Source organism: Medicago sativa, chromosome 3, assembly GCF_051527215.1.
Source record: "Medicago sativa cultivar Bolivia chromosome 3, Bolivia_mono, whole genome shotgun sequence".
Taxonomy (NCBI): Eukaryota; Viridiplantae; Streptophyta; class Magnoliopsida; order Fabales; family Fabaceae; genus Medicago; species Medicago sativa.
This window is the reverse complement of record NC_140751.1, coordinates 16,126,457-16,270,635: the sequence shown is the minus strand read 5'-3', so window position 1 is coordinate 16,270,635 and position 144,179 is coordinate 16,126,457. Positions and strand designations below refer to the sequence as shown.

The following is a 144,179-nucleotide window of genomic DNA, read 5'->3' as shown; positions in this document are numbered from 1 at the left end:
TTCCAAACTCATGATTTCAAGGCATATACTTACCTGACACATAATTGTGTTTTTTTTTTTTTTGAACCGAAAAGAGATTATATTAATGCACTAAGTCATTACAATATACATCACTGATTCCATTTGGAACCTCCTCCATCCAAACAGCGTTTGGGTCGGAATGAGCCATTTGTTTTTCTATAGCCATTAGCAGGTTTCCACTAAGGGTGAGAATAGGATGGGTCGGGCTAGACTCTCCAAGGTCTAAGAGTAGCCTATTCAAAACTTTTTTGTTTGAAACAAAACTTAACTATTCAATAAACTAGTTTAGTGACCCGGCTGTTGCCCGGGTTAGATATTAAATAAGTTTGTGTGCACGAATACACATGTAAGTATATTAAATTGCATTTATTTAAATTTACAATTATAATAATATCTTAAAAATAAATATAAATGGTGAGATGAATGCCCAATGCAAGAATAAAAAGTGTAACAAAATCAATAATGAATTAGTCCAAGTGGTAAGAGTTTTGGGTCCCTTTAAACATGTTGTCATGGGTTTGTTTCGTGGCCCATGCGTATGAGGAAAAAAAATCGATTTAAAGAGAAGAACCCACCTTTTGTGCCCCACTGATTCCTGACGGAGATTAGTCATCTCTAACGATGGTGGAATTTGTGAACCTATATCATGGTTACCAAAAAAAAAAGTATAACGAATAAATAGACAAAAGACGTATAAATTAACTCTTTGAAATATTCTATATTCATAGGAAGTTGGTTTAAATTTATGGTTGGTATTAGAAATTAAGATATTTTTTATCTCATAACATATTTCATCAATCAACGCAAATTCATATTATTATTTTTTTTACAATAACATAGATTGATATTTTGTAACATTGTCGCTTCACATAGTGCATTGAATTTTGATCCTCAAAAATATCCCCAACAACAAAATTAAATAAATATTAGCATAGAAAAATAATCAAGTTAATGTGAAAACATGTTAGTAAAAGTTCACGAAGGAAAAAGTTTGATGCATGCTCTATCATCCATAAAAATCACATCGATTAAATATATGTGATCTCTTTAAAATTTGGCATTCTTCACATTCTACTAGTCCTAATATTAAGTCTCCATATTTTATATTTAGAGTGTGACTAATGTTAATAAGGTTTTTGCAAAAAGAAAAATCAATAGTATATGAAAAAGTGTATGAAAAAATTATAGAAGTGATATTTGTCATAGCTGAAGAATGAGAAAGGTTGATTTCAAAGGTGTAATTCTACTTGTGCTAAAATTTTGTGAGTTGTTGTTTAGCAAAATTCCCTTAATTTTATAGTCCTAAAAATATGTGAGTAGTTAAAATTTGAATGGCATATGGTGCTAAAAGATAAAGAAATAATATATAATTTATGCAATTTAAAAAGTGAAGTTTTAAAGATAAAATATAACAAAAACCTTTAGAAGAAAGAAAAAGATATAATATATGTAGTTTGTTGAGACAATTATGTTACATAAAAAATAATAAATAAAATATACTAAAAATTTGAAAAATAATAAAAAATAATAAATTTATTGAAATAAACTATGATAAAGTAAAATAAAACAACATTAAAAAAATGAAAATAAAACAAAAGGAACCTAGATTGATAGTTAAAGTTTGAATAGGAATATGATGCTAAAAGATAAATAAAAAAAAGTAACAAATAATTTAAGCAATTATAAAAATTAGGTTTTAAAATATAAGATATAAGAAAAACAAAACAAAAATATATAATATATTTAATTTGTTGAAATATTTATGCAAAATAAAATATATTGAATAAAATATTTAGAAAATTCAAAAAATAATAAGTTTATGTAAATAAATTACATAATATTATAAAAACGTTAAAAAAATGTACAATGGTATATTTATATCAAATTAAAATAAATATTTTTAAAAAATAAAAAGTATTCAAAACAAATGTGAAAGCGACAAAAATATTGAATATAAAAAAATAAAGAAATAAAAAATATACTATTGAAATAAATTATGATAAAATTAAATTATACTTTTAATAATTGTATGGAAAAATTATTATTTAATCACACCAACATACTTTACACCATTTTTCCTCCCGAGGTTTGCTAGCAACATCAATAACCTCATTGTCCAATTCAATGATGCCATAGAGGACTCTTTCATTTGGTCTCACAACAAAAATGGAGTCTACACAGCTAAAAGTGGTTATGACTGGCTCCTTTCTCAATCTGCAACTACCACCACCTCTCACCATTCATGGTCCTGGATTTGGAAATTTCGCCTCCCTGAAAAATATAAATTCCTTGTTTGACTGACCTGTCATGATGCAGCTCCAACTCTATCTTTATCAATGCACATGAACATTGCTCAATCAGCCGTTTGCACTCGCTGCGACCAGCAGGAAGAGACATTCCTTCACTGTATCTGTGACTGTCCGCACTCCTCCAGAATTTGGCGTCACTTAGGCTTCAACTCTGATGATTTTTTCGCGGAAATGAACACTTATGTTTGGCTAAAAAATGGCCTTACGGTTTCTCAATTTGTAGAACATCATTTGTATCCAAATGAAGGATACCATCCTTCTTCAATGTAGACCCTCTATTGTACTCTAACTTTTGGTCATTCACAACCATGGACACGATTATCTTAATGGCATAATCAGCAATCTATGACATGAACGATCCTTCTGCTATTGCATCAACCACATGGAATAGTTTTCCAAAAACATGATAGAGTGATCAAAACTAGATGATTTTATAATAGTTGGACCAATTCTATGAGTGATTGAATATTTGGGAACCAAAACGGTAATAAAACCTAAACATTATACTTTTTTTTTGAACAAGCCAAAATGGACATATATTACTAAAACAGAGCCAGGCACACAGAAGCCAGATGAGTTGCATAAAAGAACGTCTAGCATGACCACCACCTAACATATAAGAAAACTGTAACAAATGGTTGGAAATATTGTCCGCGTCCACCCCATAGCAACCAATCCAGCCTCGCACCAAATGCCAAAGCGAACCGAAAGTATTACACAGTAAAAAGAGTGTTTCTGGATGACCGCAGTCAGCAACACATAAGGACATATTGGGTGACAACACCTGTCTAGCAATCAAATTTGTTTTTGTTGGTAAACGATCACGAATGAGCCTCCAAGCAAAAACTGATACCTTCAAGGGAACCTGACTATGCCACACCAAATCCATAGCAGAATTCTCACCAGAAAGTTCCTGAGAGGTTAATAAGTCATATGCTCCACACCTAAACATTATACTTATAACTTATGTTCATCTCTCTGCTCTTTTTTTTTTTTGTTCAAGTGCTTTTCTATCGCCCCTGCAGTTTTGGAAAATAATTTAAAATAAAACTTTTTAAAGTGTGTGTAGTTTTATTCATTTTTAAAATTTTCTTTTAGTAAAATATTGTTTCTATTTTAATAGGATTGTTTCTATTTTATTGGAATTCAACTATTTTTTTGTAACTAAAATTTTATATAGTATTATGAAAAAGGATAAAATGGTAAACTTAATAGTTTAAGTGGGGGGCAAAATTAAAAGAAAGTATTACACCTAAACTATGTATCCTTTGTACATCGGTCTAGATTATTATAATAAAACATTTAATTCTTAAATAATAAATAAAATATTGATCATGTGGATATCAGGTGGTTAGTGATGTGTAAACTAGTTGACATATAAACTTCTATGTTAGCGTTTGTAACAGCCCGATTTTTCGCAAGATTTGTTTTATTATTTATTTAATTGTTTTTATGTGTGTTATATGTGCTCTTATGTGATTATTTTCCTCTGTGTATATTTTTAGTTGGGATTTGTAGAATTCGGTGTTAGAAGGGCATTTTAGTCATTTTGGACTCAGGGGTATTTTGGTCATTTTATGAGTAGGGGTAATTTAGTATTTTTGATGAGGATTATTTTTAGTGCTTAGTGAGAGCTATTATTATTTTACTAAGTGCTAAAGAGTTGTAGTGAATTGTTTTATTACCGGTAGGTGACCGTTATTATTACATTTTACCGTTAAGTGAGTAGTAACATTTTGGGTTAGAATAGAAATGGGTTAGGCCCATTAAGGCATTGTGAGTTGAGCCCAATTAAAAAGAACCTATATAAACTCTAGTTTGTAGAGAAATAGGGTTTTACCAACATTTTCACAATTGAGAAGAGATAGAGATAGAGAGAAGATAAGGATTGAAGAGGAAGATCTAGAGAGAGCTAGAGGGAGCTAGAGATTCAAGCTTTGGGAGCTAAAGTGAAGCCCTAATTGATTTTTTGAAGAATTAAGGTAAGGTGGTTAGACTTTAATCATAATTAATAGTTGTTATTCCTTCCTAATTCTTTGATTAAGTGGTTAATTGATTTTTGGATGTAGAAATTCGTGCTTAATTTTGATGACAAGATTATATGCATGAATTGAATGTTAATTGTGTTGTTGTTGTTGAATTTGTATGTCAAAATGGGTTTATATGCATATGATGTTGGAACAAAATGTGTTTAACAATGAACCTCAAAGAGTTTTGATGATAACAAGGTATTAAAAATTGTAAATTGGACTAGCTAATATTTGTTCAAGTGTACAGGACCACAGTTAAAAGGTTACATCGTTAATTGGTTCTGAATGAGCAAATAAAGAGCAAAAGAAAATGAAGCTTAGACGATTCTGAAGGCAATACGCCCCTGAAAGTGGAAAGCGCTCCTGAAGTCAAGCTGCTCCTGAAGATAGTAATAGTGCTCCTGAAGAATAGTGCTCCTGAAGACAAGAGGTCCAGAAGCCACATTATCAGAAGCTGCATCATCAGAAGCTGCGTCATCAGAAGCTGAAGAAGCTGCACCATCAGAAGCTGCAGAAGCTGCATCATCAGAAGCTGCCTCATCAGAAGTCATTTCACCAGAAGCTGAAGATCAACTGGATTTGCAAAAGATTCAAAGATTGAAGAATCTACATTGCAAAAGCTGTCTATTGGATTCGAAAACATAGCAGAAAATTAGTGGAACATTGCAACGGTCATTTCAAAGGTGTTTGAAGGCATGTGCTTGCAATTTGGACGAAAGCGTTGACATTGTACTATTGTACGAACTGTACAACCACCTTCTCCACTACTCTGTTTTGTGTTCACGCTACAAGACAAGAAAACAGCTCCAGAATACGGCTTCGCCTGCATAGATGTTCCTTTGGATAAGGAATGGATTTCAAATTGGTTCTTCATAGGACAACAACCAAATCAGGCAAAAGATCATTGGTGAAAGATCAAGCTTCAAACAACGACTCTTTGGTGTGCTGGCAATTTCACAACGTCTCTTTCACACCTCTATATAAAGGAGTGAAGACTTAGAGTTTTGGGAATGCAAGAACGCTGAACGAAAGACTCACAACATTTTTACAAGTGCCAAACCTCTGCTGAAATTGTTCTGCATTCACTTAGAATTTCTGTGTCTCAAAGTCATATCTTAGAAATTCTTAAGTCCATTGAGTCTGTATCTGATTTGTATTGTGAGCACCTCTGATTGTATATCAAGTGTTCAACCTTAAACAATTTTCTGTGTAATTTTGTTTAGTTAGGAAGTCTCTTGCAGTTGTGCTTGAGCAGGAAGTCTCTTGATTGTGTTCTTGAGCAAAGGAAGTCTCTAGCTTGTGTGCTTGAGCAAAGGAAGTCTCTTGCTTGTGTGCTTGAGCAATTGTAATCAGATATTACACTTAGTGAAATCTCCTTGGAAGTGCAAGGGGGACTGGACTACTTCCGGATTGTGGAAGGAACCAGTATAATTGCTTTGTGTCGTTCTTCTTCTCTCTCTCTGTTTTATTCCGCTGCATTTAGATTCTGATTATCACTTCAGAAGCTGTATCACTTAGCTTCTGATCAGTGTGTTCAGTTTTTAGGAGAAAAGAAGAATTTTTCAAAACACAATTCAACCCCCCCTTCTTGTGTTTTTCTCACCTTCATATGACATGTTCTTGGGTTAGGTTAATGATGAATAATGTTGTGGTGGTTAGATTGATGATGAATTCATGTTCCAATGTTGTTGTTGTTGTTGTTGTTAGATGTGTTGTTGTTGGATTGATGCATTGGGTATCATGAAATTGGTGAATTGATGATGAAATTTGTTGTTGTTGTTGAAACTTGAGGAAGTGTTGGTGAAATGGTGAATTTTGTTAAATTGATGTTTTAATCTCAAAACTTATGCATGTTTAAGTGTTTTGAAGTATATGTGACTTATAAACATCTTTGGGATTAAGTTTTGGGGTTTGGGAGAATCAAAATGGAGATTTTGGATGAAAATGGGTTGGAACCCGTAACTGAATTTTGACAGACTGCAGGAGGACGCTTAAGCGTGCTCACCACGCTTAAGCGAGCAGCAAGCGTGCTGCCAGCGTGCTGAAAGCGTGCAGTCACAGTATCTTCTGTGACTTGGACGCTTAAGCGAGCGGCGGTCGCTTAAGCGTGCTACCTCTTGTACAGCCAAACTTGATTCTTCGTTTCGTGCACTTGGGGACCAATCCGAGCTTTCAAAAAACTTTCTTTTAACTTGTTTAACCTCTGTTTACACACTTAATCCTACTGGAACTTCGTTTGATTCGATTTTGACTTGAATTTGTGAAATTCACTTAACTTTTGAAAAATGGTCCAAAATCGCAATCAAAATCGAAGGATTTTACTCAAAGACTTTTGTAGAATCGATATAAGAAATTGTTAAATCGCAATCAAAATCGATGGACTTTACCAAAAAATAATAATACTAAATATATGTTATAAATTGTATATAGTCATAAATGGCTTAGTTTATAAGAAATCGTAAAATCGCAATCAAAATCAATGGATTTTGCCTATTTTAGGATTCTACTATGGATTTAGGTCGTTGAAGGTGAAGAAAGTCGTAAAATCCTGGATTTTAGTATTTAAGTCGAGATTTTGACAACAATGATGTACACAACATTCATTAGAGGGCTTAATTGTAAAGTTTACATTGAAAAGTGAACACATTCGAAACAAATATTTTGTGCTAAAGAAACACTGTTTTGAAAAGGAAGGTGTAAATTTTTTTACAAAAGGGTTTACATATTAATTAAACGGTGGATGGGTTCAATTAAACCATGAAGAAAAAAAAACCAAATAAAAGAGCAAACAATCTGGCCGCATATGCCAAAAAAACCGTCGCTGCAAATCTCTACTGCAAGCCGCCGCTAATCTTGTACGGTACAACGCACCAGTAATCATCTGCGAAAGGTATTAGATTTTTTAGTTAAATAATTCTCAATTTCTTGATTCAGTGCTCCACCTTTTTCTTACTCTAAAGTTACTTTGATTTTATCTGTTAATAACATTTACCAATAATTCTTCTATTTGCATTTGCTTGTAGGACTCTTTGTTTGTTTCTAAGACAATGCAGACACATAAGAGGCAATGTAAGGACAATCAAAGTGAAGACATGATCAGTTATTTGTCCAGTTGCGTTCTCCTTCACATACTCTCCTTTTTGAACGCCAAAGAGGCCGTTCAAACTTCCATTTTGTCCAAAAGATGGATCAATCTATGGTAGACTCTTCCGACTCTTATATTAAGTCCTTCACACTTCAGAACCCACAAAAAGTACAAAGAATTTGTGTCTCAGATTTTGTCTCTTCGCGATGACTCAACCGCTATTCACACTCTCGAATTTCACCAATCCAAAGGATTATGAAATACATTGTTTCACACAATCTCCAACACTTAATAATTGATTTGAAACGTGATATGAAAGAATTTCCTTCTTGCTTCTTTTCATGTCACACTCTAACGTCTCTTAATCTATTTAGTTTTCGTCCCAAAACGATATTTCCCAATTCTCTGAATTTGCCAGCATTGACCAGCTTGTCTCTAAAGTACTTTGCCTTTTGTCGTAATGATTATGGTTGTGCCGATCCATTTTCTGCATTTAACATGTTGAATAATTTGATCATTGAGTATTGCGCAGTTTTGAATGCACAAAGGCTTTGCATATCAAGTACCAAGCTTGTCAAGTTAACTGTACGTATGTATAATTGTGATCGCGGCTCCTATATCGGGACCTCCTTTGGTATCGAGCTACATGCTCCCAATCTTCATACTTTTGCTTTTACTGGTCATAATTATATTCCAAAACTTTTTGGGAGCAAGACTGTTCTCTCTTCTATCAAACATGTAAATATTCATATAGCGAGAGCAGACTCTTCATCAGTTCTACTCAACTGGTTGGTTGAACTTGCTAATATTGAATTATTGACTATCTCTTCAGATACTCTTGAGGTACTTTATATTGTATGGTTAATGCAGCTTTTTATGTCGTATTAATTTTTTTATATATAAAAAATATGACTGGTTAATGACTGCTTAGGTTCTTTCACGCATTCCTGATTTGTTGGAGGTTAGGCTCCCTTCCTTGTTTAACTTGAAGGCACTGAAAATAACAAGGAACCTAGGTTCTATGCCTAACGGAATGGTGGACTTTTTGCTTCAAAATTCACCCTCGGCAAAGGTTGACATCAAAGGATATATTAGGTAAATTGAATTTTTTTTAAAGATAGATTGTTTGGTTTGATTGATAATTTTAATTTTGGATCCTTCTCTGTTTCCTAATAACTTAATTTCAATGGATAAATTAAAAAACGCTTCTAAGAGAAAGAAATGTGTCTGAATGTCTCCATGTTGATGTGTGCATCATGAATCATATGTATAACTAGTTTAAATTAAAATTCTAGCTCATAAAGTATTCACCGCTGATATATACTTTACTTTAGTTGATAACTTGTGGAAAAAGCTTGATTATTCATCTTCAACGCCGACCGTCTCAACACCACCTACAACATATGCTATCCCTTGGGTTTCAACACTGCTCGTAAAACAAACATGTTGATGTCTTCAACCTATTTAAAATCTATTGCCAAGACAGAAACTTCAACTCCTCCACCAACTCATCAACTCACTTGGTTTCATTCTTAAATTTTTTTTTTATTTCGAACATTCCAAATAACCCAATTTGTTGCATGCCAAATTAGCCACAAGCCAAGTCGCAACGTTTTTTTACTCACTTCCCGGGAGAGGGAGGGAGGGAGAGAGAGAGAGAGAGAGAGAGAGAGAGAGAGAGAGAGAGAGGTATGGTAGAATTCTTTCATTGAGAACCGCAAAATGAGTTTATTAATGCAACTAGTGACTGTGATAAAAGAGACATGAACAAGGTTTCTTCATAAAGAAGGAGAAAATAAGTTGATAGAGACACGCCATGAAGATAAAAAAAATTGCAAAGAGGATCATATATATTAGAAAAAGAATGGACCCTCTTCCTGTCACAACTTCTAAATTTGTATTAAACATTACTTTGACAAGAAAGATTTCATCTTTTTCCTTCTCTATGACACTTTTCTTTGTACAGTTCTAATTATTCATCCTTAAAATTCCATAAAATAGCAGTAAGGTAAACACACGTGACATCAGATTATAAATCAGTTTTCTCGTATTATTTAGTTCTGGTGTAATCCATACTAACTAAACACATGTTAATTTTTCTGTTTTTTTGTGTAAATTGAATGTGGATTTTCATAAGTGATACGATATGACGAGATTTTTCTAAAAAAGCCTTATATGGTGAGCCAAAGAATAGGAAAACTTGAATCACCGACTACTAAAATCATTGTACTTTTGTCAGAGAGAAGGTTCATAGAAAGATAGAAATAATTCTTATCCATGAAGGTTGATGAGAGAAAAGGCTGATAGAAATAATTCTTGTATGTTGAAGAAGATAGGAATAAAAAACTACTAATACCTATATGTTAATGAAACCGAGAAAACAGAATGTGTAATAATGGTAATGGAATTGATATTCCATGAATGTGTGTGTGTGTTTTGTGCCCGCATGTTCATGTATGAGTAGTTTGAATTAACTTATCGGTCGTAAATGCTTCACAACTTTAAGATAACACCATATATGCTTAAATTTTTCCATTATGTAATACAGCCAATGCCTTTTAATAATTGCTCTCATCATTTTTTTAGTTCATTTTGACTTATGTTGGAAGGTTTATTGGGCCGGTGAAACGATGACTAGTGTTTGCAAATGAAAATGATCTGTTTTTCTGAATGGCAATAAAAGCAATTCATTTATTTGTATTGTAAAATGAAAATGACCTGAGTTCGAGTAAGGCTCATAATTTATTGGAAAGTTAATACAAGTTATTAGACTTAATGGTGTGTTTTTTTCAATTGAAACCAGTCCTGCTGTTTGAAGACCTACTGCATCGCTGAACACAATATGTTGGATTGCAGAAAAAACATGGCGAAGGATACATAAGCTTTTTGAAGAAGATCGGAATAAAGTGAGAGTGCTCAAAAGTATGAATGAAAGATTAGAAGAAAACTTACTTGCAAACTTTTGAGACAGTGTCATGTTAAATCAAAACTTTTTCTTCTCTGTCAAAGTTATAAACTCCTATTTCTGTAAATTGGCTTTAAATCCTTTAGAATTGGCTGTGACTATTCTGTCATGTAAACCATTTTTAGTGGAGGTAGTAGCAACATATGATTAAGTTCAATTATATCATATTTTTAATAAGTTATTCATTAAATTTTTTATTGTACCGTCTAATTAATACTACTTTAAATTTTTAAAAAGTAATATCTTCCATTTTACATTTACCTACGATAATAGTGAATTGATCAATACTTGTCAAAATTTATTCAACGAAGAATAAAAAGTCAATTTAGTCCTTAAAATATCACTCCCTGGCAAGCAAAGGTTATAATATATCCATAAGCTTCGGCTATGATCATTTCATTGATAATTATAAGGTCATTCTTGTTTCTTCCAAAAAATGAAGTTAGTGTTAATACTTTGGGGACTGATTATTGGAGAATAATAGGGGACATCCCAAATCATTACCACATCAGTCAATCCGGAATATTTGTGAGTGGCACTGTTAATTGGTTGGCAAGTGATAATTCAAGTATTATTTCTCTTGATTTAGAGAAGGAGTCATATTAAGAGCTTTTGCTACCTGATTATGAGAATGAAAATGATCAGCGGACTTTGGGTGTGGTGAGGGATGACTTGTGTGTCTTTGTAAGATGTTTTATGTTTTTGGATGTTTGGAATATGAACGAGTATGGAAATGAAAAGTTTTGGACTAAATTGTACACTGTTCCTAACATGCAAGATCGCGGTTTCAAAGCCTATGACGCTTTATATATTTCTGATCATGACCAACTACTGGTGGAGTGTTATGAGATGGGAATTGGTAAGATGAAGTTGGTTGTTTATGATTCCAAGACTGGTACTTTGAATATTCTTGGTGACTTGTTAGATCATTGTTAATCAATGGTTGATGGAATCTATAGGATGAACATTGCTTTTTATTTTCAATAGTTTGGTTAATTTGAGTTGTTGATTCTCTCATATCTTGCACTATATTTTAAATAGTTCGCAATCATGAAAATAATTCGGTAATTTTGTTCTCAAATTCATGAACAAAGTCTAATTCCTGTTGTGCTTCTATTTTATGATTTATGGGTTACTTACACTTATCAAATAGGTCTTCTTTACTTTGCTTTTTCTAGGTGGTGATGATAGTTGTAAAATTATAGGATTGTTCATGATGTCAGGTCCTTTCTTTCCTCTTTTTGAAAGATGTTTATCTAGACATCGAGAAAAAATTAGTCAAATCTTAAAAACTTCAATTTTCCCATGACAGTTTGGGATTAACATCTTCATTTAAGGTGTTTGTTATTAGCTTAATTGACATAATTGCTTTATTCACTAGGCTAGCATGAATTCAAGATAATAGTTAATGTATATATGGCTCATAGTACATGTGAGTTGCATCTTCACTTAGGATAATAAGAGTTTTGTCGGGTTTAATTATCGAACGAGACCCACAAGATAGGAATACATTTTCTTAGATTTTAGAATCATTTTTTCTCATTGTTTTACAAGGTTTTCTTTCAATATTAAGTACCCTTCTAGCAATGCTAGTTTAGTATTGCTAGATGATTTGAATCTCTTACTCTTACGCTCTCTAATATGTAGAAACTCATAGGTTGCTATATCAAGCTCTGAAACCTGTAGCAGTTCATTTCTCTAGACCCTTCAGTTTTAAGGTCACCACACTCTTGTTTTCGTGAACAACACATAGTTTCCTTCCTTGAAGGAATCATCTTCTTGCTGGGAAAAGAAAGGGCAACCCGGTGCACTAGAGCTCCCGCATATGCAGGGTCCGGGAAGGGGTCCCACCATTTGGTGTATTGTACGCAGCCTTACCCTGTTTTACACAAGAGGCTGTTTCCAGGACTTGAACCCGTGACCTTTCAGTCACATGACAACAACTTTACCAGTTGCGCCAAGGTTACCCCTCTTGCTGGGAAAAGAAAGTATTAAAAAAATATCTAAGGTTGAGAAACAACAATTCAACAGTTTGTTAAGATTTTGAAGCCTATGGTCTACATTAGTGACAGCTCAAAATGTGGTTGAGAATTGCTACACCCTTATTGGAACTTAGTTTCACATGGACGATGAAAGTACTTGTTTTGATGTTTCAGTTTCCATTTAGGCAACAAAGAGGTAACTACTAACTAGCTTTAAAAAATTCAAGCATGTTTGCAACCAGCTATATTTAGATGACTCAGTGGCCAACCAACCTCTATATCAATTTTTGGCTTACTGTCGAACCTTCAAATCCTTTTCTATGTCCAACTTTGTAGCCATATTCTAACATTAATCAACTAAGTTATTGTTTGATGTCCCCGCACTGCATTTAGCAGAGTCGCTCTATTTTCAAAATGCCATCATCACTGTCCTCTCTTCTCTCTTCATGTACTAATAATTCCTTCTTGTTCTCAGCGTCAGCTTTCACCTAGCTGCTTCACCAAATCCAAAATTAGCTTTAGTGAAGGCTTAAAAAACTAGATGACAGTTTGGGATTAACATCTTCATTTAAGGTGTTTGTTATTAGCTTAATTAACTTAATTGCTTTATACACTAGTCTAGTATGATAGTGTGATTAGTGCAAAATAATTATTAAATAGTTAATGTATATATGGATCATAGTACAGGTGCATTGCATATATAATTTGGACAATGAGTTTGGCTGGGTTTATTTGTGGATAGGAAATAGAATATTCATTTTCTTAGATTTTAGAATCCTTTTTCTGTCATTGTTATAAAAAGATTTTCTTTCAATCCTAATTAGCTTTAAGAAATATTAGTTTAGTTTTTGGCTCACTCTTAGAAACACCTTTACTATGGAATTGAATCACTCTTGTCCTCCCTCATATATAGTTCTCACCTCTGGAATTCCCATTAAAGCATGTCCCTCTTCTCTTGTATATATATGAAACTCATCTTAGGTTGCGATATCGTACTCTAAAACCTGTAGCAATTCGTTTCTTTAGACACTGCTGTTTCAACCACACTTTGTCTCTGTGAGCAACAGGTTCTTACACCACTTTCTCTTTTGATTATCATATATTTCACATTTATGTAAATGATTGTTCTTTAGATTTATGCAATGCAACTTAGAATGAAATTGTAATGCAATTCTACCCCTCATTTTTTATTCCTCTGGTTTTGAGAATAAGAAGGAATGCTGCATATGTTTGAGTATTTTCAAGATAAGGAAAAGACGAGGTTATTAACAGAATGCCTACATACATGTTTAGTTCTCATCCTCATTGCCCTCGTTGTAGAGCTTCCCTCCATACATGCTAGTCATCAATTTTCTAAAGAAATTGACATGTTATTAATTTCTTAATAACTTTATTTGTTGTTACAACTTGTTAGTGCTGAATTAATTACATAGTACATTTGGTTTTCAATTAAGGGTTACCATTACCACTTAAGTTGTAATACATAGTACATTTGGTTTTCAAAATAAATCACCTGTCCTTAAATTTTCCCAGTATGTAAATACAACCAATTCCTGTTAATAATTTCTCTCATGCATTTTTTCGGTTTATTTTGATTTGTGTTGGAAGCTTTGTTGTGCCAGTGAAATGATGGCTACTGTTCTGTTTTTTGTTTTGTCCTTGGATTCCGATGAATTCAGTTCCCCTTACTGGTTTGATAGAATGCTAATTATGTTTGATTCCTTTGCATTTTTTCCATGTTCTGGACCTACTTCTGGTGTTTGAAAAAAACTATAGGTTTATAAGTTCTAGAATAGTCTTGTGAATTTATTGCTTCTTATTTCCTTATCAATTTCTGCTTTGGTTTTCTGTTTGGTGTGCAAGATATTGTCTCTAAATTATTGAAGATGTTGGTGAAAGATTAGCTTTCTTTTTTCTTAATGATATGGCATAACACTTGATATGATATTGTCTAGTAAAATAAAAATGACATGCTTGTTTGAGTTCGGGCAAAGCACGTAATCTGAATTTATTGAAAAGTTTGTACAAGTTCTTGGACTTAATGGTGTGTTTTTTTAGTTAAAACCAGTTTCCGACTGTTTGAAGACCCACTGCATCAGTGAACACAGCTAGATGTTGGGATGCAGAAAAAACAAGGTGAAGGATACATGAGTTTTTCTAAGATTGGAATCAAGACAGTCCTCAAAGTATCGATGGATTATAACAAGAATGCTTTTGCTCATTTCTACTTGCTAGACTTATATTCACCGTGTATCTTGGTCGATGTAGCCAACCCTACTTAGTGGGATAAAACTTGACTCTTGTACTTGTCAGACTTATTTATTTTCCTGCATTTTCTATATTATGATATTATCGTTCCGATGTTGTTTGAGTTCTTGTAAGGCTTGTAATCTGAATTTATTGAAAACTTTGTACAAGTTCTTGGACTTAATGATGTGTTTTTTCAATTGAAACCAGTTGTCCTACTGTTTGAAGATCCACTCCATCAGTGAACACAGGTATATGTTGGGATGCAGAAAAAACATGGTGAATGATACATGAGTTTTTCTAAGATTGGAATCAAGACAGTCCTAAAAGTATCGATGGATTATAACAAGAACGCGTTTGCTCAATTCTACTTGCTAGACTTATTCATCGTGTCTTTTGATCGATGTAGCCAACCATACTTATTAGGATAAGACTTGACTCTTGTACTTGTCCGACTTATTTATTTTTCTGCATTTTTCTATATTATCGTTTCATGTGCTAATATTACATTATGTTACATGTGTTTGATTTTTTTCTGTTTAATTTGGAGAGTCGTATGGTGTCATGTGGACTCAAATGTCTCATATAGCTTAATGACAAAATACAGTTCATTTCAGAATCTACTAACAAACACTATGGTAAAAGAACATCAGTATAGGAGGAATATCGGTGTAGTTAATATGTTACAACTCAAGTCTCTGGATAGAAAATTTGGAGTAAGCTCAAGGTAAAAGAACATCTGTAATGGCCAAAAATATTAGAGAAAAACTATAATTTGCTATTGCTATATTTTATTATTTGGAAATGTTAAATTAAATAACTAATTTAATCATTATTAGAAGTTTTTTCTTGTTAAATTTAATAATTAATTTAATCGTTATTAGAAGTGATTTCTTAGTCTCCAAGTTTTGCTAAAATATTTTGGAACACAATTAATCTGAAATATTTTAAGGACAAAACTTAGGTACAGTACCCTAAGTCCTGTTCTTACTGTTCCCCAATGAAAACATTACACGTGTATTTCTTTTTCAATACAATAGCAGGCTCGCTTTCCATTCTCATGGCAGCCGGTGGTAAACACTGGTTTCCGATGACGATTGTTCATGAGTTTTGTACAAAATTTTATGGCAAATTCGTTGTCATTAATTTGTGGATGGTCCCAAACATGAAAAGGATGAGAAGGTTTCGATGTTTGTTTTGGGATGAATGGAGGTATCCCATGGGGCGGTGGGTTTCTATCAAACATGTAAAACTTAAAAGTGTTGTTGCAGTAAGTTCATATGGTGGGTTTTCATCGAAGATAGTGGAGAATAATCCATTTACGGTGAGGATTGAAGAGCACCAAATCTAATTAGGAGAATAATGGAGGTTTTCACCAAAAATAACAAAGTCATGGCGTTGGTTACTAACCTGTGATTTTTAAGAGGGATAAGCATACGTGTAATTTTTTAATTGGGGAATAGTAAAAACAGGACTTAGGGTACTGTACCTAAGTTTTGTCCATATTTTAATACACAATCTGAAATATTTTGGTATGTAATCTAATATATTTTAGTAATTGATCTGAAATATATTTTGGTACTCAATAATATATTTTTGTACTCAATTTGAGATATTTTTGTACTAGATCTAACATGTTAATTACTTGTTTCCAAAGTTTCTCTCATATTAGTTACGAATCTTCTCTATAAATAAAAAGTTTACATAGTGCATTCCACATACCGAAAAGTACTCTCAAACTTCGAATCTTTTTATTCTCTCTCAGCTTGTTGACTTGTGTTGACGAATACTTCTTCTCTTCTTCTACTCTTTTTGTCCCTTCGGTTTCAAGTGATATTCGTACGGTTTCGAGTGATGTTTGTACCATATTAGTGTGGTATTTATACCATATTGATGATGTTATTCTCAAATGGTTATCTACGGTGTAGTAGGTAATCACAAGTTTAAACGGTGTTGTTTTATCCTGTAGCATGTTTTGGATGGTGTGCCGCAAAACGTCTTAAAGAAAGCGACATGGTCGTAACTCAACCCGATAATCTCTTTAGTGATAATTTTTTTTTAAGGTACTTTTCTAAATCTGAAAACAATGATAACTATGGCATTTGTTGTAAGCTTCTAATCAATCATTCAAAACAACCATTTAACTATCTTTATTTAATGTTTTTATTATTGTTGAGGGTCATGCTAAGTTTAGAAGCTAAAAAAAAGAATTAATGAATAAACGCACAAGTTAAAAAGATAAAATTTAAAGCTTTCAAATTTAAAAATACATAAATTAGCATTTCCCTTTTTATTAAATAGTACTACCTCCATATTTCATCATAAGTCATTTTAAACATTTTTCACACATTAAGAAATGTAGTTATTTTCTATTGAAAAGATAAATTATAAATGAGCTTACAAAATTATCCCTTAATAATGACATGGGAAAAATAGATTAAAATAATAGAAAGAATAGAGAATAATAAATAATAAATTGTAAAAGGTATCATTGAAAAAAATCATTAATGATGCATTGGTAAAAAAAAATGAAATCAAATACAAAGAGGGGGTGTATAGCAAAATTACGACTTGTTTTATATATATATATATATATATATATATATATATATATATATATATATATATATATATATATATATATATATATATATTGTGAACATTTTTTAGGGGATATTGTTAAGCGTTTTACTTTTCCCACCCTGCTGCCTTCTCACGCGCCCTGCAAAAATTCCAATAATACCCCTGGTCCGGATTTCGTTTTCCGGACCAGATTGTTAGTGTTTCCGGAAAATAAAATCCGGAAACATACTATGTGAAATTTTGTGAGCTTCTTTGATGTCAAGAGTCTCTGTTGACCGTTATACGACCCCCGCATAAGCTGCAATGCAATTGCAGGGGTCGTATGAGCGGTCAACAATGACCATGACACACAAACACTCCTAAAAGCTACCTAAAAAACTAAAAAAAAAATTGAAGAAAATGTATGAAAGGAGGTGAAGAAGAATGAAGGAAAATGTTGAAGATCCAAGCCTTTTTATAGCCTTAAATAAGTCATAGGTCTTAATTACAGTCAAATAAAATGTGTTCCACATTCAAAACCGTCAAAAAATGCATTCAAACTCCACTAACCGGTCTAACCTCTGGTGAAACGTCACCGGCCAAAATGTTACTGAGGGTTTCCGGATTTCATAATCCGGAAAGCATGAAGGTGGTCTGGATTGTGAAATCCGAACTGCATCAGGCCTTTTATTTTCTGTGGTGAATGGCTTGGAAAAAATATAACAAAGGTACATAACATAAATATAAGCAACATAAGACAAATAAACAGTTAAAAAACGATAATAACAGAACAATCTATGTATTTTTGAAAGCATGCTGAGGATCTTCACCATGCTGGCACTTAGAGAGCAATCGATTTGTCACATAGAGAGCAATCTATTTTGCGGCAGCATGACAAAGATCCTCAGCACAATGACAAAAATTTGCATGGTCTCTTTGGTGTGTTTGTTTGTATTTTTGACAGCATGCTGAAGATCTTCATCACGCCGTCAAATAGAGAACTATCTATTTGCGACAACGTGAGAAAGATCTTCAACTTAATGAATTTGCATGGTTTTCTTTGGTGTGTTTGTGTGTTTTGCTGGTATTGAGGCTGAAAACAGGAGAGGGTGTATTTATAGAGGTCCTTGGATGTTGTGGACCACATAAACTCTTGGTGCAATGTGGTCCATACAATAGAATCCTATGTTGAGGTTGTCCGGATTATAAAATCCGAACCACCATTCACCCTACAGAAAGTATCATGTTTCGTTTGTTTCAACCAGAATCGTATATTTCCGGATTATATAGTCTGGAATCCATTTGTTATCCGGATTATAAAATCCGGACTGCATTAAAATCTTTTGGCCAGTGGTCTGCACCACACAGAACACGTTTGTCAATTGTTTTGTTCTTGGGTAAAGTCAAGAAAACGTGTTTTTACATGTTTTTTGACTGCATTAAGTGTAGATACACTCCATGCAACCATTCCTTCCCTATAAATAGCCTTCCAAACCACACCATTTCTCACACCATTCTCTCCCACCCTCTCCCCCTCTTCCGTCTACAACCCTCTCCTCCTCTTCCTTCTACAACCGTGGTTTTCCATCGTTGGTCTTTCATAGAAACATACCTCTTTCGAAATTTTCAGGGATTGTATGAACGGTCAATGGGGCTCGTGGGCATTGGTTTTTTCTTCCCGCTCTCCTCTTTCCTCCTCCCCTATCTCCTCTCCAATAGTAAAGCTACTGGTATGTCCTATCAGCCAAAGCCACTGGTATAGCTTACCCCCCTAGAAATAGTTTTAGGTTCTTATGTAAAACAGAAATGCTTAATAGCACGACATAAATTGTCGTGTGATCCGCACGACCTTTGTATTCCACTATACCTGAATTATCTTTATTTTATTTATTTCAATTAAAATTTAATTCAAAAAAAGGAAGTGAAGCTACCTGCAGTGTCGTGTGTTCGTGGGTGCAAATTTTCGTGCACTGTAGCACCGCTCTATGTAAAAAGCTTCAACATTTATAATGTATTATTCATATATTAATAAAATGACTTCCTTTTACCTTTGTGTTCTTTTTATTTCTGTTTTATATTCCTATTTGCAGTTATTTTACGAATTTGAAAGATTAAAATGAAAAAATTCTGGTAAATGATCGTTCCGGATTTTAAAATCCGAACAAATCTGGAAAACATTAACAATGCATTTCGGAACACTAAATCCGGACCAGGGGTAAAAGTGGAAAAAAATAGGGTGCGCGAGGAAAGGCATAGGGTGGGAAAAGTAAAACTCTATTATTAATTGATATTTTTTTTATTACTAAATTAGGGCCACGTTGAATTGTGTTGGAAACATATGGAAAGGTTGAAGCCACTTTTTTTTTCTTTCTCTGTTTTGTTTTTGAGATTTACTTTTCCCACCCTATGCCTTTCCTAATCCCAAGAGTTGTTGCTATGTTATTTTGGAGGATGACCAAGTGCTAATGAATTTTCAAGAGTTTTTGACATTGAAGTTGTTTGTATATGATTCCAAAAATGGTACTTTTAATATGCCTGAGTTTTAAAATACAAGTAGCCGGTTAGACCCATAAGTCTACGTTTAGAGTTTGATATCACCTTGTTCTTAATGTCAAGATGTTGATTATATGCTATATCACTTGTGTATGAGATTCAACTTCAAAATATACATGATTAATTTTTCTTTATGTTATTTATTTTATGCATGTATTGTTGGATGTAATGGTTGATGGAATCTTTAAATTGGAAAATTTCGGTTATTTTTAATTGTTTGTTAGTTTGAGTTGTTTGTTCTCTTGTCGTACATTACTTCTTATATTTGAAATAGTTGGATCATCGTATTGGAGGGCTTGTCATTTGATTTTTTAAGATTTGAGTTAGGATTTAGATGTTATAATGTTCTTAATGCGGCAACAATTTCTTAATGTCTGAAAAAAAGATAGAACAAAATGTTAGTTGTTCCTTACCAGTTCATTTTGGAAAAAAATTATATAGGTTTGGTCTTGATGTCTGGGAAGCATATCATTGTTAATTACTTGTATCATTTCCTTGAATTGTGGTAGGTTAACAGTTTATGAGAACTACTACACTACACTAAAAAATTAGGTTTGGAAAAAATCAATACTTATTTTATTCATTACTCCTCTATTTATACAAAGTGGTAACCAATCATATACAATCATTGGATCCCATTATGTAGGATTTAGGACAGCTTATGACAGTTGATTGTGTAGTATCACTACCATCCGCTGGGAAAATCACCTTGTTCTCAAGGTGATAATTGGAGGAGAGGGTTTCCCAATTTTCCCATGTGGCATCTTACGGAGGCAAACCGATCCATTGAACAAGAACAGTGCGGTGTGGGGGATTGGTGGTAGTGTCTAGTTTGGAGTCAAGTATGGCTAGGGGATGGATGAGCGAGTTATTGTTTATGGTGTTGCTGGGAAGCTCATCTGGTGCAGTGGTTACGGGGCCATGATGAGGTTTTAGTAAAGAGCAGTGAAAAGCTGGGTGTATTTTGGAGTTTGTAGGTAAATCGAGTTTGAAGGCTACATGGCCAAATTGATCCACTATTTTGTAAGGGCCATAGAAACGTTTGGAAAGTTTGGAATAAGTTGGTCCAGTGATAGAATGTTGACGGTAAGGGCAGAGTTTAACATAGACTAAGTCTCCAATGGTGAATGTGTGATCTCTGCATTTTTTATCCGCATAAAACTTCATTCTGTCTTGGGCTTTTTGTAGTTTTCGTTGAAGTGTGGTGAGGGCATGTGTACAGGAAGAGAGTAGTGAGTTAGCTACTTCAACAGATGAGGGACCAAGTAAGTAGTTGGGGATGGATGAAGGGCATTTGCCGAAGATAATTTCAAACGGAGAGATTCCAGTAGAGGAGTGAGCTGCAGTGTTGAATGACTATTCAGCAAGAGGGAGAAATTGGTGCCATGTGTTTGGTTTGGTATGCATGAAAGAACGGAGATATTGTTCCAAACACAGTTGAGAACTTCAGTTTGTCCAATGGTTTCCGGATGGTAGGAGTTTCTCATGCGGAGTTTGGTGCCACATAACTTGAACAATTAGTGCCAGAAACGACTGATGAAGATAGGGTCTCAGTCGGACACAAGACTGCAAGGAAGTCCATGATATTGGAAATGAGGTCGAGGAACAAGTTTGCCACTTTGAAGGCTGTAAAGCTAGTGGGAAGAGCGCCGAAGTAGGCTCCTTATGAGAACCTGTCAACAACTACCAAAATAACGGTGAAGCCATTTGAGGGTGGAAGGCCGGTAATGAAGTCTAGGGAGAGGTCTTCCCATATGGCTGTTGGGAGGGGCAGAGGTTGGAGGAGGCCAACTGGTCTTTTGGTCTCATATTTGGTGGTTTGGCAAATGAGGCATTGAGTCACAAAGGTCTTGACATCCTCGCGCATACCATTCCAAAAAAAAAATTCACAGAGCCGAATGTAGATTTTTTGGAAACCCATGTGACCACTAATGGGAGAGTTGTGGAATTCAGTGAGGATTTTATCTTTGAAATTACTAGAGGGATTGAGCCAAATTTTGTTTTTGTAAAAGATGAGGCCTTGGTGTATTTTATAGTCTGGGTAATTGGATGGTTTTTGTTGTATTTGATTAAAAAGGGATGAGAATTCTGGAGTAGTAGTGAGGTGTGAGCGTAAGTCATTAAGAAAAATGAAGTGAGGCATGGTAAGGGTGAGGGATCGGCCTATGTTCTCTAAACGTGATAAAGCATCCGCAACAACATTGGTTTTGCCGGTTTTATACTGAATTTTAAAATCGAAACCAAGGAGTTTAGAGAGATATACATGTTGCTCCGGAGTCTGAATGACTTGTGAGATGAGCTCCTTGAGGCTTTTATGGTATGTATGTATAGCGAAGAGGTGGCCTAAAAGGTATTGGCGCCATTTCTTAACGGTGGTAGTGATGGCGTGTAGTTCTCAGACGTAGGTAGAGGAACGGAGAAGACGCGGGTAAAACTGTTTGCTGAAGAATGCTATGGGATGGTTCTGCTGCATTAGAACAACACCCATTGCTTTGCCGGAAGCGTCGGTTGCGAGGTTGAATGGAATTGAGAAGTTTGGGATGGCTAAGGTGCCCGACCCATGTATGTGAAAGCCATGGACAAATTGGAATAGTCCATTAGGATTGGGCTTATGCTTTCAAGCCAAGGTGCCCCTAAGACAACTTCTGCGCCGCCTAGAGGAAGTGAGTAAAGTTTCACCTGAAAGGTTTGACCTTGGATTGAAAGGTTGACCGCTGAACTTTTGTGGGTGCAGGCTATAGTGTCTCCGCTGCCAACCATGACACGAAGAGGGATGGTTGTAGGCTATGCGAGTTTGAATGAAGTTATGTGTGTTACCTCCGTCGACTAACACTGTGACCGGTGTGTTGGAAATGGTTCCGGTAAAGCGAATGGTGTTGTGTTGAGTGGTACTGGACATAGCGTGTAAGCTTAGTTGTGATGTGAGGTCAGAATCTGGTGATGGGGCTGTATCTGGTTCTTCAATCGTAGGTGGAGGTGTGAGATCTATTGTGGGGTTATTTTCATCTTCATATGAAATTAGGAGGAAGAATCTTCCTTTTCAACGATGGCCAGCTATAAATTTCTCGTCGCAATTATAACATAAGTTGCGTTCTCGACGAGAAATCAGTTCCTCTTGGGTGAAAAAAGTGTGTCCAGTTATCATTTCTCTTATAGGAAAGGAGGCGTGCAACAATTATTTTCTCTTCCCTCCATTTAGTGGTGCACGCTAATTTAGGGAAATCATTAGTAACTTCCCTTAACCATCCAACAACACGCTATCAAATCCTCATTACTCACTTAATCACACCCTCTCTCTCAAATCTCATAAAACTAACCTACATTGTTCTTCTCTCTTCCTTTAACCAACTCACTCACACATTTCAAATTTTTCTTACTTTCCAAAGATGAAGTTTGTTAAGGATCAAGATATGAAGATGTCCAAGACCTCAAAATCAACACCAAAAAAGGCTCAAACTCCTTATAAGCCTCGTGTTACGCGCTCTACTGCAAAGAAAGGTTCTTCAGAGGTCATCACTAATGCAACCCCTGTTACTCTGGTTCTTGGTCATATTCCAATTTGAGGTCATCACTCACTATATATAGAGAGAGAGAGAGAGAGAGAGAGAGAGAGAGAGAGAGAGAGACGTAAGCAACCAAAGGAGGGCCATGGAGCTTTTTGATGTTTATCCAAGACATAAGAACATTCTCTTGCTAGTTATATTCTCCATTGGTAACTAAACACTCTTTTGCGTCGAGATTAACCGTTAATAGATAGGATTCTATGTAGCACTATTCATGTGGATGGTTGTATATGATTTTTGAATTCAATATAATTTTTGGTTTAAATCTATTCTTAAGGCTTTTGTGGATGAGCACTCCACAAATGAACTTTTGATTTATTATGTAGCGAGAGATTGCCTTATTATCTACGTGACATTTTTTAAATCATATATAAGTGCTATCACTCTATATACAACGAGTGGATCTATATTCATGTATAACTATCTGAGCTAATGCCATTGAAAAAATGGACTATTTTGCTACCGAGCATCGGAAGTGAGTTGGTTCATTGGATCTTGCGTTGTTGTCTAGAGATGGAAAGGTACATTATGGGATTAAGAGGAAACATTAGATATAAAGTGTATGATTGAGTTATATCTGAATCTTAAAAAGTGTACAATCAATTAAGAGGAAACATTAGATATAAAGATATTGAAACCTAATCCTACACAACTCTCTCTATCTTGTCGTATTCAACTTGTGATCAAAATTTCAAAAACTACTTTTATATATAAACTTAATTTAGAATTATGTGGATGTGAGATATATCGAAACTAAGCGCAGCCTTTGTGGTACAATACAATTTATTTTTGATAAAATCGACATAATACTTACTAATGTACGAGCATAGGTAAGATCCTCTTTATCAATGGGTTTAACTACACAAAAACAACCTAACTTCTCTACCAAAAAGCAACAAAAGCAGTAAAAATATAAGAGGGGATAGAAAGGAAAGGTTTCTCTTAGGCATAAATACAATGATTAAATCCTAGAAACAAAAAGGAATGGACAAACATCTCCACAAAACAACGAAAAGAAAGTTTATGGGGGTAACAAAGACAAAAATAGTATGGCGGGATGTGAAAACCTTTGAATTGTTTAAAGCTCCCACTTTTATAACTATAAAAAAAATCTTTATCAACTATTGAATTCGTTAGATGGTGAAAAATCAAGATTCAATGCTCCAGATAAGACATCGAGAATGTAGCCTCACACGACAAATCTCTCAAAAAAAGGGTGGTTTCAGTCTACCAGCAATAAATGGTGCATCTGAAACCCACTCAAAACTCTTCAATTGTAACATTGGTGCTCCCGGACAACCGTCATTTCATTGCAAGCCTGGCAAGAAGGCATCTCTAAAATATCAAGGTTGTCCGTTGATTGTCAAACGTATTACAAGCTAATTACGTCATAAAGACGATAAGGGCTTCAGAGGAAACAGTTTCGAACCGAACCTCGGCCCAACAACGATTTATTAATGAAATCCCAACTGAAAGATACACCGCTTCAAAAATTCTTATGCAAGGTAACATGTGCACCTGGCCGCACAAGAATACGATCTTAACATGATATTGGATGCTAGTTAGAAATTCAACCGTATTTTTTACCCCACTCCCATGTATGATCTCAGAATAACAGGTTACACGATTTCTCTCTCTCTCTCTCTCTCTATCTATCTCTATCTCTCTCTCTCTCTCTCACTCTCTCTCTCTCTCTCTAGAAGATACTTACTTGGGCATCGAAGCGTGTGTCTATTTTGCAGGTACCGCGGTCAACCACAGCAGAGAAAGCCTCATCCGCACCGAAGTTCCTTATCCACTGGATTGGTTTGTTGCAGCACAAGCACTACAACCGCATCATCCTTAAGCTCTGTTCCCACACAGATAAACTTTAGATCATTACAAGTCTGTAGTGATCTATATTTTCATATCCCTTAAAAGCGAACAATGTCTAAAATCCTATTCCAAAAATTAAATATAAATGAAATGTATACTGAAGTATGAGGAAATTTGCAAATGTAAGAGTATTATGAAATATATATAAAATCATAGGCTTAGAAGTAACAAAACTATTTTGTAAACTTGCGATTAAATGTAATATGGATGCCGCAATTTTTCAAAACAACGCTGCAGCAGGTTATGGCATCTGTTACCGAAACTCTGAAGGTAAACTCTGAAGTAAATAAAATAGTCACAAGAAAGGGGGGTTTGAATTGTGACCCTTTAAAAATCAACCAGTAACTTAAAAAATAATTCTCAAGTGGAAACTTGGAATGGTTAAGTTAATAGCAGACTTCAGAACGTTCTGATGTCTGAGTGCAAAAACAGTTTTAACAAAGTAACTATGTTTGTGTGTGTGTGTGTTTGTGTTTGCAGTATTTAAAAGAGTATAAGGAAGAAGGAAAGAACACACAGAGATTTATAGTAGTTCACCCAATGTGGGCTAGTCTACTCCTCACAGTTTTGTGAGATTTTTCCACTATGATGCTTGAGATAACCTCTCAAATCCTGCACCTTACAATCTGTGTTCACTTGAACACTTACAATCTTGTATTCTCTAAGCCTCAGCAGGCTTGCACCTTGTTTCTAAGTTAACCACTTAGACTTTTACAACCTTTGCTCAAACTAACACTTTAGTACCCCTAAAGCTAGATGAGACTTTGTTACAATTTGTATGAAGGTTTGAATGTTTGTGAATCAAACTGACAAGAAGAAAGAAAGAGAAATTATCTTAGAGATAACAAAGAGTATTGATGTGCACTAAGTAATGAAAGCCTTAGAGATTGATCAATTTCAGATTGCAAGAGCTTCAAACAAAATCAAGTTGTTTTCTTGTATGCTTTGCAATGGTGCTTGTAATGCTGAGCCTTAGATCTGTATTTATAGAGTCTTTGGGCTCAAATAGCCGTTGTAGGGTGTCCAATGGTGTTATGCCACGTGTCCTGGGCCCCACAAGCTTTTACTTGAAAATCTAGGTGAACATTCTGACCATCAGAATGTTGTTGCGTTCCCAGGATGAACATCAGAATGTTGGATATTCATGATGTTCTTCATCTGGGTTCATCAATGATGAATGTTTGATGAATTTCTGGGCTTGTCCAGTACGTGACATGAGATTTGTTGGGTTTTATCCACCATAAAGTAGCTTTTCCATATGTATCAAAAGTTGCTGGAAAAGGTGGGATAAAGTTGAACCAAATCTGTCTTGGACTTTGTGCAGGAGAGAGAGGATAGTGGATCTGCAGCTTCAGGCCCATGCTTCTAGGAAATCTGCTTGATTCAGTTCAGAGGACATGTTATCTCTGATGCAAGATCTCCTTTTGCTTTGCTTGCTAACTTTTCACCAACTACACTGTTCATAGCTGAAGCATGCGCAGAGATGAACATTCTGACCATCAGAATGTTCCACTTGTTCTTACTTTAGGATGATTTGTAAGACTAGCTTTTAATGTAATCAATCCTAATAGTAAGGACATGACTGAAGTGCAGTGAATGCAACATCTAGGATTAAATTCTTATTAGAATATTCCTAGTACTTTAATGTTCATAGTCTTGAATGAACATTAAAGATCCTTTTCACATAATTTCCTTGTTCATGCCTTTATTTGTTGATAGATCCATGCAAATGTACTTTTCTGGACCTTTTTATTCATGTCAAATGTACTTGCATGTTCTTCATGTTCTTGATGAATCTGGGTTTGCTTATGAACACCCTTCTGTACCTTCATCAGAACGTTCTGATCAACTCACTGATCAACATTCTGAACTAACTTTCTGAACTTCAGAATTAGTTCATGGATTCAATGTCCTTTGATTTCTTCGTATCTTTGTATTATTTAAGCCTTGTTCATGTCTTAGTAAAACACTCAAGAGCACAAGTTAAATACCAAGGAATTAACCAAAGTCCATTTAATCCTTTAATCATTAAAGTTTATTATCTTTAAAATTAATTAGGGATTTTGCCTCAACAATCTCCCCCTTTTTGAAGATGATAAACTTATGATTTAGGATTATGGATTTTGATTATATATGAAGAATTTCAGAGCTTAAAAAAAATTATTTTAATGCTCCCCCTCATTTTTATAATCCAATATGAGTTTTTAGAAGTATTCAAAACTCCCCCTCATTTTTATAATCCATGGCATAAATAAAAATATGCAATTTTGAACCAACATCAATATTCATTCATTAATATCATTCATGAAGTACAATTGTGTGATGAACATGGTTCAAAAACAAAAAAAGAAATTCAAAGTACATATGATCATGCAAAAGATGAAGTTTTATAAACTTCAATAACTATTGATCACTAGCCTACTTAGGGCCTAATACTTAGAAAATTTTATGACATGAAATCCTAAAGCTTCTCCCCCTTTAGTCATCTGCAAAAAGGATAGGGAGTAGGACCAGAAATGATTCAGGGAGTTGAATCCCCAGAATCTGAGGATGGTTCAGACTCAAAAATAGATGGATCATCAAAGACTGGTGGATCAATTGCCAAACCAGGAGCATGAACATTCTTAGTCCAGTCAGCAAGTGCACAAACAATTTTGTGAGTTTTTGTTGAAACTCTAAGAGCTCTAGCAGCCATCTTTTCAGCTTTTGAAGGCTTGGTAGGTGCAGCAGTATTAGAAGGTTCAGATTTTTCCTTGTTAGCAGTCACAAATGTGTTAAGAGAGTCAAACAAGGCAGACATGTTTGGAAGCTTGTTTGTGGTGTTTCTGGTTTGAGGTGGTGGTGGTGGTGTGGATGAAGGAATCGTGCTTGGAGTTGGTAGGGAGGACACCAGATACTTGCTAATTCCTGCAGTAGATCCCATGGTTGAAGTTGACAGATTGGCAAATTGAGCATGTTCCATGTTCTGATCAGAGGGAACATTCTGATTAACCTGAACATTCTGACCAGGTTGAGCAAGAAGCTGAACTTCCACAGAAGGCAAAGATCCTGAATCCAATGGATTGGGATCTGCTGACAGCTTCTCAACAGGTGCAGAGGGAACATTCTGATCTCCTTCTTTTTGAACATTCTGATCAGTGTTGCTTTGAACATTCTGATCATTTGGCTGAATGTCTTCTCCTTGAGCATCTTGAAAGATCTCATTGTAGAGGTCATTTGTAGTGTCTTCAATGTTGAGATCAAAGTCAGAATGAGCTCCAACATTCTCCTGAACTTCATCATCAACCTCCATTTGTGGATTCTCACTTCCAAGAGTGTTTGATGCCAGGATTTCAGCAACTTCCTGTGTATCATTATCAACATTCTGAGCTTCAGGCTCAGTATTTTCTTCAACTCTTATATCCTCAGAGGGTGCTTCAACACCATGACTCAGAGTTGCTTCAACTTTCTGATGACCAGCAGATTCTCCAACATTCTCAACAGCTTTCCTGGCAAGCATGGCTTCAAATTCCTGACTGCTTGCCTCAACCAATTCTCTTGCGTGTTCAGCAACATGAGCAAAGATTTCTTGAGCTGGAGAAGGTTTTTCAATTTTGTGAGAGCTTGAGCCAATTTTCTTCTTGACAGACTTGTCAGCCCTTTGTTTCTTCCTAACTTCCTGAACTTTCTGATCAGCAAGTCTCTTTACTGATCCAGTCTTCTGAGGGACAGTCATGTTTGAAGAGGTGAGGCGTAGTTGACTTATGGTTTTAGCTGTGAATTTCATGAAGGTATCCTGACCTTCTTCTCCATCAATAGAAATACCAACAGCTTTGAAAATAGATGTCAGATGCATCCCATATGGTAAACCAGCAACTTTTTGTTTGAATGAAAAGCATTGGTCAATCATGTATTGAATCATGATATAGCAGAGATTGAGAGGAGTCTTGTTCATAAGATGATAAAGGATGCAAAGATCTAAATCAGTGATTGCATCAAAGGTTCCACATCTGGGTAATATGGTGTGCCTAATCATGTTATGAAGAATTTTGGGAGCATCTTTGAGGTTTGTGGAGTTAAAATCAAGGTTTGGTTTGGTATACTCTAGGATGAGTTGCTCACGTGTAACACTTGAGTTTGAAAACCAAGAGTTAAAGAGTTCATTACCTTTGTTGGGAATGTTCAGAATGCTTGAGAGAGAGTCTTGAGTGACTTGAAATTTCACTCCTTTGACTGAGGACTCTAGAAATTTTTCTCCTTTTTCTTCCTTTACTCTCATTGAAGCATAAAACTCCTTTACCAAATCCTCAAAGGTTTGTTCTTGTGTAGAAACAAACCCTGACCAGCCTTGAGGATCTGTGAATTCTTCTAAGTTCCAGCCCTTTGTTTTGAGACTTTCAAAATCAAAGTATTTGGCTCTGCTTAATGGTCTAGTAGCCATTTTCTCCAAATTTTGAGCTTTCAGAGCAGATGCAAGAATGGCAATGTCCTTGCCTTTTCCTCTTTCCCTAGAAGGGGCTTCTTCCTCAACATTTTCTTCTGTTTCTACTTCTTCATTTTCCAGAGATGGAGAAGCAGTTTTCTCTAGAGACAGAGCATCAGCAGCAATCTTCTTCCTCCTTTGATATACCTTCTTAGCAGTTTTAGCCATTTGAAGGAGAGTTTCTTCAGTTTCTTCAGAATTAGCTTCTGCTTCAGCAATTCCTTTTCCCTTGTCAGAAAGTTCTTCCTCAACTTTCTCTGTTTTGTCGGACCCATCTCTTTCAGAGTTTGTTTCTTCCTTAGAACCCATTTCATTTTCTTTCTTCTCATTATCAGAGACTAAATCTATGTGAGAAGTAGTGGGTGTTGATGAAGATTTCTTCATTCTGGTTGATCTTCTAGTGGCTTTAGGTTTTGATTTTGGAATGGATTTTTTTGCAGACTTAGATTTTGGTGGATCAAACAGGGGAATGACTTCATCAGGGAGAACAGTGTGAACTGGGGTTTCGTTGAGTGGTGAATGATCAGAGGGTTGATCTTCAGCAGAGTGTGGTGGTGATTGGGAGTGAGTGCGTGAGGTGGTCTTGGTTCTCGCCATTTTCGTTAAAAAACAGAGCAGATTTTGTTTGAAGAGTGAATGAGAAAAAAATGGTTTTGGAAAGTAGAAGAGTGATGGAAATAATCTGAATAGTTGTTGGTTATTATAGGGCCACAACGTGTTCAGTTGAGGGAGGAAAGAGGAAGTGTCTTGACAGTTTTTGCATTGGAAAAGATGAAATTGAAAAAGTAGTGGCTAGGAGAGAGAAACTAGCCGTTTGAGGGAAAGTGAATGGATAGGTTGATTGATGGTTAAGGTTTTACATGGTGGTTAAACCTTAAACCTATCTTCTTATAACCAAACATTTAATGTCCAAGATTATAGAGAGATTTTTGGATCAAATCAACACAAAATCTCACGCTTTGAGATTTCTGTCCCAGAATCCAGGTATTGAACATTCTGATGATTATGAACATTCTGACCTGTATTATCAGATGAACATTCTGATGAACATTCTGATGAACATTCTGATCGAACATTCTGATGAACATTCTGATCTCATAAACATTCTGATGAATGTTTAGATTAAGATTGATCTTACTGAGATGAATCAGATAACATCAAGGGGGTAAGTTTTAGGCCCTTAGTGATTAATGATCAATCTTTATTGGGATTTTTTATGATTTGCAATTTTTCTTTAAGAAAATTGAATCTATCCTCAACAAGGGGTTTTGTGAAAATATCAGCAAGTTGATTTTCAGTATCAACAAAGCTTAATGCAATATTCTTTTTCTGAACATGGTCTCTAATGAAATGATGTTTTATTTCAATATGTTTAGACCTAGAATGCTGAATAGGATTCTTAGACAGATTAATTGCACTTGTATTATCACAAAAAATAGGAACACTTGTGTACCTTAATGAGTAATCTTCTAACTGATTTCTTACCCATAAAATTTGAGAGCAACAACTAGCTGCAGATACATACTCAGCTTCAATTGTGGAGAGTGCAATGGTGCTTTGCTTCCTGCAAGACCATCCAATCAAGGCTTCTCCCAAGAATTGACAGGAGCCATTTGTACTCTTCCTCTCAACTTTGTCTCCAGCATAGTCAGCATCACAATAGGCTACAAGATCAAAACTAGAACCTTTTCTATACCAAAGGCCAAGATCAGTAGTACCTACTAGATATCTAAAAATCCTTTTAACTGCAGTTAAATGGGATTCTTTTGCACATGTTTGGAATCTAGCACATAAACCTACTGCAAACACTATGTCAGGTCTGCTAGCAGTCAAATATAATAATGAACCTATCATGCCTCTATATTCTTTTTCAGAAATAGATTGTCCACTCTCATCCTTATCTAAACTTGAAGATGGATGCATAGGGGTGACCATGATTTTTGCCTCATTCATTTTATATTTCTTAAGAATGTCTTTGACATACTTTTCTTGATTAATGAAAATTCCATTTGGATATTGTTTGATTTGTAAACCAAGGAAGAAACCAAGTTCACCCATCGTGCTCATCTCAAATTCACTTTGCATAAGATTGGAAAACTCTTCACACATTTTTTCTTTGGTGGCACCAAAAATAATATCATCCACATAAACTTGAACAATAAGTAAATCAGAGTTATGTGTTTTTTTAAAAAGTGTGGTATCAATTTTTCCTCTTGAAAAACCATTTTTAATCAAAAATGTGCTAAGTCTGTCATACCAAGCTCTAGGAGCTTGTTTAAGACCATAGAGTGCTTTAGTGAGTTTGAAAACATGATTTGGTTTTTCTTCATTTATGAAGCCAGGAGGTTGGCTTACATAAACTTCCTCATTTAAAAATCCATTTAAAAATGCACTTTTAACATCTATTTGAAAAAGTTTAATGCTTTTATGTGCAGCATATGCAAGAAGAATTCTGATGGCTTCTAACCTTGCCACTGGTGCAAAGGTCTCATCATAGTCAATACCTTCTTGTTGGTTGTAACCTTGAGCAACTAACCTTGCTTTGTTTCTGACAACCTTACCATTTTCATCAAGCTTGTTTCTGAAAACCCATCTTGTTCCAATGATGGTTTTCTCTTGATTATTTGGAACCAGGTTCCAAACTTTGTTTCTTTCAAACTGAGAAAGTTCTTCCTTCATGGCCTCAATCCAAGAGTCATCAATAATAGCTTCATTGATTGACTTGGGTTCCATTTGAGAGATCATTGCCATGTTGGCATCTTGAAATGACAATCTGGTTCTTACACCATCAGTTGTGCTTCCAATGATTTGATCTACAGGATGATCTCCTACCCTTCTCCAACTTCTGGGTGGACTTTGGAAGGTTTGATCCTGAACATTCTGATCATCTTCTTTCTCTGCTGAAGTTTCAGTGTTCTGAATGGGAACATTCTGAAGTGTTGGCACTTCTGTGTCTTCACTTTCTTTTGGTTGAGAATGTTCATCATATTCATCAAATATGACATGCATACTAATTTCAACTGTCTGGGTTTTTAGATTGTACACTCAATAACCTTTAGAAGTTGTAGAGTATCCTAAAAAGATAGCTTTATCTGATTTAGGATCAAACTTACCCAATTTTTCTTTGTTGTTCAGAATGTAGCAATAGCAGCCAAATATGTGAAAATAAGATATGCTAGGTTTAATGTTTTTCCAGAGTTCATATGGGGTTTTATTAAGAATCTTTCTTATTGAAACTTTATTCAAAATGTAGCAAGATGTGTTAATGGCTTCTGCCCAAAAATAATCTTCAACATTTGATTCATTTAACATTGTTCTAGCCATTTCTTGCAAAGTCCTATTTTTTCTTTCAACAACTCCATTTTGTTGTGGAGTTCTTGCACAGGAAAAATTATGTTTAATACCATTTTCATCAAAGAATGTTTTGAAGGATGCATTTTCAAATTCTCCTCCATGGTCACTCCTTACTGTAATGATATTAGAACCTTTTTCATTTTGAACTCTTTTACAAAAGTTTTGAAATGCTTCAAAAGATTCATCATTGTGTTTTAAAAATAGAAACCATGTAAATCTGGAAAAATCATCAACAATAACAAAACCATATCTTTTGCCAGTTAGACTTGCAGTTTGAACTGGACCAAAAAGATCTATGTGAAGTAGTTCTAAAGGTTTCTGAGTTGAAATAAACTCAATGGTTTTAAAACTACTTTTTACTTGTTTACCTTTAACACAAGCTTCACAGATCTTGTCCTTGTCAAAACTGATCTTAGGCAAACCTCTAACTAGATCAAATTGAGAAAGTTTAGCAATGGTTTTCATGCTTATATGACCAGCCCTTTTGTGATAAATCCATTTGTCTTTTTCAAGAGACATAAAACAGGATTCTGCAGGCATATCATTTAGTTCTAAAACATACAAGTTCTTTCTTCTTGATCCAGTGAAAAACAACTTGTTAGAGGAGGTCTGTCTTATTTCACATATGTTAGGTTTAAAGATCACTTCAAAACCACTATCACATAATTGACTTATGCTAAGTAGATTGTGTTTTAAACCTTCTACATACTGAACATTTTCTATTTTAGCAGAGTTAGGCTTACCTATAGTACCTTTACCTCTGATCTTACCTTTGTCATTATTTCCAAATGTCACCAGTCCTCCATCCTTCTTTTCAAAGGTCAGAAAACAGTTCATGTCACCTGTCATGTGCCTAGAACAACCACTATCCAAGTACCATGGCTTTGTTTTTGCACCCTGATGCAGGACCTACATTTGACAAGATAAAAACTTTAGGTACCCATGTAATGTTGGGTCCTTGAGGGTTAGTTCTTCTAAGAGATCTTTCCTTATTGTAACATTCTGTCTTGTATGATCAGATTTGTTACAGTAGGAACATGACTTCTTAGCCTTCTCAGCTTTTTGTGAACTTTCTGATCTATTGAGATGAGAACGTTCTGAACTAAGATTAATCTTATTTTGTTTGATAAGTTTTTTCTTAACATGGCATACTGTTTCATCATGTCCATACCTATCACAAAAATAACATTTAGTTCTTGGTTTAGCCTTAGGTACAAAATTTTCAATAATTTTGTGTGGATCTTTAAAGCCTAAACCAGATTTCTTAGCACTTTCATTTTGAGATCCTAAGATGTTTTGAAATGTTTATGTAGATTTTATAAAACATGTAAGATCATTTTTCAAAGTTTCAACTTCCTTTTTCAAAAGTATGTTTTCCTTTTTTATTTCAGAAGGTATAGAAATAATGTCTTTTTGTTTTCTGTTTAGTTCTCTTTGTTTTTCTGACATTTCAAAGTGGGCATCTTGCAAAACTTGTATGGTTTTTTTAGACTCATCATACTTGTTTTGAAGTGTTTCTTTTTCTGCTTTTATCTCAGAAAGTTCCTTGATTAAAGAATGACATCTATTAGTTAAGAAGTTTGAATCATATAAGAGACTATCCATTTTATTTTCAAGATCTTTATATAAAGAATCAGTTTTATAGATAATTACCTCTTCCTCATCATCTGATTGAGCCATGAGTCCCATGTTGGCTTCTTCATCTTCTTGAGGTTCTGATTCTTCCAAGTCATCCCAAGTGATCATTGCCTTCTTCTTGAAGGGAGGTTTCCTTTGCACTTTCTTGATGTCAGGACATTCACTCTTGTAGTGTCCAGTTTTGTTGCATCCATAACAAGTGACTTGGCTTTTGTCAGCTTCAGTTCTGGTGCTATTGTTGGTGTTTGGAAATTTCTTTCTGATCTGATTTCTTCTTAACATCATTCTTTGAATTCTTTTGGAGATTAGAGCAAGTTCATCTTCAGCTTCTTCTTCATGAACTTCTTCTAATTCTTGTGGTTCTTGCACATCATCATCAGCTACTGATGGGGTTTGCTGAGATGCTTTCCAGGCAAGTGTCTTTACCTTCTTCACTGGTTTGTCTCCTTGAAGTACAACTTCATGAGCCCTCAGTGAACCAATGAGATCTTCTAGGTTCATGGTTTTTAAATCCTTGGCCTGAGTGATTGCAGTGACCATAGGTCTCCACACACTAGGAAGACATCTTAAGATTTTTCTGATTCTATCATGAGTAGAATATGCTTTTCCAAGAGATCTCATTTCATTTACTATTGTAGTAAATCTAGCATACATCTCATCAATGGTTTCATTTTCACTCATTTCAAAAACTTCAAACTTTCTGACACCAATGTCAATTCTAGTTTCTTTGACATGAGATGTACCTTCATGATGTATTCTCAAGGTATCCCATACCTCTTTAGCATTCTTACATTCATCAACTCTTTCACTTTCTTCCATGGTTAGTGCACATGATAAAAAGAGTCTAGCTTTAGAGTTTAACAATACCTGAGCTTTTTCATCTGTTGACCATGCACTCTTTTCCTTGACAGCTCCTTCTTTGGTTGTTGGAACAAAATCTCCATCTGTGATGACTGCTCACATATCATTGTCTTGAGACCTGAGAAAGAGCTCCATCTTGCCTTTCCAGAAGTAATAGTTTGAACCATCAAAGAGTGGTGGTCTGTTTGATGATCCTCCTTCAGCTATGTACTTGACTTTAGACATACTTCCTGAATCTTTTCTCTAACACTTGTTAAAGTGTTCAAACCCTTAGAACCGGGCTCTGATGCCAATTGAAGTAAATAAAATAGTCACAAGAAAGGGGGGTTTGAATTGTGACCCTTTAAAAATCAACCTGTAACTTAAAAAATAATTCTCAAGTGGAAACTTGGAATGGTTAGTTAATAGCAGACTTCAGAACGTTCTGATGTCTGAGTGCAAAAACAGTTTTAACAAAGTAACTATGTTTGTGTGTGTGTGTGTTTATGTTTGCAGTATTTAAAAGAGTATAAGGAAGAAGGAAAGAACACACAGAGATTTATAGTAGTTCACCCAATGTGGGCTAGTCTACTCCTCACAGTTTTGTGAGATTTTTCCACTATGATGCTTGAGATAACCTCTCAAATCCTGCACCTTACAATCTGTGTTCACCTGAACACTTACAATCCTGTATTCTCTAAGCCTCAGCAGGCTTGCACCTTGTTGCTAAGTTAACCACTTAGACTTTTACAACCTTTGCTCAAACTAACACTTTAGTACCCCTAAAGCTAGATGAGACTTTGTTACAATTTGTATGAAGGTTTGAATGTTTGTGAATCAAACAGACAAGAAGAAAGAAAGAGAAATTATCTTAGAGATAACAAAGAGTATTGATGTGCACTAAGTAATGAAAGCCTTAGAGATTGATCAATTTCAGATTGCAAGAGCTTCAAACAAAATCAAGTTGTTTTCTTGTATGCTTTGCAATGGTGCTTGTAATGCTGAGCCTTAGATCTGTATTTATAGAGTCTTTGGGCTCAAATAGCCGTTGTAGGGTGTCCAATGGTGTTATGCCACGTGTCCTGGGCCCCACAAGCTTTTACTTGAAAATCTAGGTGAACATTCTGACCATCAGAATGTTGTTGCGTTCCTAGGATGAACATCAGAATGTTGCTGTGTTCTTCATCAGAATGTTGGATATTCATGATGTTCTTCATCTGGGTTCATCAATGATGAATGTTTGATGAATTTCTGGGCTTGTCCAGTACGTGACATGAGATTTGTTGGGTTTTATCCACCATAAAGTAGCTTTTCCATATGCATCAAAAGTTGCTGGAAAAGGTGGGATAAAGTTGAACCAAATCTGTCTTGGACTTTGTGCAGGAGAGAGAGGATAGTGGATCTGCAGCTTCAGGCCCATGCTTCTAGGAAATCGGCTTGATTCATTTCAGAGGACATGTTATCTCTGATGCAAGATCTCCTTTTGCTTTGCTTGCTAACTTTTCACCAACTACACTGTTCATAGCTGAAGCATGCGCAGAGATGAACATTCTGACCATCAGAATGTTCCACTTGTTCTTACTTTAGGATGATTTGTAAGACTAGCTTTTAATGTAATCAATCCTAATAGTAAGGACATGACTGAAGTGCAGTGAATGCAACATCTAGGATTAAATTCTTATTAGAATATTCCTAGTACTTTAATGTTCATAGTCTTGAATGAACATTAAAGATCCTTTTCACATAATTTCCTTGTTCATGCCTTTATTTGTTGATAGATCCATGCAAATGTACTTTTCTGGACCTTTTTATTCATGTCAAATGTACTTGCATGTTCTTCATGTTCTTGATGAATCTGGGTTTGCTTATGAACACCCTTCTGTACCTTCATTAGAACGTTCTGATCAACTCACTGATCAACATTCTGAACTAACTTTCTGAACTTCAGAATTAGTTCATGGATTCAATGTCCTTTGATTTATTCGTATCTTTGTATTATTTAAGCCTTGTTCCTGTCTTAGTAAAACACTCAAGAGCACAAGTTAAATACCAAGGAATTAACCAAAGTCCATTTAATCCTTTAATCATTAAAGTTTATTATCTTTAAAATTTATTAGGGATTTTGCCTCAACAAACTCCTCTTGGGTAAATCTTCCATCATTCACTCATCTTTATCTGTTCTAGAAGCCGAGGCAATCGCTTTACTCGAAGCTATGAAATTATCAATCTCTTCTGGATTCCATCATGTGTACTATGAAACTGACAGTAAGATCCTTACTAAAGCCATCCTCTCTAACACTATCCACCACAATGAATTTGGCGATCTCGTTACTCAATGTAGGAATCTTTTGATTACAAATTCTGGCTTTAAGGTGTCATTTATTAAGAGGCACGCAAATAGAGCTGCTCATAGTATAGCTAGAGCATCTTTATCTCATCCTAGCCCCTACATTTTCAATTATGTACCATCTTCTTTGTACTCTTTGTTTATGAATGAAATGAATTAGTTTGCCTTTGCTCAAAAAAAAAAAACTATTTTGTAAACTTAACTATTAAAGATATTATTTAAGTGGTATGATGGGAAAGAAAATGTGAGATGCCAAAATTGAAGATTATGGGGATATATCTAAAATATAGAGAAAAGAAGTTAATCTAAATAATATTTATTGCTGTCTTATTTCATTTCATTATCATTATTTTAGAGTAAAAATATATAACTAAAAAGTTCTTGAAATTATAAAAAGAAAAAAATTTAATTTATTGGTTGGCAAGAAAATAACTAAATGACAGCTTATGGAATATTGTAGCAGAGCATTTATGTACTCTCTTGGGTCTGAAACTAAATGAAGAATCATGTGAGCCACCCGATTGGTAAACATTTACACACATAACGCACACAATTTGGTTCCATCCCTGGGAGGCACATATTTGGTGGACAATCAGAATCAGTAGTACATTTATAACCTCCTGTAATAAAAAAAAAAAAAGTATAACTAAAATGAGATAATATATTAAGTAGAGAAGAAAATTTTAAATGGTTAGAAATGACTTACGTCCCGCCTCTGTTGCAACCAGATATAGGGAAAGAAAGATAATCATACTATAAACAAATTTTAAAAATTTAGCCATATTTCCCTCCTTTGTTTGTTATTTATGTATGTATAAGTTTATAATTTATAAACCTCATCCTATTCCTAACATTATAAATATTAAAAGAATATTCATGTGTTGTGTTTGTCTCTTCAGCATACTGAAAAGAGGTCACACAAAAAAAATCTTCTTAATATTATATTTAAATTACAAAATTTTCTTATCTATTTATAATATATTAATATATTATTTATCATTTTATAAATTATAAAGCTCATCTTCTTCTTACATTTTTTTTGGGTAGATATCTTCTTCTTAACATTATAAATATTAAAAAATATTCAAGTGTTGCGTTTGTCTCTTAAGCATACTAAAAAAAAGAGGTAACACAAAAAAAATTCTTCTTAATATTGTATTTACCACGAAATTTTTCTATCTATTAATAATAATATTAATATATTATTAGTTCCAAGAACTGATCCAAATGAATAAATATGTCTCGATAGGATGCTTTAGACATGTATTTATTTCGATAGGATGCTTTAGACATGTACTCCTAACGTCCCATATTATAGGTAAAAAAAACACTTATTAAGAAAACTAAAATATAGTACTTCCTCCGATCACTATTATAAGCAAATTTTAACTTTTTAGGTTCATTCAATAAATGATGTATGTGGTCTATCACTACTAGAAATGTTGCAGTTTGCTGGGGAACTATGTCAGGAGTAAGAACTCCTGGCAAATTTGCCAGGAGCAATGCCAGGGGTGCCCCTGGCAAAATGACTTTAGAAAATGTGGGACCTAATTCTATATTGGTGTTCCATACGATTATAGACACGTCACAAGCTTTTCTTTTATCACTTGTTCTCTCTCCAAGAACACAACCATGTCCAAAGCAAACACAAACCACGCGTACCATCCTTTCTTCTTCCTTCACACAACCACACCACCGACCACCATTTTTGGTTCCATTTTGAGCGTCCTTTTCACCGATCAAACAAAGTGAGACCGTTTTCTTCATCCCCTCGACGAGGGCTTTCCATTGGTCCCTTCCGTTACACCAAAAGAGGAACTTTTTGCTGACCCATTTTTCTCCCGCCGCGTGTAGTTAGCCACCGCGCCTGAGTTTGCAGCTTCAATGTTGTAGAGACAATCAAGAATCAACCGATTTTTGCTTCCAACAGCAATTAAACAAGTATGAAGGTACCGATCTAAAAATCTCATTATTTAGGGTTGCTGATTTGGGATTTTTTCATAACTTCAATTGTGATTGAATATGCAATTGAGACTATTAATAACATATTTGTTGCTGTGAAATCATTGAATCGTTGTTGTTGTTGTTGTGAAGCATGTTTGGCCTATTTGAAGAATCACTTGTAGGAATCATTGTTGCCCATTTTGCATTTTGTGATTTTAATTTGCTTTTGAGTTTTTGTTTTGATGATATTGTTTCATGAGTTGAATTGAATATCAAGTATTTTTAAGCCCCTTCTAACTATTATCTTTCATTTAATTTTTTTCCACTTTCATTTTAATTATTCAATTCAATGCTAACTTCACATCCTCTGCATAAAAAATTGGTAAAATCGTTATCTTTTTAATGACCCAGATACTAATTGTCATTTCATTGATAAAGTTATGATTTTTACTCAATTAATTTGTTGTTATTTTTTTTTTTTTGGTATGTTTTGATATACCAGACTGTTTCTGATTGATATTTTGGTCGATTCTGTTACTTTTTGTTATTGTGCAATGGATTGGAGACCCTTCCTGTTGAAGTGATCGGTATCATACTATCACTTTCTATTACTTTGTATAATCTCATTTTACTTTTTTAATTGAGGATTTTGAAGCACTGTTAGTATTAAACTTTTGTTTTTCCAGCATCATTCAATCACAAATCATCTTGACTTTTATAAGATAGAATATGATGAAAGTCAAATGTTTTTGATGATCGAACTGTTATAATGACCGAACCATTATGATTAATTGAAAGTGTGAAAAGTCTTGACACTATCCCAGACCCTGAGTAAGCGGGAGCATGCACCGGGTTGCCCTTTATTTATTTTTTATTCGTATTATTTTTATTCAATTTGTACTCACATTGAGTTTATTTTAATTTTTTTGTTATGTTTTGATGAATTATATTGTTTTTTATTGAAATATATTATCCCATCTTGGATCTGCTAGGGATGTTCTAATTGCAACCTTAACTTGCAAGAAATGGAGAGAATCTTGGCAGAATCACCTCCAAACTCTTTCATTCAATAATCAATACATCTGACTGGCCTCTATACCACGAAATTTGCTCTAGTCACTTGGAAATGCTCATTACTTGTACACTTTTTCAAACCAAAGGATTGCAGCGCTTAACAATTTTCATGGATGATGAGCATGAGTTTTCTGTTACCCCTGTCATTGCTTGGCTTATGTATACAAGGGATTCATTGTGTGAGCATGAGTTGCAAATTATTATACTTTCCTGGTCCACTATTGCTCTCAACTCAGTTTCTATCGTTGACCGCCGATACCATCTTCCTCTGCATCTTTCGTTTGAACTTTCCCTTTGCTTCATAGGTAAACTCATCTCTTTTGCTCACGTGTTAGTTTGTTCTCCTTTTTAGTGATTTTTTGCGGCTGAGATTATTAAGGATAGGCTGAGATTATCAGTGATTTTGTTCTTCTTATTAGTTTGTTCTTCTTTTTAGTGATTTTGGTGGTGCCAATGTCTATCTATCAGAAGCCATGATTCGTGTTCTACTCTCAAGTCTGGTGTAATGTTTTCATGAGGTATTTGTCTATGTTTTGTTGATTCATTCATATATCAGTATATTTTCAAACACCTTGAAGTTTGGAAAATGTAGTGTAGTATTTTTCTTGTTTACTTATCTATCAATTCTTTATTATATTTATTTTTGTTGTTATTGTTATTGAGTTGAACAAGTCAAGGAGCAGATGTTCATTTTCCGGTTATACTGCAGCTGGCTTGAAGGATGATATGGAAAATTTATGGCTATTAGAATGAAAAGGTATAAAAGATTATCAACTGTGTGTTTGTACAATTTCTTTTACCTTGTGTTAGTTATCCAATAGAGAAATTGGGTGTGTATTTTGATTTATGGGAACTTGGATCAACTTGAGGTGTTATCGAAGAAATAGAAGAAGCTTAATCAAAGAGTATAAGAGCCAAGGCGTCTTCACAATCCATTGCTGCAACTAGGTTATCTCATTCTGTTTTTCAATTTTAATTATTTATAGAAGTATACTGATTCATGATGTTTCAAGATGTATGCAATTTTTCAGCTTCCACTCTTGTTAATTTGTGTGGACGCGGTAATGTAAATACTATTTCTTGAGCATCATCATGGTTATAATTTTTTTTGAGGATATTCATGTTTATTGTTTACAAGTCTTTTAATGATATTCTAGATTTGGTTAAATTGGTGTTTTTGTCGTTCCTGAGAAAAGAAAATCAAAGATTTTGATAAGTGATAGTTTAATAATGATATATTTTGATTGAAATTTTAAAATGTTTTATAAAATTATTTTAATTATTAAATTTTAATATTTTGATTTTTTAAACAATTAAAAAATGTTTTTTTTTAAAAAAAATTCGTACGCATTTTGCCAGGGGTTAACCCCTCACAAATCCCCTAGCAGCGTTTGATTTGATCTCTGAAAAGTGGGTCAGGATGCGTCAGAAAAGTTGCCAGGGAATGGGCCCCACGCAATTTGCCAGGAGCTAAAGCCCTGGCAGGGTCATTTGCGATGAGCAGATTTGCTGGGTATTCTGCTCCTGGCAAACGTCCATTTGCCAAGGATTTCTGCATTTTGCCAGGGCTTCTGCCCCTGGCAAAGTGCAACATTTCTTGTAGTGTATATTGTAGGCCACATACATCATTTATTGAATCTAAAAAGTAGAAATTTGCTTATAATAGTGACCGAAGGGAGTAGTTTGTAACATAGTTTTTTGTGTTATCTTTGAAATAAGATTTATAGGAAGATGTAAAAACAATTTTCATTGGTAGCTGATTATACAGAAATTGAAAAAGAGAGCAAATTGAATGCACTTTGCATTTAATTTTCCTTTGGAAAAGATAATTTTTTAAAAAAACATAACTAAATATGTTAAAAGTTTGTCTTTTTTGCTTATAATTTGTGACAAAGAAAATGAGCTTTTTCTGCTTATAATTTAGGATGAAGGGAGTATTTATTTCGATAGAGTTAATTTTCTATCTTTCCGCTCTTTTTATTGTGTTAACGTTTTGAAAAGTATGAACAATGTTTTTTTATGAGATTTTGATTTTGATTAAAACTAAAAATATAAAAATGTTTGTTGCTTTCAAGTTATAACAAACCAAAAATAACCATGATTATCTATTTCAATGACAACAACAATATAACAAAAAAATATAATCAAAATTCTATTTTTTAATGACACCGACAACAATCTTTAGTATAGGAAAAGTTGTTTAACAGTATAATTGGGATTTTAACAGTATAATTGGGATAATAAAAAAGTAAGTATTTTTAGTATTTTTTTTTGTGGTGGCCGGGGTTCGAACCCCAGACCTTGCATATGCATTATCCATACCAACTAAGCCAAGCTCACAAGGACATATAAAAGTAAGCATAAATATATTCATCTAGTTTGTTACACTTTTTAAATGATAAAGAAAAAAACAGACATATATATATTCATAATATCGTGTTTGTTATATTTTTTTAATATTTAATTTTATTCTTATCTATTTGTTACATGTGTTATTTGTATTGAAAATTAAGGGTATTTTTGGAAAGAGAAAAAGGCAATCCAAAAGTGCTGAAAGGGGTTGTTTTCTTTGTATATAGTATAGATGATGGAATATTCTCTTTGATTTGCTAACTTAATTGATTTAATTCTAGAATATCTTTTACGAGTTTGTAACAAATTCATGCATTCACGCAATCAGCCATTAGAGGTCATGGGATTTGATAAAAACACAAATATAAATACAGAAAGAGAGAATAACATAAAAATGGCTAATGTATGATATAATACCAATAGCTTAACATTACAAAAGGTTATAAGATAATACTATTCCTTTTTCCACCCTATCAGTTTCTCACGCGTCCTATTTTTTTCTGGTAAAAATACCTTTGTTCAGATGACATAAATATATATGACAAAAACATAAAATAAATGTAAATATAAACAAACTTAAAAGGACAAAATGATACAAACTAAATCTCATTTTATTAATATATCAATACATTTACAATAAAATAAAGCCCAAGCTTAAAGATTATTACATAAAATATTCAAACACCTAATGCTAATCTACTTATAATCTAAAGAAAAAGCAATGGTGCAAGAAGATGGAAGGGGTAGGAGTAAAAGATGGTGTGTGTGTGTGTGGGTGGGTGGGTGTGTGTGGGTTAAGTTTTGTTTCCTTTCTAGGGCGAAAGAAACCTTGATGGTCAACCTTACACCCAAGAAGACCAACCTCGCACCCAGACAAATCGCGCTTCTTTTTTGTATGAAACACCAACGATGAAAACACATTGTTATAGAAGGAAGCGAAGGAGAGAGAGTGAGATGATGGAGTGATAAATTGTGAAGGATTGAAGGGTATTTATAGGGGAAGTTTGTGAAGAATGGGTTGCATAGAGTGTAACTACTCTTAATTATGGGTCAAAAAACATGTTCAAAGGGTTTTACCAGCCATTAAAGCTGGTAAAACCCTTTGAAACACATGTTCCATGAGTTACTCTTGCTGAGCAAGTAACCGTCCAAAACTCTGACCTGTTTTGGATTCTATAATCCGAAAAATTTCCAAACTTTTCGGATTATAGAATCCGAAATGCTTCAATATTGGGTGAAAATGAGTTAAACATCACACTTTGTAGGATGAGCGATATTATGCGTCTAGCTTCATCAACCACTTCATTAGCTATCAAAATACCATCAAGGATTTGCTTCCCCTGAATAAAAGCCGATTGGGACTCTGGCACCAAACAACCCACAACTGAACGGAGGCGATTGGCAAGAACTTTTGCAAGCACCTTATACAAACACCTGACTAAAGTAATAGGCCGAAAATCATTGAGCCGTTGAGGACTGTTGACCTTTGGAATTAACGCTATAAAAGTTGAATTTATGCCTTTTGTAAGTTTCCCATTTCGATGAAATTCCACCAAAAATCTCAAGAAGTCATCTTGTAGCAGATCCTAAAACTGTTTTATGAAGTCAAAACCGATACCATCAGGCCCCGGACTCTTATAACTATCAAATCCAGAACTGCCTGTTTCACTTCCTCAAGAGAAAAAGGTTTTGTCAAATTCCCGGCCTGTACTCCACTTAATTTGCGAAAGTGAAGGTTTTCCACACTTAGCCGGTAGATTCCAATTGCTTTAAAATGAGAAGAAAAATGATGAAAAACAGCAGCCCGAATATCATGAACCCTTTCCACAGTAACTCCATCGACAGACACTTGAATAATAGCATTTTGACGCCGTTTAATTGACATAACACCATGAATTTTTTTTGAATTTGCATCCCCTTCCCTCAACCAATTCATTCGAGATTTCTGCCAATTAACACTATTCTGAATACAAGCCAAAGAATTGAAGATTCACAGATAGTTCATGTAACTCTTGCACTTCATCTTCTAACGGCACTGACATCTCTGCTTTCGAATCTAAAATAGATAATTTATTTTTTACCTCCGACATCCTACCTTCCAAATTCTGACAGTGTTGATTATGCCACTCCTTTAAGAAGGTTTTAATCATTTTTACCTTCTTTTTTAGCACGAAACCGCCCCATCCATGACAAACAAAAGAGCCCCATTTTTCTCGAACAAAGTCTTCATAACCCTGGTAGTCATACCAACACTTAAGCATCCGAAGTGGACGAGGACCCCAATTAGCATCATCAACATGTAACATCAAAGGAGCGTGATCTGATAACCCACGTTGATAAGCAACCTGAATACAGTTAGGCCACTTCTCACACCACTTATTTGACAACAAAAACCTGTCTAATCTACTCATTGATGTAACATCCAGTTTTTCCAACATATAAAAATTTCAATAATAAATCAGAGTATTCAACTTAAAACAGGATGTCACACTTCTTTCAAAATTCAAATAGAATAAAATTACTATTTATTCAAACAGCACCTGTCAATATTTCAATTACTTTGCAGCGGAAAATAAAACATCTTAATTAATTCATCATAATGGCACTATGGCCTCAACATCATTCAACTTATTAAAATCCAAATCAAAGGTTCTTCAACATAATTCATGATCAAACATAGTTCTTGATAAATAACATAGTTCATGATAAAATAACATCGTTCATGGCAAATACGTAACACATGGAAACAAGCAATATCCCCATCCCGTTACGTATCAGAGCAACCTAAGACGACACGGCGGAGACTACTCAAGACTGCAACTATTCTTGGTCACCTGCAAGTTACCCATGTAAGGCAACAATTTCCAAGCATAAGGGGTGAGATTTCACATTCAATAATAATAAGCATATAATTCATCAGCAGAATTTAACAACATAAATAACACTTATTTAACTATGTTACTTCATCATAATACTTCTTAATTCAACTCCTTATTTTTTGATAACTTGGCAACAACGACAATAGATCAACTACGACATCCACAACTTCGACTAGACATCAAGGACGATGCAACAACAACTCTTTAACTTCGACAATGCAACAACAACTAAGACATCATGCATGTGGTACCATTCAGGGCATAAGCCCTCATCTCTATTGAGCATAAAAGGCTCCCAGGGCTTGAGCCCACTTTTGAGCACAAGGCTCCAAGGCTTGAACCCTCATCGCTATTGAGCACAAGGCTCCAGGGCTTGAGCCCTCGTCGCTATTGAGCAAAATGCTCCAGGGCTGAAGCCCTCATCGTTTGTATGAATAGACTCAACAACTTGACATCTTAACATCCTAACATCTTAACAACTCAACAACTTGGCATCTTAACATCTTAACAACTCAACAACTTGGCATCTTAATATCTTAACAACTCAACAACTAAGACATCATATAACATCGTATTCAAACATCAACAATTCATCATGCATCTTTGTAAAAACATAATAAATTATACATAACATATTTTCATGTCAAACCAAGGCTACTGGAAAGATATCACAATTATCAACAACTTTTATGTTTATACCAAAGACCAATTCAAAACAGAAACATATGAACAAAACGCAAAAACATGAAACAGAGAATGATGTCACTGTGTAATTTCGATGTGACCTACGTGCAGTAATTCAACCATAAATCAAGTTCTTTAAATCGTTTTGACGTCAGACCAACGGCATTAGAAAGCTAACATCCATAACTACAACTTTCGTGTTTACACCTAAGACCAATTTCGCACCGATCAATACCAGTTTTCATATCAAAATTCGGGAAAAGTTGAAAATAATCAGAAAAATCAACTTATATTATTCAAACTTCACATTCATTCAAAATCATCACAATCAACAACAACAACTCAACATAATTCATACCCAATTCATAATATAACATTAACAACAACAATCATCAACAACCACAACTCATAATCATGAATCCAACCACAAATCAACAACAACATAACATAAATCATCAACTGAGCATAATTCATCAATTAAATTGCAATTCAAAACCCTATATTCTTTTCAAACCCTAACTTCTCTAATCATCAAAATAAAACAACAACAAACATGTTAAACCCTATTTCAGAACCATATACTTATGATTAAAGAAAGTTAGTCCCACCCTTACCTTAGATTGATTAGCAGCAAGGTCTACAGACTTCTCCTTCTCTGACTCTTCTCTTCTCTTCTCTCTAAACCTTGTTTTCTCCAAATCCATGTTTTTGCATATATTAATCTTTCAACCTAATCTCTCTTCTATTTATATTACTAATTACTCTTCTTAAATCTGATCAGGCCCAATAACTCTCTTCTTTCTATTTCAGCCCCCAAATCTACTTATTCTAATAATTATATTTCTCCACTAAATATATTCTTCCACTAAATATATAATAAAGCCACTCAATAAAATACTAACATATCACATAATCAAATAAATCAAATAATTCGACTCTATCTCAAGAAAATAATTAAATAAACAAATATAGGCTAATAATATATATATATATATATATATATATATATATATATATATATCTCAACACATAACAAAAATATCACTTATCAAATAAGTTAATTAAATTCTAGAAGAACAGACTCTAAACTCAAATAAATAAATAAATAAATAAATAAATAAATAATAAAATAGGGCGTTACAATTGACACTCCATCTCATTTGTACCAAGTGAATAGACAGCCGCAAATTGGCAAATCAATAAGCAAACTTTCATAAATAAATGTGCTGAACACGTTCGTGTCCCCCTGCCTAAAGACACCACCCCTTCCTTTCCTCTCATCAACACTACGGACTGAGTTAAAATCCCCGCGTACACACAAACAAAGATTGACATTACTCAAAGCTAGAGTGCTCAACCGATCCTACAACTCCTTCTTAGCCACCAAATCACAAGGGGAGTACACATTAACGATAACAAATTCTTCCGAAGAACTAATATTTTTTCCCTTGATAATCAATGCACGACCAAAACTCATGGAGGACCAAAAATTGACACGTGAAGTGTCCCACATAGTAATCAAACCACCTGAGTCCCCTACTGACGGTTGGAACGAGAATCCGCATGAGGCCACCCCTACACCGATTCAACCAACCTATCCGACATCACAGTCAACTTGGATTCTTGAATACAAAGCACCAATGGTTGTTTCTCCCGCACCAATCGCCTAACCTCCACCCTCTTCTCACCTCCACCTAACCCCCTCACATTATAAGACAACACCTTCATAGAGACCACACCCCCCCCCCCCGACACTCACCCAGCACCCCCTCCTCCCTCAACACGCACCACCCTCACTCTCAAAATCCCCATCTTCATCCCGAACCACCTCACCACCACCTGCTGCCCTCCTACCCTCCCTTGTTAACATATTAAAACTATTCTTAGTCACACAATGGTACTTCACACCAACAACCTTCCCTAAGTCCCTTATATCCGCCTAAGCCACAGCCGCCTTGCCATGTAACACCACCCAATTCTCCCAGTCATTGTTAACATAAGAAAGTGATTTTTTTGAAGAATTAGAAGTTGAATCAGCTGCGTCATTTGATTTATTATTCATTATTTGTCCCTTTCTCTTCCTCTTTTGCTTCTTTAAAATTTGAAGGATTTGTTTTCTATCATGTGTCGGCATGCGACCAATTTTCTTCATTAAACCAACATAATGTTTGACATCTTCTTCCTCACAACCCCCCCCCCCCCCCCCCCCCACCCCCACCACCGGCACCTCAACCTGCCCACCTTCACTAATTTTTCACCCTTATCCTGTTGTAAAATTGATCCTCCGCCCTCCCGCCTCACATGTTTCCCTCCCTCAACCCTTTTCAACTCCACCGATTTCCCTACCTCCCTCGATTTTTTTGCTCCCTCTTCTACCTGTTGTCCCTTCCTTGTAACTTCCCCACCCGTCTTCCTCACGTCAACCTTAACATAAACACCGTCATTGTGAGCAAACCGGTCAAACTTTGCCTCGCTTGCCCACACACGACAGTCCCCAATCCAAACAGAATTCAAATCATGTAAAAGTTTGTCTACGATTTTAACATTAACATACCTTACGTAGCCAAATTCCTAGCTCCTTACATTACTATAACGTGCGATATAAACGTCTGATAACATACCGCACACTTCAAAAGCTTGTCGTGGTCTGAACAAGGGAATGTTATCCGAAAAATTCGATACATAGAAGGATGCCTTTGTCCCCTCCAAACCATCATTGTTACCAGTTCCAGAGCTGTGCCATTCTGCAGTTGCAACACGGCCTCCCAGCCGGTGAACTGCTCCGGCGCGGTTGCCCTAGGGTTGCCCTAGAGGCACCGCCGCTTCTGCTCTCTCTAACTCTCATCGCGCTTATTTTTGTTTAGTAGATGAGTTATAAGCTTGCATCTATTATTTTTTAGATTATTGCTTTTTTCATGTATGGATAAATAGTTTAGTCAAGTGCTTATCTTTAATGATATTATTCTACCTCCTTTAAACAAAATTATTATTCTACCTCTTTCATTTATTTATTTTTAAAAGGAGTGTTATGTACTATATATTTTCAACACTTGCTCTAACACTATTTTTTTTTTATGGGGTGAAATGAAGGTGAGTCATGCACTTTAGAAATATATTCAATATAAGGTGGTCAACACTTATAAATTTCATTTAATAAAATAATGATTGTTAAAAAGAGTGTTGTGTAACTTGTGTTGAAAATAAAGTGTCTCGCCCTAAGATTGCAACATAGTTAAATATTTTCGGAGGAAGTTTTGCCATCCATTATTGTTATGTCCAACTCGAGAAACTAGTCTTTACAGTTACACATATGATGCCTAATTTACAACAAAAACAAGAAAAAGTTAGTGCTCATAATACCTTTTTTTTTTGTGTACAATCATAACATTTTTTTTAGAGTTGTCTTATTTGAACATTCATTTATATAACAATTTTTGAGACAACCAAAATTTTACAAAGAATTTGTGAAAAAAAAAAATTACAAAGAAAATGAGGTATTGACACAAAAATAAAAAATTATACACCAATGTAATTTTCCCTTAAAAAAAAAAAAATTCACCAATGTAATTTTTCCCTTCAAAAATAAATAAATAAATACACGAAATTTGAATCCATTATCCCTATTCTCGAACCTTCACTCCACTATGGAATTCACATAGTCACACGAACTAAAACCCAACCAATGTTGTCGTTGCTGTTGTTATGCTAGCTACACTGAATCGAACTATAATATTATTCAGAACTCAAACCCTAATTTTGGAACCTCTACTCCACTCTGACATGGAATTCACATAGATCACAAACCCTAATTTGTTGTTGTTTCACTTTATGTTCTATTTTTAGAGAGATGGCGCAGAGTAGCAATGATGGTGTAGACCAAAACGACATCGTTTCTACTCACTCACTCACAGAGGAAACTGCTGAAACCATAACATCTCCGCCAGCACTTCCAACTCTTCCATTCGATGTCCTGCCTGAGATTCTGTGTTGGCTTCCGGTGAAATTACTCTGTCGGCTTCGGTGCCTATGTAAGTTCTTTAATTCTTTAATTTCCGATCCCAAATTCGCAAAGAAGCATCTTCAATTGTCAACAAAGTGCCACCACCTAATGGTAACATCTAAGAATAACTTGGGTGGTGAGTACGTTCATTGTAATTCCCCAATAACCTCTGTGTTTTCTACTTCCACCGTTGTTACACAGACACAACTCTACGCTCCTAGATATAACTACGCGTTTGCGTTGCACTCTTGTGATGGCATCTTTTGCGGCACGCTAAAACGTGGTTCTTATTTTTTATGGAACCCTTCCATTAGAAAATTTAAGTTATTGCCTCCTTTGGAAAATCCACGGAGAAGTGTTTCTTTTTCCACAAGCTTTGGGTATGATCAATTCATTGATAATTATAAGGTCATTGTTATTTCTTCTAAAAACGAAGTCAATGTTAATACTTTAGGGACTGATTATTGGACAACAATAGAGCACATCCCTTATAATTACTACATCTTAGGACCGGGAATATTTGTGAGTGGCACTGTTAATTGGTTTGCGATGGACCGTTCAGTTTCTAAGCATGTCATTCTTTCTCTTGATTTAGAGAAGTTGTCATATCAAAAGCTTTGGCTACCTGATTTAGTGCATGAAAATTATTCGTGGACCTTGGCTGTGGTAAGGGATTGCTTGTGTGTCTTTGCAAGTAGTGGTATATATTGGGATGTTTGGATTATGAAAGAGTATGGAAATAAAGAATCTTGGACTAAATTATACACTATCTCTAACATGCAAGATCGGGGTTTAGAAGCCTATAGTGCTTTATATATTTCAGAGGATGACCAACTGTTGGTGCGGTGTTATAAACTTGAGGATGAAAGGGAAGATGATATAAAGTTGGTTGTTTATGATTCCAAAACTGGTACTTTAAATATTCCTGAGTTTCAAAACACCTATGAACATATGTACGCAAATGTCTACATTGAGAGTTTGATATCACCATAAGTAGGGATTCAACTGCAATATATATATGGTTAGTTTTTTTTTTTTTATGTTATTTATTTTAGGCTTAATGGTGTGTTTGATCCCTGCAATTAGGCGTCATTTAAAAATTTGCCCCTGTAATTGCTAATCCTGGCAAATTGCCCTTGCAAACCTTAATCATTTAAAATTTCGTCCTTTGACCAACTTAATCAATGCCACGTCAGCATTTTACCAAAATGGCATGGGGAATTGACGAAAATACCCCTGGCTTATTTTTTTTTCCTTAAAAAAAAATTCAAAATTTTGAAATTTTTTTTTAAATTAAAAAAATCTGAAAAAATAATTAAAAATTATAAAAAAATTCGGAAAAAAAATGTTAAAATTAAAACTGAAAAAACTGAAATTTTTCGGAGAAAAAATCGTAAAAAAAAATTCGAGAAAAAACTGGGAAAAAAATTTTGAAGGAAAAAAACAAAAAAAAAAATAAGTCAGGGGTATTTTCGTCAATTCCCATGCCATTTTGCTAATTTGCTGACGTGGCATTGATTAAGTTGGTCAAAGGACGAAATTTTAAATGATTAAGGTTTGCAAGGGCAATTTGCCAGGATTAGCGATTACAGGGACGAATTTTTAAATGACGCCTAATTGCAGGGATCAAACACACCATTAAGCCTTTATTTTATGTTTACTTTGGATATTGGTGACTTATTGGATCATTGTTAATTAATGGTTGATGGAATCTATAGGTTGAACATTGCTTTTATTTTCAATAGTTTGGTAAATTTGATTTGTTGATTCTCTCCCATACTGCACTATATATTTTAAATAGTTCACAATCATGAATTGCGTTAAATAGTTTGTCATTTATATTTCAAATATTTGCATCATGATTTAGATGTTATACTGTCAGTTTAGTGCTGCACAGATTTTTTAAAATTTCGGGCAAGCTTATGTTTTTAATGCCGTAAATAGTTATTATTGATTAAAGCAGGAATTTTGATATACATCTAGAATGTTTTTAGAATATTTTAAGTGATTGGTCGTGCCATATTATTAACATGGTCATTCTATGTGATTGTTATTAGCTTAATTGACCTAATTGCTTTATACAATGGTCTATTATGATAGTGTGCTTAGTGGTAAATAATAATTAAATAATTTATGTATATGCCTCATAGTACATGTGAGTTGCAAATCTGCTTAGGAGTAGAAGATTTATTTGCTCATATTTTAGATTCCTTTTTTTGTCAGTGTTATTACTAAGATTTTATTTCAATCATAATTAACTTTTAGCAAAGCTAGTTTAGTTTTTGGCTCACTCTTAGAAACGCCTTAACTACGGAATTGATCCCTAATATATAGGTCTCACCTCTGCAATTCCCATTAAAGCATGAGCGTCTTCTCTTGTATATATGAAACTCATCATAGGTTGCTATATCATGTTCTAAAACCTGTAGCAATTCATTTCTCTAGACCGTGCAGTTTTAAGGTCACCACTTTGTTTTTGTGAGCAACAGGGTGTGACACCACTTTCTCTTTTGAATATCATATACTTCACATTTATGTAAATGATTGTTCTTTAGCTTTATAAAACTTATAGTGAAATTGTAATGCGATTCTATGCCTCATTATTTTATTTTTGGTCAAGTAGCCTAGGAGAAACACTTGTGTGGACCAGGACCAAGAATTTTGGTTTGGTCACACACACAAGATTTTCTCCTTCTCTCTCTTCTCTTCTCTCTTCTACATTTTCTCTCTCTTCTCTCTTCTCTCTCTTCTCTCTTCTCTCTTTGTGTGTGACCAAACCAAAATTTTTGGTCTTGGTCCACACAAGATTTTCTCAGTAGCCTAGTGGCTAGACTTGCGCACGATAGATGTGGAGATGTGGGGGAATCCGGGGTTCGTACCCAGTCCCTCATTTTTTTTTTCTCTGGTTTTGAGAATAAGAAGAAATGCTTCATATGTTTGAGGATTTTCAAAATAAGTAAAAGACGAGGTTATTAATCATGTGTACTTGGGTATGTGGCTTAGTTCTTATCCTCGTTGTAGAGCTTCCCTCCATACATCTTAGTCATCAATTTTCTAAAGAAAATGACATTTTATTAATTTCTTAGTAACTTTATGTGTTGTTACCAGTGGCTGATCTTGAATTTTTTTCCGGGGGTGCCAAATATTTGAAGAATATATACTAAACAGTTTCAAAAAATGTACATTAATGTAAACTGCTGTGGTGGTAATATTGCCATGATTCATACATGGGGATGCTGGTTCGAATCCAGGGCATTTTTTTGAATAAAATAAGAAAAATTCGCTTAGAATTCTAAAAAGCAGGGTGCCAGGGATCAAACGCGCGACCTTTAATACACCGGGGGACCGCTTAACCGCTGCAACGACAATGAATTAGTGAAATAGTATGCATAATATGAAATTTATATAAAAACTGGGGGGTGTAGTGGCACCTGGGGTCTCTGAAGAGATTCGCCCCTGGTTGTTACAACTTGTTAGTGATGAATTAATCATACAGTACGTTCAGTTTTCAATTTAGGGTTAACATTACCACTAAGGTGGTTTTGATGGTGATTATTATTTGAAACATTTTGGTTTTTGTTGACATAATAATGTGTTCTGTTGTGCTCGACTGAGAGAGACGAAGTTAGAGGCCGCACATGTGCCTTGCACAAAACCCAATTTGTTTTTACAATCTTGGCTACGATTTTGCAATTTCTACAATTGTGACTGCGATTTTGTTCAACAGGTGAACTTGACCACGATCATGGTTGTGCGGGATGAGTAAGATCATGAAATTGCACGATCTTAGTCTAAATCATGAACCTTGATATTATGCAATAATTCAATTTGACAACGAGCATGTTATTTTTTTATTTTTATTTTTAGTTCTTGCTTTTTGACAGTGTGTGTGGATTATAAGATAAATATTCATGTTGAATATGTGAAAATGGATGTTTTTGCATATTTTGGTCTTTTATTTGCAGGGGTTTAAAGTTGTTTTGCTGCTAAGATATATGATGATCATATTGTTTTATAATTGTTAGTGATATGATTAAATTCTTACACACATGCAACACATTTTACGACTCATAACATTGATGGAATGACCTGAATATGATTGATATAGTATAGTATAGTTTATGAGATTGTAGTGAAGTTCCTCTCCATATGTGTGTTGCCTTATAATGTCTCGATATTTTAGTTAGACCTAAAACCTCAAAATACCCCTTATAGACTTGTACATTATAGTTGAAATGTCTCTTTCAGGTTGGTTGTGTTTGTTCATTTCAATACAAGGGTTATTCACTGTCTGGATTTCTCGAGTTCATTTTGTGGTTTGGAGGTTTGCTGAAGATGGTTGTGGAACTTCTAAGTTATGTTGATTATTTCTTATGGAGTTAAACTAGAGGTGTAAAAACATATATGTTCTGAATGGATACTATAAACTTGTTTCTACTTTATTATTGTATGTTGTATGTCTTGATGGAAGGTGATAGGTTGTGTGATTGTGAAGCCTATTGAAATGGATCATTAGAGGGGTTTTAACTGCAAAATGCATTTGGATGTTGTATTTTTCTTGCAAAAACATAATAAGAGCCCCTATGATTAAGATTATTAATATTTTTTTATATATATTTTGGTTATGTTCGTGTTTGTCAAAAAAAAAAAAGTTATGATAGTGTGCAAGTTTTTTGGAAAAGGTATTTGTTAAAAATGAATTTTATGCAGAAAGCGAAAATGCAATTTTATTTTGATTAGCTTTGAATAAAAAAAATACGAGAGAGGGAGGGAGGGAGAGAGTTTCTTAAAAAAATAATTTTTATATCATTTATGAGTAAATTACACTTCTCTCTCCCCTGAAATATGTTTTAATTACACTATTCTCCTATTTTATATTAAAATATAATTTTTTTGTGTGGTCATATTAAAATAGAGTTTAATGGTGGTGGGTCGACGGTTCAAAACAACTTTGCACAAACAACCTATCAAAACATTTTTTTTTTTGACAAAACCTATCAAAACATTTAGAATCACCACTTCAATTAATGTTTTTAATTTGCGTGACAATTCAGAATGTTTTGATTGGTTGAGTGTGCAAAGTTGTTTTGAACTGTCAATCTATCACCATTAATCTCATTAAAATATACACTTATCTCCCATTTTATTCAAAACATATTAGAAAACATTTCACTCTCACTTCCCAAAAAGAACCTTGAATTATATTCATCTTCCCTCTTATGTTAAAATCTACACTTTACTTTCTCAATATATTTTTTTTATTTCTATTAATCTTGCAAAAATATTAATCTTTATTTTTTATAAAAATTGGTATATAACATAAATAAATTAATCTTTTTTTGGCAAAGTTCGAATGCATATTTTTTGCTATTTTTTATTCACAATTTTATTAACATGCAGTTTTAAACCCTATTATAAAATAAGAAACAACATAAAATAAAATTCAAAAACGTGAAAAATTACGAAAGTCGTTAAAGTATGATTTTAAAAGTGAATTTTATACCATAAATTATAAAATTAATAAAAAATATTTAAATTTAATTATCATTGTCATTTAAATCACAAAGAAACCGAATTTATTTTTCTTAAATGGTGGTTTAAAATTAGTATATATCATACAATTATTTATTTATGTTAAAATAGATTAAAGTGTAGTGAATATTTAATTATTAGGAGAGAAGATTGTAATTCAAGCATCCCAGTATTAATTTTATTTTTCAAGATAGGGGGTGTATATTTTAACATAAGATGGGAGGGGAGTGTAATTCAAACTTCTCTTAGAAGAGCCAAGTGTAATTTACTCTATTTATATTAAAATAATTTTGAAAAAAAAGCTTACACACAATAGTAAAACAATTATTTTTTTTAAAAACATGTCCTTAATTTATATAAAAATAATTTTGAAAAAAACGCTTACACACAATAGTAAAACAATTATTTTTTTAAAAAACATGTCCTTAATAATGCACAATTGGTCCTATTTATTCTTTGAAAACTTGATTAATTAAGGTGATTGGAATAATTTTGTTTATTATTATAACTCAGTTTAATATGTTTTGTTTAAAAACTTGATTTCTAGGTCCAAAACTGATTTCAAATTTAAAAATTGGGTTGTAAAACTAGATTTGTTAGATAGGTAATCCATGTAAGAGCAATCTTAGATGTTCATAAGGATACTCGTAATCATCTTATTTGAGCACACTCACATAGAGAAAAAAAAATGAAAACAAGAATAATTTTATGTGTGTGCTTAAATATTTTTATTTGAAGTTATGTCTAAATATTTATCATCTCATAATTAAAACTCATTATCCAATTGTAATATTTTGTTTGTTGTTCAATGACATCTTTCTCATATCCTAATCTTTACTAATATATTAAATAATACAACCTCTTTCGGCTCTTTTGGGGTGATTTTTTCTCTTTCCAAAAATACTGTTAAGTTTCAATACAAATAACACATGTAACAAGTAGATAAGAATAAATTTAAATATTAAAAAAATGTAACAAACACGATATGAATATATATATATATATATATATATATATATATATATATATATATATATATATATATATATATCTGTGTGTGTGTGCGCGCGCGCAAACTAGATGAGTATATTTATACTTACTTTTTCGTTATCTCAATTATACCCTTGAACAAACTAGATGAGTATATTAATACTTCGCTTGTTCAGTAGGTTTTCAGCGAAGATATTGCAACTGATATTCTGAATACTCTGTTGGTTGCGCAGGTAACAAGTGACAGGCTGGTTTGGAAGGTAGAACATATAATGGAATTTATACAGTGAAGAGCGTGTATCGTCTTTGTGTTGAGGACCTTGTCGACACTACGCACCTACGTAGATCGGGCTTTTGGACAGGTATTTGGAAGTTGAAGGTACCTCGCAAGATTAAGAACCTAATTTGGCGAATCTGTCGTGGTGTTTTGCCCACTAGAATTCGGATGCAAGATAAAGGGGTCCAATGCCCGACCCATTGTGTTAGCTGTGAGCATCATGACGAAGATCTTGAACATGTTTTCTTTTATTGCTCATTTGCTGTTCATGCATGGAATCAAGCTGGGTTATGGCAAGCAGTGCAGTAAGCGGTTCAGTCTACTACATCAGCAGCTGAAGCAATTTTTCTCCTTCTGCAACAGCTGCATTCAGAACTACGGCACAGATTGGTAGCTATCATTTGGAGTCTTTGGAAGCACCGTAACTTAAAATTATGGCAGCATGAAAATGAATTATGTGCACACGTTGTTGACTGTGCTAGACACATTATGGACAAATGGCTGGAAGTTCATTCTGATCTGAGACAACAGCATGGTTCAGCATCTGCTGCTGCTGTTCTGAAGGCGAATGATCCGAGACAACAGCATGGTTCAGTATCTTCTGCTGTTGTTCTGCACTCTAACACGGCTGGTCAGGAGCTGCTGCAGGAACCAGTTGTTCCAGCTGTGATTCGGTGGCAGAGACCTGATCCGGGGCGCATAAAATGCAACATAGACGCTTCATTTTCTACTGAACTCAATCGTGTCGGGATTGGACTATGTTTACGGGACGAGGATGGTGCTTATATGTTAGCAAAGACCATGAGCATCTTGCCCATGGTTGCTGTCAACGTAGGGGAAGCACTAGCTCTTTTTCATGCTTTACAATGGATGTGTGACATGCGTTTTGACAACGTCGATTTTGTAGTCGACTCAAAAATTACAGCAGATGCTATCTTATCGAACAGAGTGGATGTTACTGAGTTCGGCCAAATAATTGCAGCATGTCAGAATACTTTGTCCTCCTCTTTCACAAACTTTAGGGTGGAGTTTACTCAGCGACAAGCTAACGTGGTAGCACATGCTCTTGCTCGTGAAGCCACTGAATCCGCTAGTCCCATTGTTCATTTTGATTTACCCGATTGTATTGTTACTCTTATTATGAATGAAATGCTATAAGCACTTTTCTGTCAAAAAAAAATTAGTTTTTGTTTCTTTTACATAAGTACACGTCTCAATTTTCAAATAACTTTTTTGATGAGATATAAATGATAAAACTTATAATATCATTAGTTTAATAATTTAACAATAAATATAATTTATTTATTTATAACTTAAAAATTAAAAATTAAATATTAAATGAAGTATAAAAATAGTTAAATTGCATATAGATAATTGAGAAAGACTAGAACAAACTTATCTCAGTTGTTACATAGAATCGAACCCTAATTTTGGAACCTTCACTCGCTCAAACAAATGGCGCACGTTAGCGATGAGGACGACCCAAACGACATCGTTCTTACGTCTCTGTCACTCACGGCGGAAACAACCACCGCAACAACCCAGCTTCCTACTCTTCCGTTTGATGTCCTGCCTGAGATTCTATGCAGGCTTCCGGTGAAATTACTCGTACAGCTTCGATGCCTCTGTAAGTTCTTTAATTCTCTTATCTCTGATCCAAAATTCGCAAAGAAGCACCTTCAATTGTCAACAAAGCGCCACCACCTCAGGGTAACATCTTTTCAACCACCTCACGTTGCTGAGAAACATTATGATTCCCTACTTTTCTCGGTTTTTTCTACTTCTACCGTTATTGCACAGACACAACTTTACCCTCCTATTAGTACTCTTACAAATGGATATAAATTTGTAGAGTTAAGGTATGGATATAAATTTGTAGAGTTAAGGTGCTCTTGCGATGGCATCTTTTGCGGTTATCTCGAAGATGATTCTGATTCTTATTTTTTGTGGAACCCTTCCATTAAGAAATTTAAGTTATTGCCTCCTTTGGAAAATCCAGCCGAAGATGTTCCTACGTACGTAAGCTTCGGGTATGATCATTTCATTGATAATTATAAGGTCGTTATTGTTTCTGTAAAAAAAGAAGTTAGTGTTTATACTTTGGGAACTGATTATTGGAAACAAATAGAGAGCATTCCATATGATTGCCACATGTTTGGATTCGGAATATTTGTGAGTGACACTGTTAATTGGTTTGCAAAAGATGATTCAGAGATAGATTCAGGGATAGATGATTTCATTCTTTCTCTTGATTTAGAGAAAGAGTCATATCAGCAACTTTTCCTACCTAATTATGAGAATGAAAAGGTTCGGTGGATTTTGGGTATGGTGAGGGATTGCTTGTGTGTCTCTGCCAGTAGTGATATATATTGGGATGTTTGGATCATGAAGGAGTACGGAAATAAAGAGTCCTGGACTAAATTGTACACTATTCCTAACCTGAAAGATCGTGGTTTACATGCCTATTCTCTTTTATATATTTCAGAGGATGACCAACTGTTGGTGGAGTGTTATAACGAGTTGGTTGTTTATGATCCCAAAACTGGTACTTTAAATATCCCTGAGTTTCAAAACAACTATGAACTGATATACTCAAATGTCTACATTGAGAGTTTGATATCGCCCTAAGCTGGGATTCAACGGCAACATATATATGGTTAGTTTTTATTTGTGTTATTTATTTTATCCCTGCTTTGATTATTCATGACTTGTTAGATCATTGTTAATCAATGGTTGACCACTGCTTTTTATTTTCAATAGTTTGGTTAATATTTTTTTTTTTTTTTGAAAATTCGGTATCCGATCCAAGAATCGATTCGGACCAATCCCACCGCCCACTTGCGGGGGCCCCATTTAAAAGCCAGAGCAAGCTCTGTATGGACTTAGCCCACCGAAATTGGCACCGGAGGGAATCGAACCTGAGACCTTTGGAGGAGCAAACTCCAAGATCCCAAAATAGTTTTTTGAAAACTTGGTTAATATGAGTTGTTGATTCGCTCACATCTTGCACTATATTTTAAATAGTTCACAATCATGAATTGCATTCAATGGTTTGTCATTTGATTTTCTAAGATTTGTGTTATGGTTTAGATGTTATAATGTCTGCTTAGTGTTGCACAAATTTCCTAATGTTTGTTTCAAATCTTACACAATGCATTATGAACTAAACTGAATATGTAATAGAATTTGAAACGTATTAGGCCTGGATGAGTTTGTTTTGCATTGATGAATTTTTGTTACGGTTTTCTGATAGAACTTGTAGGCCTGATTTGACTTTCATGTGGATACGGTGTGGACCCTCATAGGCCAGCTATTTGGAAAGTGTATGTCTGGAAAAGAAAGGTGGCACGAATATCCTCTAGGTGGTTAAAGGAGAGAGTATGTAATGAGGTGATAGGGAGTGGAGAGCATTATTCACCTTTTTGATACTTTGTTGGTTAGGAGACTTATCTCTGGTAGGAGTCATAGACTCTGGTATTTCCCTTTGTTATTTCTTTCGTTGCTGTCAGAGCTTTTAGCTCATACTTCCATCAATAAAATCTCTATTCTACTGATATACGCTGTCAGAGCTTTTAGCTCATACTTCCATCAATAAAATCTCTATTCTACTGATACTTAAGTTCTCGGTTTCTATCATTTTCTAGATATATAAGAAAAAAACAAAATTCATTTTAAAGTTCGGTTGTAAAACACGAAACATGGTGCATCAATCAGAATCGGTCCGAATTGGGTTGATTCTCAACTGGTCTGATTTGATAGAGTTCAACTTGCAAACCAGTTTGGTTTTCAATCAGAATCGATGCTGAACTGAACCAAAACCACAGTTACCGAGTAAATTTTTCATATATTTTTTCTTGCCCAAACTTTGAATTTACTACGCCTTTTCCTGAAGAACCTCACCTTACTGTTTCCAATGTTCGTGTTCATTGCTCCATAAAGATCTGCATGTGTGACACTTTGTTTTTAGCAAATGCACTTTTGTGAGTAGCTAATCTAGTTGCCAGTTCTCATTAGACATTTGCTGATGTAACATATGCTATGTGATGAGGATTATACTTCGCTGCATAATGGAATTTACTCATGAACATGATCTAATTCTTGCAGTGCTTCTATTTTATGATGTATATGGTTACATTTATCAAATGAGGATTCTTTACCAATTAGCCTTTTCTTTTCTTGGTGATGATAGTTGTGCAATTATAGGATTGTTCATGATACCTAGGTCCTTTCTTTCCTCGTTTTCAACAATATAAAATCAATTAGATGTCCTTTCTTTCCTCTTTTTGAACGATATAAAATCAACTGATTATCTAGAGATTGAGAGAGAACAGACTCATTTCTTGAAACTTCAGCTTTCCCATGATAGTTTGGGATAGCATGGTCATTCTCAGTGTTTGTTATCAGCTCAGTTGTTGTACACACTTCTCTGGTATGATAGCGGTGATTATTGCAAATTAATAAGTAAAATATTTACGACTCATAGTACAGTTGAGTTGCATCTCTACTTAGGACAATATGAGTTGGGTTGAGTTTAACTATGGAACGAGACGACAAAGATAGGAGTAGAAGATTCATCTTCGTAGATTTTTGAATCCTTTTTTTTCCTTATTGTTTAACAAGGTTTTCTTTCATATTAAGTAATCTTCTAGAAATGCTACTTTCTAGTATTGCTAGATGGTTTGACTCTCTTGCATCTGTTGGTTAATTTCTTGCACCAGTACTCCACTAGCGAGATTGAAATGCAATTCGATGCCTCATTTTCATCTCTCTGGTTTTGAGAATAAGAACAAATGTTGCATGTGTTTGAGTATTTTCCAAAATGATGAAAAGGTGAGGTTGTTAACAGAATGTCAAGATGTTTATCATTATGAGTGCTTGGATAGGTGGCTTATTGCTCATCCTAGTTTCCCTCTCAGTAGAGCTTCCCTCCATGCAATGTCAGTCATCAATTTTCTAAAGAAATTAACATGTTATTAATTTCTTGGTAACTTTATGTCTTGCTAGTGTTGAAATAATCATATAGTACATTCAGTTTTCTATTAAGGGTAACCATTACCACTATGTTTGTTTTGATGGTAATTATTATTTGAAACATTTTGGTTTCTGTTTTGACATGATATTGATTAATTGTGCATATGATTGATTTGTTTTTATCGTTACTGCTTAGTGGTGTCTGTTTTGTGATTGGCTGAGTTGAAATGCTAATATGATTCGTGCCATGCATTTATTTTCTAGCTGCTAAGTACTCACTGTCTCGTGTGTTGGTAGAGAGATGTGTTAGAGGAAATAAATTGAATGAATCATAAGAAGGGAGAGACAGAGCGTCGCAATTTAGAGAAAAATGACCGCACTGTTGCGTGTGACTGAACTTGCACGAAAAACCTGATTTACTTTTACGATCTTGACTTCAATTTTGCGATTTCACGATCTTTACTACTGTTTCTACTATGTTTTTTTTTTTTTTTTTTTGAAGAAGCTAAATTAGCCCACCTAAACTGACACCAGAGAGAATCGAACCTGAGACCTCAAGGAGGAGCACACTCCCAGATCCCAAGCCAATACCACTAGGCCAACCCAAGTGGGTTTGTTTCTACTATGTTTCTGCTATATTGATTTCACGATCTTCAATTTTGCTTCTAAGATATATTCATCGTATTGTTGTGTAAATGATATTTTTAAATTCTTACACACACGCAACACATTGTACGATTCATAACATTGGCAAAATGGCCTGAATATGATTGACATAGTGTCTGAGATTGTAGTGAAGTTCCTTTCCATATGTGTGTTGTCTTATGATGTCTCAATATTATAATTTTACTTGCACCTTAAGCCTCGAAATACTCCTTCTAACTTAATAGTTGGAATGTCTCTTTTTCAGGTTGGCTGTGTTTGTTTGTTTCAATAGAATAGTTATTCACAATCAGAATTGCTCGGGTTCTTTTTGTGGTCTGGAGCTGCTGAAGATGGGGTGAAAAGGGTAATGGTTCTAGGGTTATTTAACTTCTGAAGTTCTGTTTGATTATTTCTTTTAGTGACTTTATTATTGTATGTTGTTTGCCTTGATAGAACATGGATATGTTGTGTGATTGTGAAGCATAGTGAAGTGGATAATTGAGGGTTCTTCAATTGCAAAATGCATTTGGATGTTGTATTTTCCTTGCAAAAACATATTTAGTACCCGCTTGTTTAAGATTATTAAAATCATTTTACATGTTTTAGTTACGTTTGTGTGTAAGTTTATTTTTAAAATCATTTTTCTGCAGAAAATGAAAATCTATTTTGATTAGGTTTTGAAGAAAATAATTTTAATAGAAGAAAAAAAAATACAAAATATGTCAATGTTAAGTATACAAAATCTCTCTTCAAAAAAAAAAAAGTATACAAAATCTGTTAATTTAGTCTTGAAATTGACATACTTTCATATATTTTAGGGATTAAAGTGACAAATTTCATATAATTTAGGGGCTATTTATTATATTTATATAGTTTGAGGACAAAATTGGAGAGTGATAGTTTAGAGACTATTTTAATAGTTTATTTGCTATAGGCATTAGTTTTGAATGGGTGATAGAGTTGAAACAAGTGATACTAAGGTTCCCGTAAGGCATCTATACACCTATGCCAGAACTAAAATAAGAACAAAGAAATGAGAAATTATGGAATGAAGATCTGCAATAATCTTCAAATATAGAGGTGAATGAAGCACCAATAAAAGGTGCTGCAGATACAGAATTAGTTGAATACTGAGATAAGCCTTTCAAAACTGAACATGTTGATAGTTGAAGATGAGGCTGTGTTGAAGGGAAATCAAATTCTTCTTGATGAGTTGTGAAGTGGTGAAACAAGAGAGTGAAGTCTATAGAGGTTGTTATGTCATTGTCAATTTCATCTTGTGAGTCAAAGATAATCGAAAGGTTATTATTGCTGTTTGATGTGGTGGTGTTGTTGTTTGTGGTAGTGATTGTTCTAGTTGTTGTAGTAGTATTGCTATTGCTATTGCTATTGATCTTATGGTCTAATTCTAAATATTGAGATATGTTTATAGTATATGAGGAGTGATTGTTTATTCTCTTTATGCAACAATTTGAGCTAGAGGAGAGGTAACCTCAGTTTTGTAGACTCTTAGAACAATTCAGGGTCACAAAGTACAATTGGAATTGATGTTTCATCCTGCGGTGTTAAACAAAAACAATGTATAGTGTATTTTCATAATTTCCTTTAAAATGTACTTGAGGGGGCAAAGTCTTTGAAAACTTGAATTGTGACTAAAATCTTGCCTCATATTCATTCACCCATAGACATTTGTCCTTGCCTCACATACAAAAACTCCTCGTTCTCATGCTATATCACTTGTCTACATATTGTTCTTTAAATAGTTCACCAGTTAAGATTCTTCCTTCAACTTCCAACAAACTACACCTACTCATTCCCTTCCATCAATACCTGGATCTCCAACTACATATGATGCATTCCTATCTTTTACAAAAAAATTCTCTATCTCTTGCAACCGTTAAAGTAAGGACACCTCAGAGACTATGTGTGTCCATGTGTACAATATGTGTCGGTGTCTGTCAATCTAAGCGGCAGTTTAAACAATTGTTCAAAAAAAAAATTTCTTTGTTTCGACACACCTTACCATTGGATACTTGTTAAAACAACTATGAGTGTTAAAGACGCGTCGACATATTGATAGTTATTAAGGAGTTAAAGACATTTAGATTGATTACATAACTTAACTTTTCGATATTTGATGGATGAATTAAGGTGAAAGGCTATCCTAACTTTATTTAGGCAATTTTTTTCTACTAAATAAAATTGTGCAATTTAGATGCACATATATGTTTTAACTCTTAATTTAGATTTTTATAAATAAGATATTAATTGTTTATATAATCTAATTATAATAAATTCATGTGTCATTGTCAATGTCATGTTCTTGACGTTAGTAACAATGTCAACTTATTGGTATATATGTCTTAGCGGGTGCAACACACAAGAGACCAACCGAGAATAACACTAGTAACAATGTCAATTTATTCTTGATCTTCATATTATTAGACATTCCTACTAAATAAGCTATACATCTTACAACTTTGTGTGGTTCTTATTCTTAATAGCCAATTAGCACAAAAATGGCCATTTTTCAATCTTTCATGCTTTTTGTTGTCAAGTTACTCCTGTTTTCCTCCCAAATTAATCCATTAGAAACAGATATCATAATAACCCGATTTCGTTCTCTTCATGATGGAAGCACACACACTGGTTCCTTAAACATTTGCTTCATTTCATATCATGCAAGTATTAAAAGTAGTTTTCAAAGTTAACAAATATGTTGTGCAAAGAGTACTTTTATTTACTATGGATGATTTTTGTGCAGCTCAGCATTGAAAGAACTACATATGTAGGTCATGAAGCTGGATTGCTTTTAGTTCATTTCTTACTGTCAGAGACTACTTTGTATTTAATCATGAGTCAGACCCTCCCCTCCCCTTCCCTCCAAAATTCTTGAACCAAACGGACCCTAAAAGAAGAACATGTATCTATACTATATATAAAGAAAACTACCCTCCATTTTGAATTTTTCTTTACAAAAATGCCCTCCATTTTGAATACAATGTAACAAATAGATAAGAATAATATTAAATATTAAAAAAATATAACAAACACTATATATATATATATATATATATATATATATATATATATATTTATACTTACTTTTCACTATCCCAATTATACACTTAAACAACTTTTTTCTATAATAAAGATCGACGTTGGTTTCATTAAAATAAAGATTTTTTTTTTGTTTTATTATTGGTTTCATTGAAATAAATAATCATGGTTATTTTAGTTTGTTATAAATTGAAAGCAACAACATTTATATTTTTAGTTTTAACCCAAATCAAAATTTCATACAAAAAACACTGTTAATAATTTTCAAACGTTAGCGCAATACGTGTCCGTCTTTTCGCTAGTTTGATTATAAAAGACACTAATAGAGCCATGTAATTTTAGCTCATTATCCAATTGTAATATTTATAATAAAAAGTTGGGTATTGTTAACTTGTGCCCTAAGGGCACAAGATAAGGAGCTATATGTAGAAATTTAACCTTGGAAATTGTGCATTAATAACCTGAAAATCTTAAAAAGTTATATTTTCAATACAATATTTATTATTTAATTATATTTTAAGATCTTTATCTTGTAAGGGCACAAGTTAACATTTTTCTAAAAAATTTTAGGGTTAAAAATATTTTTAGTTTTAGTCTTTAGTTTAGTCTCAATTAAATTTTTATAGTAATTTTAATCCTCCATCATATTGTAATCTATAAGAATAGTCAAAATATGTTTACAAAATTGATAGTTTTAGTTCTCTCTATAAAATGCAAATAAAGATTAATAATGAATATCTTTTCTTTGACAAAATTTTAAAGGATAAAATAAAAAGCTTGTGATTTTGTACTAACTAAGGATATATTTAACTTAGGGGGGTGTATTGGATTAGGATTTTAAAAGACTATTTTAATAAAAAAAAGTCTTTAAGATTTTAAAAGACTGTGTGAGATTGTATTGATTCTGTGAGATTTTAAAAGACTTTTTATGTAAAAGACTTTATACACTCAAGATTTTAATGGATTTATCACACTGACTTTTAAGGATTTCAAAGGATTTTATGGGATTTTAAAATTTTAAAGGATTCAATGAATTTTAGGGGAAAAAAGAACAAACTTACAAGTGTGAATGATAAAAATAATGAACAAATAAATTCTAGCGTTTGAATAAAGAAAAATAAAACCAATAAAAAATTCTTTTACTATTGATTTTAAAATTTTAAGGATTTTATGGATTTTATAAGATTTTAAGGGACTAAAAAACACTCTTAACACATTATTCTCCATACACATTTTTTATTTGTTAAAAATGTTATTCCCACAAAATTCAATTGTACATATTTAAAATTATGACAGCCCTTACAAATCTTTCAAAAAAAAAAAATATTGTGTCAGCCCTCATTTTGTGTTTGAAATTAGAGAAGTTGTTTGGGTTTTTCTAAGAGAGGTGAGAGAGAGAGAAGAGAGGAGAGAGGGAGGGAGAGAGAGAGAGAGAGAGAGAGAGAGAGAGAGAGAGAGAGAGAGAGAGAGAGAGAGAATGGAGAGATAGAGAGACGAAGAGAGAAAGGAGAGAGGGGGAGGGGAGAGAGAGAAGGGAGAAGAAAGAGATAATAACTTTTAAATGAAAAACAATCCCAAGAAATCTCATCTTTTCATGAAAGACTTTTTCTTGTTAAAATTACACTACAAAATCCCACAAAATCCATCAAAATCCAATTTATTAAACAATCCTTCGAAATTTGAATGATTTTGAATACCATGAGACTTTTTTTAAGTGATGAAAAGTCTTGATTGAATACCTCAAGACTTTCTTAAAATGACAAAGAGTCTTGATTGAATACCACAAGACTTTTTTTAAGTTGCAAAAAGTCTTGATTGAATACCACAAGACTTTTTCATAATTAAAAAGTCTTTTAAAATCCCATAGAATCCTAATCCAATACACCCCCCTAATCTTTTATATGTACATAAAGTGTAACTCAACTGGCAATGTCGAAATTGAAGATTGAACACTTTTATTTAAGTTCAATCTCAATGTGTTTGAGTTTAAATGGTGTTTATCATTTCGTGTATATACTCAATATATATAGCTTCCGTTTCTAATTTGGGATTACAAACCCTAATTTGTGGTTGTTTCTGTTCACTTAGTGGTTGTTGTTAAGAAAGGAATGGTGCAGGGTAGAAGCGACGGGGAAGAAGAAGACCCAAACGACATCGTTTCTTCTCACTCAGATGCAACAATTGACCACCGCAAACCATTCACCGGAGCCGATGCTTCCAACACTTCCCTTCGATGTCCTGCCTGAGATTCTATGTAGGCTTCCGGTGAAATTACTCGTACAGCTTCGATGTCTTTGTAAGTTTTTCAATTCTCTTATTTCTGATCCCAATTTCGCAACAAAGCGCCACCACCTCATGCTAACATCTAGGAACCAACATTTGGGTGAGTACGTTCTATATGATTCCCCAATCCCTTCGCTTTTTTCTACTTCCAACGTTATTACACAAACACGGAATATTACTACCTGGCCCCAATGTGCTCTTGCGATGGCATCTTTGTCTGCATGCTCGACGCTGGTTCTTATTGTTTGTGGAACCCTTCCATTAGAAAGTCTAAGTTATTGCCTCCTTTGGAGAATCACAAATTGATCAGATCACTGAGCTTTGGATACGATCATTTCATTGGTAATTATAAGATTGTTGCTGTTTCTGAAAAAAAAAAAAAAATGAAGTTAGTGTTCATACTTTTGGGACTGATTATTGGACAAGAATACAGGACATTCCATATTCTCACCCCATTTATGGACTGGGAGTATTTGTTAGTGGCACTGTTAATTGGTTTGCATCCGATGTCATTATTTCTCTTCATTTAGAGAACGAGTCATATCAAAACCTTTGCCTACCTGATTCCGAGAATAATCCGTGGACCCTGGGTGTGGTGATGGATTGCTTGTGTGGCTTTGCAATTCGTGAGATGTCTTTGGATGTTTGGATTTTGAAGGAATATGGAAATAAAGAGTCTTGGACTAAATTGTACACTGTTCCTGACATACAAGATCGGGGTTTAAAACCCTTCACTGCATTATACATTTCTGAGGATGACCAACTGCTGGTGCGGTGTATTGAGATTGAAAGTAGCAATGATAAGTTGGTTGTTTACAATCCCAAAACTGGTACTTCAAATATTCCTGAGTTTCAAAACAACTATGAACGGATATACCCAAATGTCTACATTGAGAGTTTGATATCACCTTATGTTGGAATTCAACTGCAACATATATATGGTTAGTTTTTGTTTGTTTTATTTATTTTATGCCGGCTATGATTTTTAGTGACTTGTTGGATCATTGTTAATCAATAGTTGATGATAGAATCTATAGGGTACAAAATGACTTTTATTTTCAACAGTTTGGTTAATTTGAGTTGCTGATTCTCTCACATATTTCATTACTTTTTAAATAGCTCACAATCAAATATTGCATTAAATGGTTTGTCATTTGATTTTCTAAGGTTTGTGTTATGATCTAGGTGTAATACTGTCTGAAAAAGCTTATTTGGGACATATTAGATGTTTTGTTGTAAAGCTGCCTTTGTTGCTCGCGGCATTCAAAAATTCAACAATGTCTTTCACTTTTGTTGCTGCCTCTGTTTAATTCCACTCTATTGTTCTTTTGTTGAGTTTGGGTTATTGCCTATCAGTAAATCATAAATTAGTTGTGTTCTGTTTCTGGCTTGTAATTGGATTTTTGTTCTGCAGCAGAAGAACTATGAACAAAGCATAGACCAAAATCTGTGATGTAAATATAATTGGAATTTAAAATGACCATTGATGATATCCATTGCTTAAAATACAATGTTTCAAAACTAGTAATAAAAATCTAACTAAGTTGTTAATTTGTTTTTGTGGTTAAAAATCATTAGAATTTTGCCACTGTCATTTTGAAACATATTATGCCTGAATCAGTTGGTTTTTTGTTGACGAATATTTGTTTCATTTTATAGATACACAAGCAAAAGAAAAGAGTTTTTGCAAGATAATGTTTTTTACCCTTTAAGTTATATACTTGAGATTGCAATTCTACAACTATCTTTTTGGTTGGTAGTGCCATAATGTTAACATTTGAGAAATCAGTTTAGTTGGAAATCAGTTTTGTAATTTTGTTCTCAAATTAATTTACTAATTTTGAACCATGCAAAACTGGTACAGAATCGGAAACTTTGTTTATTAAACTGTGTTAACTAGTTCAGAACCAAAGAACCCGTTTTAAATTGTTTCTTCAACTGGCTCAGTTTGAAATTACAGTTTTGTTCTCAAATTTTAAACGATATCAGTTCATAAAAGCATGGTACATCAAACCACAAAATCAGTCTGAATTGGGTTGAACCTCAACATTTTACATTTGTCATTAATTGTTTGTTCTTAATTGTTGTTGGTTTGAGATTCTAGCTAGAAATTGTTTGAGTAATGTTTTCCTAAAAGTATAAATTTTGTTTTAGGAGTGTGGATATTGGAGTGTTCATGTGGAAACGGGGTCAAATAGAGTAGGAGATCAGTGCTGGTTTTTTTCTGATTTAATGTTAAACCATATAATTCTACATTTGTTGTGGAACGAGTTGATTGTGGGGTAGTTTCAGCTAGTGTTTGGTTGCATTTATATCCTTGTTTTCTGTTTATTTCTATAACCTACATGATTACATTTCTTTATTTCCTTGCATGTTTGCAAAGTATGTACCAAGAGATAGATGCATGTATAACTAAGATATCTATGACTAGTTTTTATTCTTCTATACCATGTCAGTTTTAAATAGTTTGTGAAGTACATGAAGAAATTGGAGAGTTAGCTTCCTCATGTGTAAGTCTCACCACTTCTTTAAATAATATGACTACGACTGAAAATAATTCATCAGACCTTGACTATTGTAAAAAAGGTTATGTGTCAGGGATTATATTCTTGCAGCAATTATAGGGTTGTTCTTGATGCCAGGTCCTATTATTTTTCCTCTTTTTGAAAGATCTAAAATCAATTAGTTATCTAAAACCATGTGTTGGGTCTGATTATGGAACGAGGCACACAAGATAGGAATAAAAGATTCACTTTTCTCAGATTTTAGAGTCCTTTTTTATAAAAAAATTCTACAAGGTTTTCTTTCAATATTAATTGACTATCTATGAATGCTTGTTTCTAGTATTTCTAGATGATTAGACTCTTGCATTTGTTGGTTCACTTGAATTTGTTTCATATGATGCTAGTTTTTGGATCTCTTGGAAACAATTTCTTAGAAACACCTTGACTATCGAATTGGCTTACTCATGTGCTGCCTAATATATAGTTATTACCTCTGCAATTCCCATTATATCATTTCTCTAAAACAATTAGCAATTCAATTCTCCAAACCTTGCAGTTGTAGAATTAGCACATTTTTTTTTTGTGAGGATCAGGTTCTTACACCACTCGCTCTTCGGAATATCTTACACATCACATTTTTGTGAAGAATTCATATATAACTTTCTGAAACGTATAGTGAGATTGTAATGCAATTCTATGTCTCATTTTCATTTCTCTAGTTTTGAGAATTAGAAGGAATGTTGCATATGTTTGAGTATTTTTCAAGATGATGGAAAGGTGAGGTTGTTAACAGAATATGAACATGTTTATCATTATCAGTGCTTGGATATGTGGTTTAGTGCTCGTCCTAGTTGCCCGCTCTGTAGAGCTTCCCTCTATTCATGTTAGTCATCAATTTTCTGAAGAATTTAACATGTTATTATTTTCTTGGCAACTTTATGTGTTGCTAGTGCTGAAATAATCATTTAGTATATTCAGTTTTCAATTACGGTTTACCATTACCAGTCAGTTGATTTTGGTGGTAATTATTATTTGAAACATTTTGGTTTATGTTTTGACATTATACTGTCCATCCTTTTAATTGTGCACATGATTGATTTTTTTGTTGTTGTTGTTACTGCTTAGTGGTGTCAAGTTTTGTGATTGGCTGGGTTGAAATGTTAACATGATTTATGCCTTTCATTTTTTTCCCAAGCTGCTATGTATTCACTGTCTGGTGTGTTGATAGAGAGATGTGGGAGAGGGCAGAAACTTAACGAATTCTAACAGGGGAGAGACACAACGTAGTGATTCAGAGAGAAAATGGCTGCAATATTGAGCTCGACATAGGGAGATCGAGTGAGAGACCGCACTTTCGACACAAAAAACCGATTCATTTTTACGATCCTAGCTGCAATTTTGCGGTCTCAGGATGTTGGCTACGGTTTTCTTACCAAGTGATCTTGTGTAGGATCTATTGTGGGGGACGATTAAGATCTTACAATTTAATTTGTGATTTGGATAAGCTTGATAGTATTCACAAATTCAAATTGATATTGAGCATCTTATGCTTTTTATGTTTTATCTCTTACTTTTTGATAGTGTTTAATGGAGATAACTGATTATTCTTCAATGATTACTATGAAAATGAAAGTTTTGTATATTTTAGACTTTTATTTGCTGAGTTTTAAAGTTGTTTTGCTGCTAAGATATATGGTCATCTCATTGTTCTGCAAATGATATTATTGAATTCTTACACGCACGCAACAGTGTACAATTCCATAGCATTGGTTAAATGTTGTGAATATGATCTATATAGTGTTTGAGATTGTAATGAAGTTCATTTTCATATGTGTGTTTACCTTATAATGTCTCAATATTTTTATTTTAATTGCACCTGAAGCCTCAAAATAGACTTATAACATCATAGTTAAATGTTTCTTTTTCAGCTTGGTTGTGTTTGTTCGTTTCAATGGAAGGGTTATTCGCTGGCTGGCTGAATTGCTTAGGTTCGTTTTGTGGTCTGGAGCTTCGCTGAAGATGGTGGTGAAAAAGGGTAATAGTTCTAGTGTTGTGGAATTCATAAATTCAGTTTAATTATTTCTTGTGGAGTCAAACTAGATGAGGTGAAAAACTATATGTTCAAAATCTAACTCTAAATTAATTGTTTGACTTGTATGTTTCACTGTGTTATTCGAAAAAGTGTTGAACTCTCCTGTGCATGTTTCTCCCAGGGTAGCCTCATTATATGGCAATGTTGTATGTTTGATTTTGATCATTTCTACATGTTTCATTTTGAAACCTCGTGACATTGTATCTTTGATAGCATTATTATATAATTTCAACTCTTATCTATATTTTTTTTTTGAACAAACTCTTATCTATATTTTAAGGCTGGCAAAATGGCTACATGAAGTTTGTAGAAGAAATTGAATTGTGGTTGACAATGGTCCTTGAAAATTAAGTTCGGAGAAGGCTACATCATACGAATAAGAAAGACATAAGGCTAGTGAGCACACCTTTAATTGGTTTATGCAATCTATCTGTTTGTTTGGATTTTTTTTATTATAGCAAACATACAAAAGTAACTTTAAGATTTTTTTTTAAAAAAATCTCTAAATTCTTTTAATCCAAAATTTCTAATTTTTTAAAGAAGTTAAATTAGTCCACCCAAATTGGCACTGGTGAGAATCGAACCTGACACTTTGATAAAGAGCACACTCCAAGATCTCAAGGCAAGACCAATATGCCAACTTAAGTGGATTTATCGTCTTTTTTTCTTAATGTGATGAGTTAATAAAAGGGACATAGTAAGTGACAAGAAAAACAAAGCGAAAAGTCTAGTATAAGAGTAGCAAATAAATGAAATTCATAGTTTTATTTAAAAATGTGTGTGGTGCACTAGCCTACAACAATATCTCATTCCCACCACTTAAAAGTGACAATCAACACTGGAAAAATACGACGATGGCGAAGACGATGAGCATATGAAGAAGAAGATGAATATTTTTTTGAGTTTTTTTAACGATAAAAATTATTTATAATAAACACTACTCTTTACTAATAAATGAAATTCATAGTTTTAACTTACATGTTTTAATTGATAAAAGATTTGTTCTCTAGAAAAAACAGATAAAATATTTGAATGGAACAAAAAAAAAAGATAAAAGATTCAACTGTTACAAATAAATAAGATAAATTATTTGAAAGAAACCAAAAAAGATAAATGACTTAATTGTTTTTTTTTTTAAAAGCTAGAATAAAGTATAGTAACCAACACTTAGTCTCTCAAACACAAGATGTGCCAGAGAAGAACTAAGGTAGAAGAAATGTTTGTTACATCATGTTAACAATGGGAAAAAAAAGAAATAGCCATAATGCAGGCACATTTAAAATACATAAGCTAAAATAAATTAAGTGATAACTGGAAAACATAAAAGGGAATTAAGCCATCACATGTGATAATTAAAAACAAAATTAGAATGATTTGCCTTCAACCTCCAAAAGGATTGGAGCTTAACTTTATCTAAAAGTTTTTTTTTTTTTTGAGAGATGCTTGAATGATGCTTAACTTTATCTAAAAGTTGAATGATGCTTAATTGTTACAAATAAATAAGATAAACGACGCTTGAATTAATTTTGCCTAAAATTTATAATAAATACCGAAGCAAGTTTGGTTAAATAATATTAATAAAAAAAAACTTTTGTTAACTAACAAATTTCAATTGAATTTATAAATACATTTATTGTTTTGGAAATGGAAAAAATTTAAAATAAATTTAAATATTTAAAAAGAAATACATTAAGTAATAAAAAATATTATACATAATTTATAAAAAAAAAATTAAACAAACAAGCTTATTAATGTCATTTTATATTTATCAGTCATTACAAATGCTTATTTTACCACACTTTTAGGCATTGTTTGGTTCTAGGGAAGGTGAATGGAAAGAAAGTAGGAAGGAAAGAAAGTTCATCAAAATTTGTGCTTCCATTGTTGGGTTGCACTGTCAGAGAGGAAATAAAGTGTTCTTTGGGTGGGTCCCACATAAGAAAACTTTCCGCTCTGAAGTGTGAAGAAAGATTGAGCAGCACATCCATTTTGGTATAATTACTAAACAGCCCTCGCTTTTGAAGACTTTCTTTTACACATGTGCAGTTTTTTTACTACCAATTGATTTTCTTCTGACGTCACAAGGCTTCAAGCTTGTTATCCTATCCATCCTGGTAACAAAACTAAGGCTTTGCTATTGTTTTATTTTTATTTTATATCGTCACTTTTTTGTGCATATTATAGTCTATAGACATGTATGTATTCATTCCCAAAAAAAAATATACGTATATATTCATTTTAATATAAGGACATTTATGTCATCTCATAAAATTATAATTTTCTTTCCTTTCACTTTATTATCACTTTCATTCATACCAAACAACTAAAACAATCATCTCACTTTCCATTCACTTTCTACTCACCATCTTTCCTTTAACATTCTTTCCTTATACTTTCTTACCTTTCACGTTCTTTGGTTGTCCAAACAAAGCCTTAATTTAATAATTTTCCAACTATAAACTATCAACCATCAATTATAAATTAGATTTTTTATACCTATGAATTAGTTTATAGGGGAATTAGTCATTTTAACCGCTGAATGGGAAATGAGTAGTCACTTTAGTCCCTGAATGCAGAGAAATTGCAAAACAGTCCCTGAATGTAGACTCTGTTGGTCAATTTCAGGGACTAAAGTGACGAACAGAGTCTACATTCAGGGACTAAATTGACTAACAGAGTCTGCATTTAGGGACTAAATTGACTAACAGAGTCTACATTCAGAGACTATTTTGCAATTTATCTACATTCAGGGACTAAAGTGACGACTCATTTCCTATTTAGGGACTAAAGTGACTAATTCCCCAAATTTATAACTTATCTTTACCAAACACACCCTTAATTGAATTGAACAAGCTAGTTTTTTTTATCCATCAGCTAGAACTAGAACAATTGAAATTCTTACCCACGCTGAGACACTGAAAAGTATTGTAGGCCGCTGGAGAGCACACGAGAATAGGCTGAAGAGGGGGGAACTCAAACATGAAATTCACATAGCGTCTGTTTCTATTTCACCGGAGCAATGGCGCAGGGTAGTGACGCCGTTTCTTCTCATCCACTCACGGTGGAAACAACCACCACTCAGAGGAAGCGATCCACCGGAACCCTAACATGCCCACCGCCTCTTCCAACTCTCCCTTCTGATATTCTGCCTGAGATTCTGTGTAGGCTTCCGGTGAAATTACTGGTACAGCTTCGATGCCTCTGTAAGTCCTTCAATTCTCTTATTTCTGATCCTAAATTTGCAAGGAAACATCTTCAATTGTCAACAAAGCGCCACCACCTCATGTTAACATGTATCCACGACATCTCATGGGAGTGGCTTCTGTGTGAATCCCCAATCCCATCGATTTTATCTACTTCTACCGTTTTTACACAGACACAACTTTACCCCACTAATGAATGTAAATTTGTGAGCGTAACGTGCTCTTGCGATGGCATGTTTTGTGGTGAGCTCTATCTTGGTTCTTATTTTTTGTGGAACCCTTCCATTAGAAAATTTAAGTTATTGCCTCCTTTGCAAAATCCACGCAAATATGTTTTTTCCCACATAGGCTTTGGATATGATTGTTTCATTGATAATTATAAGGTCATTGTTGTTTCTACCAATAATGAAGTTAGTGTTAATACTTTGGGGAATGATTATTGGACAAGAATAGACGACATCCCATATTCTAACTGCATTCGGGGACAGGGAGTATCTGTGAGTGGCAATGTTAATTGGTTGGCAAAGGATGATTCGAGTATGCATTTCATTCTTTCTCTTGATTTAGAGAAGGAGTCATATCAACAGCTTTTGCTACCTGATTTCAAGAATGATCCATGGACCTTAGATGTGGTGAGGGATTGCTTGTGTGTCTCTGCATCTAGTGATATGTTTTCAGATGTTTGGATTATGAAGGAGTACGGAAATCAAGAGTCTTGGACTAAATTGTACAGTGTCCCTCACATACAAGATCAGGGTTTCGACTTCAATAAAGCTTTATATATTTCTCAGGATGACCAACTGTTGGTAGAGTTTGAGGAATGGCAAAGTGAGAAACTCAAGTTGGTTTTTTATGATTCCAAAACTAGTACTTTGAATATTCCTGAGTTTCAAAACAACTATAAACAGGTAGCCTCAATTGTATACATTGAGAGTTTGATATCACCTTAAGCACGGATTCAAATGCAACATTGATATGGTTATTTTTTTTTATTGTGTTATTTATTTTATGTCTGATTTGATTCTTGGTGATTTGTTGGATCATTGCTAATCAATGGTTGATGGAATCTGTAGGTTGGACATTGCTTTTATTTTCAATAGTATGGTTAATTTCAGTTGTTGATTCTTTCTCATCTTGCATTATATTTTAAATAATTAATAATCATGAATTGCATTAAATGGTTTATCATTTTGTTTTCTAACATTTGTGTTATGATTTAGATGCCATAATGTTAAAAAGGTTTGAGAAAACAGTTCTGTAATTCTGTACTAAAATCTGTTTACTAATTTTTGAATTATGGAAAACTGGTTCAGAATCAGAAAATTTGTTTATTCAACTATGTTAACCTATTCATAACTAGTTTTGAACTGTTTTTCAACCAGCTCAGTTTAAAATCACAATTTTGTTCTAGAATTTTAAACCTTGTTGGTTAAAAAACACAAAACATGGTGCAATAATTCACAAAATCAGACCGAATCAGGTTGATTCTCAACTACTTTGATTTGTCAGAATTGCCAACCAGTTGGGTTTGATTCAGTTTGGTTTTTCCATGCTGAATTGAACCAAGACCACACCTGTAGTTTGGTCAACTATATTATTCGAGCAGTGTCACCACTGCCAACAGTTACTGAGTAAATTTTTCAAGTATTGTTTCCTTCCCAAACTTATAGTTTACTAATGTAAAGTTCTATGCATATTCACCTTTTCCTGAAGATAAGTCTAATATATGCACTTTCATGAGTAACTAATCTAGTTGACAGTTCTCGTTAGACCTTTGGTTAATGTAAAAATATGTTATTTGAAAAGTATTACATTATGTTGCATGGTCGAATTCATTCATGAACTAGATCTAATTCTTGCAGTGCTTCTATTTTATGATGTATGGGTTGCATTTATCAAATGGGGAATCTTTACCAATTACCCTTTTCTTTTTCTTGGTCGTGATGATACTTGTGAAATTATAGGGTTGTTCTTAATATCTAGGTCCTTTCTTTCCTCTTTTTGAAAGACATAAAATCAGTTACTTATCTAGAGATTGAGAGAGAATAGAGTCTTATCTTGAAAACTTCAGTTTTTCCATGACAGTTTGGGATAACATGGTCATTCTCTCTGTTTTATTTCCTTAATTACTTTATACACTTGTCTGGTATGATAGTGTTGATTACTGCAAGTTAATAATTAAATGATTAATGTATATATGGCTCATAGTACGGCCGAGTTGCATCTACTTGGGATAATATGAGTTTTGTTGGGTTTAAATATTGAACGAAACCCACAAGATGGGACTAGATTTTAAAATCCTTTTTTCTCATTGTTTTACAAGGTTTTCTTTCAATATTAAGTAACCTTTCTAGCAATGCTAGTTTAGTATTGCTAGATGATTTGACTCTCTTACCTCTGTTTGTTAACTTGAACTTGTTTCATTTCATATCACGCTAGTTTTTGGCTCACTTATAGAAACAATTTCTTAGAAACATCTTCACTATGGAATTGGCTTACTCTTGTGCTCTCTAATATATAGTTCCCACGTCTGCAATTCTGATTAAAGCATATCCCTCTTCTCTTCTATGTATATGAAACTCATAGGTTGCTATGTTATGCTCTGAAACCTGTAGCAATTCATTTCTCTAGACCCTTCATATTTAAGGTCACATCACTCTATTTTTGTGAGCAACATAAAGTTTCATCCTTGAAGAAATCATCATCTTGCTGTGAAAAGAAAGTATTAAAAAAGTATTTAAGGATGAGAAACAACAATTCAATAGATTTTGAAGCCTAAGGTCTACATCAATGACGGCTCAGAATGTGGTTGGCAATTCCTACAACCTTGCTGGAACTTAGTTTCACATGGACGATGAGAGTACTAGTTTTGATGTTTTAGTTTCCATTGAGTCAACAAAGAGGTAACTACTGACTAGTTTTAGTTTCAACATGTTTGCAACCAACTAAAGTTAGATGACTCAACGGCTAACCAACCTCTAGATCAATTTTTGGCTTATTGTCAAGCCTCCAAATCCTTTTCTATGCCCAACTTTGTAGCCATATTCTAACATGAATCAACTAAGTGATTATTTTCTGTCCCCACACTGCATTTAGCTGACTCGCTCTATTTTCTAAATGTCATCATCATTGTCCCCTTTCCTCGGTATGATTCCTGTCTTCTCTCTTCATGTACTTATAAGTCCTTCTTCTATGCGTCAGCTTTCACCTAGCTACTTCACCAGATCCAAAATTAGCCTAAGCAAAGACTGAAAAAACTAGATGACAGTTTAGGATTAACATCTTCATTTTATGTGTTTGTTATTAGCTTATTTAACTTAATTGCTGTATACACTAGTCTAGTATGATAGTGTGATTAGTGCAAAATAATTATTAAATAGTTAATGTATATATGGATCACAGTACAGGTGCATTGCATCTATACTTTGGACAATGGGTTTGGCTGGGTTTAATTGTGGATAGCAATAGAATATTCATTTTCTTAGATTTTAGAATCCTTTTTCTGTCATTGTTATTACAAGATTTTCTTTCAATCTTAATTAACTTTTAGAAATGCTAGTTTAGTTTTTGGCTCACTCTTAGAAACACCTTAACTATGGAATTGGCTCACTCTTGTGCTCCCTCATATATAGTTCTCACCTCTGCAATTCCCATTAAAGCATGTCCCTCTTGTATATATATGAAACTCATCATAGGTTACTATATCGTACTCTAAAACCTGTAGCAATTCATTTCTCTAGACCCTGCAGTTTTAACCAAACTTCGTTTCTATGAGCAAAAGGTTCTTACACCACTTTCTCTTCTGATTATCATATACTTCACATTTATGTGTAAATGATTGTTCTTTAGCTTTATGCAACTTAGAGTGAAATTGTAATGCAATTCTATCCCTCATTTTTTATTCCTCTGGTTTTGAAAATAAGAAGGAATGCTGCATATGTTTGAGTATTTTCAAGATAAGGAAAAGACAAGGTTATTAACAGAATGCAAACATGTTTATCATTATGTGTACTTTGATATGTTGCTTTAGTTCTCATCGTCATTGCCCTCGTTATAGAGTTTCCCTCCATACATGTTAGTTATATATATTGAGTATATACACGAAATGATAAACACCATTTAAACTCAAACACATTGAGATTGAACTTAAATAAAAGTGTTCAATCTTCAATTTCGACATTGCTAGTTGAGTTACACTTTATGTACCATATAAAAGATTAAGTTAAATATATCCTTATCCTTAGTTAGTACAAAATCACAAGCTTTTTTTTTATCCTTTAAAATTTTGTCAAAGAAAAGATATTCATTATTAATCTTTATTTGCATTTATAGAGACTATTTAGAGAACTAAAACTATCAATTTTGTAAACATATTTTGACTATTCTTATAGATTACAATATCATGAGGATTAAAATTACTATAAAAATTTAATTGCGACTAAACTAAAAATATTTTTAACCCTAAAACTTTTTATTATAAATATTACAATTGGATAATGAGCTAAAATTACATGGCTCTATTAGTGTCTTTTATAATCAAACTAGCGAAAAGACGGACACATATTGCGCTAAAGTTTGAAAATTATTAACAGTGTTTTTTGTATGAAATTTTGATTTGGGTTAAAACTAAAAATATAAATGTTGTTGCTTTCAATTTATAACAAACTAAAATAACCATGATTATTTATTTCAATGACACCAATAATATAACAAAAAAAAAATCTTTTTTTTTAATGAAACCAACGTCGATCATTATTATAAAAAAAAAGTTGTTTAAGTGTATAATTGGGATAGTGAAAAAGTAAGTATAAATATATTCATCTAGTTTGTTACACTTTTTAAATGATAAAGAAAAAAAACAGACATACATATATATATATATATATATATATATATATATATATATATATATATATATATATATATATATATAGTGTTTGTTATATTTTTTTAATATTTAATATTATTCTTATCTATTTGTTACATTGTATTCAAAATGGAGGACATTTTTGGAAAGAAAAATTCAACCCAAAAGAGCTGAAAGGGGTAGTTTTCTTTATATATAGTATATATACATGTTCTTTTACACTGTGTTTGGTTGAAGAGAAATAAGGAAGAGAGAAAAAAAGAAGAGAGAAATAGAGAAGAGATAGTAGTTTTCTCTTGTTTGGAATGCAGAGAAAGAGAGAAGAGAGATTAAAAAACAGTGGGTCCCACCACCTTTTATCTTCTCCCCAAAATAGAGAAGAAATGGGAGAGAGAAGTTTTTAGTTTTTGTTGTTCCAATTTTGCCCTTTCCTTCAATTGATACTTGCACTCACGTGGATGAATTGCAACACCAGTACTTGTGATTGTGAACATGAAAAGGAATTTAATTGAGGCAACATGGATGATATTCTAAACGTTTAAAGCTTCAATTAATTAAGGAATTTTTTGTAAAGCCTCAATTAAGCTTTACAGGAATTTTTTTAAAGCCTCAAAGGAATTTTTTTAAAGCTTCAAAAATTATTCTCATCCACCAGCAAGAGAAGCAAAGAAACAACTATCAGCTTCAATTAAAAGGAATTTAATTGATTTCCAAAAATTCATTAATTTATTTGTAACAAAAAAATCATTAATTTGATTAAAAAAATATTAATTTATTTGATCAAAAATTTCATTAATTACTTAAATTAAATTAATTAAGTGAATGTAACCAAAAAAACATTAATTAATTGAATTATGAAACAAATTAAATTTGATGAGAGATTTTTGTAAGGGTGTTTTAGACCTTTCAATAATAGTAAGCACTTCTCTCTTCTCCATTTCTCCTCTTTTTCTCTTCTACCAAATAATACATCAAATCTACTCTATTTCTCACCTATTTCTCTCTTCACAACTTCTCTTCTAAACCAAACACACAGTTAGGGTCCGTTTGGTTCAAGAATTTTGGAGGGAAAGGGGAGGGGAGGGTCTGACTCATGATTGAATACAGTCTCTGATAGTAAGAAATGAACTAAAAGCAATCCAGCTTCATGACCTACATATGTAGTTCTTTCAATGCTGAGCTGCACAAAAATCATCCATAGTAAATAAAAGTACTCTTTGCACAACCTATTTGTTAACTTTGAAAACTACTTATAATACTTGCATGATATGAAATGAAGCAAATGTTTAAGGAACCAGTGTGTGTGCTTCCATCATGAAGAGAACGAAATCGGGTTATTATGATATCTGTTTCTAATGGATTAATTTGGGAGGAAAACAGGAGTAACTTGACATTGACAACAAAAAGCATGAAAAATTGAAAAATTGTCATTTTTGTGCTAATTGGCTATTAAGAATAAGAACCACACAAAGTTGTAAGATGCATAGCTTATTTAGTGGGAATGTGTCTAATAATAAGAAGATCAAGAATAAATTGACATTGTTACTAGTGTTATTCTCGGTTGGTCTCTTGTGCGTTGCACCTGCTAAGACATAGATACCAATAAGTTGACATTGTTACTAATGTCAAGAACATGACATTGACAATGACACATGAATTTATTATAATTTTATAATTAGATTATATAAACAATCAATATTTTATTTATAAAGATCTAAATTAAGAGTTAAAATATATATGTGCATCTAAATTGCACAATTTTTTTAGTAGAAAAAAATAGTCTAAATAAAGTTAGGATAACCTTTCACCTTAATTCATCCATCAAATATCGAAAAGTTAAGTTATGTAATCAATCCAAATGTCTTTAACTCCTTAGTGACTATCAATACGTCGACACGTCTTTAACATTCATAGTTGTTTTATCAAGTATCCAATGGTAAGGTGTGTCGAAACAAAGAAAAAAAAATGTTTTCTTAACAATTGTTTAAACTGTCACTTAGATCGGTAGACACTGACACATATTGTACACATGGACACACATAGTCTCATAGGTATCCTTACTTTAACGGTTGCAAGAGATAGAGAAATTTTTTGCAACAATGACATGCCGTAAAGATAGGAATGCATCATATGTAGTTGGAGATCCAGGTATTGATGGAAGGGAACGAGTAGGTGTAGTTTGTTGGAAGTTGAAGGAAGAATCTTAATTGGGGAACTATTTAAAGAACAATGTGTAGACAAGTGATGAGGCGTGAGAACGAGGAGTTTTTGTATGTGATGCAGGGACAAATGTCTATATGGGTGAATGAATCTGAGGCAAGATTTTAGTCACAATTCAAATTTTCAAAGACTTTGCCCCCTCAAGTACATTATTTTAAAGGAAATTATGGAAATACACTATACATTGTTTTTGTTTAACACTGCAGGATGAAACATCAATTCCAATTGTACTTTGTGACCCTGAATTGTTCTAAGAGTCTCTAAAACTGTGGTTACCTCTCCTCTAACTCAAATTGTTGCATAAAGAGAATAAACAATCACTCCTCATATACTATAAACATATCTCAATATTTAGAATTAGACCATAAGATCAATAGCAATAGCAATACTACTACAACAACTAGAACAATCACTACCACAAACAACAACCTTTCGATTATCTTTGACTCACAAGAAGAAATTGACAATGACATAACAGCCTCTATAGACTTCACATCATCACTATCTTCTCTTGTTTCACCACTTCTTCCAATCACAACTCATCAAGAACAATTTGATTTCCCTTCAACACAGCCTCATCTCCAACTATCAACATGTTCAGTTTTGAGAGGCTTATCTAAGTATTCAACTAATTCTGTATCTGCAGCACCTTTTATTGGTGCTTCATTCACCTCTATATTTGAAGATTATTGCAGATCTTCATTCCATAATTTCTCATTTCTTTGTTCTTATTTTAGTTCTGGCATAGGTGTATAGATGCCACATGGGAACCTTAGTACCACTTGTTTCAACTCTATCACCCATTCAAAACTAATGCCTATAGCAAATAAACTATTAAAATATCTCTAAACTATCACTCTCTCCAATTTTGTCCTCAAACTATATAAATATAATAAATAGCCCCTAAATTATATGAAATTTGTCACTTTAATCCCTAAAATACATGAAAGTATGACAATTTCAAGACTAAATTAACAGATTTTGTATACTTAACATTGACATATTTTGTATTTTTTTTTCTTCTATTAATATTATTTTCTTCAAAACCTGATCAAAATAGATTTTCATTTTCTGCAGAAAAATGATTTTAAAAATAAACTTACACACAAACGTAACTAAAACATGTAAAATGATTTTAATAATCTTAAACAAGCGGGTACTAAATATGTTTTTGCAAGGAAAATACAACATCCAAATGCATTTTGCAATTGAAGAACCCTCAATTATCCATTTCACTATGCTTCACAATCACACAACATATCCATGTTCTATCAAGGCAAACAACATCCAATAATAAAGTCACTAAAAGAAATAATCAAACAGAACTTCAGACGTTAAATAACCCTAGAACTATTACCCTTTTCACCCCATCTTCAGCAGCTCCAGACCACAAAAAGAACCCGAGCAATTCTGATTGTGAATAACTATTCTATTGAAACAAACAAACACAGCCAACCTGAAAAAGAGACATTCCAACTATTAAGTTATAAGGAGTATTTCGAGGCTTAAGGTGCAATTAAAATTATAATATTGAGACATCATAAGACAACACACATATGGAAAGGAACTTCACTACAATCTCAGACACTATATCAATCATATTCAGGCCATTTTGCCAATGTTATGAATCGTACAATGTGTTGCGTGTGTGTAAGAATTTAAAAATATCATTTACACAACAATATAATGAATATATCTTAGAAGCAAAACTACTTTAAAACAACTGCAAATAAAACACCAAAATATAAATAATCCATTTTCAGATTAATCATTTAACAAGAATAAACAGTTATCTTATGAATTTGTAATCCACTAAACGCTATCAAAAAGCAAGAGCTAAAACATAAAAACCATATGATGCTCCTTGTCAATTTGAATTAGTGCATACTATCAAGGTTACCAAAATCGTGATTTAGATTCAGATCTAGACAAGATCATTTGCTGTGAAAAGTCACAACCAATATACCAGAAACATAGTAGAAACAGTAGTCAAGATCGTGAAATCGCAAAATTGAAGTCAAGATCGTAAAAGTAAATCAGGTTTTTCGTGCAAGTAGAAAGTGTGGCCTTGTTAGTAATAGGACTCCTAAGGGCAGAAGTTATAGATACTAGTGGTTTATTTAATAATATTATAAATAAGTAACTGTTACTTGTCTGCAGTAATTGCTGTCTACTAGACTTCTATGTAACAGCTATAGGACTTAGTATTATAAATAAGATGCAGAGGAAAAGAAAGGCATTCAGGGATTGGGATAAAGGATAGGTAGGGAGAGACCAAGCTCTCGAATTCTTGGAGGGGAGAGAACCAAGACTCTCGAATTTCTTGGGATTATATTGTACAATTACTATTAGTTTATATTTTGATATCAGTTTCTATCACTGGTATCAGAGCAGTTCTGATCCAGGGAAAGAAATTCACAGTAGGGGGGAAATGGACATGCCACAATTTGACGGCAGCGGTGACGCTTATTGGTGGTTGATTTGTATTGAGAAACATTTTGATGTCGTGGGAACACAGGAGGGTGAGAAGTTGCTGGAGGCGGTGAAAGCCTTGCGAAACCGTGCTCTCGTATGGTGGCAGTGGTGGAGTCGATGCCATCCACATGCGAGTTGGCGAGCGTTTCACGTTGCATTCATTTGGCATTTTAAGCCAGAGTATAGAGACCTTCTACCTATATCGGATGAAGAAGAGGAATCTGGATTGGAATGGGAGTCGTCGACGCCTCACACATTCAGCCTTCAATCAGAAGAAACTGATCAAGGAAATTCTGAACTCATTCAGACAGCAGAAGAGGAAAAGGTAGAGAATGCAGAAGAAATGGATGCAGAAAATTCCTCCATGAATGTCATCATTGTGGAAAAGCAACAAGAGACCAAAACAGATCTGTGCAAATTTCTTGGTATCGACAGACTCTTTTATGAACATGGTATGAGTAGTGTGTTCGAATCGAGGGCGAAATTGCCTAGAAAAATTATCGGAGAGGGATGGGTTTCACTCGAGTTTGGCGGCCTACCTCCACCGTTGCCAAAGCCGCCAGATCCAGATGTGTTTGTGGTGAAGAGTGGATTATCCTCTGGTTTGATCGAACTGGCACTATGCCTATTGCTGCCGAAAATTCCTCCCCAAAAGAGAGTGTCTGATGCATGCATTAATTATCATGTTTCACACCTTGCTCTGTCACTCTACTTCAAGTTATGGGATCCTGGTGGACAGTTATGTTATCCTTCACCTTGAGGACAAGGTGAGTCTTTAGGGGGGGAGTATTGTTAGTAATAGGACTCCTAAGGGCAGAAGTTATAGATACTAGTGGTTTATTTAATAATATTATAAATAAGTAACTGTTACTTGTCTGCAGTAATTGCTGTCTACTAGACTTCTATGTAACAGCTATAGGACTTAGTATTATAAATAAGATGCAGAGGAAAAGAAAGGCATTCAGGGATTGGGATAAAGGATAGGTAGGGAGAGACCAAGCTCTCGAATTCTTGGAGGGGAGAGAACCAAGACTCTCGAATTTCTTGGGATTATATTGTACAATTACTATTAGTTTATATTTTGATATCAGTTTCTATCAGGCCTCTCACTCTGTCTCTCTCAGTCGCACGCAACAGTGAGGCCATTTTTCTCTAAATTGCGACGCTCTGTCTCTCCCTTCTTTTTTTTGAAGAAATCTGTCTCTCCCTTCTTATGATTCATTCAATTTATTTCCTCTAACACATCTCTCTAGCAACACACGAGACAGTGAGTACTTAGCAGCTAGAAAATAAATGCATGGCACGAATCATATTAGCATTTCAACTCAGCCAACCACAAAACAGACACCACTAAGCAGTAACAACAAAAACAAATCAATCATATGCACAATTAAAAGATCAATATCATGTCAAAACAGAAACCAAAATGTTTCAAATAATAATTACCATCAAAACAAACATAGTGGTAATGGTTACCCTTAATAGAAAACTGAATGTACTATATGATTATTTCAACACTAGAAGACATAAAGTTACCAAGAAATTAATAACATGTTAATTTCTTTAGAAAATTGATGACTGACATGCATGGAGGGAAGCTCTACTGAGGAAAACTAGGATGAGCAATAAGCCACCTATCCAAGCACTCATAATGATAAACATCTTGACATTCTGTTAACAACCTCACCTTTTCATCATTTTGGAAAATACTCAAACACATGCAACATTTGTTCTTATTCTCAAAACCAGAGAGATAAAAATGAGGCATCGAATTGCATTTCAATCTCGCTAGTGGAGTACTGAAATTAACCAACAGATGCATGAGAGTCAAACCATCTAGCAATACTAGAAAGTAGCATTTCTAGAAGATTACTTAATATGAAAGAAAACCTTGTTAAACAATAAGAAAAAAAAAAAAAGGATTCGAAAATCTACGAAAATGAATCTTCTACTCCTATCTTTGTCGTCTCGTTCCATAGTTAAACTCAACCCAACTCATATTGTCCTAAGTAGAGATGCAACTCAACTGTACTATGAGTCGTAAATATTTTACTTATTAATTTGCAATAATCACCGCTATCATACCAGAGAAGTGTGTACAACAACTGAGCTGATAACAAACACTGAGAATGACCATGCTATCCCAAACTATCATGGTAAAGCTGAAGTTTCAAGAAATGAGTCCGTTCTCTCTCAATCTCTAGATAATCAGTTGATTTTAAATCGTTCAAAAAGAGGAAAGAAAGGACATCTAGTTGATTTTATATTGTTGAAAACGAGGAAAGAAAGGACCTAGGTATCATGAACAATCCTATAATTGCACAACTATCATCACCATTCACCACCAAGAAAAGAAAAGGCTAATTGGTAAAGAATCCTCATTTGATAAATGTAACCATATACATCATAAAATAGAAGCACTGCAAGAATTAGATCATGTTAATGAATAAATTCCATTGTGCAGCAAAGTATAATCCTCGTCACATAGCATTTGTTACATCAGCAAAGGTCTAATGAGAACTGACAACTAGATTAGCTACTCACAAAAGTGCATTTACTAAAAACAAAGTGTCACACGTGCAGATCTTTATGGAGCAATGAACACAAACATTGGAAACAGTAAGGTGAGGTTCTTCAGGAAAAGGCGAATGTCCATAAAACTTTATGTTAGTAAATTCAGAGTTTGGGCAAGAAAAAATAAATGAAAAATGTACTCGGTAACTGTGGTTTTGGTTCAGTTCAGCATGTAAAACCAAACTGGTTTGCAAGTTGAACTCTATCAAATCAAACCAGTTGAGAATCAACCCAATTCGGACCGATTCTGATTGATGCACCATGTTTCGTGTTTTACAACCGAACTTTAAAATGAATTTTGTATTTTTCTTATATATATCTAGAAAATGATAGAAACCGAGAACTTAAGTATCAGTAGAAAAAAGATTTTATTGATGGAAGTATGAGCTAAAAGCTCTGACAGCAACGAAAGAAATAACAAAGGGAAATACCAGAGTCTATGACTCCTACCAGAGATAAGTCTCCTAACCAACAAAGTATCAAAAAGGTGAATAACGCTCTCCACTCCCTATCACCTCATTACATACTCTCTCCTTTAACCACCTAGAGGATATTCGTGCCACCTTCCTTTTCCAGACATACACTTTCCAAATAGCTGGCCTATGAGGGTCCACACCGTATCCACATGAAAGTCAAATCAGGCCTACAAGTTCTATCAGAAAACCGTAACAAAAATTAATCAATGCAAAACAAACTCATCCAGGCCTAATACGTTTCAAATTCTATTATATATTCAGTTTAGTTCATAATGCATTGTGTAAGATTTGAAACAAACATTAGGAAATTTGTGCAACACTAAGCAGACATTATAACATCTAAACCATAACACAAATCTTAGAAAATCAAATGACAAACCATTTGATGCAATTCATGATTGTGAACTATTTAAAATATAGTGCAAGATGTGAGCGAATCAACAACTCATATTAACCAAACTATTGAAAATAAAAAGCAGTGTTCAACCATTGATTAACAATGATCTAACAAGTCATGAATAATCAAAGCAGGGATAAAATAAATAACACAAATAAAAACTAACCATATATATGTTGCCGTTGAATCCCAGCTTAGGGCGATATCAAACTCTCAATGTAGACATTTGAGTATATCAGTTCATAGTTGTTTTGAAACTCAGGGATATTTAAAGTACCAGTTTTGGGATCATAAACAACCAACTCGTTATCACACTCCACCAACAGTTGGTCATCCTCTGAAATATATAAAAGAGAATAGGCATGTAAACCACGATATTGCATGTTAGGAACACCGTACAATTTAGTCCAGGACTCTTTATTTCCGTACTCCTTCATGATCCAAACATCCCAATATATATCACTACTGGCAGAGACACACAAGCAATCCCTCACCATACCCAAAATCCACCGAACCTTTTCATTCTCATAATTAGGTAGGAAAAGTTGCTGATATGACTCTTTCTCTAAATCAAGAGAAAGAATGAAATCGTCTATCCCTGAATCTATCTCTGATTCATCTTGTGCAAACCAATTAACAGTGTCACTCACAAATATTCCGAATCCAAACACGTGGCAATCATATGGAATGCTATCTATTTGTTTCCAATAATCAGTTCCCAAAGTATAAACACTAACTTCTTTTTTCACAGAAACAACAACGACCTTATAATTATCAATGAAATGATCATACCCCAAGCTTACGTACATAGGAACATGTTCGCCTGGATTTTCCAAAGGAGGCAATAATTTAAATTTCTTAATGGAAGGGTTCCACAAAAAATAATCATCATCTTCGAGATAAAAACAAAAGATGCCATCGCAAGAGCAGTTTAAGTCTACAAATTTATATCCATTTGTGAGAGTACTAATAGGATTAGGAGGGTGAAGTTGTGTCTGTGCAACAACGGTAGAAGTAGAAAAAACCGACAGAAGTAGAGAATCATAATGTTTCTTAGCACCGTGAGGTGGTTGAAAAGATGTTACCCTGAGGTGGTGGCGCTTTGTTGATAATTGAAGGTGTTTCTTTGCGAATTTTGGATCAGAGATAACAGAATCAAAGAACTTACAGAGGCATCGAAGCTGTCCGAGTAATTTCACAGGAAGCCTACACAGAATCTCAGGCAGGACGTCAAACGGAAGAGTAGGAAGCTGGGTTGTTGCGGTGGTTGTTTCCGCCGTGAGTGACAGAGACGTAAGAACGACGTCGTTTGGGTCGTCCTCATCGCTAACGTGCGCCGTGAGTGACAGAGACGTAATAATATCAGACGCTCAAACACACGCTTAAGAACACTCGCGTGAATACAATGCCACATCACCCTTCTTGCCAATAACTGAACTTGGCAACCGGCTTCCCATCTCCTTCAGTCTCTCTCTCTAAGCACAAACATCCAGCGACCAACATCCTCCTTATCGTTCACGGTCCACACCTTCAGTCACAACCGTTAAGCCACCCGCTCAAACCCATTTGATCCGACACTTAGATATAATTAGAGTTTTATGCTGTTATTGATTATGAACAATCAATGTACTTCTCGGTGGTGGAAACGACGACGGCGACGGATTATGAACAATCAATGTACTTCTCGGTGGTGGAAACGACGACGGCGACGGCGACGTCAAGTTCCACGGCAATAACACATAAGTTTCCCTCTCCAACGACAATAACTGTTGATTAATTCTACCGCATATGGACTGGGTCAAGAGAGATCGAGATAGAGTCACGGCCAATGCCGGGAGAAGCAGCGGCAACGAGCATGAATTTTCCAGCTAGATTGTGCCACAGCTCCAAGTGGTGGCGGTGGGAATCTGAATCTTGAAGTTCATATGAGAAACAGTATTAAAATTGGGTATATGAATTGATTGAAATGAAGGGAAATTTCTGGGAGTAAAAAGTGTATACAAATCAGTTCCATGAAAACGAAGGAGTGATTTTTTTTTTTTTAGAAATAAGAACTTAGAATAAAAAAAAAAGTGTGTCTTGATCCAAACCTGTGTAGCCGGTCAACAGGTAATGGGTTTTAAAAAGATGGTGACGTGGACCAATAGTTAAGAGAGTGTTTAATAGAGTGTGTTAGAGAGGTTGTGCATAGCATTCCTCTTATAAGTTTTATCATTTATATCTCATCAAAAAAGTTATTTGAAAATTGAGACGTGTACTTTTGTAAAAGAAACACAAACTAAAATTTATAACAGAATTAAGTATAAATATACTCATCTAGTTTGTTCAAGAGTATAATTGAGATAATGAAAAAGTAAATATAAATATACTCATATAGTTTGTTACACTTTTAAATGATAAAGGAAAAGATATATATATATATGAGTTAGGATCCGTTGACACCAGGTGTCAACGGATTCGTTGACACCAAATCTCGACCGTCTATCTATTTAATCCTATTGTTGGTGCAGTGATATCGCATGAGCTTTTCCTCTATGCAACGTTTTTCCCCTAAGTATGTTATGAGCAACCATGGAAGCAAACAATGAAAGCATGTGTCTTGTTCATCGATTACACAATAACCTCTTTGTTCATACCCGATTGTGATTTAACTGTCACAAAAAATTGGCCACAAAGTAAATTAATTTAAACGGTTTTCCAATTTTATCAAAACCATTAAACTGATTCTCCATATCCATGGTAGTTTTCATAAGAACGCTGGATTTCAAAAACACTTATCCATAAAATTGCTCATAGAGAATTTCCATATCGATTGCAGAACAAGGAGGTTTTTGCTCATAAAATTGATCACAAATCTATAAATAATGATTTTCAATTTTATCGATCTCATATCCTTAGAAATTTCAAAATATAACTTTTTCCAGAACCCAAAAGTGTTTTCAAATTAAGTTGTTTTTTTTGGTTACTTTTTCAAATTAAGTTGTAGTGATAGAAACTAATATAGATCTGTGAATAGAGCAACAAAAAGAATATAGGAATTTTTCTAAAAAAAAGAATAGAAGCTCGTATACACGAGATCTAGGTGGTCCTCACGTTAGTTAGTTTAGAAAAACTAATGACCTTTAGATTAATAAATTAGACGGTCATGATTTGGTGTCAACGAATCTGTTGACACCTGGTGTCAACGGATCCTAACTCTATATATATATATATATATATATATATATATATATATATATATATATATATATATATGGGAGCTGTTAACTTGCACCAACCTAAAAACACTAAGGTGCAAGTTAACAAGCTACCCCACTTGTATTTTACTAAAATATCATTTTGTCTCTTTTCAAATTAATTTTAAATTGAAGGGCAATTTAGTAACTAATATATGAACATATTATTTCCCTGGTTTGTCAGCGGAATTTCCGTGAAAATATTGATTTGTTCCGATTGATTGAGTGGGGCATTACAAGATAAAAAGCTCCTAGGCCGTGGGTCAAGACCAGAGAGCTACAGGTACACCTGGGGCAACAGAGCACTCACAGGCGGGGTCGGGGCAAGGGCAGCACGTCACGGAAGTTCTCAGCTTAATCTTACTGGCGCTATATTTTTTTACTTGTTGGTCTAATGGTCTAATGATATTTGTTCCGATCGACGGAAATATTTTTATTATTTCCGTTAAGACAACCCACATGTGTCTTTTTTATTCAAAACCTGAATAATAAAAAGATATTTTTTTTATGAACATTATTTCAATTATAAATTGGTGTTTTTTTTTTGGGTTATTAATTGTTAACACTGTTACAACACTGGACAGTTTCAGGCATGACAGTTCCAGCACTGGACAGTTCAGGTATGACAGTTCCAACACTGGACAGTTTCGTTGACAGTTCGGGCTTGGAGCAAGGAAGGAATTCTGCTATTCCTACTGATGTAGCAGCAGGGGCGGGCAGTTCCAGCACTGGACAGTTTCGCTGGCAGCCACCGTCGCGAGGTAGAGTGAAGTGTAACATAGATGCAGCCTTCTCCGATCAATTAAACAAGACGGGCATTGGTATATGCATCCGAGATGAGGAGAGTACTTTTATTTTGGCTCAATCAATCCCTATTTCCCCAAAGTGTCCAGTGGCAATGGGAGAAGCTTTGGCTTTGTATAAAGCAATAGAATGGTTAAGTGACATGTCCTTTGATTCGGTGGATTTTTGTTCTGACTCCAAAACTATTACGGATGCTGTTAATCAGAACCGGGTAGATGTCACGGAGGTTGTGTTGTGAAAGTGACTCAAAATTGGAGTTTGGAGGCCAAAATTGATGTTTGCTGAAAGTGCAAATCGGTGGCCGATTTGGAAAATCGGTGGCCGATTTTGGCTGCCTTTTGGGAGGTTTTCTGTTCGGGAAAAATCGGTGGCCGATTTGGAAAATCGGTGGCCGATTTCGCGTGCTGTTATTTTTCAGAAACGTATTTTTGGGCCAGATTTGTTACAATTTTATGGGAGTTTCTTTTACTATAAATATAGGCCTTGTATCAGACTATTTTGAGAGAGATAGAGGGGGCTGAAACAAGGGTTTAGAAATCAAACTAGGGTTTGTATAGAGTTTGTCTCTTGGCAACAAACTAGGGTTTGAAGGTTGATTCACCTTGGGAAACACTATTAGGATTGAGTCTCTTGGTTACGGGAAGAGGCTGGGATTTGGGTAGAATTAGGCGGGAGACTTATTCTTGTAACCCATTGAAATCTCTTTTGTAACGTTACTCATCATATAGTGGAACGGAGGGCTGCTCTCTCCCCCAGACTAGGTCAATTTGGACCGAACTGGGTAAACAGATTCTTTTGTGTTCTCTCTTCCTTTTCTCTCGCTGTTGTTTTCTACTTTTGGCTTGTGTTTATAATTGTTCCATACACTTTGATATTGGTTGCTTAATTATCCCTTGCTCCACACATCAAGTTTGTTATTGGTGTGAGTTTTTCATCGAATTCGCAACAATTGGCGCCCACCGTGGGGCAAAGGTCAAAGGATAATCAAGTATCATGGGTTCGAAGTGGGATATTGAGAAGTTTACCGGAGATAACGATTTTGGGTTATGGAAGGTAAAGATGGAAGCGGTGTTAATACAACAGAAGTGTGAGAAAGTTTTGAAGGGTGAAGGTTCGTTACCGGTCACCATGACACGAGCGGAGAAGACCGAGATGGTGGACAAGGCCAGGAGTGCCATTGTCTTGTGCCTCGGAGATAAAGTTTTGAGAGAAGTAGCAAAGGAACCAACCGCGGCATCGATGTGGGCAAAGTTGGAATCTTTGTATATGACAAAGTCTTTGGCTCATCGGCAATTCCTAAAGCAACAACTCTACTCATTCAAGATGGTGGAGTCAAAGGCCATCATGGAGCAACTTACGGAGTTCAACAAAATCCTTGATGACTTGGAGAATATTGAGGTGAATCTTGAGGATGAAGATAAAGCTATACTCTTGTTGTGTGCTCTACCTAGATCTTTTGAATCGTTTAAAGATACCATGCTCTATGGAAAAGAAGGCACTGTTACCTTGGAAGAAGTTCAAGCGGCTTTGAGAACCAAGGAGTTGACTAAGTCGAAGGACTTGAGAGTTGATGAAAACGGGGAAGGCCTAAGTGTTTCAAGAGGGAATGGTGGAGGTAGAGGTAACCGGGGAAAGAGTAGTAACAAGACAAAGTTTAAATGCTTTAAGTGTAACAAGATGGGTCACTTCAAGAAGGATTGTCCGGAGATTGGTAATTCCGTACAAATTGTCTCTGAGGGTTATGAGGATGCAGGTGCTTTGATGGTGTGCTGTTTGGAGGATGAAGGTGATGTTTCTCACCTTGGGGGTGATGCCTGGTAGAGCGGTGATCGTCTGGAGAGACGTTAAACACTCAACATCAGCCTGGAGAGGCGGTGGTAAGAATACTCATGATCTACCGGTTGAGGTGGAGGTTCAAGGAAGACATAGTGGGATGTACTCATTTGCTAGTTGAGAGGTTGGAAGCTCAGCTTTAGGTGGAGTTGAACACACCGGGAGTGGTACGACTATGGAGGACCTTGGGTGCTATGCTCTAGTGGTGAGCAAGGGTTTTCTTCATGAAGGCGGAAGGCATTCCGGAGGTTGAAGAATGTATAGCACGGCTTGTGGAATTACCCTAAAAGTCCAAGGGTGATTGGATGCAAGGTGATCTTCAAGGAAGCGGGAGATGTCTCGTATTGAAGAGGTATGGTGTAGTCTTGTAGAACTACCTGAAATTCCTAGTGTAGTTTGGATACAAGGATCTTCGAGAAGGCGGAAGACATTCCGATGGCTGAAGAGGTTAAGGTGTGTACTTGTGGAACTACCTAAAATTCCTTGAGTAGTTTGGACACAAGGATCTTCAAAGGGGCGGAAGGCATTCCGATGATTGAAGAGATTAAGGTGTAAACTTGTGAAGCTACTTGGTGTAGTGGGAAGCAAGGGAAAGAGCAGCAAGGTGTTGATGTTAAATGGGCATCATCACTAATTTGGAGTCAAGGTGGAGATTGTTGTGAAAGTGACTCAAAATTGGAGTTTGGAGGCCAAAATTGATGTTTGCTGAAAGTACAAATCGGTGGCCGATTTGGAAAATCGGTGGCCGATTTTGGCTGCCTTTTGGGAGGTTTTCTGTTCGGGAAAAATCGGTGGCCGATTTGGAAAATCGGTGGCCGATTTCGCGTGCTGTTATTTTTCGGAAACGTATTTTTGGGCCAGATTTGTTACAATTTTATGGGAGTTTCTTTTACTATAAATATAGGCCTTGTATCAGACTATTTTGAGAGAGATAGAGGGGGCTGAAACAAGGGTTTAGAAATCAAACTAGGGTTTGTATAGAGTTTGTCTCTTGGCAACAAACTAGGGTTTGAAGGTTGATTCACCTCGGGAAACACTATTAGGATTGAGTCTCTTGGTTACGGGAAGAGGCTGGGATTTGGGTAGAATTAGGCGGGAGACTTATTCTTGTAACCCATTGAAATCTCTTTTGTAACGTTACTCATCATATAGTGGAACGGAGGGCTGCTCTCTCCCCCAGACTAGGTCAATTTGGACCAAACTGGGTAAACAGATTCTTTTGTGTTCTCTCTTCATTTTCTCTCGCTGTTGTTTTCTACTTTTGGCTTGTGTTTATAATTGTTCCATACACTTTGATATTGGTTGCTTAATTATCCCTTGCTCCACACATCAAGTTTGTTATTGGTGTGAGTTTTTCATCGAATTCGCAACAGGTTGGTTCTATTTTATTGGAATGCCGACGATTGTTCACTTCCCACTTTACAAACTCCAAGGTAGAGTTCAACAGGCGACAAGCAAATGAGGCGGCTCATATCCTAGCAAGGGCTGCCACATGTTTAGCTAGTCCCACCATTCATTATCATGTTCCTCGTTGTATTGAAAACGTTATTATTAATGAAATGCTATAAGCACCTTTCTTTCTTTCAAAAAAAACACTGTTACAAAAAAAATTATTAACGCTGCAAAAGCATTGAGGTTTTTTTTTTTTTTTGAAAGAAAAAGCATTGAAGTTATAGTCAACATTTTTGTTTCGTCGGTGAAAAAACGGTGCTCCTTAATTTAAATAGGAAAACATGGAGTGTCTTATTTAGTTAGTGTTTTATTTAAACTAAATTTACAAAACTATCCGTTGTCTAATATTTATTTATAATAGAAAAATATGAGTGTTTTGGTAAATAATTAGTAGGTGCAACTTGTTAACTTGCACCTTAGTGTTTTTAGATGGGTGCAAGTTAACATCCCCATATATATATATATATATATATATATATATATATATATATATATATATATATATATGATTTATTCCACCAGATTACGATTCAAAATTGTAATCAGATCAAACACAATTGTCACACCTAAAATCATACAAACAAATTAAATAAATCCCATCCAAAATACGCCAAGAATCCTAAATTCACTGCAATGCAATTGCAATCGTTTGCATAAATCTGACATAAACCGGCTTAATCAGCTATGAGCGATAGAGGAATAAGCCAAGAGGGATGAAGATGCACACAAAAATATTATTATTATTGTGCGTTTGACAGATAGAAAAATCTCAAAATATTATTATTATCAGAGAGCCATGATTTTATCTCTTTGCTATCTTTGTCTCTCTTTTCCAATGTTTTTTTTTCTTTCTTTTTTCCTTCTAATATTAACCTAAAAAAATGGAAATTGAATTGATTTGTCAAGAAGATGAATATTTTATGAAAAAAGAATAGATTAAATGAAATGATTAGAGATCATGATTAAAATTTGGGGTTCTAAACTCATTTGAGAGCAAATTTGGATCTTAATTTGATTGTAAGTTAGGGGATCTTGATCTGATTTCACTATATATGGCTAAGAGAAAGGATCATGAGAAAACAAAAATGGTACTGCCAAAAAATTGAAAAAGCAGTAATGGAATGAAGAGAGAACGTATAAGGAAATAAATCAAGAGGTATCCTTCAAAAAAAAATCAAGAGGTAATAAGGTGTGTAAAATAACTATGATATCATGGTACACTTTAAGTGAATAATTAATAGCCTCTAGATTAAACCAATTTAATGGATGAGATTTGGTGTCAAAAGGCTCATATTTATTTACTTAAAATCTTGCATGGTCATTACTTCTCTGGATCTTTTTTTTTTTTTTTTGAACAATGCTTCTCTGGATCTTTTCTTACCATATTTTTGCATCACACCATTTTTAGCTTAAGTGTTCTTTGTTATCTCTCTCCTCTTTCTTATTGTTATCGGTCAGATTTCCCCTCTCTACCATCGATCAATGTTTCAAATAAAAATTATGTCTTCTTCTCCATCTCAATATATTTTAGGGTATGAATTTGGGAATTCTATTACTTAGGGATAGTTATGAAACTGGAATAAAATTTCAAAAACTCAATTGTCAATCTTGGATTCAATACCTTCCTCTCCATTTACTACAATTGTTTTCATCAATTTGGAATAAATTATCCCTGAAACTGTATGAGTAATAAACCAAGAGGATGTTTGGCAGCGGAAGAAATTACAGCAAATTACTTTGGTGGAATTGGAGAAAATTACACCAAATTAATTGGAACATTAATTGGCAATAAATTGTCTCTGGAACCATATGATTGTAACATAAATAATTGAAAAAAAATAATAATAGCATGTGATTGATGTAGAAGATACTCACCAAATAGAGATGTGAAATAATATGAGCCTTTTGATTAAATGAGATATACGGTTGAAATTTGGTGTCAACGAATTCGTTGACACCTGGTGTCAACGAATCCTAACTATATATGAGTTAAGATCCGCTGACACCAGGTGTCAACGAAACCATAAATTTAATCTACATATTCAATTCTTTTTAAACGACGACACTATCCTGGGTGTATATAAATTGATTGTTCCATCATGGTATTTAACCTAAAATTCCACCAATTCAATATAAGCAAACTCAACAAAAAAATTGCGTAAAAAAAAAAAAACAAAACTCAACCAAAATACTTGTATGTTTAGGACCCTCGCAAAGAATTATAGCGATCCATACTTGTATGATACATACAATTGATGCAAACAAGAATAATACTCCCTCCGTTTCAAAATGAGTGTCGCTTTAGCCAAAAAAATTTGTTTCAAAATGAGTGTCGCTTTACATTTCCAATACAACTTTAATTTTTTTCTTCCAACTTTACCCTCTCTAACTTTTCTCTCACACAATTTTCAATGCAACTTTAATTTTGTCTTTTTCTTATAAAGTAAGGGTAGTTTAGTAAAAGCGTTATATCCAATGATTATTTCATTCTATTTCTTAATCTGTGTGCCAAAGTCTAAAGCGACACTCATTTTGAAACGGAGGGAGTATTAATTTGTGTGAGGCAGAGAGAAGAAAGTGTATGATTATCACAAACTTGCGTTAAAAAAAGATGGAGTAGGTGGGAATCAAGTGAAAACCGCACATGGAGTAAATTTAACAAAATAATTGTGGTCTTTTAGATTAAAAAGTAAACGGTTGAGATTTAGTGTCAACGAATTCGTTGACACCTTGTGTCAATGGATCCTGGCTATATATATATATATATATATAAAATTTTTAATGAAATTATTGTATTATACTCAAATTTATCAAAAGAAAGGAAAATATATGAAAAAACAAATTTATATCTAAAAAGGAAAATATGAGATACTAATGAAAGTAGTGCAGGTTGAGGATAAACCATTGGAACAAAAACCCTCTTTTGAATCCTCCACTACAGATAGATAGATCACATAGCTTCCGTTTCTAATTTGGGATTACAAACCCTAATTTGTGGTTGTTTCTGTTCACTTGGTGGTTGTTGTTGAGAAAGGAATGGTGCAGGTTAGAAGCGATGGGGAAGAAGAAGAAGACCCAAACGACATCGTTTCTTCTCACTCACTCACTCACTCACTGCATGTGATTGATGTAGAAGATACTCACCAAATAGAGATGTGAAATAATATGAGCCTTTTGATTAAATGAGATATACGGTTGAAATTTGGTGTCAACGAATTCGTTGACACCGTCAACGAATCCTAACTATATATGAGTTAAGATCCGCTGACACCAGGTGTCAACGAAACCATAAATTTAATCTACATATTCAATTCTTTTTAAACGACGACACTATCCTGGGTGTATATAAATTGATTGTTCCATCATGGTATTTAACCTAAAATTCCACCAATTCAATATAAGCAAACTCAACAAAAAAATTGCGTAAAAAAAAAAAAACAAAACTCAACCAAAATACTTGTATGTTTAGGACCCTCGCAAAGAATTATAGCGATCCATACTTGTATGATACATACAATTGATGCAAACAAGAATAATACTCCCTCCGTTTCAAAATGAGTGTCGCTTTAGCCAAAAAAATTTGTTTCAAAATGAGTGTCGCTTTACATTTCCAATACAACTTTAATTTTTTTCTTCCAACTTTACCCTCTCTAACTTTTCTCTCACACAATTTTCAATGCAACTTTAATTTTGTCTTTTTCTTATAAAGTAAGGGTAGTTTAGTAAAAGCGTTATATCCAATGATTATTTCATTCTATTTCTTAATCTGTGTGCCAAAGTCTAAAGCGACACTCATTTTGAAACGGAGGGAGTATTAATTTGTGTGAGGCAGAGAGAAGAAAGTGTATGATTATCACAAACTTGCGTTAAAAAAAGATGGAGTAGGTGGGAATCAAGTGAAAACCGCACATGGAGTAAATTTAACAAAATAATTGTGGTCTTTTAGATTAAAAAGTAAACGGTTGAGATTTAGTGTCAACGAATTCGTTGACACCTTGTGTCAATGGATCCTGGCTATATATATATATATAAAATTTTTAATGAAATTATTGTATTATACTCAAATTTATCAAAAGAAAGGAAAATATATGAAAAAACAAATTTATATCTAAAAAGGAAAATATGAGATACTAATGAAAGTAGTGCAGGTTGAGGATAAACCATTGGAACAAAAACCCTCTTTTGAATCCTCCACTACAGATAGATAGATCACATAGCTTCCGTTTCTAATTTGGGATTACAAACCCTAATTTGTGGTTGTTTCTGTTCACTTGGTGGTTGTTGTTGAGAAAGGAATGGTGCAGGTTAGAAGCGATGGGGAAGAAGAAGAAGACCCAAACGACATCGTTTCTTCTCACTCACTCACTCACTCACTGCATGTGATTGATGTAGAAGATACTCACCAAATAGAGATGTGAAATAATATGAGCCTTTTGATTAAATGAGATATACGGTTGAAATTTGGTGTCAACGAATTCGTTGACACCGTCAACGAATCCTAACTATATATGAGTTAAGATCCGCTGACACCAGGTGTCAACGAAACCATAAATTTAATCTACATATTCAATTCTTTTTAAACGACGACACTATCCTGGGTGTATATAAATTGATTGTTCCATCATGGTATTTAACCTAAAATTCCACCAATTCAATATAAGCAAACTCAACAAAAAAATTGCGTAAAAAAAAAAAAACAAAACTCAACCAAAATACTTGTATGTTTAGGACCCTCGCAAAGAATTATAGCGATCCATACTTGTATGATACATACAATTGATGCAAACAAGAATAATACTCCCTCCGTTTCAAAATGAGTGTCGCTTTAGCCAAAAAAATTTGTTTCAAAATGAGTGTCGCTTTACATTTCCAATACAACTTTAATTTTTTTCTTCCAACTTTACCCTCTCTAACTTTTCTCTCACACAATTTTCAATGCAACTTTAATTTTGTCTTTTTCTTATAAAGTAAGGGTAGTTTAGTAAAAGCGTTATATCCAATGATTATTTCATTCTATTTCTTAATCTGTGTGCCAAAGTCTAAAGCGACACTCATTTTGAAACGGAGGGAGTATTAATTTGTGTGAGGCAGAGAGAAGAAAGTGTATGATTATCACAAACTTGCGTTAAAAAAAGATGGAGTAGGTGGGAATCAAGTGAAAACCGCACATGGAGTAAATTTAACAAAATAATTGTGGTCTTTTAGATTAAAAAGTAAACGGTTGAGATTTAGTGTCAACGAATTCGTTGACACCTTGTGTCAATGGATCCTGGCTATATATATATATATAAAATTTTTAATGAAATTATTGTATTATACTCAAATTTATCAAAAGAAAGGAAAATATATGAAAAAACAAATTTATATCTAAAAAGGAAAATATGAGATACTAATGAAAGTAGTGCAGGTTGAGGATAAACCATTGGAACAAAAACCCTCTTTTGAATCCTCCACTACAGATAGATAGATCACATAGCTTCCGTTTCTAATTTGGGATTACAAACCCTAATTTGTGGTTGTTTCTGTTCACTTGGTGGTTGTTGTTGAGAAAGGAATGGTGCAGGTTAGAAGCGATGGGGAAGAAGAAGAAGACCCAAACGACATCGTTTCTTCTCACTCACTCACTCAGATGCAACATTCACCGGAGCCGGAGCTTCCAACTCTCCCGTTCGATGTCCTGCCTGAGATTCTGTGTAGGCTTCCTGTCAAATTACTCGTACAGCTTCGATGTCTCTGTAAGTTCTTTAATTCTCTTATCTCCGATCCAAAATTCGCAAAGAAACATCTTCAATTCTCAACCAAGCGTCCCCACCTCGTGGTCGAAACCTATTCGATCAACAAGGATGAGTCAGTTCTGCATCATTCCCCAATCCCCTCGCTTTTTTCTACTTCCTCAGTTCTTACACAGACACAGCTTTACCCTCTTAGTGCTCTCACATATGGACATAACTACTTGATCCCAATGTGCTCTTGCGATGGCATCTTTGTCTGCAGGCTCAACGCTGAGGATGATTCTTATTGTTTGTGGAACCCTTCCATTAGAAAGTCTAAGTTATTGCCTCCTTTGGAGAATCACAAATTTGGCAGAAATTTAATCTTTGGATACGATCACTTCATTGATAATTATAAGGTTGTTGCCGTTTCTTCCAAAAATGAAGTTAGTGTTATTACTTTGGGGACTGATTATTGGAGAATAGAGGACATCCCATATTCCGACCCCATTTGGGATGGGGGAGTATTTTTTAGTGGCACTGTTAATTGGTTTGCATCCGATGTAATTATTTCTCTTCATTTAGAGAAGGAGTCATATCAAAAGCTTTGCCTACCTGATTCCGAGAATGATTCGTGGGCCTTGCATGTGATGATGGATTGCTTGTGTGGCTTTGCGACTAATGGTATGTTTTCGGAGTTTTGGATTATGAAGGAGTATGGAAATCAAGAGTCTTGGACTAAATTGTACACTGTTCCTAACCTACAAGTTCGGGGTTTCAAAGCCTATGATGCTTTATACATTTCTAAGGATGGGCAACTGCTGTTAGATTCTATTGATATGCTAAGTTATGCTATGAAGTTGATTGTTTACAATTCCAAGACTGATACTTTGAATATTCCCGAGTTTCAAAACAACTATAAACAAATATACCAAAATGTCTACATTGAGAGTTTGATATCACCTTAAGCACGGATTCAATTGCAATATATATGGTTAGTTTTTTGTTTGTTTTATTTATTTTATGCTGGCTATGATTTTTAGTGACTTGTTGGATTATTGTTAATCAATAGTTGATAGAATAATAGGGTAGAAAATGACTTTCATTTTCAATAGTTTGGTTGATTTGAGTTGCTGATTCTCTCATATATTGCATTACATTTTAAATAAGTTCACAATCAAATATTGCATTAATTGGTTTGTCATTCGATTTTCTAAGGTTTGTGTTATGATCTAGATGTAATACTGTCTGAAAAAGCTTATTTAGGACATATTAGATGTTTTGTAGCAAAGCTGCCTTTGTTGCTCGCAGCATTCAAATTCAACGATGCCATTCACCTTTGTTCCGGCTTCTATTTAATTCGACTCTATTGTTCTTTTGTTGAGTTTGGGTTATTGCCTATCAGTAAATCATAAATTAGTTGTGTTCTGTTTTTGACTTGTAATTGGATTTTTGTAATGCAGCAGAAGAACTTGATGAACAAAGTATAGACCAAAATCTGTGATGTAAATATAATTGGAATTTAAAATGACCATTGATGATATCCATTGCTTAAAATACAATGTTTCAAAATTAGTAATAAAAATCTAACTAAGTTGTTAATTTGTTTTTGTGGTTAAAAATCATTAGAATTTTGCCACTATCATTTTGAAACATATTATGCCTGAATCAGTTGGTTTTTTGTTGACGAATATTTGTTTCATGTTATAGATACACAAGCAAAAGAAAAGAGTTTTTGCAAGATAATGTTTTTTACCCTTTAAGTTATGTACTTGAGATTACAATTCTACAACTATTATTATTGATTAATGGAAGCATTTTAATATGCATTTTGAACATTTGTAGCACTTATTTGGTTGGTAGTGCCATAATGTTAACATTTGAGAAATCAGTTTAGTTGGAAAACAGTTTTGTAATTTTGTTCTGTAATATCCCGCTCTTTTATGTTGAGACGCAATACCTGTTAACGATAAAATGCGCGTGTTTAAGATTAGGGGCAAATTTGGAATTTAAGCTAGAGGAGTATTTAAGGAATTTTATCCCTCAAATATTCATTATGTCTTAAGCTTTCTCTCACTAGGTTTTGCAAACATTTTTGCTCTCTTCCATCTCTAGAAATTCAATTCCCATCCCTACTCCAATCCATCCTCACTTTGAAATTTCTACTTCAAGCAAGCATGTAAGGAATGATTGATTAGTCTTTGATTGAAGTAACATAGGAACTTGAAGCAAGCTATCTCCTTTTGATCACTACATATCTAGGGTTTTGGTTTGAGCTTAGAATACTTGAGTTTCATTTCTTTTGAGCAAGGTGAGTTCCATAGATAGATATCCTACCTTTGGGTTTTGTTTAATCTTGTGAAGAAAGCATGATTTATGTTAGTTTAGCTTTTATGAAACTTTAGTACCCCCAAAGTGATTCTTGTTGTTTATATGTTAAAATTGCCATGAGATATGTTTAAATAAGTCTATATATGTTGTCGGATGAATATGGTGCACTACAGGGTTGAATTGGACGAGTTTTGGGTCGAAAATGGCGAAAACCTGCGGCGGAACACGCGAAAACACAAGTTACGGAGCGTTGCGCCTGTACAAGGGCGCTAGGCGCCCACATAGGCGCCCTAACCCTGGCGCCAGGCGCCCCAGACATGACAACGTTCGCGTTGTTTTGCGTTCGGGTGCTTGGGGGCAGTCGTGTGGGGGTCCGTAGCGATCGTTTCGAAGTATTCTTTTCTTGTTTTCACTTATTTTTCTACTGGAACAAACTTGGCTTTATCAAATCTTAGAATTTATAAATGGCTTGAAGCTTGGGTTTATGGCATTTTCGGTATTTAGAAATTATTGAAATATTTGCACATATCATCAATTGATCCTTGAATCAAAAATCATGGCAGTCTTAGCATGTATCACAAGGATGGCTAGAGAGAGTTTTAGCATGATGGGGTAGTGATAAACTAAGAAAGAGATTGAACATAGAGCCTCGGCATAGCTTGTCGAGAATAAGACTTTATCATAGAAACAATGTATGATAGAATGTGAAGCGATTAGTTTAATCTATTCACAAAGAATGTTTAACAACATGTAGGTGTCGTGTCTCTTGTGATCCACACTAGGTTGGTTTCAAGGGGTTTCCACTAGGTGAAACGGGGTTAGCCGTAAGGAACCCGCACGCCAATAAGGGAGTTCCGTTGGTTATACCTTAGATAGGTTCCCATCGGTTAGATAGGGATTGTGCTCGGGTTTACTCCACCCTGGGGCTTTCCGTAAAATGAACTCGAATCATGTTTGTTTGATAAACGCTAACCTAATGAATAATCTGACTATGCATAATTATTAGACATGTTTATGTTATGTCATAGAGCCTTGATGTAGATCGTCAAGAACTAGTAGAGCATTGACGTAGATCGTCAAGAACTAGTAAGGTAGCAAGTTAAGATAGATACGTTGTTAGACACATCGTATTTTATGCAATAGAGCAATAGAGAAAGTTATGCCGATGACGAACTTAGGTTTCCCCTAATCGTCCTGTTTAGAATCGTGTCATGATTATGTTATGCTTAGGCCTCGATACGTAGAGCGTATTCTTGGCATTGCGGTTCTAGATTCCCCTTGACCGCCATGACACGTATAGAAGTGAAGCCTATAGCAAGGTAAGAAGAGAACCTAAGACGGGTCGTGTGCACGACCGTCTAGGAAAGCATAACCACACACGTATAATCAACCGTTAGGTTGTATTGTAGACACGTGGTAACCGTAGGTGTTCCCCGAGGTTATCACTAGCTTAGGGATAGGTAGAACTCACTGAGGCTTTATGTCTCATCCCTCTCCTTATTTGTTCAGGTTCTCAGGTTTCCCGTGGAAAAGGTAAAGAAAAAGCTTTGGATTGATCGTGCTTACGAGGAACCAACTTGGTGTTGGACTAGTTGAAGCATATGTTATATTATAGATGCTTGTAATGAACTTTGTAGCTAGACTTTGTTCGACAAACTCTATGTACTATAATGTAACATAAGACTTTGGATGTTTTGGCATGTGAATTTTCGTCTTGATGACGATTCAGCATTGTAAAAATTAATGTATCCAATATCAGTTTTAACGCACTTTTGAATATTCTAGACACTTTCAAACCGGGTGTTACATGTTCTCAAATTAATGTACTATTTTTTGAACCATGCAAAACTGATACAGAATTGGAAAATTTGTTTATTAAACTGTGTCAACTAGTTCAGAACCAAAGAACCAGTTTTAAATTGTTCCTTCAACTGGCTCAGTTTGAAATTACAGTTTTGTTCTCAAATTTTAAACGATATCAGTTCATAAACAAAAGCATGGTACATCAAACCACAAAATCAGTCTGAATTGGGTTGAACCTCAACATTTTACATTTGTCATTAACTGTTTGTTCTTAATTGTTGTTGGTTTGAGACTAGCTAGAAATTGTTTGAGTAATGTTTTCCTAAAAGTATAAATTTTGTTTTAGGAGTGTGGATATTGGAGTGTTCATGTGGACTGAACGGTGTCAAATAGAGTAGGAGATCAGTGCTGTTTTTTTTCTTTCTGATTTAATGTTAAACTGTATAATTCTACATTTGTTGTGGAACGAGTTGATTGTGTGGTAGTTTCAGCTAGTGTTTGGTTGCATTTATATCCTTGTTTTCTGTTTACTTCTATAACCTACATGATTACATTTCTTTATTTCCTTGCATGTTTGCAAAGTATGTACCAAGAGATAGATGCATGTATAACTAAGATATCTATGACTAGTTTTTATTCTTCTATACCATGTGAGTTTTAAATAGTTTGTGAAGTACATGAAGAAATTAGAGAGTTAGCTTCCTCATGTGTAAGTCTCACCACTTCTTTAAATAATATGACTATGACTGAAACCAATAGTTATTCATCAGGGATTATATTTTTGAAAGATCTAAAATCAATTAGTTATCTAGAGATTGAGAGGGAATAGAGGCATATCTTGAAAACTTAAGTTTTCCCATGTAACCATGTGTTGGGTCTGATTATGGAACGAGGCACACAAGATAGGAATAAAATATTCACTTTTCTTAGATTTTAGAGTCCTTTTTTATAATTGTTTTTACAAGGTTTTCTTTCAATATTAATTAACCTTTTATCAATGCTTGTTTCTAGTATTGCTAGATGATTTGACTCTTCCATTTGTTGGTTAACTTGAATTTGTTTCATATGATGCTAGTTTTTGGATCACTCTTAGAAACACCTTGACTATTGAATTGGCTTACTCGTGTGCTGATATATACTCCCTCCGTTTCAAAATGAATGTCGCTTTCAGTTTCCAATGCAATAATAACTTTTTCTTTTCAATTGTACCCTTCAATTAATACTATGTTACACTACTTCCAAAGTATTATTTTTTCTTAAATGAAAAACAAACCAATAGTTGATTAGGATAATTTGGTAAAATTGCCATGACATTTGACTACTTTATTTCATTCCTTAATGTGTGCAATTGGCAAAAGCGACACTCATTTTGAAACGGTGGGAGTAGTTAGCACCTCTCCAATTCCCATTATATCATTTCTCCAAACCTTGCAGTTGTAGAATTAGCACAATTTTTTTTAGTGAGGATAAGGTTCTTACACCACTCGTTCTTCGGATTATCTTACACATCACATTTTTGTGAAGAATTCTTATATAACTTTCTGAAACGTATAGTGAGATTGTAATGCAATTCTATGTCTCATTTTCATTTCTCTGGATTTGAGAATTAGAAGGAATGTTGCATATGTTTGAGTATTTTTCAAGGTGATAGAAAGGTGAGGTTGTTAACAGAATATGAACATGTTTATCATTATCAGTGCTTGGATATGTGGTTTAGTGCTCGTCCTAGTTGCCCGCTTTGCATAGCTTCCCTCTATTCATGTTAGTCATCAATTTTCTAAAGAATTTAACATCTTATTAATTTCTTGGCAACTTTATGTGTTGCTACTGCAGAAATAATCATATAGTATATTTCAGTTTTCAATTACGGTTTACCATTACCAGTCAGTTGATTTTGGTGATAATTATTATTTGAATCATTTTGGTATATGTTTTGACATTATACTGGCCTTTTAATTGTGCATATGATTGATTTTTTGTTGTTGTTGTTGTTGTTACTGCTTAGTGGTGTCAAGTTTTGTGATTGGCTGGGTTGAAATGTTAACATGATTTATGCCTTTCATTTTATTCCCTAGCTGCTATGTATTCACTGTCTGCTGTGTTGATAGAGAGATGTGGGAGAGGGCAGAAACTGAGTGAATTCTAACAGGGGAGTGACACAACGTAGTGATTCAGAGAAAAAATGGCTGCAATATTGACCGCGACATAGAGAGATCGAGTGAAAGACCGCACTTTCGACACAAAAAACCTATTCATTTTTACGATCCTGGCTGCAATTTTGCGGTCTCAGGATCTTGGCTACGGTTTTCTTACCAAGTGATCTTGTATAGGATCTATGTTGGGGGACAATTAAGATATTACGATTTAAATCGTGATTTGGATAAACTTGATAGTTTTCACAAATTCAAATTGACAATGAGCATGGTTGTGTTTTATCTCTTACTTTTTGATAGTGTTTAATGAAGATGACTGATTAATCTTGAATGATTAATGTGAAAATGAAAGTTTTGTATATTTTAGACTTTTATTTGCAGAGTTTTAAAGTTGTTTTGCTGCTAAGATATATGGTCATCTTGTGCAAATGATATTATTGGACTCTTACATGCATGCAACAGTGTACAATTCCATAGCATTGGTGAAATGTCCTGAATATGATTGATATAGTGTCTGAGATTGTAATGAAGTTCAATTCCATGTGTGTTTGCCTTGTAATGTCTCTATTTTTATTTTAATTGCACCTGAAGCCTCAAAATAGACTTATAACATCATAGTTGAAATGTCTCTTTTTCAGCTTGGCCGTGTTTGTTCGTTTCAATAGAAGGGTTATTTGCTGGCTGGCTGAATTGCTTAGTTTCGTTTTGTGGTCTGGAGCTTCGCTGAAGATGGTGGTGAAAAAGGGTAATAGTTCTAGTGCTGTGGAATTCCTAAATTCAGTTTAATTATTTCTTGTGGAGTAAAACTAGATGAGGTGAAAAACTATATGTTCAAAGTCTAAATTAATTGTTTGACTTGTATGTTTTACTGTGTTATTCTTGTACCAGAAAAAGTGTTGTACTCTCCTGTTCTGCATGTTTCTCCTAGGGTAGCCCCATTATATGGCAATGTTCTCTGTTTGGTTCTGATCATTTCTACATGTTTCATTTTGAAACCTCATGACAACGTATCTTTGATAGCATTATTATGTAATTTCAACTCTTATCTATATTTTAATGCTGGCAAAATGGCTACATGAAGTTTGTAGAAGAAATTGAGTTGTGGTTGACAATGGTCCTTGAAAATTAAGTTCGGAGAAGGCTACACCATATCATATTCATATGAATAAGAAAGGCATAAGGCTAGAGATCACACCTTTAATTGGTTTATGCAAACCTATCTATAGGCCATTTTGTTTGGGATTTTTTTTGAAAAAAAAGTTAATTTTTTTAACCAGAAATTCATTTTTTATTTTTTATTTTTCTAATGTTTGTTTAAGAGTATTTAGGAATCCATTTGTTTAAAAAAAAATTATTTTTAGCCTAAAAATGAAAAGCTAGCAATTTCTAATAGCTTTTCTAAAATCTATTTCTCTAAACATGCAACTCAAGTGTAAGAGCTTTAAATCTTATTACAATAGGCTTGTGGTCTTGTTGACAACTCATGAAATCAGACCTTCATAATCTTTTTTCCCATTTAGAGGCGTGCCACCGCTTATGCAAAAAAAACCCACATCATGTGCCTTGGCTTAATTTTCAATCATTTTGTTCTTTTTTTAAAAAGATGCCACTACCTCCATCATCTACTGAGTGGAACAAACACAAGAGCGACGAGACATCAACTTGGGAATTTGAGTATTTGGACCAACAATCTAGGTTCCGAGAGCTCATGAAGATTGAAAAAGGAGAGAAACTACCCCCACCAAAAAAGAAGTCAAACCAGGCCAATTCAATCTTGTGTGACACTCCTGAAAAAGCGAAGGAAGAATTTTGAGTTGTTGGGGAAGATGAAGAAGATTCAATTTCACTTGATGCGATATGACTGTTTTTTTGTCAGTGTTCATCCTTTTTTTGGTTGATATTACACCGACATAATTTTTGTGGTTGATATTGTAACGCCAAATTTGTATGGCCAATATATAACTAACATTATATACATTATATAAATATATGACTTTTATGTGGTGGAACTAAGACAATAATTTTTTATTTGTTATTAATGTTTACGCATTTGATATATATGTCTATGTTTCCGTCAAGTTATTGGTTATTACGTTTTATTACGTTTCATTTAATTTTATTCTAGTGTTTGATATTTCATAAACTTTTGTGAAGTTAAACATGTCCGAGGTTGCACAAATTGAAGGTCGTCTCCGATACTATGCTTTTAAAAAGACAATTAAGGTTATGTTAACTCCGACCGACACTATTGATGAGTTGTAGACACAACTTAACAAATATTTTGAGTATCTTGGTGAAAATCGTTATACATGTCACATATTTCTTCAGATACCTTGCGTAGATCTGGGCACAGATAAAGATGAAGGCATGAGGAAAACAGTCTATTTTCCTCGGGTTGTTCGTGACAATAGCGACGTAGAATTTATGTTTAGGCATCTACTTATATATATAAGAAAGGAAATGCCCCTTGAAATTACCAATTTGCCCCTATGAGGGGCATTTTGGTAATTCAATTATTGGAAGTGGTTTTTTTTTTTTTTTAAGGTTTGGCCTATGAATTTCCATTTTTGCCCCTAACCAATTTTTTTAATTATTTTCTTATTTTTATATTTTTAATAACATTTAATTATTTTCCAATTTTTATATTTTTAACTATTTTTCAATTTTTTCTCCCAAATTCAATTGCTTCTACATTGCCGTTGTGGGAGATTAAGGTATCGTTTGACCCGACTTTTTTCAAACTTCTCTACATTTTTAAGGAGAAGTTAGGCCGAATACAATATCAATTAAGTACTTACTAAAAAAAGTACTTTTTTTGAACGCATAAAATTGAATGGAATGAGCTTTGACCAGAAGCTGTTGAATGTTACTTTAAAAAACTACTTCTCGACAAGTTTTTTTTTTTTTTTAAGGTTTGGCCTATGAATTTCCATTTTTGCCCCTAACCAATTTTTTTAATTATTTTCTTATTTTTATATTTTTAATAACATTTAATTATTTTCCAATTTTTATATTTTTAACTATTTTTCAATTTTTTCTCCCAAATTCAATTGCTTCTACATTGCCTTTGTGGGAGATTAAGGTATCGTTTGACCCGACTTTTTTCAAACTTCTCTACATTTTTAAGGAGAAGTTAGGCCGAATACAATATCAATTAATTACTTACTAAAAAAAGTACTTTTTTTGAACGCATAAAATTGAATGGAATGAGCTTTGACCAGAAGCTGTTGAATGTTACTTTAAAAAACTACTTCTCGACAATTTATTTCACAAGCACCTCTTTTCAACTCACGCCATGAACTTTTTCTTTATTTTTTAATATTATATTTCATTATGTTTTTTTCTTCCATTTAACTTTTTTTTAACCGTTCCATTAATTTTTTAAGGAGATTCCATTTAATTTTATTACCTTTTTTTCAAAGGAATTTTATTATCTTTTTATCACTTATATATTTAATTTCAATATCGTTTAATCATCACAATCTCACAAATATTTTTATTCACGATGTCATTTAATGATCCCAAATATTTTTATCTCCTTTCTTCAACCTCGCGAATATATACACACATTAACGTTTAGAGTAATATTTTATGTCCGTCTGTCTGTTTTTTTGTTACGCTAATGCATGTAATTTTTTTAGTGTTGCTTGGTTGAGTGCTACCTCACCAATTTTTTTAACTATATTCCAATTTTTATATTTTTAAAAACTTTTAACTATTTTACAATTTTTTATTTTTAACTATTTAAAACTAAGTTGATGGTTCATGGTTTTTAAGGTTTATATTTTGACATATTATAATGATTCACAATTATCCGTCATTTTACCATCTATTCTTTCAATGTAATCTTTCAGACTGAATATTACTAAGCATATGTGAAGAGACTGAATATTGCTCAGTTGATATTACGTTTTTGATGTCAAAGAGATTTTTTATTTTTTAACGGTCAAAATATTAATAACCAAGTTCCTACACAAGACGCTAAAGAGTTTAATGTGTTTCTTTCGTTCATTTTGTGTCATGTAAATATTGGTGTTAATCCATTTTTGGTAACTCTATGACAGTAGCGCTCACTTTTATAATTTTAACTATTATGTAATTTATGTTGTTTTCCTGCTCTTGATAAAGCTTTCATAAATATTTTGATAAAGTTTTTTAATTTTTGTGCAATATTCATTAATTTGTTCATTTTTCCTTCGGAACAATTTTTTTACAAAATACGTTACTGAACCCCATGCCTTAAACCATGCATCACAAATATTTGGATTATGCGAACTTCATTCTCAAATTTACTAAGAATGGTAATATTCCGTAATTTGAACATCTCTCCTTTAAAACAAGTTTTTAAAAGTGCGTATAATTCACATGAAAGGACTCGATACTAAATTGCAGTTAATATCTGCCTTTGATGTAGATCATGTGAAATGATTTATATACGTTGAAACTGAAAGGCAAAATGATATAAATCAAGTAGAGAGACATTCAACTATCTGTCTGATTCAGAAGTTTGTTCACCTGAAAGGAATGGATACTAAATTGCAGTTACTATCTACCTTTGTTGTAGATCATGTGAAAGGATTTATATATGTGGTACTAAATTGCAGTTAATATCTGCCTTTGCTAGGGGTGGCAAAAATACCCATGCCCATGGGTACCCGTGGGTAAAATCCATCACGGGTATGGAGCGGGTAGCTAAATTGGTATCCACGGGTATAATAAACGGGTATTTGACTACCCATTATTATATGGACATAGACACGGATTGGATTGTATCCATACCTATGGGTACCCATACCCGATAATAAATTAAGTAAATTACTAATATATCTTTATATATCACATCTTATTACTTAAAGTTGGTACCTTATTGAAGAAAATTTTACCCCCCACCTAAAAATCCTCAATAATAACCTATTTTTATTTTAAATTTTTTTAATTCATCTTATTAAGTTCACCATTTCTACTTCATTCACATCATAAAACATATAGATTATATAAGAATCATGAATTTTCTATGAATTATGTATGATTAATGAAATTTGAGTGGATTATGTATGGATGTTTAAAAGTTGAAGTTTTTTGGTAATTAAAAAAAGTTATTATTTGTACCAAAAAATAAATAAATTCAAAACTCCATGGGTACCCATGGATACCTCAATACCCACGGGTACCGGTATAGTGAGTACCCACGAGGATACGGGGCGGGCACGGGTATCATACTTATCCAACGGGGCGGGTACGGGTATCATATTATCCGTACCCATTGGTATCCATTGACATCCCTAGCCTTTGCTGTAGATAATGTGAAAAGATTTATATATGTTGAAGCTAAAACACAAAATGATATAAATTAGGTAGAGAGGCTTTCAGCTATCTATCTGATGCAGAAGTTTGTTCGCCTGAAAGAACTGGATACTAAATTGCAGTTACTGTCTTTGCTGTAGATCATGTGAAATGATTTATATATGTTGAAGCTGAAAGTCAAAATGATATAAATCAGGCAGCTTTGGTAATAGGGTTTTCATTGGTTTATAGATAGATATCAATTATTACTGGAAAAGTGTTTCTACCGCTGACAAAATATGTTTTCATTTGTTACTTGTGATCAAACCATTTTAAAGATTTAATTTTGTAATCCGTAATGCAAGAGTACTCTAAATATTGTATTATGGTTTATAATTATCTGTCATTTCACAATCTATCCTTCCAATATAATATTTTGTCAAATACGTTACTGAACCCCGTGCGAAGCACGGGTTTGTAACTAGTATGATTGAAAATAATATATCTTTGTGTTCGTTCCAACTGCATATGCGCATAATGTCAGTAAGATTTCAGGTAATATTATGTAATGTGTTGTTCAATTTCAAACACTCTTTATGTTTTGTTGAATTTCAAACATTCGTATAATTTTAACGAAATGTGGAATTGATTTAATTTTGGTCAACTGTGAAAGATTGTGTATTGTTCTTGTTTATGATTGATTATAATTGGTGTATGAGTTGTACTGCCTCTCGAATTGATGTTGTTGAATTACAAGTAATAAATAGGCCAAAATTGGCTTGAAAACACATAGCAGAATCTATTGTCTGCATAATTCATTGCATCGACAGTTAACTACTGATGCATCCAACGGTAGATAACTACTTATGCATCTGGCGGAAGTTAACTGCCGAGGAACCTATCCGGCGACATTTAGCTGCCGATGAGGTTAAATGCATAATTTCCATGTGTTTCTTAGCATACTAGGATGCATGAACAACAATTTTCAAAATATTTAGCTTTAAAATGGGTGGTACTATATTATCATATCGGGGTTTGGTTACAATTCTCCAACCTTACTTCCTTAACATGGTTATACTATATGAAAATTGTTCTTCTCACAACAAACATTGCTCACTCCCAAATGAAAAGACAAAAGTACTCATGCATGACTTAAGCCACACTTGATACTTTCAGCGTAAGTTAACTCACGCAGGTTGTAACCCACTGTGACTTACCTCACGATGTGTGTTGTTATAGAACAACAACTCATAAACATAACCATTCACTTTCAAACCGTTTCAAAGATGATTGTGCCCTTTCAAGATTTTAGAGTCCTTGTCCTTACCCAGGCAGAGAGGGGTCAGATGGTCCTGGAGGACTAACTGTGGAGGTATGTGAAGGGGTACATCAAATGATTTTACCGTGTATCCCATACTATGTTCAGCGAGCCTGCGCCCGTTAGTTGGTTAGTACACAACTCATGCCTCTCCTTACAAGGAGGTTATTGTTGAGCAGGAATGGACCATATAGGTTCCCGGCCTACTTCAGATCATTGAGAACATCAGGCGCATTGTGGATAATACAATGGAGCATCCTGATGTGTTTACACATCCTGTCTTTGCTGGCATTATGGAGGGCATCCGATCAGAGTATAACATGATGCAGGAGGAGCCGGTTTCGCGGAGGAGGACTATGAGCCATAGTCCAGAAGAGTAGAGTCTTGTTCTAGAGTTTTTAGGACATTTGTATATTTGTAGTTATTTTTATGACATTTTGGCGGATTTTCATGTATTATATTTACACTAGCGTTGGTGCGTATTTTGATGACATTTTCATTAGTTTTTCGGTTTAATTTTGCGTAATTTTTAATTTTATTATGCGTATTTTAATTATGAATGATTGAATGAATGATGAAAACATGGATGAAATTGAATGAATGGATGTATGGATGTATGAATGAATGAAGGAAATTAGGGGGAAAAAGCCAAAACAACTATTCTGGTATTGGACACCGGCCCCACGTAACTTAACTCACGTTGGCTTACAACCTTCGTGAGTTAAGTCACGTTGGATGTCAACGTGACGTAAGTCATGCTGGGTTTAACACCTGCGTGACTTAAGTCACATGAGAGGTATTTTCGCCAGTTTGTATGAGAGTGGACAATTTTTTTATGGGAGAAGATGCGGAAACTCCATTTTTGCATACTCTTTTCTCAAGTTAAACGATCCCAACTCAACCACTTGATTCATCTTCCATTGTTTCTATTAGATCCTCACCAAAAATAATTAAGAGTTTTAGTAACCAGTGCTCTCAGGGTAATGGTTAATATATTTATAAATAGAAAATCTATGTTGAAAATATAAGTTTTGAATCTCATATCCCATATCCCAAATTAAACATCTGTTGAATCTCCAATAATTAAACATCTGTTGAATCTCATATCCCAAATTAAAGTTGACGATAAAAGAAAAACACCCGGATAGTATGTAGGAATTAATTGTGCAATAAATTTTATAAGTACCTCTGGTCATGTTTTAACCAAGAGCAATGTTATATCTCTTGAAAAATAACATCAAGAATTCTTCAAGAATAAAGAGCAGCCAATCACAATGCACTATTTGCCACAATTCGAGGTGTGGCTGAAAAATAAGAAGTGAACAAATAAATCATGCAATTAAAAAAACTTACCAGTTGTGTCTTGAAAAATTCTTGATGCTATTTTTTTTTAGAAAAATAACATTTTCCTTTAAGCAAATGTTTGGCGGACCAGTTTTGGGTTCTTCTCCAAATACAATCACGTTGGTGACTGAAAATTGTCTTCTTCATCCCCAACATGGTGGCATTTAACATGGGAAAGGCGAATCCTTTCCCACCATGGGAAATGTGACTTTTTATTATTAAATTGTCTTTTGACCATTGATTTAATAATAAAAAAAATTTAATGGTTGAGATCTAAGACTTGGTACCCTTTGTAAACTTTTTGGTTTTGCAACACCCACAAAAATTTAGACCCCACACATAATTGAATATAGTTTATTTGTTTGGCTGTTTTTTTTAGTTGAATTGGCCTTCTCTTCTCTATGGTTCTTCATGCCATGTATAATTTAATTCTATGTATATCAATCACAATGTAATATTTACTAATCATATAGATTTATCGAAAAAATTATTAAATGGGTGAAATTTTTCCAGATTTTCTTTGCTTTTGTTATGGATCCTATTTGAGTTTATTCTAATCAATTTAGGAATTGGTTATCATTCACTGATTTGGACTTTCACTGATTTGGACTTTCATATGATTATTAGATAGATCTATATTACGCATTTCATGCAATTAAAGATTCATAGCATATATATTTATGAGAAAATTGTGAAATGGGTGAATTTTTTTAGATTAGCGATAAGAATTGGGGAAATTGATTATTTAAACCTATAATCTCCTCCGTAAAACCTGCCCGAGAAAAGTATTGTTGGACTAAAAAAAAAACTATTCGATGTTACTACGGCATGACATGAAGCACTGGTTCCACGAGAAATTTTAAAAAAATTGTGAAGATTGAAAATGGATTTGTAAAATTGCAAACTAATGTGGTGTAAAAAGTAATGTGTTTTAAAAGGGAGGTGTAAATCATGTTTTAGATTAATATTGCATTTATTTTTGTTTGTCCAAAATAGCAAACCAAACAAAACCTATGGCAACCTGTTTGAGGAAATTTTACCCTATACCCCTACACATATACTTTCACCCCTACAAATCTTAGAAAATTCCATTTTTACCCTTATTATTTAACCTTTTACACATTAATTTGTCACCCCTCACTTATTTTCAATTTAGAATGAGTTCACCCCACAACCACTTTAAACATTTCTGACTTGTATCTTTCTTCTTCGGAAATCAAGCAAATATTTTAAACAACCATGTTTACATTACCAAATCTATACCGGAAACCACAAGAAATCCTTTCCGTACAGCCTGAATCAGAAAAACAATGGGGTTCTGACTTGATTAAAAAACAATAACAAACTAACTTGATTAAAGGACAAAGAATTAATAAAAAAAGAATTATTAAAAAACAGCAGCAAATTAGAAAACAATAACAACTGGAATCGGCAAAAGCTTCCATTGCTGCCTTTCTTTTATTAAAAAAACATAATAATAACTTGAATTGGCAACAGTTTCAATCACGGTGGTAAGCGATTCCGTGAAACAAATACTAGAAAACGATTTATGAAATTCTTAGTAACCATGGAAAACCCAAAAACCTCAATCAATGATTCAGAGAACAGATACAATCATCATAAACCTACAATTCACAACGATTACAGTAACAAACTGGTTGAAACCAAGAGACAATGATTCTGGTAACAATCAGATTGCAAGAGTGGATTCCCCTAAAAGAAAAACAAAATCGCAAGTCAAAGAAGGGTGTAGAGCGTTTTCCAGAAAAGTGGGGTGAACAAGTGAAAACTGACTGCGTTTTATTTTATAGAAAGGGTAAATTAGGTAGTTTGAGTTAAATGTTGGGATCAAGGTATAAATGTAGGGGTGTAGGGTAAAACTTCCCCTGTTTGACTGCCACATGTAAGTAAAAAGACACCTTTCCCATGGTGGGAAAGGATTCACCTTTCCCATGTTAAATGGCACCCCCGAACATTGATAAAAGTCCCCAAGTATTTTCTAGACTATATGCTTACCGTTTCTTAAAATTTACCTTGAGCTTGTCCATCATGTTATTTGTTGTATTCTTGCTGAAGAAATTTTGGTCTTCTTATTTTCATCATTTTGCGGATTAGATCCCTCTATTTTTAACTCTTCGAACTTGGTCCCCATATTTTAAAATGTCGTGATGTATGATCTTACGATAAAATAAGATCAATATCAATAATAAAACTGTAAGATTTTTTTTTTTAAAAAAAAAAACTTCATTTTTTCCTTAAAAACTTCATTTAATATACATGACATATCATCATATTCAATTCAAATATTTAATAGAGGGATCGAAACTGTCAAACTTTTTTTTTTTGTCGAATTTAAAATAAGAAGGCTTGTTTCGCAAAATAGTGAAAATAAAATAACAAACTTCAATCAAGTCAAATAAGTAATATTAATTAAATAGAGTGTAATATATATGTTAAAACCATTTTCCAATGATATCCAATATGAAAATTTTTATCGACGGAGCAAACGCTCATACGCCCATTTGCATAGGCCAAATCCAAAATAGCCGAAATCTAAAATTTGGGTCATTTACTCGCAACACACCCCCTCTCCATGAGGGGGTGTTCGGAGGAAGATAGACACCCATTCAAACCTGAACGATAACATCTCCCCCACACTTTGGTGAATATTGTTCGATGGTTACGATTACCATGAATTTGTAACCGTCGAACCAAGGGCGGATCTAAACATTTGATACATGTGCGGCTAAAATTTCGAAGAAACAATAATGCAAACTATATTAAAAATAAAAAATAATATTGTTTGATACAATACATTACGATCTCCTATCCATTTGTTGAAAATGAGTTAAAATAACGTCATTACTAATTGTTAAAAGAACATCTCCTTCTATATAAGTTACAAGACACTCATTTAGCCACTGATCACTCACTTATTTGTTTCCACAAGTTTTGCACAAAGATCTGAAAATTCTTTCAACTTAGCAAATTTTGGGTCAGATTGAACATTTATAGCATGATTCTTAAGTTGATGACGTAACGCCACTTTCAGAACATTTATAAAATCATTTGAATAAAACTCAGTCATACTCAATAATTTGTTCACATCACAAGTTGCAAATGACTTTGTGGAACTCAAACATGAAACACATTGTAAACATGCATTTTCTTCACCAAACCTAGCATTAAGCTCTTACAACTGCAAATCTAAAACACTAAACAAACAATCATTCTTATAATGATGCAAGTTAGAAACACTAGAAGTTGAAGAATGTTGTCTAAGTTTCTTCCTTTGCGCATACGGTGCATCCATACTAAGCATATCAATATATCATGTTTATTGCAAATTTTAATAACTTTAGATATAAGTTATTCTCATCTCTCATTCCTCATTTCTTGTGAGTGTTTTTTGGTATCATTGACAAGTAACAAAACATTCAAAAGATCTTATTTTTAATATGTGTTTTATTTATTTATAAAAAAAAAAAGGAAAATTGCATGTGGGGCTGTAGCCCCATATAGCCCTCAAGTGTATCCGTCCCTGCGTCGAACTCTTACGCGTGCCTTGCAACGGCACCTGCACCTCCACACTATATAAAGGGGACTCTCAACAGTTCATAATGTTAGATTCTCTCTATACTCTTCTAACTCCCTATTCTATATTCAATATTGGCTTGAGCGTCAGAGTGTCTGCATGTACCCCCCATGTTTCAGTCCAGAGAACCACTCATAACCACCGTGTAGTACGACATCGCAGTCACTTTCTCATCAGGTACAATCAAAAGTTAATTTTACATTGATATTCAATATAATTCAATTTTTCAACGTGGTACCATTAAAGTGGATTATAGGGAGGGTGATTTCACGGAATACAAGTGCTATTAGATGACGATTTAAAATTATTTTAAATGTCCGTTATCATTTATTTTTGTTTTATCTTCCTTTTTCTCATGTAACAAATAAAAAAATTAAATTGTGTTAGTCCACTTAGGTTTGGTTTGACGGTGTTGGCTTAGGACCTTTGAGTGGACTCCTCCTCAAGGTTTGTTCAATTCTTCTAATACCAATTTGAATGAAATAATTTAACTTCTAAAAAAATTAAATTGATTTTAGGCCTTTTTGTAATAAAAAAAGGATAAAATTTAACACAAAAAAAAAAAAAATCTACGTAAATTAAATATTTTTGACCGGGATAATTTTTTTTAAACTGTTTATTTAAAGGAAAACCGTGGGCAGCACGGTTACTTACAACGCCGCGCTCTGACAAAAAAATAACCTAACAACGCCGTTGAAGTGTTAAACCCTAATCCTCCAATATTACAAATACGATAACCTACTAACAACTGAAGGAAGAAAAAAAAACTGCATTTAGCGGAGATGGTAAGAACAAGCGGAGGAGCAGGAAGAAGGTTTTTCCAACAAACCCTACGCCGCCGAATCGATTCATGCAAATCAAACTTCTTCACTGCTGCTGATATCGTCTACCATCTCCGTTCAACTTACTCCAGTTATCAACGAACCAAGGTTGAAACTCTTCTTCGTTCGGTTCGCAAAGCTCTTCTTTCTTCCAACAACAATCAAACTTCGTATAGTTATCGAAGGAGACGTGATTCTGATGATGATGATTCTGAAGATGATCATGATTATGTAAGAAGTAGTTCTCGAAAGAGACGTAGGATTGATGATTCTGAAAATGATGATTCTGAAGATGAAGATGATCATGAAATAATTAAAAATGATGAACTAACGAGCTCATCTGACTATTCTTATCGAAGTAGACGTAGGATTGATGATTCTGGATCTGATTCTGATGATGATCATGAAAGAATAAGAATTGCTCGAGAGAGAAATGAGATTCATGAATCTGATTCCGAAGATGATGATGCTGCTGATGATGATCTTGGAATTTTTGGTAATGATGATGATCTTGGAAGAATGAGCACTGGACCTTCCTCTAATTATGATTCCGAGAACGGCGATTACATCAAAAAAGTAGAGGAACCGGATGCTTTATGGAAATGTTCGATCCCTAATGCAGCCTACGGTATTGGCAGCAGTGGTGATGTTAAGAAAGGGCCGATGTTTAAGGATTTAGCAGGGAATAGGATGGAGAAGATAAAGAAGGAATTGGAAGTGCCTCTTAATTTACTGTGTTACCCTGAGTTGGGTAAAAAGTTAGGTTTGGAACCACTGACGGGAATTTTGTTGCACGGACCACCTGGTTGTGGGAAAACTAGACTTGCTCGTGCTATTGCTAATGAAACTGGACTTCCTTTTTATCCTATTTCTGCTACTGATATTGTTTCTGGTGTCACCGGTGAGTATATTTTGTTTCTTGCTTCAACCTTAATTCCATTATTTTTGTTAGTATTTTTGTTAGATTTTATTAATATTAATCATTAATCACAAGGCTCATAGGTTAGGAGGAGATTTAGGGTTCCCTTCCATCGCGAAAATCCTGTATTCATGCATTCACGATGTTGGTGACTGTTGGATTAAGATCTGAGAATAAAGATTTCAAAGCAAAGTTTTTATTTTAATTTCTTAAAAACTAACATCCCGACATTGAAATCTACACTGTTCAATCTCAATCCGATAGTTAATGACATGGTGATTGCGAGATTTTGGCGAGTAAGGAAATCCGAATTTGTTTGGACGATTAGATCCTCTTCTATATTATTTTTTTCTTTTCGAATGGAAATTCTCAACTCTTGCTATCCATGACGTCCACTTTTGCTAATATGTGAGCATCCGTGTTGGCATGTCGTCTGACAAAATTAACATAAAAATTGATATTGGAGAAGAGAAGCCCTTAAAGATGGTTAAATCTTAACCTAATAATCCAGTTTAAGGGCCAAAAGTGAATGTCATCCAACACTGTATTAAACTACACTACTTATAATTAAGGATATGATTGGAAGCGAGAGAAAAGTAATAAAAAAGTCAAATACTATGCAAACCTATGTTATTAAAAGCGCAGCAATCATGGAATCGCAGAGCAGATAGCTGGTGTGAACTTGTTGCTTGCTACACGCGTTAACCATTGCAGTGTTAATGGTCTTGAATCTTGGCAAAATCGCATATGAATGGCTCATTTGCGACCACCTTTCATTAGGAAGAAGATTTTTCGGCCTATGTTTATAGTATTAATTATTCAATATATATAATAAATAAATACAAAAAATATATTAGAATAGCGGCTTTTTTTTTAATCAAATGCAAATAATGATAGTTTGTGAAGCAATGAATGTAAATCATAGTGTTCAGCATCCATTTATACAATCCTCATAGTTGTTACATGGTTCTTTTCATATTCCTATTTCTATAAATTCCTATTTTTATAAATACGAACTTGTAAGAAGTTTATCAGCACTGACCCCTAGTCTAAATTGCATTTATTACATTTTTTTGAGAATAAAGTTTCAAATTATTTTGCTAGCCACCGCGAAATGCTTGTGCATTTGTTATTGCAAATTAGTTACTGTCATTGCTTCTACAGCTACTATTAGATGATTCATCAATGTTTGTTTTCTTGTATGTTTGTGTCTTTATTAACTAGGTGGATCTGAAGAAAATATTAGAGAGCTTTTCTCTAAAGCAAAAAGGACTGCTCCATCAATTATTTTTATTGATGAGATTGATGCAATTGCTTCGAAAAGAGAGAATTCACAGCGACAGACGGAGACACGAATTGTGACACAGTTATTAACTTGCATGGAAGAAGCTTGTAATTCAGTGAGTTCTGATGAACCTACTGGTTATGTTCTTGTAATTGGAGCCACAAATAGGCTTGATGCTATTGACTCTGCTCTTAGAAGGCCTGGTCGTTTTGCTCGAGAGATTCTTGTTGGCATACCCGATGAATCTGCCAGGGAGGAGATTCTTTTCGTGCATACTCGAAAGCGTAGTGACAAGTTTGACGCTTCGGTTGATCTGCAAAAGATAGCCAGAGCTACTCCAGGATTTGTTGGTGCAGATTTGGAAGCTCTGGTCGGCAAAGCTGGCGATCTAGCATTGGAAAGGATAATTAATGGAAGGAATCGCGAATCATCTAAAGATCTTATGAGTGAACCTAATATAGTCAGGTGGAAGAAAACTTGGTCGCCTCAAGAAATAAATAAATTTGCAATCAAAATGTCCGATTTTGAGGTGCTCTAGATTTGTTTATTCATATTACCGTTTTAAATTAATGTTAGGGTTTTTAAATTTTCACGCCTGGAAGGAAAATCTTTACTTCTTCTCTCTGATAAATTTTCTTTCTCTACAAAATTTAAAATATTGTAGTCTTAGAAGGAAGTCTTACTCGATTTTTTGTATATATATTCAAATCATCATATTTATTTATCTGATATAATTATACAGGAAGCAATCAAAATGGTACAACCTTCGTTAACAAGAGAAGGATTCTCTCCCATTCCTGATGTTAAATGGGAAGATGTTGGTGCGCTTGATGATGCAAAGGAAAATTTTGATTCCGACATTCTAATGCGTATAAAAGAACCCGAGATTTATGAGGTGATTTTAAATAGTACACTTTTTAATGCAATTTCTGTTATTTGGCGTCAATTAATGGATCAAGCAGTTTAGAAAGAAAATAATATCATATAGTTAAGTCGGCTTTTATACATTTTCTATCCTCTCCTCTATACAACCAAATCATTCAGTTGAGTTTTCTGTTTAATTAAAAATAGTGAGTCGTATCTGTAAATAAAAAGGTGGCAAATGAATTAAGGGGTGTCCATGGTTTGGCTTCGAAACCAAAAGAGTGAGAACAGCCCGCCAAATTTGTAATATTTTTTCTTATATCAAATTGTTGTTTTATACATTTACTTTGTTCAAATTCATCAGCCAAACTAGTTTTCAAAATTGTTGTTAAAAACATCAAAATCTGTTTACATAGTCAGCTCATTGAGTATCTAGAGCAGTATTACAATTTGAGGACCACTGGTTAGTTTTATTGGACTTATTCATTTCAGGGACTTGGGTTGGATCGTGACACGGGGTTTTTGCTTTACGGGCCTCCAGGATGTGGTAAAACACTGATTGCCAAAGCTGTTGCCAATGAAGCCGGAGCTAATTTCATTTATATTAAGGTCTGTTTAAATATTTCATTTCTCATTACTCATTAGTCTAGTTTGTAGAATGTTGCTTTGTCTCAAATGATGAATTAGTTTTGAATATTTTAATTGCTTTTGTTGGGTTTTTAGGGTCCTGAGCTTCTAAATAAATATGTTGGAGAAAGCGAGCATGAAGTCCGGAAATTATTTGATCGTGCAAGGGCATGTGCGCCATGTATACTTTTTTTTGATGAGGTCTGTGATTCTCTCTTCACAAAAATGTTGGTTAAATTTTGTATATTATATGTGACACAGTCTTTTGATTTCTGCAAGTGAAAAAATGTTGATACTACCATTGCTCTCTGTTGTTAATCGGTTCCATATTATTTGTTAAGTAAACCTTCCTCACCCATCCTACATGCGCTGCGATCATTGTGCATGTTTGCGGAATTTATTTTTGCTTGTTTGATCAGCATGTAGAAGGCATGTGTAGTTAGCTTTTATTAATTTGCTTGGTTGGCGACGAGCTTATATGAATTCTCAGCAAACCAAATTTGTTGTAGAATGACTGTATGCCAATATGCTTAGTAGTTTGAATATAAGATTTATTTATTTTACATTTTTAGGTGGATGCTTTGACATCAAAACATGGTAATGAAGGTAGCAGGGTTATCGACGGAGTTTTGAAACAGGTAAAACAGTTTCTAGTTTTTGGAATGAAAGATATTGTCATATCGACTTCTAACTCTTTTCATTTATATGAAATTTCAGTTGCTTATTGAGTTAGAAGGCGCTGAGCAACGCAAAGGTGTTTTCGTGATTGGTGCAACAAATAGGTACCTTTTGTTCATCATCTGTATTTCCTGATTAGTTATTTTACTTCACATCATGTTTTTATTCACTCAGTTTCTCATTTTACAGGCCTTTAGAGATGGACAAAGCTGTCCTACGTCCGGGTAGATTTGGTAATCATATCTATATTTCTCTTCCAAGCCCAGACGGACGTGTTTCAATCTTAAAAGCTCTTGCAAGGAGCAAGGAAGCTCTTGCAAGGCGTAAGGAAACTCGTGCAAGGTTTAAGCTTATGCCTATTGATGCCACCGTGGATTTGAGCTACATTGGAAGATTGAAAGCCTGTGAAAACTTTAGCGGTGCTGATCTTGCTGCATTGGTTTGTCTCTGATCTATTTTTCTTTTCTTGTATTGTCTTGTCTCTATTCTATTTAGAGGGTGAGCCTTGGCGCAACGGTTAGGTTGTTGCCATGTAACAATGATGTTACGGGTTCAAATATTTCAAACAAACTCTACTAGTAAGGGTAGAGCTGCTTGCATCTACCCTCCCCAGGCTTCGTAGGAGCCTCGTGCACTAGACTGCTCATTTTTTTGTCTCTTGATCTATTTTGATGTTGCTCGACTCAATCTTTGCTCGATTTCATCTTGGCTTTACTAACAAGATGTCATGTCCAAGTGTATTTTACATGCTTACTGATTTTCTTCTCCATTAGATGGACAAAGCAATATTGGCTGCTCTCGAAGAGAAGCTAGCCACAACCGCGAGAACAAGCAATACATTGACCATCGAGCGTAAGCATTTTTATGTAGCACTGACTAAAGTCCGTCCCTCTGTGTCAGAAAAGGTATGTTTCATTCTTATAAATTTCTTCATGCATGAAATCTAATACATTTCTATCCTACATTAGTCTTAAAAATATATATTGAAACTTATTCTGATTTTTGGAGCAGCAAAGGAAGCACTACGACCGTATTTCAAAGATACTTAAAGAAAGGTGATATTGATGTACAGTCAAGCATGGTTATTTATAAGGAAGTGCATTTTAACTGCTATAAGGATACAAAATTTATTTACCAATTGTGGTAATTTATCTTCTATTGCATTGCTTGCTGATAAGAAGATAGAAGAGAGATGTTTCAATAAACAATTTTTTTTTTTTTGGCACTGTGATTTCTTAGTCCAAATGGTAGGGATCATTACTAAGTAAAAAGTATTAGGTAAAATTTGATTTATTTGGTTTTTCACTCAATTTATAAATTGTTTTTCTCTATTTATTAAGATTTATTTTCGATGATATTTCTCTTTCTCCCAATTTCAAACTCCATGAACCTAATTCGATGATATTTTGTTCTCAAAATTGGAATTTTTGCTGCTATATGGTGTCACAAATGAAGGTCCATTCTTTTTTCCTTTTCTGATTTAAATGCATATATGTGGTTTAATTCTTGAAAAGTAAATTAAGTGTAAGTTTTGGTTTTTGATAATTTTCACAACTCACAATTAAAACTGGTTTTTTAAAATTTAAAGACAGGAAATATAATTTCTTTTTAATCCTCTCAATATCTCTTAGGCTCCTCAAAATTTTCTTTTTATCCCTATTCTACACATCAGGTAACTTATTTTCTCTTTTGCGCTCAACTTCAATCTTCTCTAAAAACCTTGCGATTTTTAGGTGAATTTTGAGTTTTTCATCAAAATCATTAATTTAACAAATCGGGCCAATCTTCACTTTTTGATCAATTCGGAAGTAAAGCTTACTACTTTCATTTGCATTTCTATTGCGATCAATTCAAAGATAAAATTTACTACTTTCGTTTGCATTTTGTTTTGCTAATTTTTTCCTCTGCCATTGTTAATTTTTAGAGACATAAAAAAGAATGTGTAATTTTATTTTTGGAGACATAAAAGTTTGTGTCCATCAATTACCTTCTTAATATTTGAATTTAGTTGTTTCAGGTTGTAACGTTAATCTCTTGCCAATCAACTAACATCACCTAGACAAAATAAAAAATACTATAAACTAAATTCTGTTCTTAAAATAAAGTTTCATTAGTTTTTTAATCTATATCTCCAAAAATTAGCTTCTTAATGTTACGATGATAGAGAAAAATATTAGCAGAAATAAAATGTAAAAAAATAGTAAGTTTTACCTCATAATTGATCACAATAGAGTGAAGATTGACCTTATTTATTGGAACAACCGTGATGACAAACCCCAAAATCTTAAGGTGTTAGACAAGATTAAAGTTGAGTACAAAAATGAAAGTACAACCAGCCATTTCTGACAAATCTTAAGGTGTTAGACAAGATTAAAGTTGAGTACAAAAATGAAAGTACAACCAGCTATTTCTGACATATAGAAAAACCTCCTAGAGATATCTACCGGAATGGTTTGGAAGATAACTATCATATGATTTGGGAGATATCCACTGGATGATTTGAGAGATAACTGGATGTATAGAATAAGAGTAAAAAGAAAATTTTGAGGGGGCTAAAAAGATATTCTCGATAGAAAATCACCCTGAACGAGGTCTTAGGTATTTAGACAATTTTGAATTTTAAAAAAACTGAATTATAATAATTTTTGACACAACGGTAGACTTCATTCAAATGTGGAAGCTTATAATTATTTTGGTAATAAAAAAGGTTATCATTGTATATTTAAACTTTTTTTTTTTGTATAAAAAAGGGTCTAAGTCTAACAAGAAAACAAAACTAAAGAGTTAAACATAAGTATACAAGCACAAAAAATCGGTTGTGTGACGGCGTGCGTTGTCAGCTAAAATCATCAAGATCTTTGATGTTTGCTTCAAACCTCCTTGCCTGACATTTGGTACTTGCATTTTCCATTTTAGTCACTGTATGATCATTAGCCAATTCAACAAGAATGAAATTCTTGAAAGAAGAGCCATGTGTCTTAAAAAAAAAAAACTATGTTTTATTGTCGAGTATGGATCCTCTCCATTTATGAAAATAAATAGAGGAGGTCTTTTAGAAAGAGATACATAAAAAATAATATGTGGGTCCTACAATTAAATGTGTTCCACTATTATTAATTATTTTTTGTTTTTTCAAAATTTTGTGTATCTATATCTCTTCAAATGGTAGAAATGGATAATGACATAAATGGAGAGGATCTTGACTCGTCAGTGTCACTCGTGATGCTATCAATGTATCATTGAATAAAACTTTTTAACATTGAATCTACTTGATGGTGTGAATAACCATTATACTCTTCATCTTCCCACTTCAGAAAGTCAGTCTATGTGATTTTTTTTTAGAGTTACTTTTCCCACCCTATGCCCTTCTCACGCGTCCTGCAAAAATGACTAAATTACCCTCCGGAAAACAATATGCGGACAATTAACTTCTGGTCCGGATTACATATTCCAAACACATTCGAAGTATAAAAGGGCATTCACCCCCCATTTTCACAGTTTCACTTTTCAGTTACTCTCTCTCTCTCTCTCCCTATAATCCCAAAATCCGAACTGTAAAAATCAAACCAAAATCGGTGAAATCTTGCTCAAACGAACCGCATTTCAATCCTTGACAAACATCACATGGAAAGTTAGTTCAATTTCTGTATGCATGCAAGTAATTTGTTCCGTTTTTTTTCCTACGAACTGAAGCAATTCGGAATTCGTTTTCCAGACTGTATTATTGCATTTCGGAAAACAAATTCTGGAAACACCCAGTATTGATTTTTGACCGTCTGTTTTGTAATTTTCTGTGCTGATTGTCTTGTGTGCATGTTACAAAAGATTCAACCTCAAATACTCGGCGCGTAAGGGAGGCAGGGCATGCTTCTCATAGGAGAGAGTGTCTCCGACGGCTGCAGGAGGAAGGTGGTGTTCCTCCGAGGCGTCGGGGTGCTAGAGGATGTCGTGCTGATGTCGAGCCTGATGTCGAGCATCAGCTGGAGCAGCAAGAGAATATGGACATGAAGCTGGAGCAGCCTGATGTGAAATTGCAGCATATGGAGGAGCAGGAGCTTGAGGAGGAGCTACAAGCTATGGACAAGGAAATGGAAGATGGCAAGCCACGGCGAAGGCGAAAGAAGAAGGAGAAGGTGGTGGACCCTGAGCCACTAGATGACTATCCCGGTGGCTCACACGAGACTGGCCTGCTGTGGAAGTACCATGTGCACGTGGCTAGGAAGGCGGCTGATGGCGTGGTATTTATTAATGTTAAACTCACTCAATTAATGTTAATCTGTGTGAAAATGATGTTAATATTTGTTAAACTTCCTGTTTATGTAATGTTAAATCTTTTTGTGAAGCCATGAGTTTAAACTCACTTTATTAATTTTAATTATTTGCAGTGGCGTGGAAAATTAAAATACATCAGCAACGGAAAGAAGATAGAAGTGATGCATGATGAAGAAAACAAATCTATCATGGTTGGACGGTGGTGGGAGAACAAATTGCATGGCACCGGCCTTGGTTGGCTCCAGGATACCAGCTACAGCATGATTGACCATGGTCTGATTTGTGCCTTTGTGGAGAGGTGGCACGAGGAGACTTCCAGCTTCCACCTTCCATTTGGGGGAGATGACAGTCACACTTGATGATGTGTCCTCTTTGCTGCATATCCCCATTGACGGCATGCTCCTGTCCCACGGGTCCAAATCACGGGACGAGGCGGTGGAATTGATGGAGGAGTACTTGGGGTCTAGTACGGGTGATGCTCTTAAAGAGGTCGAAAAGACCAAAGGTGGACATTGCCGATTTGGCTACTTGGAGGGGATCTTCAAGGATCGTTTGAAGGAGCAGAGGGATTTGGCGGCCGAGTATGGTGTGACTGAGGAGGTGGAGAGATTGATGGACCAGGCTGTCCGCATATATTTGCTATACTTGGTGGGGATCACAATCTTCAGTGACAAAAGCTAGTGGGTTGTGGATGTTGTCTACCTGAAGTACTTCAAAGACCTTGATCTTGTTGCCGGTTATTCATGGGGAGCTGCGGCACTAGCTCACTTGTATAAGGAGCTCAACAATGCTGCACGTTGGAACTGCAGTCAGGTGGCAGGATACCTGACTTTGTTGCAGGTATCAAGTAAAAACTATGTTTTATTTTTTAAAATGTAAGTGTATATGGTTTGTATATTTATATGTGGTTGTCTTTGGTGCAGGCTTGGGTGTTTCATCACTTCCCAGGTATGGGAAGCAAGGATGTCTGGGAAGGATATGTAGAGAATCAGTATCCACGCGCGATGCTTTTTTTACCACTGTCTGGTTTAGGCACAATGGACAGCTACAGAAACTATCTAGATGCGCTGGATTTGACGAGGGTTGTCATGGCCACATATGGAGTGCACTGTCAGGCACGTCAGTTTGAGTGGGTCAGCCTTTACTCTGGATGGCTGAGATGCGGAGAGGGCATGGTGAGATATCTGCCGGAGAGGGTGCTTCATCAGTTTGGGTGGGTTCAGATCATACCGAGACATCCAGTTCAGAGTGCACATGTTGATGTTAATTTGGCGGAGATCACAAACCGCTTTCGGCGTGCACTTGATTATGCGCTGACACCTCAGGAGTTGGGAGAGACTGCAGTTCATGGTGTGAAGGTAGTAGATGGATACATCGAATGGTTTTATCGCCATTCCCATTCATGCATGGTTCTTCTTGACATGCCGGTACCGGTGCCGAGGCCACTGGAGCGTGAGGTCCTTGATGCGCGAGCTGCTCAGGAGGATAGAGACCTTGGGTACATACAGCTTAGCGGAAGGATGAGCCACATCAGAGACCACATCTATGTTGTGATGAGAAGTGGTCTGGTGCCGAAAGGGACTGAGGAATGGCAGCATTTGGATGATGCGTTGAAAGAGGTGCATGATGGGAAAGTTTACCGTCGTCGGGGAGCTATTGAGGGTGGCAGGGGTGGCAGAGGTGGTGGCAGGGGTGGGGCCAGAGGAGGCGGCAAAGGTGCTGGGGTGTAGTTATTAGGGGCTGGTAGTATTGTATTTTATGTTTATGTTTGAACATTTTGAATGCTTTTGAATTATGTAACAACACTTGGATAATTTTTAATGTTATGTAATCTTAGATAATTTTTAATTATATTTGATTAATGTTTTGTTTGAAAATTATGTTGTGTTGATAATTGTTACGTTATAAGTTGATGTTACTGTTAGAACATATGGTAACCGGCATGGTATGTCTGTTTAGAAGCAAGCTAATGCGCCAAAACTGAGGCTCGGCCAAAACAGATGGCGTCTCCCTCTGTATTGATGCAATCCGGATTATATAATCCGAACAGGTTAACCACATTCCAGATTGTATAATCCGGAACTGTCGTTCACCACCCCCTTTTGTTGACTTTCAACGGGGTGATTTACACTTTTCGGATTATATAGTCCGGAAGTTATCTACCCTTTTCAGATTATATAATCTGAATCAATATATATTCATAACTGGCATCATCATGCATCAGGGTGGATTAAGTGCCAAAATACACGAATAAATCCGGAATTAAAATTCCCGGAATGGTTTCGGATTATATAATCCGGACTAGGGGTATTATGGGAAAAAATAGGGCGCGCGAGAAAAGGCATAGGGTGGGAAAAATAATCCTCTTTTTTTTTTTTAAATGTTAAATTAATCTATCTAAATTAGTACCGAAGAAATTCAAACCTGAGAACATATTTTAAGGTTTAAACTAACACCATTATACCAACTCAAGTGACTTACATGTGATAATTGTTTTGTATTAAAACCATACATAGGCCAAAGCATTTTAATTCGCTAATTAAAATCTCTCATCCAAACACATTCTTAGACACTCGTTATCAGACTTTTTTTTTTACTGTACCACTATTAAAATAATTATCTACCAAAATACCATCCTTTTTGAATTATGTACACTACTATCACTCTTTTGTTTGATTAGACACTATTGCCACTAGAATTCGGACACTTGGCACATCACTACCACCATTTATTCTTTCTTTCTTCGGCTTTTTTACCATTATAGCACTACTAAAATAAATATATACCAAAGTACCACCGTTTTCAAATTATATACACTACTACTATCCTTTTTTTTTTTTTTACTTTGACAACCATTCCATTAAATTAGTGACACGTGTCATTGGAGAGTGGGAGAGAATGTTTTGGTTTGACTTTTGTGTAGAGTTCTATTTCTTTTTGTTTCATATTGTTTTATATTTTTTCTTTATTCTTTCTTCTATTTCATTTTCTTTTTTACCGTTGAATGTTTTTAATTTTTTATTAATTTTTTTGTTATATTAAAAAATGATTAAAGTTCTTATTTTATTTATTCATTAATTGAAGTTTTTTAATTATTAATTTAAGTTTTCTAACTAATTAAAAATAAAAATAGTTTATATTTTTTGAGAATTATTAATTAAAATTTAATAAAAACAACCCACTTTGGTTGGCTTGGTGGTATTGACTTGGGACCTGGGAGTGTGCTCCTCCTCGAGGTTTCAGGTTCGATTCTCTTTGGTGCCGATTTAGGTGAGCTAATTTAGCTTCTTCAAAAAAAAAAGAATTTAATAAAACAATTAATTATTCAATTAATGATATTTCAATTAAGCTCAACTAATCAAATTCAGATCAATTAATCAAATTTAGATCACAGATTATGCTGACGTAAGCGCTTACGTTAACATTATCCTATCGAAATCTCACTCAGCCAATCAAATTCAGATCATGGATTACGCTCACGTCAGCGCTTACGTAACATTATCTAATCGAAATCTCACTAAACCAATCAAATTCAGATTACAGATTACGCTGACGTAAGCGCTTACGTCAACACCATCTTATCTAAATCTCAGTCAGCCAATCAGATCGTGTTTACAAATTACGCTGACGTCAGCATTATCTTATTCAAATCCAATATAAATAGATATCGTCCTCCTCAGTTCATTACACAACAAAACTCATCACTCATCCTCTACACTCAAAACTATCTTAAGAAATTCCACTCATAGTCATGCCTCCAATAGAGTTTTTTGTCCAAGTATATTACAACGGACATGTTGAAAGAACAAACACAGAAGATGTTGTATTTTCATGCAATAATTCATCCATGTTTAAAGTGAAGAAAAACATCAAATTGGAAGGACTTATCCAATGTATCCAAACAAAGATTCAACCAGACAACTCCAAGAGGGTGGTCGATCTTGTTTATCGATACCTTACAACTCTTTCACAAGGACTTGTTTGGTATGAGTCGTTGAATCTTGCAGGATATCGATAAACAAGTCCTTATGAAAGATTCAACGACTCATACCAAACAAGTCCTTGTGAAAGAGTTGTACGGTATCGATAAACAAGATCGACCACCTTCTTGGAGTTGTCTGGTTGAATCTTTGTTTGGATACATTGGATAAGTCCTTCCAATTTGATGTTTTTCTTCACTTTAAACAAGGATGAATTATTGCATAAAAATACAACACCTTCTATGTTTGTTCTTTCAACATGTCCGTCGTAATATACTTGAACAAAAAACTCTATTGGAGGCATGACTATGAGTGGAATTTCTTAAGATAGTTTTGAGTGTAGAGGATGAGTGATGAGTTTTGTTGTGTAATGAACTGAGGAGGACGATATCTATTTATATTGGATTTGAATAAGATAATGCTGACGTCAGCGTAATTTGTAAACACGATCTGATTGGCTGACTGAGATTTAGATAAGATGGTGTTGACGTAAGCCCTTACGTCAGCGTAATCCGTAATCTGAATTTGATTGGTTTAGTAAGATTTCAATTAGATAATGTTACGTAAGCGCTGACGTGAGCGTAATCCGTGATCTGAATTTGATTGGCTGAGTGAGATTTCGATAGGATAATGTTAACATAAGCACTTATGTCAGCATAATCCGTGATCTAAATTTGATTAGTTGATCTGAATTTGATTAGTTGAGTTGTTTTATTAAATTCTTTTTTTTTAAGAAGTTAAATTAGCCCACCTAAATCGGCACCAGAGAGAATCAAACCTGAAACCTCGAGAAGGAGCACACTCCCAGGTCCCAAGTCAATACCACCAAACCAAACCAAGTGTGTTGTTTTATTAAATTTTAATTAATAATTCTCAAAAAATATAAACTATTTTTATTTTTAATTAGTTAGAAAACTTAAATTAATAATTAAAAAACTTCAATTAATGATTAAATAAAATAAGAACTTTAATCATTTTTTAATATAACAAAACAATTAATAAAAAATTAAAAACATCCAACGGTAAAAAAGAAAATGAAATAGATGAAAGAATAAAGAAAAAATAAAAAACAATATGAAACAAAAAGAAATAGAACTCTACACAAAAGACAAACCAAAACATTATCTCCCACTCTCCAATGACATGTGTCACTAATTTAATGGAATGGTTGTGAAAGTCAAAAAAAGGATGGTAGTAGTGTATATAATCTGAAAATAGTGGTACTTTGGTATATGGGTGCTGATACACAAACGTCCTTGTGTGGCAAACCCCCTCATACACCTCTTATGTGGCTTTTTTTATTAATTATATTAAGGGTAATTTTGTAAATTCACACTCACTTATCTCCTCCCTCTCTGTACTCACGTTTCTCCAACCCCATCACCTTCTTCTTTCTCACCAACCAACCACGGTTGCCAGAAGTTAGCAAAAAATTTACGCAGGGGCCAACTATAAAGGAACAATAAAATATTTTTAAAGCGGATATGTTAAATCTAAGGATAAAAATGTTTTTAGTCCCATAGATTATACTTTTTTAGGTTTAGTCCTTACAGAAAATTTATTCAATTTTTGTCTTGATTTTTTAAAATTTTACAAAAAAATATGTGTTTTAGTCTTGTATTTAATCTCTAACAAAAAATTAAGGACTAAAATCAAACAAAATCTTAAAAACTTAACTTAAAATCATAATAATTTTTACTTATGTGAAATGTAAATTAAATCAACAACAAAGGATAAAATTGACAATAACTATATAAAAAAGTTGGGTAAAATGCATTTCAAGAAGCCAATTTTATCCATAGTTGGTCGTTTACTAAATAGATTAATAATCTTTTTCGATGTAAACAAATAGATTATTTGCAAAAAAAAATTCAATGTCCATTTAATTTGCTTATGACTATTGTCTTAATAGTTTTTACTTTTGAAAAAGTTTTTTCTATAATTGTTATTGAGACCGGAAGTATCAAATGAATATAAATAAATCTATTAATCGTAATAATATTTTTACTTTCTTACTTATGTTAATTTTCGGCAACTGAATTTGTTTGGGTAGCTCAATGTTTATTGTTTGGGGTAGCCGGATATAAATTTATACCAACCAATTGAAGAATAATATTTTTTTGGGGTAGCGAAGGCTACCCCTTGGCTAGGAAAGGCTACGCCCCTGCCAACCACCACACATTGTCGCCGCTCGTCCTCACCCACCATCCACGTTGCCATCTATCATGTTCTCAATTATCCGTCACCACCACCACACTCTACGGCCGTATCCCCGTTCGCCGTCACCGGCACCACCTTCGTCCGTTGTAACACTATCAGAACTCACCACCACAAACTTCGCCCACCGTCTCACCTTCCGATCTCATCACAACCTTCGCCGTCGCTGTTTCATCTTCGGTTCTCACCACCGCCGTTGCCCCTCCGTCTCATCCTCCGATCACACCACGATCCCCGTCGCCGACTGTTTCGTCACAAATATCCGTGAACAAATGAGAGAAAGAGAGATCTGCCAGAGAGAAAACTGTGAGAGAGAGTTGCAGAGAGAGAGCGTGGAGGGAGGGAGAGAGTTGCAGGCAGGTTTGTTTGTGTTTGATGAAACTCAGTTTGAGGAGAGAGAGTGGATGATTTGGTTGAATAAGTCAATTTTAATAATAATAATAATAATAATAATAATAATAATAATAATAATAAATAAATGCCACATAAAGGGTGTACATGGGAGAGGTATGGAAAAGGATGTCTATCAATCATTTTCCTTGGTATATACTCCCTCCGTTCCTTTTTAATTATCGCATTTTGACTTTTTACACAAACCAAAGCACTAAATATATTTCACTACTTTTGATACAATAACTTATGTTTTGCCTATAATATCCTTAATTATTTAATATCATATTTCATAAATTTCTCTCTGCAATAAATTACTAAGGACATTATAGGAAAAACAACATTTAATGTTACATTGAACTTTGAAAATGACAGTTAATTAGAAACAAAAAAATTCTGTAAAAGTGACAGTTATAAAGGAACGGAGGGAGTATTTATTTTAGTTGTGCTACAGTGGTAAAAAAAACCTCGTTATCATCATCTTTTTATATGAAAGAGTAATGATACGTAGACATCCATAGATAGCAATACACCCTTTAACACCCACACAAAAATCTGACACGTGGTCATGTGGACCCACACAAGCACACTTCTTCTTTCATCCCTTCTTCTCTCTTTCTAATATATGGGGTGTATAAGGGTGTATGGGAATAAAGGGTGTCTATGTAACATTTTCCTATATGAAAATCGACCCACCCATGTGACCTAACTTTTTAAGTTATAAGACCGTTAATCCCTAATCATCAAATGCTATAAGTTCCATACAAATTGAAAAAGAAATAAAATTGCTTTTTTGAAGAAGTTGAAATGGCACGTTACCAACAAGTGCTTCTCAGCAGAGTCAATTCTTGCAAATCGAAATTCTCAACCGCCGAAGAAATCGCCGATTATCTCCATAAAACTTACTCCGATTACAGCTGGAAAACGAATCCACCACTCCTCCATTTAGTTCGCAAAGCTCTTGCTTCTTCTTCTTCTTCTAACAACAACAATGATTATCAAACTCCTTCAAAGAAACGCAAGATTCCTGAACCTGTACCTGAACCTGAACCTGAATCCGAAAAAGAATCGGAAGAAGAATCTGATGCTGATGAAGAGGGGACTATGTTTAAGGATTTAGTTGGAAATGAAATGAAGAAGATAATAAAGGAATTGAAGAGAGATGTGAAATTACTGCGTCAACCTGAATTGATTAAAGAGTATGGAATGAAACCTAAAATAGGAATTTTGTTACATGGGCCATCTGGTTGTGGAAAAACTACACTTGCTTATGCTATTGCTAATGAAGCTGAAGTTCCCTTTTATCCCATTTCTGCTGCTGACGTTGTTTCCGGTAAGTATCGTGTTTTTGTTTAAATGTTTTGTTTTTATAGTAAGAAGAGTAGATTAAATGGAGGGTAATCAGATAACTAGAGATAGGTTTTAAATTCTAAACTAGATAAGGAGATAACATTATGTAATTTATGATCAATTATGTACTAAAAATATGATTTTCATCTATCTCAATTGAAAGAATACGTGGATTCTGTGTCTATTGTCATGAATGACATTTTTCCCGGTCGTAAAGGTCTTTCGTCACGGTTGTAACGGCGTTTCGTTGTAATTTTTGTTCACTCTGTAAAAGCGATGAAAAAAGGGTAACGTCAGCTACCTGTACCTTTTTGTTGTGGCCTTTTTCTCTGTAACAGACCGTTTTTTAAAGCCTCATTAATGAGTTGGATCGAATTATGGTTTATGATAAAATAGAACACTATGGTGTAATTTGATTCATGTAGCTGATCCCACTTAGTGAAATAAAGCTTTTTTTGGAATACCAAAGTTTAGGTGACTTTGGTCCTCATGGCTCACCAAGGTTAGGATAGGCCTCAAGACTCAAAGAACGCTAACAGAGGTACTTACATATTCCTCACCAACAAGGTCGTAATGTTGGCCTTAAATTTTGCAGTGAGAGTTGAACTCACACCCTTACAGAGCTTGCGCTTGCCGGCTGGACCAACCTTCATTGACAGCTTCAACAATTTATATCACTCTTAAGACTGCTTAATTCTGAGAATTAAGTGATTTTTTTAGGGTGGTGTAATTTGAAATTCAGAAAGCCAACATGTAGTCCGGTAACGTGACTGAGAGAGAATAAAGTAATAGAAAAAATCACACTCGTCTTTGTTTGGTTCCACGTTTTGAGCAATCATAATTGATTCTAGAGGTGTAAAATTGATTTTTACATGTTTGGATGCTCAAGAGTAGAATTGATGTTGTCTCCAGAATCAATTCTAACTTGAAGCTAGGATTTGTAGTTTTTGAGTCTAATCGTGATTTTTAACTGAAATTTATTGTTCAACAACTTTTTACATAAATCATTTAACATTCAACTCACGCATGTATTTGTCGATGCAATTAGTAACTATTGCCTCCACAACCACTATCAGATTATTCTAAACTTTGGTTTCTTGAATGTGTATGTGTTTCTTAACTAGGGAGATCTGAAGAAAACATTGCAGCGCTTTTCTCTAAAGCAAAAGGGACTGCTCCATCTGTTATCTTTATTGATGAGATTGATGCAATTGCTTCGGAAAGAGAGAATTTACAGGGACAGATAGAGACACGAATTATGGCAGAATTATTAACTTGCATGGATGAAGCTTGTTGTTCAGGAAGTTCTGATGAAACTACTGGTTATGTTCTTGTAATTGGAGCCACAAATAGGCTTGATGTTATTGACTCTGCTCTTAGAAGGCCTGGTCGTTTTGATTGTGAAATTCTTGTTGGCATACCTGATGAATCTGCGAGGGAGGAGATCCTTATCATGCATACTCGAAATTGCAGTCACAAGCTTGATGGTTCAGTTGATCTGAGAAAAATAGCCAGGTCTACGCCGGGATTTGTTGGTGCTGATTTAGAAGCTCTGGTTGGCAAAGTTGTCGAGCTGGCATTTCAGAGGATAATGGATGAAATGGAACCTGAATCATCTAATGATAGCATGAGTGATGATGAAAGCTGGTGGAAGGAGCATTGGTCGCCTGAACAAAAAAATAAATTTGCAATCAATATGTCTGATTTTGAGGTGCTCTAGATTTGTTTATTTTTTTCCTTTTTAATTATTATTAGTTATTTATGTTATTTAATTACATTTTCATCCCCTCTAAGCCTTTTTCTATGTTACAGGAAGCAATCAAAATGGTACAACCTTCGTCAATAAGAGAAGGACTCTCTCCCATTCCTGATGTTAAATGGGAAGATGTTGGTGCGCTTGATCTTGTAAAAGAGGAGTTTGATCTCCACATTCTAAGGCGTATAAAATATCCCGAGGATTATGAGGTGATTTATAATACTACGCTTTTTAATGCAATTTCTGTTAACTGACATTAATTCCTAGATCACAAGCAGTCTTGGGATCTCTGAAGCACGGGTACTCCAATTTGCAAAACGTACCCGTACCGGGTACTCCGCGGGTACTGGTACTCGTATGGTACTCTGGAACTGCTGCTACTTTTTTCTTGTCTGCTAATAGTTGCAGAAGTAGAAAAGTATAGCACTCAAGCTTTTCTTGTATCTTCTTATCTTCCTTTTTCATATTCTATAAAAGTCAATCCTTCCTTTATCGTATTCTATACTAGCTTTTGTTCTCACTTCTCATTTCTCCTTGCTAACCTTCCTTCCCTCATGCAAAAATATAAACCTCCTTGTATTTATCCTAACGTCGTACCCGTACCTTTGTTTTCTGAGAAATGCCGTATCCCGTACCCGCACCCGTGCAACACAGCTTGGGATAGAAAGAAATATCATATAGTCCAGCCGGATTTTATACCTTTGACATACCCAAATCATTTGGTTGAGTTTTTCTGTGTTAATTAAAAACTAGTGAGATGTAGTTTTTCTCTTAAGCAATTCAAACTATCTAATTTAACTACTTCATTTCTTTTGCTGCTGAACTGTACAGCCAAGAAGATTACCATATTCACCATAAGGAATTTGTATTGTTTTTTTTTTTCTTAGATCAATTCTTGTTTTACACATTTTATTTGTTCAAATTCATAAGCCAAACTAGTTTTCAAATATAGAGTTAAGAAATCCAAATCTGTTTCCATAGTCAGCTAATTTTTGTAACGCCCTGAGCAGAATTGCAATTTGAGGAACACTGGTGAGTATAACACTGATTGGATTGGTTAAGAACATCCAAACACCTTTTCATTTATTTTGCTGCTGAACTGTACAGCCAGTAGATTTCCAAATGCGCCATAAAGAATTTGTATCATTTTTTCTTAGATCAATTCTTGTTTTACACGTTTTCTTTGGTCAAATTCATCTGTAAAACTAGTTTTAAAAAATGGAGTTAAATTTCCAAAGATTGATTGTTATTGGACTTATTTGTTTCAGGGACTTGGGTTGGATCGAAACTTGGGGTTTTTGCTTTACGGGCCTCCAGGATGTGGTAAAACACTGATTGGCAAAGCTGTTGCCAATGAAGCCGGGGCTAATTTCATTTATATTAAGGTCTGTCTAAATATTCCATCCATTTCTCACTAATAGTTTGGTTATTGAATGCTGCGTTGTCTCAGATGATGAATTAATTTTGAATAATTTAATTGCTTTTGTTGGTCTTTTAGGGTCCTGAGCTTCTAAATGAATATGTTGGAGAAAGCGAGTGTGGAGTCCGGAAATTATTTGATCGTGCAAGGGCATGTGCACCATGTATACTTTTTCTTGATGAGGTTTGTGGTTCTCTCTTCACAAAAATGTTTATTAACTATAATATTATATCAATCCATAATCTATTGATTTGAATTTTGAAAACTGTAAGTGAAAATGCTTTTCTAAAATTTCATCATGTATTGCTATCTGTTGTTGTTCTGTTCCATATTCTTTGTTAAGTAAACCTTCCTCACCCTCTTCTGCACGTGCTGATTTCATTGTGCTTGGTTTGAAAACGTTGATTTTTGCTTTCTCAATAAGCATGTATAAGGCTTGTTTGGTTAGACGTTAGTAAAATTTAATATGCCAGTATGCTTAGTAGTTTGAATTTAAGATTTACTTTTTGACATTTTCAGGTGGATGCTTTGACAACAAAACATGGCAATGAAGGTGCACTGGTTATTGAAAGAATATTGAAACAGGTAAAATAGTTTCTAGTTTTTGGACTGAAAGATATTGTCATATTGACTTCTTACTCTTTTCAATTACATGCAATTGCAGTTGCTTATTGAGTTAGATGGCGCAGAGCAACGGACAGGTGTTTTCGTGATTGGTGCAACAAATAGGTAACTTTGGTTCTTCATCTCTATTTTATGATTAGTTATTTATTTTACTTCACACCTTTGGTTGTATTCCCTCAATTTTTCGTTTTCCAGGCCTGAGGTGATGGACAGTGCTCTCCTAAGGCCAGGTAGATTTGGTAATCTTATTCATATTCCTCTTCCAAGCCCAGACGACCGTGTTTCGATATTGAAAGCTCTTGCATGGCGTAAGGAAACTCTTGCAAAGCGTAAGGAAACTCATGCAAGGTTTAAGCTTAAGCCTATTGATGCCAGCGTGGATTTGAGCGACATTGCAAGAATGAAAGCTTGTAAAAACTTTAATGGTGCTGATCTTGCTGCATTGGTTTGTCTCTACGCTCTTTCTTTGGTTATTGTAAATCTCCTTATTCTTTTTAGAGGGTGAGCCTTGGCGCAACAGTGAGGTTGTTGCCATGTGACATGCGGTTACAGGTTCAAATCTTTGAAACAAACTCTATAAGAGAAGTCATTTTACATGTTTGATTATAGGTCGGGTATGAGAGTAGAATTACTGATTTTCTTCTCCATTATTAGATGGACAATGCAATATTTGCTGCTCTTGAGGAGAAGAGGACCACAGCCAGGACAAAAGATGATACATTGACCGTCAAGGCAAGGCATTTTGAGGTAGCACTGACTAAAGTCTCCCCCTCTGTGTCAGAAATGGTATGGTTCATTCTTTTAAATCTCTTTCATGCATGAAATCTAATATATTTAGAAATATTTATTGAAATTTATTCTGATTTTTTGAGCAGCAAAGGAAGTACTATGAGGGTATTTCAAAGAGCTTTAAAGCAAAATGAGAAGCACAGGAAGCATAACAATGACTCTTTTTTTGCAATGTGATTATTTCCAAAAGGATGGTAGTTTGATCCTTATTTTTTTGTAATGGTGGTACAGTCATAAAAAAGCCTCAATTGTTTATAAATTTTAGAAGATTCCAATCATTTTAGTATATATCATCAAATAGACTGAGCGATTTGATGACCCGGTCTAGGGTGAATGAGTGTTTCATATTTCCCACCATGTGAAAGTTATGTGACTTGTTAAATGAGTGGTGTTCCCTTCATTAACAGCATTGTTGGAAGCTAATGAATTTTTTTTTTTTATCAGTTCAGGAATTTGCCTAGTTCAATAAACAATATAGATTTTTTTTAGAGGAATAAACGATATAGAATTATCTACATAGTTTAGATCAATAGAGTAACTAAACTATACTTCGTAACATATTGAGTGTTACTGTAAGTAATTTTACACATAAGATGTGATAGAATATATAATTACATTATAAATATTCCCACACCTCTTATGTAAGAGTATGCTCATGCGTTCGTTTACAGAAGGGTCGAGGTTACCATGTTGATTATTTTCGGGTTTAGAACATGCAAGGTTAGACATATTGATTATTGTGATTTAATGTTTTCTTGTTGCTAATGGGTGTCATGTTAGTTCCACTCCAACAGAGTCAATTTTAGCATTCATTTCAACCTTCCATGTGACATCTTCCTTGTTGCCTCACAATCCCTCTTCATTTCTTCATTCCAATTGTTCCAGTTGTTTCATCATTTGGATTTGTAAGTCATTCCAACAACTCACAAAGTATCCACAATACCCATATTCATCCTGCCATAAAATAAAATAAAATAATTCCAGGATTAAAGGAAAAACAAAGAAAAGCCATAAATCCCAAATTCTAGGAGATTGATTCCAATTACCTTGTTTATTGGGGGGCACGTGAAGAATGGCTTGCTCCTATTAGTCCAGGTTTGTGCATCATGGCTAACAGCTACTCTACCACAAGCACAAGAAGACACCATTCTCGACGACTGAGAGTAACTTCTCTAAGATGAGTCTCCACCACCTGCCATCATCATGGATATTGAAATCAAAGTTTTTTAGTAGAGCATAATAAAGTGAAATTATGTGAAAAATTTGTGGAAATGGAATTAGAGAATATCTGAGGGTTTGAAGACGATGAAAGAGGAGAGAAAAATTAGGGCTTTGGGTTGTGGCTTTTTTATTTTCAAACAAAGAGATTTACTTTCATCTTTCACATCAGCTTACAAATCACCGGTTAACGTCTCAATCTAACGTTGGAGACTACTATGACTAACAAAATGCAAGGTTGGGGCTTACTGTGTTTTAGATGTGTGAAGGACTACTATGGCGCTTATTTTGTGTTTTTAGATGTGTGAAGGACTACTATGACAACGCGTAATGCTACCAAAAACCAAAATGAGATATTTCTCTTAATGAAATTAGTGATTCTCTTTGAGCTTGCATAGAGTGTTTCCCTTGATTCAAAAAATTCTCTCTTTAGAAAAAGAAAAAAGAAGAGAAGGGACGGACTTTTACATTCTTGTTCATATGTTGCCTTAATCGCGCACAGTAAAATGCAAAAAATAATTTAGGAAAGGATTAGAGGAGATTGAGTCTTTCAAGAAGCAAAATATACCAAACTTAAGGAAATTACAACGTGTGCATTACAATAAACGTTAAAAAATAAAAAATAATTGAAAGGACAGTAAGTGTTAAAGCTAAACAACGGAGTTTCAATGTACTAGCGATAATGTATTTAGATTTTTTATAACAAAATTTTTTGATAAGAAATTACAATGTGTATTACAACCAGTAGCAGAAAATTATTTTTGTAAAAAAGTT

General features: G+C 34.2%; 11 protein-coding genes, 3 long non-coding RNA genes and 3 pseudogenes across 21 annotated transcripts; 10 read left to right on the top strand and 7 right to left on the bottom strand.

Moving 5' to 3' along the window:
- The first annotated feature begins 7,407 nt into the window (after positions 1–7,407).
- Positions 7,408–10,326, top strand: LOC146936127 (uncharacterized). The gene is made up of 3 exons (XM_085757674.1): positions 7,408–8,288; positions 8,377–8,517; positions 10,249–10,326. Exons 1-3 carry the CDS (start codon positions 7,701–7,703, stop codon positions 10,324–10,326), a joined length of 807 nt encoding a protein of 268 aa, XP_085613800.1. The 5' UTR covers positions 7,408–7,700.
- Positions 10,327–27,713: 17,387 nt separating this feature from the next.
- On the bottom strand, positions 27,714–30,251 carry LOC146936126 (uncharacterized). The gene has a single exon (XM_085749148.1). It carries the CDS (start codon positions 30,249–30,251, stop codon positions 27,714–27,716), a length of 2,538 nt encoding a protein of 845 aa, XP_085605274.1.
- A 342-nt stretch (positions 30,252–30,593) lies between these two features.
- LOC146936125 (uncharacterized) lies at positions 30,594–35,756 on the bottom strand (annotated as a pseudogene).
- Positions 35,757–38,133: 2,377 nt separating this feature from the next.
- LOC146936124 (uncharacterized) lies at positions 38,134–38,670 on the bottom strand. The gene is made up of 2 exons (XR_015030459.1): positions 38,540–38,670; positions 38,134–38,453 (listed from the first exon to the last, which is right to left on the bottom strand). It is a non-coding gene; the product is annotated as an uncharacterized LOC146936124 (long non-coding RNA).
- A 448-nt stretch (positions 38,671–39,118) lies between these two features.
- Positions 39,119–41,968, top strand: LOC146936123 (uncharacterized). Of its 3 annotated transcripts, XR_015030458.1 has the most exons (5): positions 39,119–39,782; positions 40,280–40,364; positions 40,770–41,156; positions 41,288–41,369; positions 41,515–41,968. It is a non-coding gene; the product is annotated as an uncharacterized LOC146936123 (long non-coding RNA). The 3 variants fall into 3 exon arrangements; XR_015030457.1 differs by lacking the exon at positions 40,280–40,364 and having other exon boundaries at positions 39,122–39,782; XR_015030456.1 differs by having other exon boundaries at positions 39,122–40,364.
- A 264-nt stretch (positions 41,969–42,232) lies between these two features.
- LOC146936122 (uncharacterized) lies at positions 42,233–45,614 on the bottom strand. The gene is made up of 4 exons (XM_085749147.1): positions 45,285–45,614; positions 44,822–45,166; positions 44,455–44,687; positions 42,233–42,428 (listed from the first exon to the last, which is right to left on the bottom strand). The coding sequence occupies exons 1-4, from the start codon at positions 45,612–45,614 to the stop codon at positions 42,233–42,235; spliced, it is 1,104 nt and encodes a 367-aa protein (XP_085605273.1).
- Positions 45,615–45,776: 162 nt separating this feature from the next.
- On the bottom strand, positions 45,777–47,444 carry LOC146936121 (uncharacterized). Its single transcript, XR_015033131.1, has 2 exons — positions 47,381–47,444; positions 45,777–46,037 (listed from the first exon to the last, which is right to left on the bottom strand). It is a non-coding gene; the product is annotated as an uncharacterized LOC146936121 (long non-coding RNA).
- Positions 47,445–50,613: 3,169 nt separating this feature from the next.
- LOC146936120 (F-box/kelch-repeat protein At3g23880-like) lies at positions 50,614–51,780 on the top strand. The gene has a single exon (XM_085751135.1). The coding sequence runs from the start codon at positions 50,614–50,616 to the stop codon at positions 51,757–51,759; it is 1,146 nt and encodes a 381-aa protein (XP_085607261.1). The 3' UTR covers positions 51,760–51,780.
- Positions 51,781–58,962: 7,182 nt separating this feature from the next.
- LOC146936118 (F-box/kelch-repeat protein At3g23880-like) lies at positions 58,963–73,223 on the top strand. Of its 3 annotated transcripts, none has more exons than XM_085751133.1 (2): positions 58,963–60,221; positions 72,957–73,223. In XM_085751133.1, the coding sequence occupies exon 1, from the start codon at positions 59,021–59,023 to the stop codon at positions 60,191–60,193; it is 1,173 nt and encodes a 390-aa protein (XP_085607259.1). In that variant the 5' UTR covers positions 58,963–59,020; the 3' UTR covers positions 60,194–60,221; positions 72,957–73,223. The 3 variants fall into 3 exon arrangements, with proteins under 3 accessions (XP_085607259.1, XP_085607258.1, XP_085607260.1); XM_085751132.1 differs by lacking the exon at positions 72,957–73,223 and adding an exon at positions 63,447–63,790; XM_085751134.1 differs by lacking the exon at positions 72,957–73,223 and adding an exon at positions 60,819–61,094.
- On the top strand, positions 68,164–73,223 carry LOC146936119 (F-box/kelch-repeat protein At3g23880-like; annotated as a pseudogene). Its single transcript, XR_015030460.1, has 2 exons — positions 68,164–69,465; positions 72,957–73,223. The product of XR_015030460.1 is annotated as an F-box/kelch-repeat protein At3g23880-like (transcript).
- A 2,757-nt stretch (positions 73,224–75,980) lies between these two features.
- LOC146936117 (F-box/kelch-repeat protein At3g23880-like) lies at positions 75,981–77,448 on the top strand. Its single transcript, XM_085751130.1, has one exon. It carries the CDS (start codon positions 76,140–76,142, stop codon positions 77,271–77,273), a length of 1,134 nt encoding a protein of 377 aa, XP_085607256.1. The 5' UTR covers positions 75,981–76,139; the 3' UTR covers positions 77,274–77,448.
- Positions 77,449–84,522: 7,074 nt separating this feature from the next.
- On the bottom strand, positions 84,523–90,789 carry LOC146936115 (F-box/kelch-repeat protein At3g23880-like). The gene is made up of 3 exons (XM_085749146.1): positions 90,750–90,789; positions 89,495–90,701; positions 84,523–84,866 (listed from the first exon to the last, which is right to left on the bottom strand). Exons 1-2 carry the CDS (start codon positions 90,787–90,789, stop codon positions 89,527–89,529), a joined length of 1,215 nt encoding a protein of 404 aa, XP_085605272.1. The 3' UTR covers positions 84,523–84,866; positions 89,495–89,526.
- LOC146936116 (uncharacterized) lies at positions 85,473–86,984 on the top strand. The gene has a single exon (XM_085751129.1). The coding sequence runs from the start codon at positions 85,842–85,844 to the stop codon at positions 86,643–86,645; it is 804 nt and encodes a 267-aa protein (XP_085607255.1). The 5' UTR covers positions 85,473–85,841; the 3' UTR covers positions 86,646–86,984.
- An 11,180-nt stretch (positions 90,790–101,969) lies between the features above and the next one.
- LOC146936114 (F-box/kelch-repeat protein At3g23880-like) lies at positions 101,970–109,655 on the top strand. 2 transcript variants are annotated; one of them, XM_085751127.1, is made up of 2 exons: positions 101,970–103,362; positions 109,294–109,655. In XM_085751127.1, the coding sequence occupies exon 1, from the start codon at positions 102,212–102,214 to the stop codon at positions 103,334–103,336; it is 1,125 nt and encodes a 374-aa protein (XP_085607253.1). In that variant the 5' UTR covers positions 101,970–102,211; the 3' UTR covers positions 103,337–103,362; positions 109,294–109,655. The 2 variants fall into 2 exon arrangements, with proteins under 2 accessions (XP_085607253.1, XP_085607254.1); XM_085751128.1 differs by lacking the exon at positions 109,294–109,655 and adding an exon at positions 106,209–106,468 and having other exon boundaries at positions 102,034–103,362.
- Positions 109,656–119,416: 9,761 nt separating this feature from the next.
- Positions 119,417–120,307, bottom strand: LOC146936113 (uncharacterized; annotated as a pseudogene).
- A 669-nt stretch (positions 120,308–120,976) lies between these two features.
- Positions 120,977–126,744, top strand: LOC146936112 (cell division control protein 48 homolog C-like). The gene is made up of 10 exons (XM_085751126.1): positions 120,977–121,917; positions 123,160–123,749; positions 123,963–124,115; positions 124,577–124,693; positions 124,808–124,912; positions 125,284–125,349; positions 125,429–125,493; positions 125,579–125,828; positions 126,163–126,294; positions 126,401–126,744. The coding sequence occupies exons 1-10, from the start codon at positions 120,978–120,980 to the stop codon at positions 126,446–126,448; spliced, it is 2,466 nt and encodes an 821-aa protein (XP_085607252.1). The 5' UTR covers position 120,977; the 3' UTR covers positions 126,449–126,744.
- Positions 126,745–136,904: 10,160 nt separating this feature from the next.
- On the top strand, positions 136,905–142,627 carry LOC146936111 (cell division control protein 48 homolog C-like). 2 transcript variants are annotated; one of them, XR_015030455.1, is made up of 10 exons: positions 136,905–137,581; positions 138,723–139,309; positions 139,411–139,563; positions 140,623–140,739; positions 140,853–140,957; positions 141,294–141,359; positions 141,439–141,503; positions 141,594–141,950; positions 142,053–142,184; positions 142,274–142,627. XR_015030455.1 is itself a non-coding variant. In XM_085751125.1 (10 exons), exons 1-10 carry the CDS (start codon positions 137,056–137,058, stop codon positions 142,319–142,321), a joined length of 2,049 nt encoding a protein of 682 aa, XP_085607251.1. In that variant the 5' UTR covers positions 136,905–137,055; the 3' UTR covers positions 142,322–142,627. The 2 variants fall into 2 exon arrangements, 1 of the variants encoding a protein (XP_085607251.1); XM_085751125.1 differs by having other exon boundaries at positions 141,594–141,843.
- Positions 142,628–144,179: the final 1,552 nt, after the last annotated feature.

Bases quoted from the DNA above. Each gene is read 5' to 3' on its own strand.
- LOC146936127 (XM_085757674.1), top strand. From the start codon at position 7,701: ATGAAATACATTGTTTCACACAATCTCCAACACTTAATAATTGATTTG. The intron at 8,289-8,376 runs GTACTTTATATT...ATGACTGCTTAG, and splicing joins TCTCTTCAGATACTCTTGAG to GTTCTTTCACGCATTCCTGA. The intron at 8,518-10,248 runs GTTGACATCAAA...AATTGAAACCAG, and splicing joins AAAATTCACCCTCGGCAAAG to TCCTGCTGTTTGAAGACCTA.
- LOC146936126 (XM_085749148.1), bottom strand. From the start codon at position 30,251: ATGGCGAGAACCAAGACCACCTCACGCACTCACTCCCAATCACCACCA.
- LOC146936122 (XM_085749147.1), bottom strand. From the start codon at position 45,614: ATGAGTAGATTAGACAGGTTTTTGTTGTCAAATAAGTGGTGTGAGAAG. The intron at 45,167-45,284 runs GTAAAAAATAAA...GCTTGTATTCAG, and splicing joins TGGAAGGTAGGATGTCGGAG to AATAGTGTTAATTGGCAGAA. The intron at 44,688-44,821 runs GTATCGGTTTTG...TTAATTCCAAAG, and splicing joins TAAGAGTCCGGGGCCTGATG to GTCAACAGTCCTCAACGGCT.
- LOC146936120 (XM_085751135.1), top strand. From the start codon at position 50,614: ATGGCGCAGAGTAGCAATGATGGTGTAGACCAAAACGACATCGTTTCT.
- LOC146936118 (XM_085751133.1), top strand. From the start codon at position 59,021: ATGGCGCACGTTAGCGATGAGGACGACCCAAACGACATCGTTCTTACG.
- LOC146936117 (XM_085751130.1), top strand. From the start codon at position 76,140: ATGGCGCAGGGTAGTGACGCCGTTTCTTCTCATCCACTCACGGTGGAA.
- LOC146936116 (XM_085751129.1), top strand. From the start codon at position 85,842: ATGGACATGCCACAATTTGACGGCAGCGGTGACGCTTATTGGTGGTTG.
- LOC146936115 (XM_085749146.1), bottom strand. From the start codon at position 90,789: ATGGGAAGCCGGTTGCCAAGTTCAGTTATTGGCAAGAAGG. The intron at 90,702-90,749 runs GTGATGTGGCAT...CGTGTGTTTGAG, and splicing joins TTCAGTTATTGGCAAGAAGG to CGTCTGATATTATTACGTCT.
- LOC146936114 (XM_085751127.1), top strand. From the start codon at position 102,212: ATGGTGCAGGTTAGAAGCGATGGGGAAGAAGAAGAAGACCCAAACGAC.
- LOC146936112 (XM_085751126.1), top strand. From the start codon at position 120,978: ATGGTAAGAACAAGCGGAGGAGCAGGAAGAAGGTTTTTCCAACAAACC. The intron at 124,694-124,807 runs GTCTGTTTAAAT...TTGGGTTTTTAG, and splicing joins CTAATTTCATTTATATTAAG to GGTCCTGAGCTTCTAAATAA. The intron at 124,913-125,283 runs GTCTGTGATTCT...TTACATTTTTAG, and splicing joins GTATACTTTTTTTTGATGAG to GTGGATGCTTTGACATCAAA.
- LOC146936111 (XM_085751125.1), top strand. From the start codon at position 137,056: ATGGCACGTTACCAACAAGTGCTTCTCAGCAGAGTCAATTCTTGCAAA. The intron at 137,582-138,722 runs GTAAGTATCGTG...TTTCTTAACTAG, and splicing joins TGCTGCTGACGTTGTTTCCG to GGAGATCTGAAGAAAACATT. The intron at 142,185-142,273 runs GTATGGTTCATT...TTTTTTGAGCAG, and splicing joins CCCCCTCTGTGTCAGAAATG to CAAAGGAAGTACTATGAGGG.